Source organism: Macaca thibetana, chromosome 2, assembly GCF_024542745.1.
Source record: "Macaca thibetana thibetana isolate TM-01 chromosome 2, ASM2454274v1, whole genome shotgun sequence".
Classification (NCBI taxonomy): Eukaryota; Metazoa; Chordata; class Mammalia; order Primates; family Cercopithecidae; genus Macaca; species Macaca thibetana.
Genome location: NC_065579.1, coordinates 147301445 through 147445623, shown reverse-complemented (window position 1 = coordinate 147445623; position 144179 = coordinate 147301445). Strand labels below are relative to the sequence as shown.

Below are 144179 nucleotides of genomic sequence, written 5' to 3'. Positions count from 1 at the left end.
AAAGCTTTTACTCTAAGAATAGGAACAATACAAGGATGCTCACTCTTGCCACTTCTGTTCTACATAGTACTGAAAGTCCTAGCTTGAGAAATTAGTCAAGAAAAAAGTAATAAAAGGCATCCAAATTGGAATGGAAAAAGTTAAACTGTGTGTTCCAGATGGCATGATTCCAGATGGCATGATCTTATATATAGAAAACCCTAAAGGCTCTACCACAAAACTGTTAGAATAAATGAATTTAGAAAACTTGTACAATACAAAATCAAAATACAAAAAATCAGCTGTATTTCTATATATCAACAATAAACTGTCTAATAAAGAAATTAAGAAAGCAATCTGATTTACAATGACATTACAAAGAATAAAATACTTAGGAATGAATTTAACCAAAGAATTAAAAGATCTCTACACAGAAAACTGTAATACATTGAAGAAAGAAATTGAAGAAGACATGAATAAATGGAAAGATAGCCAGGTCTATGCATTTGAAAAATTAATATTGTTAAAATGTCCAAACTACCCAAGCAATCTACAGATTATAGGCAATCTCTGCAAGAATCCCGATGTCATTTTTCACAGAAAGGGGAAAAAAATCCTAAAATTTATATGGAACCACAAAAGACCCCAAAGAGTCAAAGCAATCTTCAGGGGAAAAAACAAAGCTGAATGCAACACAACCCCTGATTTTAAAATATACTACAAAGTTATAATAATCAAAACAGCTTGGCAGTGGCATAAAAACAGACACAGATGCCAATGGAACAGAATAAAGATCCCATATATAACTTCATGCATTTTTGCTCAATTGATCTTTGACAAAGTTTCCAAGAATGTAAAATAGAGAATGGACAGTTTCTTCAATAAATGGTGCTGTGAAATCCATATGCCAAAGAATAAAATTAGATCCTCATCTCATACCACATATGAAAATCAACTTAAAATGAATTAAAGACTTAAATGTAAGACCTGAAACTGTAAAACTACTAGAAGAAAACAGGGGAAAAGCTCCATGATGCTGGTCTGGGAAATGATTTTTTTGGATATGACCCCAAAAGCACAGGCAACAAAAGTAAAATAGATCAAAGAAATTGCATTGAACTTAAAAGCTTCTGCACAGCAAAGGAAACAATCAACAGAGTTAAGAGACAAGCTATGGAATAGGAGAAAATATATGCAAGCCATACATCTGATAAGGGGTTAATATACAAAATATATAAGGAATTCAAACAACTCAATAGCAAGAAAGCGAATAACTTGATTACAAACTGGTTGAAGGACCTGAATAGACATTTCTCAAAAGGGGACATAAAAATGGTCAAGAAGTGTATGAAAAAAACTCAACATAACTAATCATCAGGAAAATGCAAATGACAATTGTGATTAGATATCATCTCACACCTGTTAGAACAGCTATTATCAAAAAGACAAAAGATAACAGGTGCTAGTGACAACGTGGAGAAAAGGGAACCTTTGTACACTGTTGATGGGAATGTAAATTAGTACAGCCATTACTGAAAATAGTTTAGAGGCTTCTCAAAAAACTAAAAATAGAACTACCATTTGATCCAACAATTCCATTTCTAGGTATATACTCAAAGGAAATGAAATCAGTATGTTGAAGACATATCCATACTCATTCACTGTAACACTGCTCACAGTAGCCAAGATATGAAATCAATCTAAGTGTCCATCAACAGATGAATGGATAAAGAAAACATGGAATATAGACACATGGGATACAATGCAGCCCTAAAAAAGAAGAAAATCCTGCCATTTGTGACAACATAGATGAACCTGGAGGACACTGTGCTAAGTGAAATAAGTCAGTAACAGAAAAACAAATACTATATGACCTCATTTATGTGTGGAATCTAAGAAGTTGACCTTATAGAAGCAGAGAGAAAAATGGTGGTTGCTAGGAACTAAGGGATGAGGAGGATAAGGAGACATTGGTCAAAGGGACAGGATAAATAAGTTCTGGAGATCTATTGTACAGAATGCTATACAAGGTGCATTATTAGTTAATAATAATGTATGTATACTTGAAAATTACTGAACGTAGATCCTGAATATACTCACACCGCCCCAAAAATTGATAAGTATGTGAAGTGATCAATATGTTCATTGGCTCAATTTAATCATTTCAAAATGTATACTTATATCAAAGCATCATATTGTACACCATACAGTCTCATGAAAAGAAACATTCAGGTCTCAGGCCATCCTGAGCTTGTCCCCTGCCATTCAAGTCTATGTGGCCCTGTGCCTCCTGGGCAGCCTCTGATCTAGATGTGGTTGGATGGAGGGGTCTCGGGAGGTGCACTGGATGAAGGTGAGTACAGTGTGGCAGGACTGAGGGGCTTCCAAGCTTTGCTGCATGCAGGAGAAGCTGGAGCCCAGCAGTTGCTGGGGGGCACACCCGATTGAGGAGTGGCCCCCATCTCACACTTCATGGAGTTCCAGGAGAGGGAATAGGCCAAAGAAGCTTCCCACAGCCGCTTTCATGCCCTCAGCCTGCAGAAACTAGAATAGAAGAAAACACCAAGCTTCTCGGGAGAATTGAAAAGAGATGGGGAAGACAAGGAGAGTTGCAGACAGACAGGCTGGGTATTGGCTCGCCGCCCTCCATCTGCATGTCAGTTGGGCTATATTTTTGGCTGCAAGCAGCAGAAAATCCAATTTAATGTGGCTTAGCTAATAGACTTTATCATCCTGCTCAGTAAGAAGCCATAGGTCCCAGAGCCTTCCACCTTTCTTTGTCTTTCTCAGCTCTCTTCCTTCAGGCCGAGGTTCCTCATGATCCCAAGATGGCTGCCAAAATTCCAGGCATTACAGAGGCAACCTCAGGTCTCCATGGCTGGAATCAGGTCACCTGCTTCTTCGTAAGCCCAATGACTAGGGAAATGAAGTTACTATCATTGGCTTAGGCTAGTTAAGACCCACCCCTCCCCAGGGTTCCATGGAGGACAGTGGACATCCAGACAGGACTGGGGCTCTAGCGATACAGAAAACAATGGCAGCAACAGGCAGCGGTGAATATGTGTGAGTAACCAACAAGGTTCGGTCTACCCTGGTTAGATCAGGTGTCCCAGTACCTTTGTCTAAGCACCCAAAAGAGTCCTGCTGAACCTGGGCATGAGGAAGGGCAGGCACGGCGGCAGGTAGTCACGACAGAGTCTCTGTTTAGGAGTGTGACAGGTAGTTCTCCATAATTATCAAGATTCAGACTGAGGGATATGCTGGGAAAGAGTTGGCCAGTGCACTGGGACCACAGCAAGCACCCTGGGGCTTAGAGAAGATGGACAAGTTCCCCTGAATTGGGCCTAGGCTCACCCAACCCCAGCCCCTGGCAAGTGGATATCCTGTCAGTCAACTTTCTCATGGGTGCAACTCAGCAATCCCACAGTTGTGTCTTGACCCTCCGGTAGAGGTGTGTCCACACTCAGGGATATGTTGGCAAAGGAAGGGCTGAGTTGAGAAGCCCTTACAAGAGACCTCAGTGGGCCGTTGGCACCTCAGGTGTGGTCCCAGATGCCCACTTCCCTCCTGCCTGTGTGAGGTGGCAGCACGCTGGCCCACTGTCGCCCACATCCTCTTGATCCTACACAGCTGCCAAACATCTCTTCAGCTACCCACTTTCCTCCTTTCCCTCATTTCAGACTTTCTCAAATTATGCTTTCTCAAATATTCATTATGTCTTAATTTATACTTAGTTTTTCTTTGATTTTTTGTATTTCTTTAATTTACTTTTAGTGTATACCTAACAGGACACTTTATATCTCTTCACAAATGGAAGAAAGCCTCATTTTCCATAATGCAACTACAAGAAAGCACAATGAAGTCACAATAAAGTTATTAAACCCTAATTTGTACCGCAGCCTGGCAGGACTCTAAGCCCCAGGCCTACTCTCTCTTTGTTAGAGCAGAGAGATTAGCGAGTATTATAAAGGTGTTAAACATGCTAGCACCAAATCCAGACGTTCCCCTGGAAGTCATTAGGAGATGGGAAGGATAATTTGTAAGGAAGCAACTTCTTCCGCTGTGGAGTCTGATGGCAGTGGGCTGGGCTCGGGCCCTTCAGTGCACCTGCTGAGCCGCCTCCCGTGGGGGACGTCAAGGTGGGCATGTGTCGCCCAGGCGGGCGGTGGCTGCCGGGAGGAGCGTGGGGAAGGGGAGGTGACTGCCAGAGAGGAGCAGCCTGCAGCTCGCTGGAGGGGCCCTGGAGCCGCGCTTGGGACGCCTGTCCCCGATTTCTCAGTGCCCGCGGATACGACGCTCTTGCGCGGAGTTCGGAGTTCCTGAGGCTGCGGCACAGCGGGCGCACGTGGCTCTCACCTGAGACTCTAGACGGGTATGGGAGGCACGGATTCGCACGTTCCTGAGAAGGCACAGAGGAGGAGCTCCGATTTGGTAGCGGCTCCCCGGCCTGGGTCAGGCAGAGGTGTCCAGCTCAGTTCTGGGAGGTAGACGCTCCATGGGCCCGAGTCGCGCCCCTGCCCTGCCGAGGCCAGGGGCGGGAGGCGGTACCGCAGGTGAGGGGCCGGGAAGGGAGGGGATGCCATGAGCGGACGCGGAGCAGCCAGCGCCTTCCCTTGGCCTCAGGACTGTGTCCCACAGCAGGCGCAGAGCAGGCAGGCAGGGAGAGGGCAGCGCCTCAGGCTTGGAGCACCCACCCTCATGGGCAGGGCCCATGAGAGGCCCGGGCGCAAAGGAGGCTCCACGTTCTCCATCCTCTGTCCACAGGCTGCCAGGCATGCGGGGGACCCTCTTCCCAGCTATCTCCTTCTGTGAACCAGTGTACATCTCCCTCTGATGTTATTTTTCACAAATAGTAGACAAACACAGGCTACACACACACACATATATACACATATATGCAGATATACACACACTACACACACGTATGCACACATATGCACACACACTACACACACATAGGCACATATACACATACTACAAACACATGCCCACACACTACACGCACATAGGCAGGCACACACACATACACACATGTATGCACACGTATGCACATTACACAAACACATATGCATACATACACATGCTACACACATATATACACACATACACTACACATGTACACGCACATGCACACACTACACACATAGGCACACACTACACTCATTGGTACACATGCACATGCTACAACATATGTATACATAGACTACACACGTACATACATGTGCACATACATGGTACACACGTATGCACACATGCACACACATGCTACACATGTAGACACATACAATGCTTCATACACATCTATCCACCAACATACACTACACTTATATGCACTATACATACATAGACACACCACACACACTATACACACATGCACACATGTGCACACACTACATGCACATGCACACATAGGCACACATACACATGCTACACACACATAGACACATACACGTGCTATACACATCTATACACACAGATGCACTACACACATACACACTACACATACATAGACATACACACTACACACACTATACACACATGCATGCATATGCACACATACACTACACATACATAGGCAGACATACACACACTACACACTACACACACACATAGGCAAACATACACACACCTCACCCATATGCACACACTACACACATGCACACATACATGCTACACATATACACATATATGCACACATACACATATACACACATAGGCACACATACACACACACCCATACGTCCTCGGTCTCAATGTAAAGTTCTTATTTCTATGGGTCACAAAGAGGTAGAAAAACATTGCTCTAAGCCATGCTCACATGTGAAATGCTAAAAAGAGCATGGATTTTGGATCAAACAGACCGGAATTCTAGGCTGGCCCTGACACCTACCAGCTCTAGGATCTAGAAGGGCAGGGAATCTCTCCTCTCTTGCCTTATCTGTGATATGGGGCAGAAATCCACCCTCCCTCAACCCCAGTTAGTGTAAAGTGACAATGAAATGGCAGATCAGTCAAAGTTAAGTCCTGTGCAAACGCATGATATTAAGATTGTTAATATTAGGCCCCAGCCAAGAACCCGTCTTAAGCCATGGTCCAGAAAATCAAATCTTGTTCTTCAATTGCATCTACTTAGCCAGCTGTTCAGTTCCCATATGCTCCTTTCTCTTCCAAAGCTTTAGCCGCCAATTGGAATACAAGATAAAAAACACCATCTGTGCCCCTAGTCCTTCAGTTCCCTGCCCAGGACGTCTTGAGGCCGGGAGATGATTTCCCAGTTTCTTCTGGCACTGCCGTTTCCCGCTGGCTGGCTGCACTGCAGCAGGGCTGAGAGCCTGGGTAGCCTCCCCACCTTGATGTGGACGGTTCTTCACTGCCCATCAGAGGCCCCCATGACTCCCAGACCTGGCCCGGGTGTGGCTGGCCACAGGGCTGTTGCATATTGACCCTTCGGCTCTGGGACTCTTTTACAGGGTCCACCACATCAGTCCTGCCCCAGCCTGGAGCGACATGTGCCTCTCACACCGGAGACTACATTGAGGGAGCAACCCGTAGGATGGACAGCAGCAATGGCCTCTGCTGGAGGTCTTCCCAGGAGCCGTTAGTTACAGGGTGCAAGACGTGATAGATTGATGCAAACATGGTCCCAATTCTGCATCCCTCCCTGTGTTCATGCCCTTGCAGTATGGCTGCGTAGTTCTTCCCATCGAGATGTGAGATCCATTCTCCTGCCCCTTCAGTCTGGGCTGGCCTGTGACTTGCCTTATCAGTAGAATGGGGTGGAAGTGAAAGTGACACTGTGCCAGTTCACCTGCAATGTAAACAAGCTAGGGTGAACCTGCTGGGGAACCCAGAAGAGAGCTTGTAGACTATCCTAGACCAGCCTCCACCCAGCAAACCCTCAAACGAGTGACAGACCCCGACCTAGATCAACAGAGCTGCCTTGCCAACCCTTACTGGCACTGGATGCATGAGCCAGCCCACCTGAGATTATCAGAATTGCCCAGCCAAACTATAGACTTATAAGAAATAATGTTTATGGTTTCAAGCCACTAGGTTATGGGGTAATTGTTACACAGCGACAGCTAAGTGATACATAAGAGCATGCCCCCCTCCGTTAGAGGCACCAGGTGGGAAGGTATAGACTCTGTTAGGTTATTCCAATGATATCCTCCCACCCCAGCCTTTGGACAGAGCCTAAGAACCCTGGGGGTGAGGTGAGAATCTAGCCCCCTATCCTGAAGCCAGGTGGCAGGAAATGAAGGGGAAAGTGTACATAGCATCACAGCAAATAGGTTGACACTAATCACCAGACAACCTTGTCCCTGCTCAAAACTCCCCAGCCCCTCTCACCCACCCTAGCTTCTCCTACCCTAGGTCCCCTACCACTCACTGTTCCCCAGTCTGCTAGAGAAGTCTCAGCAAGCTTCTTGCTGAATTATGCTGGCAATTTCTCTCTCCCTCTTCAAGCCAACCAGGTCAAGCTCTGGGTGTGCTTTTGCACAGAGGCTTGCCTTGGTGTCCTGTTAGCCGAGTGGTTCCCAAAGGATGGTGCAGTTACCACTGGGGATGCAAACAATGATTGTAGGTGGTACAGGGTCAAACATTTTAAATGCTAATTGTTCCATTTCGATTGTAACACTATTCCAGCATAGTCATCCCTTGGTATGTGTGGGGATTGGCCCCCAAGGAGACCAAATTCTGTGGATGCTCAAGTCCGTGATATGAAATAGTGTTGTATTTATATACACACACACATCCTCTTCACATACCTACATACATCCTCTCGTATACTTTAAATCATCTCTGGATTACTTATAATGCCTAATATAAAGTAATGTGATTTAAATAGTCATCATGCTGTATTGTTTTATTTGTATTATTTTTCATTGTTATATGTTATTTTTATTGGATTTTTAAAAAACTATCTTTGGGCTGGGCACGGTGGCTCATGCCTGTAATCCCTGCACTTTGGGAGGCTGAAGCAGGCAGATCATGAGATCAGGAGATCGAGACCATCCTGGCTAAGACGGTGAAACCCTGTCTCTACTAAAAATACAGAAAAAAAAAAATTAGCTGGGTGTGGCGGCAGGCGCCTGTAGTCCCAGCTACTTGGGAGGCTGAGGCAGGAGAATGGCATGAACCCGGGAGGCGGAGCTTGCAGTGAACCGAGATCACGCCGCTGCACTCCAGCCTAGGCAACAGAGCGAGACTCCATCTCAAAACAAACAAACAAACAAACCTATCTTTGATCTGTAGTTGATTTAATCCATGATGCAGAACACTTGGACATAGTGCGCCAAGTGCATACTTATCCCTTACCCTTCAAGCTGCCGTAACAAAATACCATAGACTGGGGGGCTTATAAACAACAGAAATTTATTTCACACCTGGCAAGTTCAAGGTCAAGGTGCTGGCAGACTCAGAGTCTGCTGAGGGCCCACTATCTGGTCCTTAGGTGGCACCTTCTTACCTTGTCCCTGTACCATGGGAGAGGGGAAACGGGGTGTCTCTGGAGCCTCTTGTATATGGGCACTAATCCAACCATGATGGCTCCACCCTCACGACCTCGTCACCTCCTTAAGGCACCACCTCTTAACACTATCACATGGGGGATTCCATTTCAGCAGGTATTTTGAGGGCACACAAACATTCAGTCTATAGAAATTTATTCTCAGGTATATTTAACTAAAATATAGCTAGCCCTAGCAATCTTTGATGTAGTGTTCCCATTTAAAATAAATGTGTTTAAATGCAACTGGATGCTTAGTTGGGAATTTCAGTGGAAATGTCCAAATCCAATAGATGCCGCACCTTAAGGTGTTGAGAGGCCGGATGCAGAATTCACAAAGAAGATGGCTTGCAGCAAGAGTAAGAGTCGAGTGGAGAGAGACGGTTTCTGAAGAAGGATGTTGAGCAGACAGTGGCTTGTGTGCTGGGAGGGCCGAGGGGAGTGGATGAAGGGGAGTGTGCCCCTCACCTCTTACTCAGTGGGAGGGACTCTGGGGAATACCTTCAGCAGGATGTGGGGTGTACCTCTGAGTTTGGGGGACACAAGGGCTGGCAGGTGACACAGCGGAGGACTAGGGCAGCAGGTGGTTGTGGCTCTTGGGCCTCAGGGCTGAGAGAAAAAAGACCCACATTGGGAGAAAGGGCGGATCCAGGTTCTGTGGAGCCTGTACACAATTTGGGATCCCCTTGCTAAGGACAAGAATATCAAATTACCATAGAAGCACCTGGTGGGGCCCTCAGGATCTGGGAAGGGGCCCGGGCAAGTCACAGCTCTGAAGCCGAAGCTGCACCGGCTGCACGGCACATGACCTCTGCAGGGACAGCAGCTACACCATAAACCAGGACAATGTGAAGGGGGAAGAGTACGTTGTGCACCAGATGTGGCCACACGGGAGGGAGAAACAGTCAGGGCCATTCTTTATCCTGCCCAACAGGGGTGGTAGGACTCCAGCAGAGAAGGTGCATGCTGAGAGAAGGGCAAGCCAGAGGAACGGGGCTGCCAGGATCCCACAAAAGCCCCCACCGGAAGGAGCCCAGATGACTGGGAGATAGCCTCTGAGCAAAGCACCAGTCACAGGTGAATGCTCCTGTTGCCTTAGGTCTCCTCTGCTCCAGAGCGGGACAAGAAGAGAGAAATGTACCCACAGAAGGACTATCTTGCCTCCCGCCATAAACTACCAACCCTCGGTGGCACTCAGGAGGGGAGAGGACACATTTTTCAATTACTTGGACCTGGACACTCTCAATTACTGAAATGTGACTTAAAGTGACCACAGGGCTCTTTTTAATCACCTGAGGCCAATCAGAGAAGGCTCAGCACAGGCCCTAGCTTTCACAGTCACTCCCTTTGAATTATGTTTGCTCAATGTTCCAAAGAGTCAATTTTTTTTTTAATACAGAGTTTTCCATTTTTAATATTTGGTTAAACAAAATAGATCTTTTGTAAACAAACCCAGCACAAGGCCAACAACAAAAAGGAATAAAAACAAGAAAAACAAAAAGCCTAGGGTTGCCTGTTATTAGGCATCAGGGTCAGGCCTGCTCACCTTCCTTAAAGGAAGTGAGGCTTTTTGCCTTTGGACATCAGCATGGGTCCCTGCTCCTAAGCACCAGAATTGGATATGAACAGAGAAACAAGCCCTGAAATGTTTAAGCGTCTTTGCATATCCCATTGGCTCATGGACTCCAAGTGCATGGGAACTCCCAAAGAGTCAGTTTTTAAAAATGTATTGTTTCACTTTGCTAGCGCGGCCACAACAAAGCACCAAGACTGGCTGCCATAAACGGCAGACACTCATTGTCTCAGCTCTGGAGACTGAAAGTTTGAGATGAAGGTGTCAGAGCAGCTACTTCCTTCTGAGGCCACTCTCCTTGGCTTGTGCATGGCCACCTTCTCACTGTTTTCCCATGTCCTTCCCTCTTGGTGATCTGTGTGTCTGATATTCTTATGTGGATACCAGTCACATAGAATTAAAACCCACCCTGACAGCTTCATTGTAACTCAATTACCTTTTTAAGACCCTATCTCCAAGTATAGCCACATTCTGAGGTACTAGGGGTTAAGATTTCAACATATGAATTGTGGGAATACATAAGCCAGCCCATAACGTATATAAAATAAATACAAGCTACTTAGACTCCAGGATAGGGAGCTAGACTAAAAACTTCAATACCGTAACCACACCCGAGGAATTTAACATTTAAACAATAACATTATCTACTATCTGACACATAGTAAAATTGCCTGATTGTCCCCAAATTTCCTTCATATATTGTTTTATGACCCAAGATCTAATTAAGCATTTTGTACTTCATTAGACTGATTCTTTTAGTCTCCTTTAATCTAGAACACTTCTCCTGATTTTCTGTTATCTTTCATGACATGGAGGTTTTGAGGAGTCCAGATTTTATGGACAGCACCTAGATTTGGCCAACTGTGTGCTTGTCATTAGACCCAGGTTAGACACTTGAGCAGGAGCTTTCCGTAGGTGGCAGGGGTTCTTCCTACTGTCTTGCCTCGGGAGTTGCGTGACGTACGTCCACCCCATTGCTGGGGATGCTAAGCATTATCCCTTGGTGAAGGTGGTGTCCCTCAGACTCCATCATACAAAGATGCCTTTTCCAAGTTTTTAAATTAACTAGTTTTCAGGGCAATGCTTTAAGACCCCGTGACTCTCCAGTTCCCCAACAGACTTTGACCTGAAGGTTGTTACATTCACGGATGACCTTCACCTGAGTCAGTCACTATAGGTGGGTGGTTGCAAAATGAACTATGTCTTGTATATATAATCAATACTACAAAAGCATCCTTGGAAAACATTACTAAATGAGATAAACAAATAAGGATGTGGAAGGGTGGAACCAAAGGCAAGGCCTATAACTAAAGATAATATAGGCAGGTGCAGCAGCTCATGCCTGTAATCCCAGCACTCTGCAAGGCCAAAGCAGGAGGATGGCTTGAGACCAGGAGTTCAAGACCAGCCTGGGCAACATAACAAGACCCTGTCTCCAAACAATCTTGATATTACTATAGTCTCACATTAAACCTAATGTGGCTGGGCACAGAGGCTCATGCCTATAACCCCAGCACTTTGGGAGGCAGAGACAGGCGGATCACCTGAGGTTGGGAGTTCAAGACCAGCCTGGCCAATATGGCAAAACCCCACAAATACAAAAATTAACTGGGTGTGGTGGCCGGCATATGCCTGTAATCCCAACTACTCGGGAGACTGAGGCAGGAGAATTGCTTGAACCCAGGAGGCAGTGAGCTGAGATCGTGCCATTGCATTCCAGCCTGGACAACAGAGTGAGACTCTGTCAAAAAAAAAAAAGAAAGAAAAAGAAAAACAAACAAACAAACAAAAGAATACCTAATGTGTTTTTTGAAGTCAGTAACCACTCAATGTTGTGACTGGTCTATCCCAGCAATGGACTTTTCATTCCTTTAATGACTCATTCTGTGAAGGTAAGTGCAGAGAATCTATTAAGATGTTAAAATTGGCAGCCTGGGCAACATGGTAAGACCTCATCTCTACAAAAATTAGCCAGGTATGGTAGCTCATGCCTGTAGTCCCAGCTACTCAGGAGACTTGAGCCCAGGAGTTCAAGACTGCAGTGAGCTATGAAGGTGCCACTGTACTCCAGCCTGGGCAATAGAGCAAGACCCTGTGTCTAAAAAAAAAAAGTCTTTAAGATTCTATAGATTTGCTACAGCAAATATTTAGGGCATAAATATGTCTTAAAACTTTCTAGAAGCTGATGTGAAAGAGAAATTTATCAGTTACACAATCCAGCTACTGGGACCTTGAAATTGGCTGCCAACAATGAATGTGAGGTGGGTGTCGCTATGAAAGAACAGGTCTCCTCCTCTTACCCATGGGGGGACTCAGAACTCAATGCTGAGTTCTGCTTAAATGTAACTGACCAAAAATGGATATTAACCTCTGCTCCATCCTGACTTCCCACTAACATGGCAATAAGAGAATGTTAAAAGGAGGGAAGCCTACACTTATAAGGACAAAGAGAACAGAAGAGGAGAAAATAGCAACCAAAGTTAGAGTCAGGAAAGGAGATGGGTGAGGGATAAATGAATTCGCTGATTTTAGAAAGCTGACCCCTGAGCCAGCTGTGGGGAACCTAATAAAGAGCAGCTCCAAAAGTCCTGAGAACGGAAGGCACGAGGTGCCTCTGCAGCAAGGGTGAAGACAGTAATAGAAACAGAGAGTGGACTGAAAGCATTTTCATAAGCAGGTGGATGCCCAGAGCCTCTCCGTCAGACTGCACAACCTCATTCCTGCAGAAGGCTAACTTCTAGAAACCACAGTGGGGTCTCTGAACTCGGCACAGTTAAAGTCAGAAGAAACAGGGGAAATGAATGAACCTGACACACTCCGTGCTGAGCACTCCAGCCCTGTTCCCTGCCAGCATCCAGAATACTGGTACCCAGGCTTCTCTTTCCAGGCCTCAGATACTCAGGGGAATTCAACCTGATCAGGAAGAAAGATCTGATGACCTCCCAATGAAACAGCACAAGCATATCATCCTACAATGAAGTCCACAGTTGACAAGCCACCATTTCCCATGACACACACACACATATGCACACACGCACATGCACACACATGCACATGCACAAAACTTTCCACCAGTGTTTTAGTGCCATGCTTTCAAATATGAGCAATCAAAAGGATCGTCAGACATCTGAGGAAGCCTCTGATATGAGAGACAGAGGTCAGAACAAACACAAATGGGAAAAAAAAAAAGCAACTTAAAGGAAAAGTTTACTTGGGAGGAAGAAAACTTCAAAATCATTGTCATTAATACAAGCAGAGAGCTAAGAAATGATATTCTGACCATGAAATAAGAACAGAGTATTATTAAACAAAAGGAACATAGAGCTCTTGGAAATTTAAAATATGACTTAAAACTTTGATTTACACAATTAGAAGTAAATTTTTAAAAATTAGTCAATGTCCAGCCAAATTGTTGTTTGTGTGTGAGACCAACAGAAAGATCATCTCAGATGTCCATGAGTTTGTACATTACAACCTTCTGGAAAAATCAGTAGAAAAAAATTCCACCTAATTAAGATTCAGGAATGGGAAAGTTAAGTTAGAAAAGAAAGAGATTCTCAGTATTGACAATTACTTCCTGAACTAGAAGATGCATAATAGTAAAATAAATGAAAAAATTAAAAATGAAAATTGCATCTGAAATCCTAGATTATACCTACGAAACGCAGTGGAGAGGGGTAAATAATTTTTACACAGAGGAATCAATAGTTATCACTTTATTTTTGATATTCATTTTTAGGACATAGGTCCACTTAAAAATAAAATAAAGGTAAACAAGCAAAATTAAATATAAGTCTACTTCCCAGTCACTACAGGGTAAACCAAAGACAGTGAAATTAAAAGAGCAAAAAGATAGCAAAGAAATGAAGTGAGAAAGCAGAAAACAACACGAGAAGTGAGACCAAATAGTTATGGCATTTAAGTAAATAGGCTAAACTTCCTCATTAAAAAACATAAGAGTTTTTTAAAAATCCAAAACCACTGCTGTTTTTAAGCAAAAACTCCTAAAGCAAAATGACAAGGAACATTTCAGAACGAATGGATGATAGTGCAGTTTGGTTAGACCAAAGAGACGTCATGGAATAAGAAATAAAAGTCAAGTCGTCAGGGAGAGAGTGGATGAAATGTCAGCCCAGGAGCGAAGGGTGCTCTGAGCAGGGAGCAGGAGCCAAGAGCCTTGAGCTCCTGTTATATTTTTTGCTGGTGAGGGACGAAACGATCTGTGAGGCGGGACCATCACTGTGCCCACTTTAGAGATGAAGAAATAGAGCCACAGAGAGATGCTAAGTCTGGCACAAGTCAGTGCCAGGACTGGGAAAGGAGACTGGGTCTGGCCAACCCCGAAGCTGTGCTTCTTCCCGTCCTGCCAGGAGTGTGGCGCTCATTACAGTTCCTAATCAAATCATTAGAGTTCCTAATCAAAGCAGCCTCATTTGTCAGGGGTCAGGGGTTCCCTGCTCGGCCCTCTAGCAAACGGCATCCCTCTGGAGAGGTGGGTAACCCTAGACATCAAGGGTCCCCTGAGGGCCATGTGTGCAGAGTCCAAGTCTGTCCTACCCACCTCTTGGCACAGGTCTTGGCAGCGGCCTCCCTCCTGGACATGGTGCTCCCCTCCCCCGACAGCGAGTGCCCTCTCTCCTGGCCTACACCTCTGCGCCCCGCTCAGCCTCCTCCCGCCCTGGCCAGGGTTGTCAGCCTCTCTACTGGTGCAGCCCCTGCATCCGCCGAGGCTGCTGGGCAGGCTAGGGCAGGTCCCCTGGAGGGTGGCCTCAGACCCCCTACAGGTCAAGAGGATGTCCTCTGCTCCTATTGCTTGCTCTGCCCAGGCGGGGTGCTGGGGCCTCCCACCTCTGAGCCACAGAAAGACCCACAGGGGAACCCCCAGGGAATGCCGTGGAGAAGCCCAGCCACCCGGCTTGTTCCTTTGGAGAAAGCAGGGAGCTCCAAGGAGAGGCAGCGTCAGGCCTGGGTGCAGGGTGAGGAATCCTGACCCTCGCTCTGTCTCTCTTTCTCCGGGGCTTTCCTGTCAAATACCAAGGGCTTGTGCTGGCCGCACAGCTGTGCAGATGTGTAAGTGGGGGGCTGCAGTGGCTCGGCGTCCTCGTTGAGCCCTAGTCATCTTATCCCTGGAAGTACCTCCTTTTAGGATTCCCATGACAATGCCCACGTGGCACTTTTTTAGCCTGGGCTTTCTGCACAAAAGAGAAGGAGTTCACAGGGCCCTGCAGGCCCCAGCCTCTGCGGGCTCATCTGCTCGGGCGTGATCAATGGTGAGCTCGCCATAGTAAGGTTCTGCAAACCCACACTCCCAGAGCTCCTCCAGCAAACACTGGATGCCTGCTCATAAGTACGGGAACACAGGGGCCACCAGATCAGAACCTCATGCCCCTTCTGGCTGCTCCTCCCCATCTCCCTTCCATGAAAGCCCAGTCTGGTCCCCATGACCCCTCTGGCCTCACCACCTAGGTCTCACCTTGCTGTTTCCTGAAGGAGCCGGGAATGGCCCGACTCCACACCTACTGTTCCCGTCTCGAATGGGTGCTGTCACCCAGACACCCACAGCCCCCCGGCCCAACCTCCTCTGCATCAGCCACTGCTGCCTTCCCGGTAAGGCCGCCCTGACCACCTTAGTTAAACTTGCACTCCCACCTCCTATGTGCTGTTTCCCATGTGCAGATGGCTGGATGGATGTGTTGTCCCTGCCCAGGCTGAGTGGCCAGTGCCCCCTGAGGCCTTTGCCCACTCCCTCCCCGGCACACACGTCATCTCCACCGGGTCTACTCCCAATCTCAGCTTCTCTGTGGTTTCCTGGACTTTTCCTCCTCACCGCCACCCCCATCACGGCCAGAGTCCCGGTCAGGAGAAGGCCTCGCCCAGGAAACTAGGCTGCCTCCTCTCCCACCCTCCCTGGAGAGCCCCCAGGGGTGGCTGAGCCGGAGAGACTGAGACGCAAACTCTGAAGGAAGCTGCAGAGAAGGAGTATTAGCCTCAACAAAACTTAGAGTCTTGGCAGCTAAATTCAAATCAAATGTGATTTTGATACCAATTCAAACAGCCTAGGCAGAAGAGCTAAGGGATTTTCTTCTTGAAAGCATAAAAGGAACAGAGAAGACATCTGAATTCTAACAGCTGAGAATTACTGAGATGAGGAGAGATTTAGGGAATCAGAAAAAGTCTACTTGGAGCAGCCTCCCTTCCCGGATGGCAAAGGGAGTGCCAATCATGGCTGCCATGGCAACAGGTAGGCACCAAATGCCAGCACAGAGAGAAGCCGAGCGCGTCTTCCCACAAAAACACCACGGTTATTGTTCTAGCCGGAGCAGGATGGAAGTCATGTCCATGCATCACCCCACATCCCCAGCATCACTCCACATTCCCAGCGTCACCCCACAATGCCCGAAACTTCTCTCCATGGAAAGAAGCATTGGAAGGAACTGACACACGACTCCCCCGACACACATACACGCGCGCGCACACACACACACCACATACACACACCCATTTCCCTTCTGTTCCAATTCCTAAAATTTAGTAGCTTAAAACAACAATCATCAATTTATTATCCTCATTCTTTTGTGGGTCAGGAATGCAGAAAGGGCTTAGCCAGGTGGTTGGGCGTGGGGCCTCTGCTGCTGTTGTGGCTGGTGGCTGGAGCAGCGGTGGCTGCTGGGCATCTCTCTTCACACAAGCCTGCTGAGGTGTGTGCTGACACAGACACATGTGCCTGCCTGAGGCAGAAGCTGCACGCAGCCTCTTCAGACCTGGTCCCGCACTATGTAGCATCACTCTGCCACCTGCTATAGTTTACTTGAGGGAGTGGCAAGAGGAGGGAAATTAGACCCCACACTTGACCTTGCAGTGGCAAAGTTCTGAAGGGACAGTGAAATAGGAGATGCCACGTGGCCACCCTGCCCTTATCCTCAGAGAGGAGCCTGGAACTGGGAAGGCGGTAAGGGAACACAGTGCCGGAAGAGAAAGCAGCCTGTCGGCACTTTCCGGTTTGACAGACAGGGTGAGGGCGTTCTGGGAGGAAACAACAAGAGCCACATAGAATGGAGTTTTAAGAGCCCTAAGAATTCTCCCTACAACCTAGAAAACGAATCTGGAAAGCCTAGAGGTGGTATGAGTGCTCACCAGCTGTGTGGGGGGTGGAGATGCCTGGCTACAGCGGCACTACCCAGGAGAAGATTCTGCCGTAACAGAAAAGTCCCATGTCTGCTTTGTCAGGTACAGGAGCCACAAGCCACATGTGGCTCTGAGCCATTGAAATGTGGCTAATGCAACTGAGATGCTGAATTTTAACTTTTATTTCATTGTAATTAACTTAAATTTAAACTTAAAAAGCCATGCTTGGCGAATAGCTATCATATCAAACAGTGTGCATCTGGAATTAAGTATCTCAGCCAACAAACCAAAACCGTGGCTTAAGGGAGAAAAAAGAAAAGTGCAGAGAGCGGCCCACCTGAAGCCCACCTCCCACTGCCGAGACAGCTCTCGGGTTTGCCTCTCCACCTACCTGTCAGGAGAAAGAAGACAGAAGTTCAACACTAAGGGCTGCAAGGTAACAGTCTCATAGGGCAAACAATAACTTATTACAACATTCTCCTGGAAGAGTTAGTCAATGCAATTAAATACGTGGCCAGGCTCAGTGGGTCCTACCTGTAATTACAGCACTTTGGGAAGCCCAGGAAGGAGGATCATTTGAGCCCAGCAGTTTAAGACCAGTTTAGGCAACAAATTGAGACCCTATGTCTACGAAAGATGTTTTAAAATCAGCTCAGCATGCTGGTGCGCGCCTGTGGTCTCAGCAACTCAGGAGGTTGAGGTGGGAGGATTGCTTGAACTTAGTAGTTCAAGCCTTCAATGAGCCATGATCACACCACTGCACTCCATCCTGGGCAACAGAGCAAGACCCTGTCTTTAAAAATAAATAAATAAATAAATAAGATGCATACAAATTGGAAAGGAGGAGACATATTTACCATTGAAAATAATAGTATGGTATCACTGGGTAAAGATTTTTAAAATATTGGAAACAACAAGCAAATTTATAAATGTAGTTAGTTATAAAATTAGCATATCAAAATCAATAACTTTCTTTTATATAAAACATAAGCAACTAAAAATACAATGAAAGAAAAGAACTCATTCTCAATAGCAACTGAAAGTATAAAATGCCTAAGAAAAAAAAACTTAAGAAATGTGAAGGCCTTACATGAAAAAAACTATAAAGCTTGACTAAGACATAAAATAAGATAGAATAATGGGAGAGTCATATCTTCTTATTGAAGAGAAAGATTTAAAGTTGTAAAGATGTCAATCCTCTCTAAATCAAAATTCTAATTGAATTTTTTGACAAAGAAACTCAATTGAACTTGACAAAGTATTCAAAATATGAACAGATACATCAATGGGGGCTAATAGAGCATCCAGAAATAAGCCCATGAATATGTGAATGTTTAAACACTGATAAAAATGGCATGAAAATGGAAGAAATGATGGTTTGTTTAATAAATGGTATTGGGATAAATGTGTAAGCCCTTGGAAAACAATAAAGCTGAATCTCTACTTTCTTAGACTAAAAAGAAAAAAAAAATCCAAAAGTATCAAAATTCAAATGTCAAAAATGAATCTAAAAATGTAATAGAAGAAAACGTGGGTGAATTTTTTATCCTGGTGTGAGAAAAAGTCTTTCTAAGCATAACAAAAAGCCCAGAAGCCAGAATGGAAAAGACTGACTGATTTGACTAAGTAAAAGTGGAAGACTTCAGCAAAATACCCATTTAAAAACATAATAGACATACTGGGAAAAATTAGCTGCCATCCAGAAGCTAGACAAAGGTCCAATTTCCCTAAATTACAAATTACTCTCACAAGTCATGAGGGAAAATTATAACACAATAGAAAAGTGGGCAAAGTAAATGGGCAGGCAATTTATCAAAGAAAAAATTCAAATGCTACCCTCCAAAAACAGACACATGAAAAGAAGCCCAGTTTCACTACTAGTAAGAGAAACACAAATTAAATTACAGTATATTACATTCATCACCTCTACTGGAAACAACGAAAAAGATTACATACCCATTGCTGGTAAGGAGCTCAGGAAAGGTGAGTGAATAAACAAAGACAGCTTTTCTGGAGGACCACTGGTGACAACTAATATAATTGTAATTTCAAAAACTTTTTACCTGGAGATTCAAATTCTAGGAATTTATCTTGCATCCATACCTACTCAAAGATACATGGGCAAGACTACAGCTTTGCTTGCTATCATAGAATGCGCAAATCAAAACAAAACAAAAAACAAACATCAAACGTCTAGAGAGAATTGGATTCTCCACTACAGTAAGCCCATCCCTGGTATGAAATAACATGCGGTCAATATGCATTGGCTTGGGGAAATGCACAACACACACTGATAAGAGAGAAAAAGTTGGAAGCAACATGGCCCCAGTGTTGGAGTTGTTCAGTCCAGCATGTTGCTGCCCACAGGGATCACTCCAGCCTCCCCTTGCTCTGCTCTCTTCCTTTCTCTATTTTGTGCAGGTCCCAATTATGTCCTGATGACCTTTAGAGCATCTGGCTCTGAGCACCTCAGAGGCCAGCTGCCCTGCCTATGTGTGGCCTGCTCTGCCTCAGGCCCTGCATGTGGCCAACTTTTCTTCCATAGTACCTCCTCCAGGCTACCTTCCCTGACCATAGCTCTCACCCATCCCTCCCTCTCTCCCCTTATACCCTGAATATATTCTTGATAGCATTGGTACAAGGCAAACAAGCCTCAAAACTGGGACTTAGTTGGGGAAGGTTCTTGGCTTCACTCAGGAAAGAATTCAAGGGCAAGCCAGTGATATTAGACAGCAACTTTTATTGAAGCAGCAGTGCACAGTAGCAGCAGAGGTACTGCTTCTTGTGGAGCAGGGCAGAGCCACCCCATAGGCAGCATGCCCAGAGCAGCAGCTCAGCGGCAGCCCTGAAGTCATATTTATACCCACTTTTAATTGTACGCAAATTAAGGGGGGGATTATGCAGAAATTTCCAGAAAAAGGGTAGTAACTTCTAGGTTACTGGGTAGTTGCTATGGAAAGGGGCAGTCAGTAACTTCCAGGTGTTGCCATGGAAACAGTAAACTGACATGGCACGCTGGTGGGCATGTCCTATGGATGGCTGTTTCCACTCTGTCCCTGTTTCAGTTAGTCCTCAATTTGTCCCCACACCTGGGTCTCACATCCACAGCTGAGTCCCACCTCCTACCTTAGTATGTGTCACTATTTAAACTTTTGTTTATTTGCCTGTTTGGTTGTTCACAGTCAATTTCTCCCTAATACAGTCTCCATAAAGGCTAGAACCATACCTGGCTCATCGTCTCCAAAGATTACCCTTGTGCTTAGAATTAGAAGAACAGCCCAAGCTCCTGGGGCTGGCTCCCTGTCTGCCCTCACCACCCTCCACACACACCACCCTCCCCATCCCTGGCTTTGCTCCAATCATGCTGGCTGTATTACTCTGTTTTCATTCTGCTGTGGAGAAATGCCTGAGACTGGGTAATTTACAAAGAAAAAAGGTTTAATTGACTCACAGTTCCAGGGCCTCAGTAAACTTACAATCATGGTGGAAGGCACCTCTTCTCAGGGTGGCAGGAGAGAGAATTAGGGCTGAGCTAAGGAGGAAACCCCTTATAAAACCAGTAGATCTTGTGAGAACTTACTATCATGAGAACAGCATGGGGGAAACCGTTCCCATAATTCAATTATCTCCACCCGGTCCTGCCCTTGACATGTGGGTATTATTATTATTCAAGGTGAGATTTGGGTGGGACACAGAGCCAAACCATGTCATTCTGCCCCTGGGCCCTCCAAAATCTCATGTCCTCACATTTCAAAACACAACCATGGCCTTCCAACAGTCCTCCAAAGTCTTAACTCATTCCAGCATTAACTCGGAAGTCTAAGTCCAAAGTCTCAACTGAGACAAGGCAAGTCCATTCCTCCTATGAGCCTGTAAAATCAAAAGCAAGTTAGTTACTTCCTATGTACAATGGTGGTACAGGCATTGGGTAAATACACCCATTCCAAATGGCAGAAATTGGCCAAAACAATGGGGTTACAGGCCCCATGCAAGTGTGAAATCCAATAGGGCAGTCACTAAACCTTAAAGTTCCAAAATGATCTCCGTTGACTCCTTGTCTCACATCCAGGTCACAGTGATGCAAGCGGTAGGCTCCCATTGCCTGAGGCAGCTCTGCCCCTGTGGCTTTGCAGTTTACAGCCCCAGCCTGGCTGCTTTCACAAGCTGGTGTTGAATGTCTATGGCTTCTCCAAGTTCATGGTGCAAGCTGTTGGTGGATCTACCATTCTGGGGTCTGGAAGACAGTGGCCCTCTTCTCACAGCTCCACTAGGCAGTGCCCCAGTGGGGACTCTGTGTGTGGGCTCCAACCCCATATTTCCCTTCTGCACTGACCTAGCAGAGGTTTTTCATGAGGGCTACATCCCTGCAACAAACTTCTGCCCGGATATCCAGGCATTTCCATACATCCTTTGATATCTAGAGAGAGGTTCCCCAACCTCAATTCTTGACTTCCATGCACCTGCAGGCCCAGAACCATGTGTAAGCTGCCAAGGCTTGGGGCTTGCACCCTCTGAACAATGGCCCAAACTGTATCTTAGCCTATTTTAGCTACAGCTGGAGCTGAAGCAGCTGGGACACAGGGCACCCACTATGTCCCAAGGCTGTGTAGAGCAGGGTGTCCCTACGCTCAGTCAATGAAACCATTTTTTCCTCCTAGGCCTCCAGGCCTGTCATGGCAGGGGCTGCTTTGAAACTCTCTGACATGCCCTGGAGACATTTTCCATTGCCTTGGTGATTAACATTTGGCTCCTCGTTACTTTTGCAAATTTCTGCAGCCAGATTGAACTTCTGCGCAGAAAATTGGTTTTTCTTTTCTATGGTATCATCAGGCTGCAAATTTTCCAAACTTTTATGCTCTGCTTCCTCTTGAACCTTTGCTGCTTAGAAATTTCTTCCACCAGATACCCTAAATCATTTCTCTCAAGTTCAATGTTCCACAAATCTCTAGGAAAGGGGCAAAATGTCACCAGTCTCTTTGCTTAAGCAAAGCAATAAGTCACCTTTATTCCAGTTCCCAACAAATTCCTCATCTCCATCTGAGACCACCTCAGCCTGAACTTCATCATCCATATCGCTATCAGCATTTTGGTCAAAGCCATTCAACAAGTCTCTAGGAAGTTCCAAACTTTCCCACATCTTCCAGTCTTCTGAGCCCTCCAATCTCAAGGAAGTTCCAAACTTTCCCACATTTTCCTGTCTTCTTCTGAGCCCTCCAAACTGTTCCAACCCCTGCCTGTTACGCAGTTCCAAAGTTGCTTCCCTGTTTTGGGGTATCCTAATAGCAGCACCCCACTCTTTGGGGTACCACCTTAGTGTATTAGTCTGTTCTCATGCTGCTATGAAGAAATACCTAAGACTGGGTAATGTATAAAGAAAAGAAGTTTAATCAACTTACAGTTCCACATGGCTGGGGAGGCCTCAGGGTGGAAGTCAGCTCTTCTCAGGGTGGCAGGAGAGAGAATGAGAGCCAAGCCAAGAGGGAAGCCCCTTATAAAACCATCAGATCTCACGAGAATTCATGAGAACAGCATGAGGGAAACCACCCCCATGATCTGACTACCTCCACCTGGTCCTGCCCTTGACACGTGGTAATTATTCAAGGTGAGATGTGGGTGGAGACAAAGAGCCAAACGGTGTCACTGGCCTTCTTTTTCCTCAACCACACAGAGATCTTTTTTCTGTTCCGTCCACCTGGGCACCAGCCCCCTCCTGAAAACATTTACATGCCTCATTCCTTACTCTGCCTGAGGCATATCTAAAATAGCAGCTGTTGCCTCCAGGCCCTGGTTTGCCTGTTTCCCTGCACTCCTCACGCCTCCTCTTTCCCCTGTAGGTTTGACCTCTGTTCCTCTGCTGGCACTGAGCACTGTGAGGGGGGAATTTGTTCTGTCACTGTTATGTCCCCTGCCTTGAACAGTGCTAGGCAGAAACCCATTCATTTGGGCCTCACAACAGGTCTAAATTCAGCTTCATTTTCTTTCCCAAACTAATTGTCCTGATAACTTTTTTTAAAATCCACCTTTCCCCTTTGGTTGGAAATGCCACTTCCATCCGTATTGAATCCATATGGACCTGGGCCTATGTGTAGCTTTCTGTTCTGTCCCACCAACATGGCATTCTCTGCTGAGCTGTCTCCATTCTTCCTCTCTACTGTCCCTATTGACAACCAGTACTCACTGAGCCCTACCCATGCCAGGCACTTGTTTAGATGATACAGCAAAGAATAGGACAGATGTGTGCCAGCCCTCCAGGAACTTACAGGAGTCCCTAAAATACAGTGGGTGCCATGGACACTCTGGGACAAGGGTGGAGGTGATGGATAAAGACAGAGATGCACATGGAGAACAACATGGAGTCGCAGGCAGCCTCTGAGAGGGAAGTGGCTACTCCACATTATCAAGGGCCTCCCAGCAAGAGTGTGGAGCACAGATGGGAGCAGAGGCACCGCAGGCAGATATGGTGAGTGGGTGCAGGGGGAAAGGGCCTCAGTAAGAATCGGGCGGTGACACTGGCTAGAAGGCGGGGGTGGGAGGATTGAGAGACATCTGGAAGTGGAATTGCTGAGACCTCGTGATTATGTCTGATAAAGAAGTAGGCTGGGCACAGTGGCTCAGACCTGTAATCCCAACACTGTGGGAGGCCAAGAAGGGCAGACCACCTGAGGTCAGGAGTTTGAGACCAGCCTGATCAACATGGTGAAACCCTGTCTCTACTAAAAATACAAAATTAGTGGAGTGTGGTCATGCTTGCCTGTAGTCCCAGCTACTCAGGAGGCTGAGGCAGAAGAATCACTTGAACCCAGTAGCAGAGGATATAGGGAGCTGAGATCTCCCCACTGCACTCCAGCCTGAGCGATAGAGACTTGGTCAAAAATAAATAAATAAATAAAGTGAGGTGGGGGAGGACAGAATTCACACACTGAGGCCCAGGACACTGCCTGAGGAACTGGACAGGCAGGAGCTGTTCCCTGGGATGGCCAGAGGGGCACATGTGTGGGAAGGCTGCAAGGCCTGTATGATGCTGGGCAGGGCTGTCCAGCAGGCACTTAGAAAGGGTATCTGGTGCTTAGGGATGAAAACCTAGCTGGAGTTGGGAGCTTGGGAGCTCATGGTCCCTTCATGGATGGGAAGCAACCAACTAAGGGCAGGAGTGCCGAATGAGAAGAAAATGACAGGGCGATCTGAGGCAGAGCCCTGCGGACACCCCAGCATGCCAGGGGCTAGCAGAAGTGTCATCCTATCAGAGAGGCAAATGAGGACCAGGTGGGCTGATGTCATCGAAGTCAAAAGTACGGGAATGGCCAGCTGTCACCTGGTAACCAGCCCCTGTCCTTAGCAGGGGACATAGGTGCTGAGCAAAACGACATTTCCCAGACTTCCTTGCAGCTAGGTGTGGCCATGTGACAAAGTTCTGACCAGCGGACATAAGCAGAAGTGGAGCGTGCAGCTTGCTGGAAGAGCCCCCACAGGCAGGGGCAAAACTCTCTCCTCATTCTCCCTCCCACTGACTGGAATGTAGGCATGATGGCTGGAGCTGCAGCAGTCTTTTAGACCACAAGGGAATAAACTGCATGTCTGAGATGCAGGAGCAGCACTGTGGAAGGAGTCTGAGTTTGTGCAGACATTGGAGCTGCTGCGTCAGGCCTGGACTGTGTGCGTAGGCAGTAGAGAGAACTCAACTGTCGTGTCAGCCTCATATTATTTTGGATTTCACTGAAGCTTCTGAGAGGTCAGCTAACACAAGAACTTAAGAGCTACTCATGTTAGCAGCATACAGGTTGCTGGTGGCCCTAAGATGGGACAGTTTTAGGGGGTGAGGTGAGACAGCCCCCAATGCAGGTGGAAATGGGTTGAAGAATGAGAAATGGAGACAGCGAGTATAGAAGCTCTTTCTAGAAGTTTGTCGTGGTGGCACCAACGTCTGAGAGTGCTTTAGCTCCCTCTCCCATAGTCTCCAACATCCCACAACAGTCTCCCCAAGTGAACATGCAAACTGAATAAAGCAAGTCTCACACGTCCCCACCGCCTCCTGCAACCCCAAGCTCCTCCAAGGTTTTTTGGACATACCACAGCTGTGAAGGGCACAGGGGAGGAAACGCAACATGATGGGAAGTGGAGGGCAGGTGTTCAGTGTGGGAGTGGCCGTTTCAGAGCCCCATCTGGGCTTGGGCTGGGGCGACGGGGTCCAGAGTTGAGGTGGCTGAACCCCAGAGCCATCTGTGGCACCCTAGGGTGTGTTCCCCACCTTTTCCCCCACTGCTGCATTCAATGCATGGGGTCACAGCTGCGTGGCAGTCCCCAGTGACACTGCGGAGACTGTGCCTGGCCTGGCCTGTTCCCAACCCTGGGATTCTCCCCATGAACCCAAGCTCCATGCCTGCTCCACGGTCCCCACCTCATCAGCCTGACAAGCCAGTTCATGCAGCGAAAAGACATCTGTCAGCTCCTTCTCTAGGCTGGGTTGTGCTGCAGACTGGAGACCAAGAGAGCAGCCAGGCACCATGAGGGCCCTCAGGGCTATGGTCTCGACCACCATCATCACAGCACAGCAGACAGACTGGCAAGGAGTCCTGCCAGCATGGAGTAGCCTGGAGCTTTAGCAGGTGGCTGGAGGGCTTCCAGGATGTGGTGGCCTTCAGGCTGTCCTTTGGCTAACAGGAGTTCAAATAATTCAGATGTGGGTGTGGTAACATCTGTTTTTGAGAGAACTTGAGGGTCTTCTGCCAAGTTCATTCATCCTTCCCTTGGTTAGGAAAACAACAAACCTGGTTTTCTTCTGGGGCCTATCCTGATCATCCACTCTCAGGCTACATGGCCCCATGAGAGCCAGTGCCATCTGAACTTTTGGGAAGGATGCAGGGGTATCAGGGTGTGGGCACCAGAGCTGCGGGGGAGTGGGGGAGCCAAGGAGGTCCCAGGCTCTTGGGATTGTTGCTTGATGGGCAGATCCAGTCTCAATGGAGGCGCCCACTAGACTCCTGAGTGCCTGGGCCACCCTTCCTCTGCCACTGATGGTGGTTTGCACGGAGTTTTCTATAATTTGTGTTATAAAGAGGCCTGGCAGCAGGAGCCACTCAAGGTGGTGGTGTGTGCTGGCTGTGCACGGTGCCCGGACCACAGGGACATTTGGGGCTGCTTTGTGGAGGGGGTGACATTTGAGTCAAGGCTCGAAGCTGGTTCAAACACAGGAAAGAGTCTCACAGAGTTTCTGTGAATATCTTTTCAACTATTGGTTTCTACTATTACAAAAATCATTTCATTCATTGACTTTATTAAGAAAAGATCATGTAATTTAAAAAAAAGGACACTTGGGGCACAGTGGCTCATGCCTATAATCCCAGCACTTTGGGAGGCCGATGCTAGCAGATCACTTGGGCTCAGGAGTTCGAGACCAGCCTGGAAAACATGGTGAAACCCCATCTCTACCAAAAATAAGAAAATTCACTGGGCATGGTGGTGCATGCTTGTGGTCTAGCTACTCAGGAGGCTGAGGTGGGAGGAGCACTTGAGCCTAGGAGTCTGAGGTTTCAGTGAACCATGTCTGTGCCACTGCACTCCAGCCTGGGCAATAGAGTGAGACCCTGTCTCTAAAAATAAAAAAAAATTTTAAGAAGGACAATAAAAGACCTAAAAGTTAGCTATGGCACATCCTGATGTCATAGGGCATCTGGTAAAAGGGGAATTAATGCTAAGAAAATGATAGGACAATGGTGGAAGCCGCAGTTGAACTGAGAAGTGAAGGCACTAACAGATTACCAGTGCCCGCTGCACACCAGGAAAGCCTGGCCCTGGGGCCCCAAGACACAGGGACAAATCGGACCTGGGATCTTTTTCTGAGTGGTAAAATATCTCAGAGGCAGCCTGCCAAGATCACACCATCCTTGTAAGGACTGATAATGTGGCCGAAAGCCCTGGACAGGGTGAGCTCCCTGCTGCCTCTCTGTCCTCATCATTGCATCTCACCCAGAGCAAGAGGCTTCCGAGTTCCACACCCTAGAGGCTGGTGTGCTGGAGGCCGCATCACACCAACCAGGCCCTTCTAGGGCTTACTCACCAGCTCCCAGCAGTGCTGGGAGCAGAAAGGCCTTGGCAGATGTCTCCCCAGATGCATACGTCATTGCCCCAGGGAGAGCCTATGTCCCACATAAGCATGGCCCAGCCACATCCCAGACTCAGAACAGGTCTGGGATTCCTACAAGGGTAATGGAGGCTGTCACTGCACCTGCACTGCAGCTTAGCGTGCCCCTCTGCCCCTTCCTGCTTCCTCCCTCCCTGCCACAGGACTGGCCCCCCAACACCCTGCCTACGGAACTTTGTCTCAAGATCCCCTTCCTGGAGACTCAGGTGGGCTAGTACCCTGCCCAAGTCACTCTCAAGGGTGTGGGAAATGCAGGGCTCCCCAACTCCGAGCTGGTGAAGGGGCCGTCGGAAGAACTCCTGCCAGTCTGCCTGCCTTATACCCCTACCACTGATGGACCAGCATCGTCCTTTCTATAGCTCTAGCCAGTCATGTCCCAGCCCAGGACGTGAGGAAACCCTGGGCCACAGTAGTCAGTGCCTGCCAGGCTGGCAGGCATGTCAGGGTGGCTCCCCCCCACCCAGCCCCAGAAGGTGCAAGCAGATTTCTCACCGTCTGCCACTGCTCATTGTTGAAGGAAAACTCCACATCCCAAACATTTGTTTGGAGGAAATTAGATCATCACCTCCCCACGAATGAAGCCAGGCTGTGCACACAGAGGGAAAGGAGGCGGCAAGTTGTCTGTCTCTTGGGGCTGTGGCCCAGAAGCTGGCACCCCAGGTGTCTCTGAGGCTCCACGCACGTGTGGCGAGAGCAGCCTACGCCAGGCTGGCTTGAAACTTCTGCAGGTGACGTTTGCCTGGATATACGGTGTTCTGGGCCCTGAGCTGACACTGCCATTGTATTCCAAGACCACAGATGGCCCCTGCTGCCTTCAGAAGGCAGCACGCGCCTGTCCTCCCCAGGTTGAGGAGCTGCCCCTGCCTCTCCCCACATAGATCCCCCTCCACCATTGGGTGCCTCTGATGGGGAAGAAGGCATATATTCTCCGGTGGAACAGCCTTCCTCTTCAGCTTTCAGTCTGGAGCCTCTCCAGGCACAAGGTCCTTTTTAACAATTTTTTAATTGAGATATAAGTCAAATAACATAAACTTCACCATTTAAAAATGGGTACTTCCATGGTTCTTAGTATATTCACCATGTTGCACAAGCACCACCACCATCTAATTCCAGAACATTTTAATGATGCTCCAAGAAACCTATACCCTTAACACCATGGCCCATTTCTGCCTTCCCTCAGCCCATGGGAGTCATTCATCTGCTTTCTGTCTCCATGGATTTGCCTCTTCGGAATGTTTCATATAAATGGAATCGCAGGCTACACAATCTTTTGTGACTGGCTTCTTCCCCTTAGGACAATGTTTCCAAGGTTCACTACTTGGAATAGCAAGCTATTCATGCCTTTTTATGGCTGAATAATATTTCATTGTATGGATATGCCACATTTGGATGGGTTCCACTTTTTGACTATTATGAATAATGCTGCTATGAATATTCATGTACAAGTTTTTGTGTGAACATACGTTTTATACCCAGGAGTGGAATTGCTGGGTCATATGGTAGTTCTATGTTTAACTTTTTGAGGGACTGCCAAGCTATTTTCCACAGTGGCTGCATCATTTTACATTCCCATCAGCAATACACCAGCATTCTAATTTCTTTACATCCTCAAAAACACTTGTTATTTTCCCTTTTTAAAAAATTGTAGCCATCCTAACTGGTGTGAAATCATTATCTTGTTGTGGGTTTGATTTCCATTTCCCTAATGACTAGTGATATTCAGAGGATATTTTCAGGTCTTACTGACCATTTGTACATCTTCTTTGGAGAAATGTCTACTCAGATCCTTTGTCTGTTTTTTAATTGGGTTCTTTATCCTTTTATATTTGAGTTGTAAGAGGTCTTTAAGTGTTCTGAATACTAGACCCCTATCAGATATATGATTTGAACATACTTTCTGTCATTCTGTGAGTTGTCTTTTCACTTTTTTTGGTAGTGTCCTTTGATGCACTAGTTTTTTACTAGTTTTGCAATCTACTTCATCTATTTTTTATTTTATTGTTCGTGCTCTGGGAATAATATCTAAGAAACTGTTGCCTAACTCAGGGTCACACATCTTTTCCCCTATTATTCCTTCTAAGAGTTTTATAGTTTTAACTCTTATAGTTTTAGGTATTTCATCCATTTTGAGTTAATTTTTTGTACATGGTGTGAGGTAGGGGCCCAAATTTATTTGTGTGTGTGTAGATATTCAATTTCCCTAGCACTGTTGTTCAAAAGACCATTCTTTCTGCATTGAACAGTTTTTTGGCACCTTTACCAAAAATCAGTTGAACACAAATGACCATAAATTATTGCTAGGCTCTCAATTCTATCCATGGGTCTATATGTCTGTTCTTAAGTAGTACCACACTGTAACTTTGAAATTGGGATGTGTAGTCCTCCCAACGTGTTCTTTTCCAGGATTGCTCTGATCACCAGGATTGCTCTGATCATTCTGTGTTCTTTGTAATTCCATAATGTATATGGATTTTAACAAGGGCCACAAACTCAAATGCATCCAGAACTAAACAGGTTTTGTAAGTTAGCAAAGCCGGCAGCTTCAAAACAGTATCTTGGGTTATGTTCTTTGGACACGCATAATTTGCTTGCATCTTAAACACAGGAAAGTTCTTCCCCTTTACATAGAAGCATGCTTTCTCCACTTTTTCTTGCAATATGCCAAGATATCTTCTCCCCTGGCCACCCTTGCATTCAGGAATGGCTATGAGTACAGTCCAAGTTCTAACCATGAGACATAGAGCAGTCTGCTGGGAGAGCTTCTGGGAGAGAGATCACATGATAAGAGAAAGGCAAGGAAACTCCCAGCTCTGTGCTAGTGCTGGGACTAAGGTGAGGCAAGAGAGGTGCCCAGGGTATCATATTTAAGGAGGTGCTCACCATCAGGGCCATGCACCAAGACCAATGCCTCCTTCAATGTGCCACCCTGGGTCCCTGGCTGGCTGGCCCAGCCCTGCTCTGTCTGCCTTTGCTCTTCTTCCTGCTCTGAACCTTGGGTGTGATGCCCAGAACTGGGCAGCCATCCAGTAACTCAAGGCAATGAGACTAAAGGCAAACATCATCAGGCTGCGGAATCTGAAGGTGGTGTGGAGAGGTGGGAAGACCCTTGACAACACCCGGCTCTTTGAAAAAACACATTAAGAAGCTGGATGTGGTGGTACATACCTGTAATCTCAACACTTTGGGAGGCTGAGGCAGGTGGATCACTTAAGCCCAGTTGTTCAAGACCATCCTGGGCAACATGGCAAAACCTCATCTCTACAAAAATACAAAAATTAGCCAGGTGTGGTGGTGCCCACTCATGGTCCCAGCTACTCAGGAGGCTGAGGTGGGAAGGTCTCTTGAGCCTAGGAGGTTGAGGCTGCAGTTAGCTAAGATTGCACCACTGCACTCCAGCCTGGGTGACAGAGCAAGACCCTGTCTCAAAAAAAAAAAAAAAGTTAACAGAAAGAAAAAGGACACTGTTAAGAGAATGAAAAAGCATCCAAGGACTGGGAAAAATACTTGCCAAACATATATCTGACCAAAGGCTGATGTCTAGAATATAAAGTAAACTCCTACAACTCCATAAGAAAAAGGCAAACCTTTACCCAATAAAAATGGACAAAAGAGTTAAAGAGATACATCACCCAAGATGAGATACAGGTGGAAATGAGCCTCCAAAAGGATGCTCAACATCATTAGTGTCCTTAGTCATTAGGGAGATGCAAATTAAAGCCACAGTGAGCTACCACTTCACACCTATTCAATCTGCTAAAATGTAAAACTTCACAGCTGAGTGCAGACGGATGCAGAGCTACTGGAACTCTCACACGCTGCTGGTGGGAAGGGAAAGAGTGCTGCCTGGTTGGAAGACAGTTGGGCCATCTCTTATAAAGCTATACATACATTTCCCATACAACCCTGCCAGTCTGTGCGAGGTGAGAGAAATGAACACATATGGCCAAAGACCTGTGCACAAATATTTATAGCAGCTTTATTCATAACATGTTCACACCAGAAACAACCAAGTGTCCATCGGCTGGTGAATGGATTAAGGGACAGTGGCACATCTGTACAATAAAATAGTACTCAGTGACAGACACCAGACTTGAAAGGCCACATCTATTCCACTCACATGAAACTCTGGCAAAAGTAAACCTATGGGAGGGATGTCAGCTCAGTGGCTTCAGGGGGTGGGTTTGGGGAGGAGGAAGTGATTTATGGCAAAGGGAGGCTCAGGAGGTTTTTGGGGTGACGGCACTGTCTGTACCTTGCTTGTGGTGGTGGATACGTAACTGTATGCATTTGTCACAACTAAGAAGGGAGAATTCTACTGCCTGAAAGCGTTTCAAAATCAGAGCCAGGCTATGGGTTTGTTGAATTATTACAGGCAAACAAAGCATACAGAAACAAGAATGTTGGACAATAAAATGAGTACATTATGGTTTTGGTTTTAGCTTGATTAAAAAAAAAAAAAAAGTGGGCCAGGCAAGGTAGCTCATGCCTGTAATTCCAGCACTTTGGGAAGCCAAGGCAGGCAGATCACCCGAGGTCAGGAGTTCAAGACCAGCCTGACCAACATAGCGAAACACTGTCTTTACTAAATATACAAAATTACAGGTGTGGTGGCAGGTGCCTATAATCCCAGGTACTCGGGAGGCTGAGGCAGGTGAATCGCTTGAATCTGGAAGGCAGAGGTTGCAGTGAGCTGAGATCATGTCATTGCACTCTAGTCTGGGTGACAAAGCAAGACTCTGCCTAAAAAATAAAAAAAATAAAATAAATAAAAAACTGAGAAAGGTTGGGGTGGCAGCATCACGCTAAGTGAAAGGAGTGAGATACAAAAGCCACACACTGTATGACCCCATTCACACGAAGTTCCGGAAAAGGTAGAACCGTGGGAAACCCTGGGAACAGGAATCAGATCGGGGTGGCCTGGGGCCTCGGGCAGTAGACAGGTCTGACCACTGAGGGACACCAGGGCAGCGTGGGGGTGGTGGCCCAGTCTAGGTCTCGGTGGTGGTGGTCACGTGGCTGTGTGCATTTGTCAAAACTCACTGAACGACATACTTCAAAGGGGTAAATTCTACTGTATGTAAATTATATCTCCAATTATGTAAATTATACACAGCTGACTGTTTCAAAAAGCAAGCTGAGTGAAAGGAAATTATTAGATAAATAATCATACAGGTGGTGTGCAGATATGACAAAAATTGTGGAGGTGGTAGAAGAATGAACACATTTTGGGAAACACTTAGTCCCAATTATCTCTCTCTAAAAAAACGAAAAAAGTAACTTAAGAAGGTGAATGGGTGTGCCTATTTTCTCCCATCTGATCTGCATAATTTAGCATTTTGGTGGTTTGTCCTGGAATAGTTTAATTGAAGCATCAATGAGAAAACTCTCTAAAGATGAATGCTTCGGGATCACCCCCACCCCTTGTCCAGCTGGGCCCTGCCATTGTCATCCCTGTTATCAAGGCTGGCAGGAGACCAAAACTCACACCAGTGGAACAATGAAGGAGCATTTCACTCAGGACTGTTTACAAAGAGCCATCAGGGCTCAAGGAAATGGTGATGGTGAAGCACTTGGGGCCAGCGACAGCAGGAAGCCGTTGCCATGCCAAGACCTGCAGGGTGAGAAGAGAAAGCACATCCCGGAACCCAGAGAAAGAACCCGTATGGGAGCGGGGCACCCAAGAAGAGCCGTGGCCTCTGCAGAGTAACTCAGAGAGCCTATGCCCTGTAGGGAAGGGCACGGGGATAATCCCCCCAACCTCACTCTCCCCCTGCCCTTAGGGTTCTGGCTGGTGTCTCCAAAGATGCCTGGAAGCCAGAAGCCCAGAGCCTACAGGGGTCATCCTTGCCAAAGACAGGCTTCCAGCACCCCGAGAAGAGGAAGAAAGCGATGGGCCTGCAGGGGCATGTGGAGGGGCCTGGCACACACCCTGGGAGGCTGCATTAAATGCTCAGTGTGGTGAGGCCAGCAGAGGAGCAGACTGCCATTTGAAAGACGGCCGGTTACTCACAGATCCTGAGGAACAGCGGGGGGTGCACCACGTAGAGAAGCAGCGGGTCTGCAGGAGGCAGAGGAAGAGGGGGTCGTGCGCAGGAGCCTCCATTACAGAATACACAAGAAGAAACAGCGAGTTAGGTAAGCAGGTATAGGGTTAATTCATTTGAATAATTTTGGGGCTCTGGGGCACAGGACTGTCCCTGGGTGTCTGATCCTGGCCCTGGGGGTATAGGGCAGGACGACAGTGGTCCGGAGTGTGAGAGGTGCTGGCTGGGTGTGAGCTCTGGACTGGCTGGTTTGCACATAAAAGGCATGCTGGCAGGGGAACATCTCCTGTTTCTAGGAACTGGAAGGGGTGGTCCCTCCAAGATCAGCAAAGCCCCAGGATACCAAAACATCAGAATATAAAAACTAAAAAGCACCTCTCTAAAACTCAGGCTCCTGCCTAGTACTGGGAGGCCCATGGGGAGGGAAGGCCAGTTGCCAAAAGAAGTCTTTAAAGGCATCAGTCAGTCCTAATTCGATTATCAGGCACTGGGGCACGGGTCCAGGCTGCTAGAGAGCCCCAGGAAGTGCTCAGCCCCTTTCTCTCCACCTTTCCAAGGCCTCCCCACCAGCCGAGGCCCACCGCACCTCTTCACTGCCGCCCTCCTGACACCGGGGCCCACACTGTCCTCCCACCACCTCCCTCTGCAGGTGCAGCCTCCATAGAGAGTTTAACTCCTACCTGTGTCCTTCTCCCAGTCTCGTTGCCAATACTGGTTCCCTCTCACCCAGTGGTGGAGGCTGCAGACCCACATTTCCTGCAGGTTGTGAGAAAGACAGCTCAGACGCCCTGGGCAGCATCAGCTGGCACTTGGAGCTGCAGGAACAGGGTTTGACAAGAGGGGAGAAGCTTCTACCTTGAAAAGAGACTACACGGAGCCACATGCAGGCTCCAGGACAGAGCAGTGGCACTGTCCCTACCACCCAGCCCCACCCTCACCAGGCATCTCTTAGAAAGAGGTAGGATAACTAATGGGAACAGATGCGGTCAAAGCAACCGGAGAGAGAGGGACAGAGGATAGGCTTCAGGCTGCCTTGGGAGGGGACGAGGGGCAGGTGGCTGAAAGGAGAAGCCCTTCCCTCCTGGGGGTTCTTGTTGGGCAGAGCTGGCTCCCTGCAGTCCGGTCCTGCAGAAGCAATGGCTGGCTGGGGCTGGAAGTCCCAGGATGGTAACAGTCTTGTTCTTCAACTCAGTTCCGCACAGGTAGCTGGGAGTGGGGAAGAGAATGTAGGCGCTCAGCCCTCTCCTGAGCCCCCTGGCCTCCCTGCAAGGAGCCTTCACCCCACTCCAGGTCCTTCCTAATCTGCCCAGGTGGGCTTCACACCCAGCTCCACACCTGTCTACAGTCCGTGCACGCCCCCCTCCAAACCCAGCTTCGCACAATGCACCCAGTAGACACCCACACACCCCACCAGACCCTGCTCAGACCTCATCTGGTGGTACCCTCCGGCTCTGCCTTCCATTAACAGGGTGGTGGGAGCAGAGGGGCATCTGCTTCTTTGATCCCCTGACTTCCTGTATTTCCCCAAATCATTGCACTTTCATTTCTGTATTATAGTTGCTGAATTCCTCAATTTCCTCATCTGTAAAATGGGAACAATAATAGTACCTATCTCAAAGATTTACTGTGCAGGTTAAATGAATAAGGGCGCATAGACAGTTTAGAAAAAGACACAAGAAAACAAGTCCATTAATAATTACTACTCATTATATAGCTAATAAGTAATCATTATTATTGAACAAACCCACATCCTACTCACAGACGACTCTGGTGTACAAGTGAGTAAATGCTGGTGAAACAACCGGGGCCATTCCAGAAGCAGATGGTTCAAGTCCAGTCCAAGTTCACAGGGTTCTCTAACTTGGACAGCAGAGGCTGGTGTGTGTCCGGCCAGGCCAGTGTGGCACCGTGCTGGGTGCTGTGCAGGGATCATCTCTGTTAATCCCCATGATGACCAAATTGGGGCTGGGCAGAGGAGAGCAAGGATGCTTTTGCAAAGCTGCCTGGGAAAACTGGAATGTGTACCTGGTCTGAGAATGGCCAGAGCCTGGCCTTTTCTGCCCACCTCTTGTCCCCAGCCCCTGGCCCCCACCTCCAGCTAAAAGGCCAGCAAGAGGTACAATGCACCTCCCACTTCCACGTGTGGCCACAAAACCTCATCTCGTGTCCGGCTGTGATGCTCCAGGCTTAGCAGGGGTCTGAAATCGCGCTCAGAGCTGAGCAGGGAGAGCCGACTGCAGGCGATGCCAGCCCCAGGTGCCAGGCAAAGTGGTTTCCAGGCCCTCTAATCACCCCACTCCCAGAATCTGGCCATTAACTCCCTCCAGGCACAGGAGGGGGAACTGCCACTCTCCCTGCCTGGCTTTTAGTCCAACACAATTAGGAGCCATTATTTCTGTCGTGTTGATTCTTGAAAAATCATTTTAAATTGTCGCCCTTTTTCATGCTTTGGAAAAGGAAAGCGCCAAAGAAGATGAAAACAGAAAAGCGTACCCACACCCCCCGCCTGGCTCCCGGTCCCCCCCTTAATCCCCCCATTTCTCCTGACCTGTTCCCTTGGCAACCGTCAACTCGCTGCTGCAATATTCAAAGGGAATCTCACAACTGCACATCAAATAGGACGCAGGGGGTATTTTCAGTTGCCTGAGACCCAGTGGACAGACAGACAGACACATACCCCCTCAGGGAAGACAGAGACACAGAGAGGCAGAGATGGGCAGAGAGAGACACAGAGAGAGAAAAGCAAAAAGACCTGGCACAAAGAGACAAAGACCCCCAGGGAGATAGCGACGTGGGGACCCAGAGATGCCGGAGTGGATGGGCAGAATGAGACAGAGAGCAAGAAAGAGATGGACATGCAGAGTGACAGACAGACAGACACTGATGCGGGAAGAGACCAACCCAGAGAGACAGAAAAGACAGACACACAGTGCAATGGAGAGGAGACAGATGGGGCTGGGCAGGGGGAGTGGATGGAGGGGAAGAGGGGCACAGGCAGGAGGGGACAGACTGAGGGTGGCAGAGAGGAGACAGGAGAAGGCAGCAGGAGCCACAGTGCCTGGCCTGGGCACCACGGCCTCTGAGGGCCCCTCCAAGCCAAGCTGCCTCTCCTCCTCCCCTTTCCCTGCCCCAGGCAGGCTTCTCCCCTAACCAGACACCTCACCCTCGCCAAAGCACCCTGCTGTTTCCCGCACACACTCTGCCTCTCTTGCCTTTGCCACGCTCCTCCACAGCTAGCCTGGGATGAGGTCGTTGTGAGGATGTCCCTCTGGATGGCCACCCTGCTCATTCCCAGACCCCTTACTCCTTCCTAAAAGTGAGAATGACATTGCTAAAGATGCCAATGGTGTAATTCCAGCCACCCTAGCAGACAATAGGGAACAGAGGCTCCCCTCAAAGCACATGGAGGAGGATCAGGAGGGTCCTGGGTTCCAGCTTAGGGCTAAGGATCGGGGCCAGGGCATGGGAACCTGTAGCTGCCCCACACTCAGTGGCAGCCACGCGGAGGGTGGAGGGAGGGGCCTGGCAGGCAGGTTGGCCCTGTGGCCTCCTCTCAAGCCCTTGCATCTGTGCCTGAGCCTCTACCCCACCCAGGCCCAAAACTCCTTGGCTCTCAGCATCTGGCATGATTCTGACCTCAGGAGGCTGTTAGGCTGGAGGCTGGGAGAATGGACCAGAGGAGTAAAAAGGCTGAGGTTAGAAGTCAGGGGTCAGAGGGCATGGGCAAAGCTCAGGTTCCCCTCAGAGGCAGCATAGCAGGCAAACCTAGATTGCAGCACCCGCTTTGCCACTGACCACCATGGAGTCACATAGCCACTCTGGGACTCAGCTTTCCCACATATAAAGTGGGTAAATAGGCCCTGCCCAGAGCAATTGCTGGAGTGAGGCTCTGAGAGTGCATGTGTGCAGTGAGCCAGGAGCGAGGCTCTGAGAGTGTGTGTGTGCAGTGAGCCAGGGTCTGACAGTGCATGTATGTGTGCAGGCAGTGATAGCTCTAAGGACAAACAGTGAGCATGATGACAATGAGAACAATAATCATAACTTTTTGGCAGAGGGAGAGCTGGATGCCTGGCCAGGGTCAGAACCTCAAAGCCTTGGGGCCAGCAACAGAAGCAATGTGAGACTCCATGGAGGTGGGACTGCAGAGCCCGGACCCACCCCCCAACCTGGACTCAGGTGCGTTGGGGACCCAGGGGGGCAAACTCTGCCAAGTTTTCAAAAGGAGCTGGAAATAAGAATTTTTAATGCCGAACATTTGAGTTTTAAATATTGGTAACCAATTCCTTTTTCAAAGCACGTTGCAGGCCAAATAAAACATCCAGGGCTAGATGGGTTGTGTCAGCCAGTTTGTACCTTCACCTCCTCTCACAGTGAACCATCGGCTCAGGGCTTGATCCATTGGCAGGAGGCACCCTTGCCAGGGCTGCTGGGGCCCAGCAGCTCAAAGAGGCTGTGCAGGAACAGCTTAGTCCAAAACTGTCTGTCCCTCAGGAGCAGGTGCTGCACACCGGGCCCCATTCCCCAGGCACCATGGCTCCTGGAGGATCCTGGACCTCAGCCGGGCTGTGGGAGACCCTCAGTTCTGCTGCAGCTCCTTCCCCACCACACCTGTCCATGGTGCTGCCCCTGCTGCCCAGCACCTTGGACACACAGAGGCGCAGAGAGAGGGCCAGCGCTCGTGGCTCAGAACCAGGCACTGTGTAGGTGGGGAGGGTGGTCAAACACCACCGTTTGCAAATGATCCTGGGCAGGTGCTGGGGATTGTGACTGCCACCCTGAGGAGCTCAATTAAAATGCAGCTTCCTGGAGCCCAGCCCTGCCGAGTCTGATTCCTTGGGGCCTGGGAGTGTGCATTTTAAGAAGCATCCCGAGGGACTCTGATAGGTGTGCTACAGACCCGCTGAAAAGACAGGGAGGAGTGGAATCTGGTGTCCTGCCCCTCTGGCCCAGCCCCTAGACCTCCCAGGACCTGCTGTGTCCCCAGCTAGCGCCCAGGCTCCTGCTATGGCTGCCTCCATGCCAATGAATCTAAGGGGAGCACAGACTCCCCCTCATTGCATGGTGACTCCCAGAAGGAAGCTGTGGAGCATCTCCACCCACAGGTCCTTCTGGCTAGTGCATGCCCCACCTGGCACTTAAGAACCAGGCCTGCAGCAAGCAGTGGGGGCTTCTCCTACCCAACCCTTAAGACCAATTTGGAGGTGTTTGTCTCAGGCTCTGGTCTTCAGCTGTGGTTCTGTCCTCTTGGTCTGCAAGGGTGAGTCTCCAGTCTGGCTGTGCATCCCAGGTCCCTAGAGGCTTTGGAAAACTAGGGCTCCCTGGTTTCTGCATGAGAGAGAACCAGCTGGCTCCAGTGCCCAGCTCCAGGAACACACCCTCCAGAACTGTCCCGGTACATGAGACGGCAGAGTCCTCAGGGGGCTCTGCACATGCCCTGTGCCCCCACCCTGGCCCCAACCTCAACGTGGCCAGTCACAGAACCCAGCCCCCCAGCAGCATTTCTGGGGCACACCCAGGCCAGGACAATCAGAGTCCTCCCAGGGATTTTTCCTGCAGGAACCCTGTGGAGAGAGGGGTCACTCCTCTGGGATGGGAGCTGCTCCTCAGTGCGCCCAGAGCTGGAGAAGCAGAGAAGAGGGCAGCCCCAAAGGCAACAGGATTCTTGGCCAGCCACCAGGGTGCCCCAGCCTCCTTGCAGTTCCAAGAGAAGCCCCTGTGCCCTCACAATCAGTTCCCTTCTTGCCTAAGTTATTTGGCGTTATGTCACTTGCAACCAAATATATCACCCCAAACCTACTGACTCAGAAGTTTTGTATTTTTAACAAGTTCCCCAGGTGATTCTCGGCCGAACTGCGCTTGAGAAGCACTGATGTACAGCACTGCCAATTAGGCTGCTGGTGTTCTCGGGACTCGGGCCGTCTTCACGCTGGAACCTGTCAGTTCCGATTCATACCAGCTCTCCCCCTACTCCCAGCATCTGCACATCAAACCCCATGATATAATCCCTGCACAGCTATCGGGAGGGAGAGGGGTCTGAACACCCAGGTCCAATCACTGAGCAGCTGGAAACATGAAGCCCCTGGAGGGAAAACCCCAGAGGCCTTCTCCAGAGAGAATAAAAGGCATGGAGTGTGGAGGAAGGGGCTTAATCCTAAAGGCTTGATCAGAGGAGAGCAAAGGGAGGAGTCCAAGACTAGTTTTATCGACCTGTTTAGCAAATATTTCCCGAGCTTCTACTGACTGTATCCCAGATACTGTGCCAGGCACAGGGGACCCCTGGGAGCAGGTGGGGGCTCCCTGCTCTCCAGGCCCTGACTTAGTCGGGAGAGATAGGAAACAACCAGGCCAGTGCTACATGGACATGTGACTACAGACCCTGCAGGGAAGAGGCAGGGTCTTGGCACACACATTCATCTCCCAATATCTATTCTTGCCTCCTTTTCAGCTAGGTACAGCCATCGTGCACACTTTCCAGCCTCTTCTGCAACTGGGTGTGGCCACAAAAGAGTTCCTGCCAATGGAATTTGGGCAGAAGTAAATGGGTGACTTCTGTCTTAGTCTGACCAGGCTGCTATAACAAAATGACTTAGACTGGGTAATTTGCAAACAATAGAAATTTACTGCTCACAGTTCTAGAAGCTGGAAAGTTCAAGATCAAGGCACCAATTTGATGTCTGGTGAGGGCCTGTTCCTTGTGGATGGAGCCTACTACCTGTCTCCATGTGGTGGAAAGGGTGGACAGCCTCCTTCAGGCCTCTTTTATAAGGGCACTAATTCCATTTGTGGAATGGAATACCCTCATAACTTAATCACTCCCTAAACACACCACCTCTTTACACTATTACACTGGGTATTAGGCTCCAATATATAAATTTTGGAGGGACACAAACAGACCATACTTCCTTAGAGGTATCTTATGGTTGGAGAGGTGAGCCTCCTCCTTCCTCTTCCTCCCTCCTTCCCATTGGAAGGGACACATGACGGCCGGAGCTGGAGCAGCCTTCTGAGTCTATGAGGGGTATGCCACATGTTGAGAGGCATGGAGCAAGAGAGGAGCCTGGGTTCTTGAGGCTAACAGAGGTGCTGTGGGAGTCTGGCACTGTTGACCTCCAGACTTTGCTTACAAAAGAGAGAAATAAATCTTCCTCTAGCTCTGTCATAGCTGTCCCGACACAATGGCCCTCTGAGAAATTGTAACAGGGGGATTCATTTCAATGGGGAAAAGATGTCTTTGAGGAAATCTCTTCGACTTGGGTACTAAAGGACAGACAAAAGTTGGCCAAGGAGAGAGAAGGAGGAGAAGCTCTTAAATGGGAGAAAAATCCTAAAGGAGGCTGCTAGGGTTGAAGCAGAGAGAAGGAGCTGCAAGGCTGGGGGAGGGGGGGTGGTGACATACATCCTGTGGGCCAAGTCAGGAGGCTAGGGACAGAGAAACCACAATAGAGTCTTAAAGCAGGCAAGCAACAGAAACTGATTGTTATGGCTGGGCACAGTGGTTCAGGCCTATAATCCCAGCACTTTGGGAGGCCAAGGTGGGTGGCTCATCTGAGGTCAGGAGTTCAAGACCAGCCTGGCCAACATGGTGAAACCCCGTCTCTACTGAAAATACAGAAAATCAGCTGGGCTTGCTGGCATGCGCCTGTAATCCCAGCTACTCTGGAGGCTGAGGCAGAAGAATTGCTTGAACCTGGAAGTGGGAGGTTGCAGTAAACTGAGATGGCACGACTACTCTACAGCCTCGGCAACAGAGCAAGACTCCATCTCAAAAACAAACTGATTTTTATTTAAAAAAACATCCCTACCCCTCAAACGGGGACCCATTCCAGATCCCTCAATTCTGGTAAGCACCTGCCATCCTCATTAGAGGGAACCATTAGTTGCCTTTTACAGATGAAGAATCAGAGAGATTAAGTGGCATCCTGAAGGTAACTCAGCTGGCATGAGTCCCAACAGGGGCCTGAGCCCAGACCTACCTGACTCTTACACCCTGAGTTCTCCCTACACTGTGCTCAGGACCACTCCCATCCCAAGCCCTTACCCCCAGGTGACCAGGCTTCTGGTGTCCAATCGGACCCACCTGGAGGAGATGCAAGCTCACCCTGGCTCCAAGCACTGGAGGTTTCCAGGCTGCTCAAAGGCCTTAGAGAGCACTGGTCTCCCAAATACACGCTGCACAGATGGGGGACTGAGGCCCTGGAGAAGCAGGGCCTCCCAAGGCCACAGGATGCAGACCAAAAATGAGGTCCAGGGCTTTAAGCTTCTCAAGACAGGCTCGCAGGGGCCAGGGAGCTAGTCTGAAAAACTGCCCCTCATTGAAACCCAGCAGGCCATCCCTGGCTTCCCGCAGATAAACCTCCACATCCACTGTCCCTTCTTCCCTGCCCCTTGTCATCCCAGAATCCAGTGATCTGGGCCCAACTCACAAGTACGAAAGGTGCCATTGCAGGCCGGACAGCGAGGGGGACTGAACTCTCTCCCTCCCTATTATGTGGCTAACAGGGCTCATTGGCATTAATTATCGAGTGCTTGGGAGCCGGAGCCTCTAAGGCGAAGCACAGAATGCAGCTGCTTAGGCTCTGCTTGCCCAAGCTCCAGACAGCGTGGAAAGGACATGGGCAGAAGAGGCAGAAAATGGCTCAAGCCTCACCCCCACCCCTTCCAGAAGACCTCGAACCCCTTGAGACTCCTTTTCTCAGACCCACCTGGTTGAGATGAAAGGACTTTGCAGATTAGAAAATGTTATGCTGATATGGAGACTGGTTATAATCAGGTATAGCGAAAGAGTTGCTGCCTTCATGGTATTTTAAATGTGGATAGTTTTCTTGGTTCCCCAAGTATCTTATCTGGCCAGAATTCACACAATTATGGAGTCATCCCTCCAGTGACAGGACTGCCTATTTCAAATCCCTTCTGGGAAAAGCAAAATCCTACTAGGAACAACACAACATGTCTAATTAGTCATTTATACTTTAGTATAAATGAGTTGGTACCTATACTTTCTCAGAGGAGAGCCTCAAGCAGGAAAGGGAATTTTATTAGGGAAAGGTTTATGGAAAGGGATGATTATGGAGCTGGGGACAGAGACTTGCTGGGGGGGTCCCTTCCAGAAGTTGGGGTCAGACTGGACACAACTGAGACCACAGGCCTTGTAAGGTCTGGAGGTAAAGGAGGGCTCAGGGGGCATCAGGGAAAGGGGTTGGCTGCCTCCTGAGGCCCTAGCCTTTCTTTACCTTTAATCCTTCTCTCCTGTGGGCCCTGCCACACAGCCTGCAAACAAGCTCAAGGTTCTTCCATCCAGAAAAGTCCCTCTTTCAGTCCCCTGCACATCTCAGAAAACAGAATGTGGGCTTTGGAGTCAGATGATCTTGAGCTCCATGCTTCACTCTACCACTTGTCCCTAAAATGGCTTCAAAGAACTGCTATTTTACCAATTTTATACCTCCAGACCCCCCAGAGCCTGGCACACAAAAAAAAAAAAAGGCTGTAAAAACATTGTTGAGATGGATGATAGATTCTCTGAGCTTCAGTGTCCTCACCTGCAAAATGTTACCAAGGAAAAGCAGAGTAAAAATATTTGTTTTTACTAAAGTGTGAATGGCTGATAGGATTTTGCAGAGATTTTAAAGAGGAGTATCTTTGGACTCAAAGGGACAACAGAATAAGCCCTTCCTCACTGGGCAGTGGTGAGGACTAAATGCAATTATTGAATCATTCATTTAATAAATCTATAGCAAGCAATTATGTGTGCCACACACTGTTCTAGGCGCTGGGGTTAAAACAGTGAACAACAAGGAAAAATTCTTGCCCTTGTGGAGCTGACATTTAGTGTAGAGGACAGGCAATAAACTAACAAAGAACAACTCAATATATAATATAAAGTTAAATAATGATCAGTTCATTGAAGAACATTAAAATGGAGTGAGGGGTGGCATGTGATGGTAGAACACTGATTTAGATGGAACGGTCTGGGAATATCTCTATGAGGAGGTGACATTTGAACAGAGACCTAAATGAATGCACCATGCAAATATCTTGGGAAAAAGAGGACTTAGGAGAATAACCATATTACCTCGGGGCACGCAAAGATGGCTTGAATGATATACAGAAAACCTTCAACCATAAAGAATATAATTGGCAAGTTGGACTACATTGAAGTGAAGACTTTCCATCCATCAGAAAGCACCATCAGGAGACTGAAAATGCAAGCCATGGAGTGGGAGAGGATATTCAGAACATGTACATCTGTCAAAGGATTCACCCAGAATAGAAACATTTCCTACAAAGCAATAAAAAGAGACACCACTCAATAGAAAAATGAGCAGGACTTGGACCTTCATGAAACAGGATAGCCCAATAGCCAGTAAACGCAGGAGAGGGTGCCTGACTTCAATGATCATCAAAGGAATGCAAATTAAAACACCAATGAGCTACTGCTGCACACCTTCAGAACGGTTATAATGAAAATGACAGAAAAAGGCCATGTGCTGGAAATCCTGGAACACTCGTAGGCTTCTGGTGGGGGACTACATTGGTACAATCTCTGTGGAAGAGAGATTTGCAGCATCTATTAAAGCTAACATATGCCAACCCTATGACCAAGCACTTCCACTCCTAGGCCTATAGTCAATTGAATGGCATACCTACATTCATTAAAAGAAGGGTATGACGCGCAGTGGCTCAAGCCTGTAATCCCAGCACTTTGGGAGGCCGAGACGGGCGGATCACGAGGTCAGGAGATCGAGACCATCCTGGCTAACACAGTGAAACCCCATCTCTACTAAAAATTACAAAAAAAAAAAAACACTAGCCGGGCGCGGTGGCAGGCGCCTGTAGTCCCAGCTACTCAGGAGGCTGAGGCAGGAGAATGGCGTAAACCCCGGAGGTGGAGCTTGCATTGCACTGAGCTGAGATCCAGCCACTGTACTCCAGCCTGGGCGACAGAGTGAGACTCCGTCTCAAAAAAAAAAAAAAAAAAAAAAAGAGGGAAAGTTCATAGCAGCATTATTCATGAAAACCAAAAATGAGAAGCTACCCAAATGCCCAGTAATGAAAATGTGGATGTGAAGTGTGGGGCGCTGGGACAAGCTGGAAATCACAAAGACAGACTGGCCCTATGTTGATCTCTCTCACTCTCTCATGCCAGTCCCAGCCTCTGACTTTATTGATGGAGTGAGCTGGCCCAGGAGTCAGAGAAACTGAAAAGCACTGGCTAATGACACATCTGATGGAGCAGGGGGAAGGATTTAAAATCAAAAGTGATGATAGCCACCTCTGCTTTCCGAGTTGTGTGGAACAATCCCAAACAGCAGAAAAATCGGTATTTTTGTGTGCTGTCCCTTTGATGGAGAAAATTGTAAAAGGAGGAAGTGGTCCTGGTTTGGCACAACACAGATATGATGGGTCTCTAGCCATGCAAAAGTGGAGCTGTGCTGAGAACAGAGGTTAGTGAAATCAGTCTGCCTGAGTAGAGGAATGAAGTTGGGGGAGCCAAAAGCTGAGGGTCCCAGAAAACAGAGACCTGGACATTCCTTGGAGGAGACAGAGTATGTGAGTGTGTGGGGCCCTTCCTGGGGAGGCCAAAGGAGCCTTGAGGACAGGGGATGTCTTCTGTTTACCTTGGGGCTATCTGGGAGATACTGTGACATAGCCCTCCTCAATCTTAAATCTTCAGTCAGTTTTGCAAGACACCCACCTGCCTGGTGTAAGGAAAAGAGAATGTGTCATACGTTAGGAGCAATTGAAGGCAGAACAGAAACAGCCCATATGGCTCAGAAAGACAATCCAAAAATGGAACCACCTCAGTTGCAACAGAAGCTCAGAGCTAAGAGGGAAGTGGGAAAATGTACACCTCCTCCAAAATACCCAGAGAACCTGAGAGAGAATCAGACCTCTCCAAGGACGAGACATCTTAGCTGACATCCAGATTACACCCATGTAACTTAAACTAGTTCAGAGTATAGAGATGGGGGAAATTTTTCTAACTTCATTTCATAAAACTTAACAAAATATACTTACTAAACTAATTTTTACTTATAAAAAGATGCAAAACTCCTAAATAAAATATTAGCAGAATGAATCCAATATTAGTAACAGAATAATATGCTAATACAATGCAGAAATATAGGAATGCAAGGCCGGTTCAATGTTAGCAGAGCTTTTGGTGTTGTTCACATTAACAGGCTAAAAAGGAGGGCTTGGACTATGTTCATGGCTGTAAAAAGGAATTTGATAAAATCAAACATCCATTGCTGATTTTTTTAAAAAAGCTTTCAGTAAACAGAATATAAAAAGAAACTTTCTTACCTTTGATAGAGTATTTATCAGAAACCAAATAGGAAAGATCAGATTTCATTATAAAAGATGCAGGGTATCGTTGGCATGATTTCTTCCAGGAAGACCTCATATTCTCCAGGGTACAGCTGCATCCAGTTTCCCCACTATACACTTTCACTCTCCCCATCCTTGTTTCTCCTCAAAGCTTCTGACAGACTTTGTCCATCTCGTTCACATCTGTATTTCTAGGACCTAGAGCAACCTCTGCCACACAGCTAATGTTAAATCAACGGTGAATGAGTGAAAAAATAGAAACAAATCAAATATGCCCACTATTACCATTCTATATCCTAGGGATTATAGATGAGGCAAAAAAAAAGAGGAAAAAGAGACAAAGGGTAAATATTGGAAAGAAAAGGATAAAACTATAAGTCTTCGTGGCTACTGTAAACATCTATCTGGAAAATTCAAGAAGAGACTTCAGAAAGATATTCAGATATGATATTCATATACAAATACAACACTATTTTCAAAGATCCTATATAAGTCATGATGATACTGGTCCCAAGGGCACCCAACTGAAAATGGTTAAAAGCAAGAAAGTTTGGGGTTTTGTGTTCTGGTTTGGTGAGAGGTGGGTTTGCTCCTTAACAAGACAGGCTGTGGACATTTCCATCTTAAGCACAACTAGCTTGAGGGCCTCCAATGATGCCAAAACAGCTTTTTAATTTTCTTTTTGTTTTTATCTCTGCCTATCTATGTCTGGCTCCATTTTTCAGACAGAAATTTTATAAGCATCAGAAGAAACAGCCACTGGCAACCCTAGACATACAATCCCAGAAGAAACAGTGTTTCTCCCACACCACATTTAAAGAATATTTTCAGAGAGGATTGTTGGTCTGCCTTGGGTCACATTCCAACTGCCCTAGGCAAATAGGATGTCATTAGTAGTCCAGCCAGGACCATGTGGCTATCCTGGTGACTCCGTGTGTGTGGGCGGGGGAGGGAGCGTGGCCAGTGGGGGAAGGGAGGACCTTAATTGGTAGGTTCAACAGGACCACATGGAATGGGACAAGAGTTTTCCCAAGGCAAGTGGTGCTAATATCACTGGAAAAGGGAGGTGGCAGGCATTCTGAGAGCACACAACATAGCGGCAACAGCCGACTACAATCCACCCCTTGGCTGCTCAGAAGAGAAACACACGCTCTCACCATGCATAAAATCTCAAAACTCTTCCTTGCTTAAATTATGCTTTCATCCCACGTACATCCAAAATACATTTCCCTCCTCGAAGGGATACAACCCAAATCACATTGAGATAACGTCAGCAGCTCCTAGTCCCAGATCTCTGAGCAATGCACCTTCCTCTAATGTGTTCTCACTATGACCCTTTGTCTGACAAGCTGTGCCTTAATCATGGATCTGAACCCCTCCACACACCCTGTATAGAATGCCCACCAGTGCACTTAGAAAACTTGAGCTTGTACAGCACCTTTCTCTCATTCTCTCCACCTCTTCAGTATTGCACTGGGAGAGTTCCTCATTCCATGGTCACATTCACCAAGTCACCTTCAGAGGTGGCCACTCACTGTTCAGCCTGCCACTGAAACCTGACTTCAATGGCTTTATTCCTGAGACCTGTAACTGGCTCTTTTCCACACTGTTACTATCTTAAACTTGTCCCTCTGAAGATGTTAATTCTACTTTTCTCTTTGTGCTGCTAGCCGCGTCTCCCTGGGTGTTAGTTCCCTAGTTATTGAATGCTGTATTTTGGTTTGCTGATTTGGGATGGATGCTCATGTTTGTAGGGGAGATTATGGTATCCCCAGTTGCTTTTGTTTACTGTGGCGGTGGGGGTATGGTAGGGGGTCCCCCTTGGAACCTCAGTTTCTCTCAGATCCCCCATCACCAGAGAATTATTCAATGGCCACTCCACTGCTCCAGCCTGGAGGCAGACTTCCTCCCACCTCCCTGTTGACAGGTGTCAGGGAAGAGGAGGGAGCCTGACAATTACTCAGACGCCAGCTCTGCACCCAGACACCTGAGCAACTGTCTCCAAGCCTTCTGCTCCTTGTCTGCGAGCCTTGCCTTTAGAACACCATGGACAGCTCCTACCTGGGATTCTTCATCCAGCCAGTCCCTCTGTGTTCGAACTCTCAGGAACTCCTCAGCATCTCTGCCTTGTTTATGGCACTTCTTTGGTCATTGTTTTCTAGAGCTATTCTGGACTCATGGGAGCGGGAGAGAAAGAGAGAGGCAAAGAGACAGAAAGACACTTTCTGTCATTTCCAGGGATCTGGAGCAGGAGGAGGAGGTGGGGGAGGGGTGCATGCTTAATCTGCCATCTGTATCTTTTCCTTTTTTATCCCCATATAAAAGTATATTACAACTGCTGATAATAAAGGATATGCATAGAATAAAATTAAAATAGAAATAGAAGATCAGAACTGACGAAAGGAAGAGGGGCAAATATTTCAATTATGAAGATTTCAGATTGCAGCCATAAACTTCCCAGTGGCCAGAGTAAAGAGTGGAACTAGACTGTGAGCTCCCAGAGGTCAAAGACGGTGTCCCGGCCACCTCAGTGTTCTCAGCCCTGGGCCAATCCCAACCCAAGCAGTTTTTCAATAAACGTTTGGTGAATGAACACACGTAACCACTTGATTCTTCATCAAGCAACCCCACCCTTGTTAACTGGTAAGAAGACAGCATAAGATTGCATCGGCAGTGATATTGTTTTTTCTGCCAGTAAATCAAAAGCCATTTATTATATATAACATCGTGGATAGGGCCTTTGGCTGTTGCTGAGAAGAAGCAGGAAATATTGTTGTGACCAGTTTTCAAATGACCTTTGACAAAACTGAAGAGCAGAACAGACAGACCCGAGGGAGGCTGCTCTCAACTTCTGCTGTCCAGTGGCCCCTCCTCAGGGCTGCCCTGCCCAGTCCGTTCAGGCCAGGGGAGTGGAGCAGGAGGTGATGACCCTCACCACACCCTCCCTCCCCACAGTGCTTGGTTCTGAAGAGGGACAGCTCTTTCTGTACTGTTCATGACCTAAGACTCTCGACCTCATTCAGCTGAGCCGGGTCTTGCCGAAGCTGCTCATATCTGCTCCCTGGTGCTTTGACCAGAAGACAAAGGTCCTGAGTGCTGGTCCTGGGCATTCCCATGGACTCACACAGTCACTGCTTTGCTCCCGCCTTCATTCTTGTGCAGGAAGGTTGTGCAGCCCCTCCTCGGAGCCAGGCCTTGTGCAGGACATGAGACACAGGGAGCCCAGTAAGACCCCTGCCCCTCAAAAGTCACAGTGTGAAGAAGGATGTAACTTGCATAGAAAGCTCCATTTCCTCCTCTGTAGAACAGGGACGATGATGTCTGTGTCCTGGAACCCTCAGGTGGTGGTGATCAGCACACATCTACTCTCGGCTTCCCAAGGCTCTTGGGGGGTCAGGGATTTTATACACACGCCCAGCCCTCATCCCCCGAGCTGCCTCACTGCCTGCCCTGGAGGTTTGGATAAGGCAGTGCATTGGGAAAGTGGATTCCAGTACCCGAGGGGAAGACTGCAGTAAGTTTCACTTTAAAAGCTAAACACCCTACATCACCTGTAGTTAAGCTGTCTCCTTGAAGATTAAGTAGAGGTTTCCTCCCTTAGGGCAGGCAGAGAAGAGGAGAGGGATGCTAATGGGCTGATCCTCCTTCAAGGCCAGAGGGTCCCATTCATGGCCCTGCCTGCTAGAGGCTGTTGGGCTGTGCAGGAGGCAGCCTTGAGCAGGGGAAGCCTCCAGGGCAATCCTGAGGTGCATCTCAGCTCAGCCTCTTGCTACCTCTGGACTTGTCTTTATCTCAGTTTTCCCATCTGTAAAATGGGCATTAATATTCTCTTGCCTTAAGTATGCAGAAGTGTGAATATGGCTCCCCCCACAAAGCACCCACCTGTGGGAGGAAGTGTTCCCCTAAAGTGGGCGTGTCTCCTTGCTGGTCCTCCTCACCCTCTTTTTCACAAAAGAGGCAGCCAGGGAGCACAGCACTTGGGTGGCTGTGACCCAGACCCACACAAGGATGAAATGGCACAGTCCTCTAGTGACACATCCTGGTGGCCCTGTAGCAATAGTTCTGCAAGAAGCTGCGCATTTGCATTATGTAGGGAACTTGAAGAAAAAAGGCAAATTTTATAAAGTATATGGTATACAGATAATAAGATTTTCTAGTGTTTCAAAATTGAAGCATTAGGGGAAATGCTTAGACAAAGATTTATTAAAACACTTGTAAAGACATAAAAGTGGAAACGGTAGAAACCACTCAAATGTCTATCAAGTGCTGAAGGGGTGGATGCAACGTGGCACATCCATGTGGAATATTACTCAACCATAAAAGAATCAGCCGGGGGCAGTGGCTCACGCCTATAACCCCAGCACTATGGGAGGCCAAGGCTGGCCAACCCCCTGAGGTTGGGAGTTCGAGACCAGCCTGACCAATGTGGAGAAACTCCATCTCTACTAAAAATACAAAATTAGCTGGATGTGGTGGCACATGCCTGTAATCCCAGTTACTCAGGAGGCTGAGGCAGGAGAATCCCTTGAACCTGGGAGGCAGAGGTTGCGGTGAGCTGAGATCATGCCATTGCACTCCAGCCTGGTCAACAAGAGCAAAACTCCATCTAAAAAAACAAAAAAGAAGAATCAAGGAATGAAGTGTTGCGGCCCTGAAACCCCTATGGCTGGTGAAAGAAGCCAGGCCTGGGGCTGCACCATCTGCAAGGCAAATTCCATCTATACGAAAGGTCTGGAATAGTGCATCCCTGCAGACAGAAAGTAGATTGGTGGGTGCAAGGGCATGGGGATAGGCCACAGGGCATGGCTGTGGTTTCTTTTTGGGCTGACATGTTCTGGGATTGGATATTGGTGAATGCCACAAAAAAAAACCCACTGAATTGTTTATTTTTAAAAGGTAAATTTTAAGGAATGTGAATTCCATATCAATTAAAGTGTTATTTAAAATGTTTTGTCCTCAAATTAGTAAATGATTCACACAAAGACAGAGAAGCTGACTTTGTCTCTGATAGAAAACATCTCAGAATGACGTCCTCTGTTGTGGAAACAGATCACTAGGACTATTTAATTGTTTAAATCTCCAGCAGCATATCTAAACATTTGTCATCGTGTAAAAACAAAAGATGCCCCTGGCCAAGCCCTGCTCTAGGCTGTCAAGAGTCCCTCACCCAGCAGTGTCCATTCCCCAGCGGCATCCATCCTTCTGGCAGTGTCATCCACCCAGCAGTGTCATTCCCCCAGAGGTGTCATCCCCTGCCAATGTCACTCACTTGGCAGTGTCATCCCCCCACCAGTGTCAGCCACTCACCAGTGTCACCCACCAAGCAGTGTCATCCCCCCCGCAAGTGTCATCCCCCTGCCAATGACACCCACCCACCAGTGTCATCCCCTACCAGTGTCACCACCCAACAGTGTCATTCCACCAGTTTCATCCTCCTGCCAGTGTCACCCACCCACTAGTGTCACCCCCAGCCAGTGTCACCCACCCAGCAGTGTCATCCCCCACCAGTTTCCTCCTCCTGCCAGTATCATCCCCCTGCAAGTGTCACCCCCTCACCAGTGTCACCCCCACCAGTGTCAGCCCCGCCAGTGTCATCCCTCCACCAGTGTCACCCACCTGCCAGTGTCACCCACTCAGCAGTATCATCTACCCGGCGGTGTCATCCACCCACCAGTGTCACCCACCTGGCAGTGTCACCCACCCAGCAGTCTCAACCCCCCAGCAGTGTCATGCACCCAGCAGTGTCACCCATCCAGCTGGCACTTGCAGTGCGAATGGGTTTTTAACTTCCCCCGCCTGGGCTTCCCCCGCCCCTGGGGACCTGGGAGTGTACCATTTTGCATCATCGTTTGCTCTCCCTGGTATCTGCTGGGCTCTCTGCTAGCTCTCTTGTCTCTAGGCCTAGGTCCCCAGATAGTTCTGTGTCTTGTTCACCCCACGCCAGGGTCGAGTAGTAATACCCACTATGTCCATTCCCTGGTGTTCTGTACCCCATCCACCTCACCTTGTCTGAGCCGTGTTGTCTTCCAGAAAATGCTACAAAGACAGCCATCTCTCCTGATCCCCCAACTCCTCCCCCAGTTTCTACCATCCCTGCTCCCCAGCTCCACCCAAAAGACGCTGGCAGGGCATAGAGCCTTCTCAGGACACAGGTCTGTCTCACTCAAATCCTTCTCCTCTTCCTGTGGTGAGTTGCAAATAAAAAGGTCACAAATGTCTTTACTCCCCTATGCTCACCCCCTCGCAAGATGACCCTGTGCTCTGCTTCTCCCATCAGGAGAGTAGGGGCTCCTTCCTTCTACCCCCCAGCCTGGGCCTGGCCAAGGGGATGCTGGCGAATGATGCAAGAAGAGACTGGAAAAGGGCCTGGCTTTCCAGCCCTCTGAGACTGCCCAAGGAAGAAGCCTGGGCTGGGTTCCTTGAGGATAGGAGACTGGCACTCACCCCCGGGCCTCTGAGTGGCCACCCAGATATGTGAGTGAGGCTGCCACAATGATCCAGCCCCAGCTGAGCCCACCAAGACCAGAACTACCCTGGCAACCCACAGAACAATGAGAAATTATGGTCAGTTGTGCTACCTTCCGCCCCTGGGTTTTGAGAAGGCTTGCTATGCCGTAAAAGCTAACCGATGCACCTCCTCCTACTTCTGCAGCCCCAGAGACTCTGTTTCCTCCTGAGAGGGAGAAGCTGTCACTGGCTCCACACCTGTTCCTTCACGTCTCTGAGAAGCTTTGAGACCCTCAGGGCATTTGATAGGGGAACACCGGGCTCTTGCAAATTAAAAGCACTGACTCCTGAAATGGAAAAACTAAGACTCTAACCCTTGTTCACCTGCAGTAACTTTCCTCCATAAGGCGACTGGATGTCTCACGGTCAAGTTTTAATAGGTGAAGAAGTACTAGTCAAAGAGGAATTAGGATGAACAAAAAAATAATGTTTAACACACAAAAATACGATATTATCACATACTTATTGAGTGCCTGCTAGACTCCAGATGCCTGGTAGGTGCCAAGGACACAATGAAGGCGAGGAGACCCAGGCCCCACTCTCCTGGGCTCTCTGTCTGTCCCGGAATCCAGCTAGCCCTCAGGTCACCATATGAATAGTGACTCATCCATCCATTCACTCTTCCACTCACATGGCAAGTATTTCCTGAGTCCCTGCAGTGCACCAGGAACTCTAAGAGTCACAGGGCATACCACCGTGAGAGCACCAAGATGTGCGAGCCCCTCGGGAGAGGGGACAGGGCAGGCTCATCCCATCTGGGGCAAGGAAGGGCTTCCTGAGCCAGTACAGATGATGCTCAAACCCAAAGGATACGATGCAGTTAACTGGGCAAAGACTTGGTAGTGGGGTGCAGGGGAGTAGAGGAGAACATTCTAGAAGTGCTAAGGCCCAGCAGTGGCTGGGAGGGCCTGAGAGAAGGCCAGAGTGTCTGGGGAACACAGATGTGGGGGAGCCCTGGTGGGAGCCTGGAGGGATGGGCAAGGCCAGCTTGAAGGGTGTCCTTGGACCCTGAATGAGGATTCCAAGGGCTTTAGGGGGGACCAGGTGGGCATTATCCCTGTCAAACCACTCCCACCTGCTCCACCTGGTTCCAGGTACCAGAGGCACCCCGTCAGCAGGCACAGGGTCCCCAGCAGCAGCCACATCTCCACAGCCTGACTTCCCACCCCCACAGCTCACCCCAAGCCCAGGCGTTCTGAACACAGCACCTACAGAGAGGCTCCCACCCCTCTGTTCTCCCAGCTTAGCCCACCCTCTTGGTCCTCTTCTTGTTAAAAGACTTACCCTAAAGAAGCAGCTCAGACTCCACCTCCTCCAGGAAGGCTTTTCTGATGCTGTGCAACCCCAAGCTGGATGCTACTGATGGTCTGTGCTGGCAGAGCTGCCTCTATGCCCCTCAATTCTATTCCTGTATCACTATGACAGTCCCACAAAGCAGTGATATCCCTGGGTCAGGGGCTCTGCACTCACCTGGGAGGCTCGGCCCTGCATGGGTCACAGTGGCAGCTCCAGAACCGCTAGATAGGGTGGGGGCTAAATCCAGGCAGGCCAGGTGTCACTATGCTGTGCTGCATTGGCACTGTGTTCTCCTTACACAGGTGACCTGAGCAGGGGTTCTGAGGAGCTGGTGGCAAGTCTGGGTTCTCAAGGGCCCAGGCCCTGTGTGCAGCTACAGAGTCAGGGGCTGGCAAGTGCAGGCTTGGCTGTGGAGAGGCACAGGCTGAATTTGGCACAGAGTAAGCATTCTGGGAATGTGTGGCACCGCTGCTGGGACCTGGGCTGCCTGGGGTGTGGCTGCATATTGTGGGTCCAGGAAGGTGGGGAGTGGGGGCTGAAGGGAGTCTGGGCAGTCACTGAAGATGCAGGTGCTGAAAGACGCAGCCATCTTCAGGCAAGCACGGGCTGAAGAGGGCAGGAACTCGGACTGTCCTGGGGGTTGGGGTGTTTCCCAGAGGCGCTCGTGCTGGGTGCAGGCCAGGGGCAAAGGGAGGAAGGCCAGCCCAGGGTTCATCCATGCCAGACCTCAAGGTCAGGCTCCCGGGGAGCCACGCTCAGCGTGGCAGTGAACACAGGGGTTAAGGCGCCACGTCCTGGGGCCCATACCTTCACCTCTTCGTCCGTAATAGACACAGTAGGACCCACTGGCCAGCGGGGAGGAGGAGCAACAGAGGCTGTGGGAAGCTCCCAGCACAGGACGCTGGGCTCCAGTGTGGGTGTCCTTTGCTACAGAACAGGGACTCAGACACAGACAACCAAAAGTTATCAGAATTGGGGTGCTTGGTAGGGACTAGACCCTATACGGCCAGCCAAAGAGTAACTAAGCGCCCACTATGTTACAAGTGCTTTGTCTACTTAGAGGTGAAGGCACTTACCTCTGTGGGAGATGCAGGGATGTGCCTCAAACCTGCTTCATGGAAGGATGCGCTGCCCAGCTGCTAGGAGCTGTAACGAGACGTGCTCAGCATCACCCCCAGCTGCAAACAGACACCACCCCTGCTGCCATCCTCCCCAGGCCCATGTCCTATGACTCAACCATGCAGACGTGGACAACCCCCTGCTCAGGACAGTTCTGGTCTACTCCAGTCCTGGGTCCAAGGGGAGTCCTGGCTGTCCTTGTGCCTGCAGTGAAGCTCGGTGTCCCCTCTGCCTGCTCCTACTCCTCCCTGCCTGTCCCAGACTTGGGCCAGGCCCTCCTGAGAGCCCCTGTAGCTGGTCCCAGGCACCGACGCCAGGTTTCCATGGGGCTGACAACCAGCGGGCGAGGTGACAAAACAAGTCGGGTGGGGGTGGGGGAGCTTTCCAGGCTCTGCTGCAGGAGCTGTGCAGGTGAGGCAAAGAGCGGCCTGGGGGTGCCCAGGAGGGTATCCTTCGAGGACAGACACTCACATGGAGCCCTGAAGGCTGCAGAGGAGACAGCCCTGCTGTGACAGCCAGGAAACAGTATCCCAAGCCACGGAGACAGCAAAGGCTGAGGCCTGATGCAGGAGAAGCTGCAGGGCAGAGGGCAGGCCAAGCACCACCTCGGGAACAAAACAGCTGGGGAACCTGGAGGACACCTGGATGGTTACCTCTAGGTCACTGTGGAACTGATCTGCCTGCGTCCTCCCTCCTGTTTCTGGGGCTGGCCAAGGCACGCTGGGGCTGGGGCTGGGGCTGGGGCTGCGGCTGGCAGGCCTCGGTTCCCACCCCACAGGCACCGGAGATGAGTTGGTAAGAAAAGGGCACCCTCTGGCTGCACTGATTCTGCTGAGGGTGGGGAGGGTTATCTCCCTGGGGGCAGCCCCAAGCGCAGCTGCTCTAAAATCACCCACTCTGCCATTTCACAGGCAGAAATTCTTCGCTTCAGGCATTTGCATCCAAAGCGGTCCTCAGCCTACTTCCCACCGTGGCTGGATTTAATCTGCTGGCACCGGGACTGTGGGGCTGGGGCAATTAATTAAAGATCCCAGGGAGCAGCCAGCTCTCATTAAGTCCTGCATCAGGTGGGAGGGGTGCTGGGGGAGAACACTCTGCCGAGACTGCACTTTTGCCCCAGCCAAGCATTTTCTCATCTATTATCTCCATCGATCCTGGCCGCGGCTCTGAGAAGAGGGGATTATTATCTCCATTTTGCAAGTGCAGAAATGGAGACTCAGGTTAAGTTGTGTGTCAGGGTCTCCCAGCTCCAAAGCAGTGGGGCCGAGATCCACACTGGGCACACTCGAGCTCTCTCAGGATCTCCCTGGAGGTAGGAAGATCAACTCTGCAGTGATGCTCAGGAGACCACACAGGCTCCACTCCCCTGGGCTGCAGAGAACGGGTTCCAGAGGGAGCTAGGGAGGACAAATCAGGTTCCTTTGACCCTCAGATGCTATGGGGGTGTAAACTCTCTTCACTGAGGCAGAATTTGTGATTCCCCCAACAGGGGGAAGGGGCAGAGAATTCCCGGGCATGTCTGGGGCTGACTGTGCTGGCCGCTCCCGGGGATCCAGAGATGTGTCTTCCTCCCTCCTCACCTGCACAAAGGAGTTGTCCAAAGACAACAATGCCAAGATCTCCTGTCCCACCTGCTCTTCTTATGAGTGACTGGGATTGGTGGGTTTTGTAGCTGTTTAAACCAACAGATATGGCAGAATTGATGCTCCATGACTTCCAAGGCTGGATCATAAATGGTGCTGTGGTGTCTGCTCCCTGGAGGACAAGCCCCTGAAGCCCTGAGCCACCACACTGGCAGTCCAGCTGCCTGAGGCCACCATGCTGGGAGGAAGCCAAACTAGCCCAGGCTCAGAGACACAGAGGAGCCCTAAGACCATGCAGAGATGCAGCCAGCCCAGTTGCCCCACCTCTGCACCTGGCAACAACCACACGGAGATGCCGAGCCAGCCCAGTCCAGCACCACCCACCAGAGAAAACAATGTGACTGCTGTTGTCTTAAGGCACTGTTTTGATGGTGCTTTGTCATCCTGCAAGAGTCACTGGGAACTCATCTCTGAGGGAGAGGGACAGGCAGCATCTCTGAGGGACAGTGACAGGCAGACCAGAGAAGTGTGGTTGCAGAGTGATGTAGAATCAGATGTCCTGCAAGACAGAAGGAGGTGACCCTTGTGGATGGGAGTGGGGTCTAAAGGAGGCAGAGGGCTCCTACCAGGGCCCCCAGGGGAAGGCTCAGAGTCAAGAAGGGCCTAACTGGCCTAAACACTAGTGGCTGGCACCTTGGGGTGAATTCAGAACAGTGGTGCAGATTCAGTCACCAGAGGCCTTGAAAACAGGCCTAGCAGCTAGGCCTGCGGCCACACAGCAAAGACATCCGCAGAGGCTCCAGCCTGGAGTGAAGTCAGGCCAAGCTTCAGAAAGTGAGTGCTGACCACTGTGGGAGGGACAGAGAGGAAAAGCTGAAGGTTGTAGGGAATATTTTCTCCAAAACCCCCCTGTAAGCAGAGTCTTCAGGGAGCTGCGGGAGTTCTTGGTATCTCTGGCCCTGTGTTGGTGTGAATGTGCTTCAGGACATGATAGAAATAAGCTGGAGAATGCAAGGACCACGACATGTGGGGTGGCCTTAAGGTGAAGCCTCTGTATGTCCACGCCACCCCCAGTGATAACCGGGGGGTGCCTTCCACGTGACAACCAGAATCTCGCTATCCTGCTTCACCCCTCACTGTTCTGGAAAGGCCCCTAATCTCAAAGCCCAGGAGAGGGGACACTGAGGAGGGGCCTGAAAGCAAGGCATGTTCCAGGGCTCAAGCCCATAATGCCCATCTGGGGACCCCACCCCACCAGTGCCCTGCTGCCCACAATAACCTGGGAAGCAGGTGCCATCCCCAGGTGCATTAAGGAGGAGCAGAGCACTGAGGATGGATCCAGTGAGTGGGACAGAGGTTGGGTAACTGCAGTGGAGAAAATGGCAGCTGGCCGTGTGGCAACAACATCTGTCCATTATCCTCCATTCAGGGGGCCAGATGGGGCCCACCATGGTGCTATCAGAGGCAGGCACCTGATCCAGACCCAGCCAATCAGTGTTAGACTTAGGGATATTGACCTAAGCTGGGACAATAAGAATCCACTCTGGGAGTTTGGTGAGAACTCTTGGGAAGCAGACATATTTTTTCTGCTGGGATGACCAATCTTGTGAAATGAAAACAAAGAGTTGATAATGACCATTTTTGCCACCTCTTTGGGATATTTTTTCCTGAGCACTGTGGAGGAAGGCAGAGCAGAGACAAGGAGAAAAGAGAGAAGGCTGATGACATCACTGAAGCACCTACATCCAGCCACACCTGAATTCCACCTCAGACTTTTTAGTTCTATGAGCCGGTAAATTCCTTTTCTTGCATAAGCCAGTCTGTGCACATTTCTATGACTTGCAAACAAAGGGAGAAAAGAGCAATTACACCTGTAATGAGATGGAAAATCTTTTCATCCCCAGAATTCCTCTTGGGGACAGCACTGTCTCTATTTGCAGGAAATATTTTTAAGAGCACTGGTGCTTGAAGGTAAGAGTCCAAGGGAACTGGTTGTGAGAAAAATACATGAAAAAGGGAGAGATGTTCTCCCAACTTCACCAAGGGAGAGGCAGCAGGGAGTAGGTCTTGGTCTGAATTCCCTGGGGCCTGACTCCACCCCACCCCTGGGAGCAAATGATCCTGTCTGTCACAGGAGACAGATGTCATTAAGGCAGAGAGGACAGTTGACGCCCCTCAGTGGCTGGACAGTAGCACTTGGATGGATGAAGCAGGTGGAGAAAGACATCCTCTGCTGTGCTCCCCATGACGCAGAAGCTGGAGGTGGGCCCAGCCTTTCCCAGGCTCCCTCACAGCCCCGTTCTAGGTAGGATTTCTGCTTCAGCCACTCACATGCACTGGCTGAGATCTAGAACACAGAAGAGAGCAAGAGGCCCTGCCAGTGCTTTTGCGGCAGCCAAACCCAGGGTCTCTATGACGAGGCTTCCAGTGAAAGCAGAGCCTATGGGGCCTCCCTCTTGCCGTCCACATCACATCTTGCCTGAGTGCACATGGTCACAGCTCCGAGGGTTGAGAGGGAGCAATGAGACTTCTGAGGGCTGCTGGTGTGGCTCTAGCAGGAACATCCAGGCTTTCAGATTCCCTGGCATCCCCGTGATGGCAGGAGGGCAGGCCCACTGTGGGCCAGTCCTGGAGATTGGGCTGAGAGCTGCTCCCCCTATCCACCTGGGCTAAATCCTTCGTGCTTAAACAGTGAAAGTGGCTGGCAGACAGGGAGGCCAGTTCTAGGTCTGAGATACAAGGGAGTGCTTGGCCTCGGATGCATGATCTGAAAGACTTGGTTGGTTATTAGCCCTTGGGTAACCCATCCCCTGAGTACCTGGCTCCCCTAGGTAGACTTGGCTAGTCCATCCCCTGCTGGCCTGACCACTCTCCACAGGGGTCAGGACTACAGCTGTTGGCATCTTAAAAGGAAGCATCCAGTGGCTGCTTCCCTGGGCGGTGCAAGGCAGCAGGAGCCTCCGCTGAGCACTCCTCTGGGAGCCTCTGACTTGAAGACTCTTTCCTCTCTGCCTGCAAAAGTCAGGACCCAGCAGCCCTGAGAACATCTAGCTGTCCCGATGATCCTGCCAGCCATTCTCTGCTGTCAGCTTCTCCAAAACCTGCCTGGGGTGATGACAAACAATCATTTTGGGCTCAAAGGGCGGGAGGTACAGAGAGCTTGCTGGAGCTGCATCCGCATACCAGGCCTGCATCCGCATACCAGGCCTGCATCCGCATTCCAGGTGTTGGTGTCACCGCAGAAGTCGCTCTTGTGGAGGATGAAGGGCCCACTCTGGTTGCCCTGCTGGGAACACAGAGAGGTAGAAGATACACAGGGCCACAGGCTCCCCGCGGGGCCCAAACCTGTAATAAAGTCTACAAACTCCCCGCAATGGAAGCAGATGGTTCCAACACAAATCAGCGCTTACCATGTGCTCATGCTTCACATATGTTGAATTCCTTTAATTCTTAGAACAGCCCCAGGAGGTAGGCACAATTTTTATCACCATTTACGGAGGAAGAAACGGAGGCACAGGGAGATGAAATAACTTGCCCAGGTCACACAGGCAGACGTTAGGGCAGGGGGCAGGAGCAGGATTTGAACACAGTGCGTGGGTGTCCTGGAGCAATAGACCCAGCCTCCGAGGAGGGTGGGGCAGACCGGCAAAAGGAGTAAGGGTTGAACTGTCACAGGAGAGGGACACAGTTTGCACCAGGTTTAGGCAAATTGGGAGGAATGCAGAGGGGGCGGGGACTGGGGAGAAGCAGGCAGCTGATTATGCAGCTTGGAGGAAGCCCCCTGCAGTGCGGTGGGGGCTCGGGCGATTTCTCCCTTTCCTAGAGCCAGATAAACACGTGAGATGCGTGCTAACTCTCCCCTCGACACCCAACACGCATATACATACTGCCAAAATAAATACAGATGGTCTCTGACTTAGGATAGTTCAACTTACGATTTTTCAACTTTATGATGGTGTGAAACCATCACAATTTTGACATACTTTGAATTTGAATTTTGATCTTTTCCCGGGCTAGCCATATGCAGTATATGAGCTATTCAACACTATTAAAAAAATAGGCTGTGTGTTAGATGATTTTACCCAATCGTAGGCTGATGTAAGTGTTCCGAGCATGTTTAAGGCAGGCTAAGCTAAGCTCCGATGTTCAGTAGGTTAGGTGGATTAAACGCATTTTTAACTTAACAATATTATCGATTTACTGTGGATTTATCGGGGCGTAGCCCCATCGCAACTCAAGGAACATCTGTGCTACAAAACTGGAACTGTACCTGCAGTCTCAGCTACTTGGGAAGCTGAGGCAGGAGGAATGGAGCCCAAGAGTTCCAGTGGCAAGCGATGATTGCACCACTGCACTCAGGCCTGGGTGACGGAGCAAGGCTCCATCTCTAAAAAACAAACAAAAAAACTGGAACAAGTACTGTCCTACTTTGCTAATGAGAGTATAAATTGGCGTAGCTTTTTTCAAAGTAATTTGGCGATATGTAGCAATACCCTTAAAATAGTTATTTTAACTCCTACAATTTCACTGCGAGGAATCTGTCTCAGAGAACTAATCTGACATATGAGCACTCTCTGCACAAAGATGCCCAAGACAGAATCACTCATAACAAACAAAGCTAGAAACAACCCACATGTTCTGGGATAAGGACGAGTGGAAAAAATTATGGCACATCCATATGACGGAACATTGTGCAGTCACTAAAATGATGATTAGAAAGAGTTTCCGATCACATGAAAAAATGCAGATGGTAAAATGTAGAGGGGGAAAAGACAGGTTACAGAGTTGAGGTCACAGGTTCCATGTTCTCAACCACAAATGGGAAAATGTGCCTGAAAGAAAGACTAGAAGGAAATAAAATTGTTCCTAGAAACTGTCTTGCAGCCCAGAGGGATCCATTTATTTACTTCTGCTTTTTTGTACTTTCTGGTGATTTCCAAGTTTTGTACCAGTGTTACCAGAAAGGGATCCCAATCCAGACCCCAAGAGAAGATTTTTGGATCCCACATAAGAAAGAATTCAGTACACAGTTCATAGAGCAAAGTGAAGCAAGTTTACTAGGAAAGTTAAAGAATAAAAGAATGGCTATTCCATAGACAGAGTAGCCCTGAGGCTGCTGGTCACCTATTTTTTATGGTTATTTCTTGATTATACGCTAAACAAGGAGCGGATTACTTATGCCTTTTTAGACCATATAGGGTAACTTCCTGATGTTGCCATGGCATCTGTAAACTGTCATGGCACTGGTGGGAGTGTAGCAGTGAGGACGACCAGAGATCACTCTTGTCACCATCTTGGTTTTGGTGGATTTGAGCTGGTTTCTTTATTGCAACTTGTTTTAACAGCAAGGTCTTTATGGCCTGTATCTTGTGCTGACCTCCTACCTCATCCTGTGACTTAGAATGACTAACCATCTGGGAACGCAGCCCAGTAGGTCTCAGCCTCATTTCACCCATTCCCTATTCAAGATGGAGTTGCTCTGGTTCAAAGTCTTCTGACATTTTCCCCATCCCTGTTATAAGAGAACCTTTAATTCTAAGGGTTGCAGAAGGATGAAGACCCATCTTCCATAACTTCTTCAGGCTGAATAGTGGCGATATTATTCCTACCCAACTATTGGGTCTGTTGTATTCATGGCAGAGAGGAGCTCAGTCAGAAAGCATGGGTATGCTGAGGGCCATTCATAACTCTTGAGTTCCAGCAAGAGGTGATATCTAGAAAATTAATGTGTTTAATTTAAGAAAACGTTGTGTAAACTTGTCCTGCATCCTACACAAAGTGTACAACAGCAACATATTCCAAAACAGTGAAGCAAAATAAGTAAAAATTATTCCAAGTAGACTAAATAAGAAGGCTTTCCACAAACTGGGTAACTGTTGGAACCAAGATGATATAGGCCAAGCTGATATGGGGTTTCTAGATGATTCCAGTGTGCCCAGAATTAGAATACTGATCCAGCTTTTGACATTACTCATCCTTTTTGTTTCTTTTGAGCAGCAGCCAAAGATCACTGGTTAGTTCACAAGAATAAGCAGGGTCAGCCTAAGTTGCAGGAAAAAACTCAAAAACAACTGATGAGACTAGAATCTAATAACAAGTGTACCATAGTTGTTGAAACATAATTTCTGTCTCCAGTTTCCCATTTTTACTAAAGACAAATCACAGTTAAAACTGATTTGCTTTGTATACTTGGCCTAATTATTTGTATAAAGTGCAGCAAGAATAATTATTTTTCACATAGACTTTTTAATTGGCTTTGATGGAACTCTGTTCCATAAGGAATCTCAGATAAGATTTTTTAAAGCTGAGCCCCGCCATGAGTTTGTACCATCAAAGAGTTGAGTAAATTCCTCTCCTCTTGAGGTTCCAAGATAACCTGGGGCTCCTCTTGAGGTTGCAAGATGACCTGGGGCTCCTGGGCCTGCTAGAAACTGACATTCTTCACTTACCACAAGTCAAGAATCCTGTACAGGGACTGTGTAGACAAGGTATACGGACATCTTTCCCAAGGGTCTTTTATTGGCTCTGTAAGTCAAGTTTAATTCCTTAAAGGAAAACATACCATTCCAGTCAAAGCCTTGGTAAAATAGCCAATTTCTCTAACTGTGTCCTGTTACAAAAGAAAACAGATTCTTATTACACTTATGCAAATAAGTATATTGCCACAAGTTAAGCTATTCACAGACAATTTCTGAATTTTTGAGAAATCAGGTAGACAGAAACAAATATGCTCAAATTTTGTTTACAGGAATATACTTTGCTCAATTGTTAAAAGCTGTAAATAGCGCAAAAGAAAAGTTTTCTTGACTCTGTAAAACAAAACAAAGGATTAGCAACACTTTAAGCAAAAAGTCGAAGAGATTACTTTAATCTTCTAGTTAAAGTTCAGTCCATGCCATTAACTCCTGTTTTGTTTGATATTCATGAACATTTCAGCTCTCCATGAGAGTACTGAAAGTTTTTTCCTCTATTCTAATATCACAGTTTCCAAAGTTATCAGAAACCTGCATTTAAGAACACCTATTAGAGTTTATAGCTGATTATAAACCACCTTCTAAAGAGGATTAAAACAAAGTAACAATTGTCCATGGATGACAAAACATTTTAGGACAGCCACAGTAAAAAACATGATTGACAAATTTGGTTACTTCTTTGGCATACAATAATTTTATGTAACAATTATAATTATTAATAACCTATACTAAGCCATATCAGAATTAAAAGTTTCCCATTATTTTGAAACCCATACCAATAACATATTTATACAAATATAGCCCAAAGAAAGCCAAATACTATTTCATATTTGACAGTGCTTCCTGTGTGCTTTTATACCAAATAAGCCAAATTTCACCTTTACATTAGTGTACTATTAATGTTAAACCCAATTCTTAATAAAACTTTATAAATAAATTTATCCAATTTTGTGTTTGATCATAAGATTCTCATAAACCTTTTCTAACCTTTTACAATTTTTTGTTAAAGAGCAGAATAGCGCTCTAAGAAAAACCTGTCATGCTGTTATTCAATGTTCAGTTTACAGAAAAACTGAATAACACCCCTTTAATTTTAGTCAATGTCCACACACAGAATTTCTTTTACAATTAATTTTTCACAAACCTTCCACAACTTGCTTAAACCTTCAGCTTTATCTTATCTGACTTAAAATAATCCTTTAACCCTTTAGTTTAGGCAAGAAAAATCCACATTCCTATGACTTCTTATAATCTTTTACCAAAAACACATTTCCATTTTCTTATATACCGTGCATGTAAAACCGTTTCTTCGGTAGTCTCAAATACATGTTACACTGTTAACTCTTAGTGACTTTTGCTTTCGGTGAAAACCTTGGTAAGTATGCAATTTTAATTATGTACTAGGTGTGGAGCCTAGGACACTAGATAAGGTCTTGTTTCAGCACAGCTGGGGGCATGGCTAACACCACACGTCCGCGAGCCTTATCTAAATCTAATGCTTCAAAATAAATTGAACAATTTTTTAAAAATCAAAGAAGCAGTTTATGACCTTAAAGCATTTAGCAAACTTAAAATCTGACCTGCCTGATTTAGACCAAGTGTCTTTATTTTACCAATAATCTTTAAAGCTGTTTTTATTTCCCAAAGATTATTAAAGTCATGTAAACGAAAAGACATTACAATTTTTTTCTTTTAAAATATTTGAGTTAAGCTCTCATTATTTTAAAATCAATTAAGTAAAGTTCTTTTAGGTATAAACATCACACACACAATGCATATAAATACCCAGACAGACAGATGATTATGTAGTTGTAAGGATTTTTATTTACCAGTTTCTAAGTTTCTCTTTAAAGTGTGCAGTTTTTAGGGCCTAATAAGCAGGCACAGCTGGAAGGCAAAACAGATCCCCAAAATGTAAGGGTCCCATTTTTATACAAGATCCTGGACCCCAAAAAGAGAGATTCACCCCATCACCCCATGGAAGTCTTATTTCTCAGTAGTGGATGGGGACATCTCCACATTTCCTAGGTGGCCAAGAGCATGCTTCTCTGATCCAAATGTGCGAAAAGCCAAGTATCCCCCATAACTGCTATTAGACTTCCCTAAAAGTGTATTTCCTACCTACTTATTACACACTAAATTCTCTCATAATGCAAAGTAACTTCTGATACCACCAAAAGTAAAAAGGGTCAGATAACACAATACAAAACAAAACAGCACCTTAGGTTTTGAAAGGGATTTATTCACTTTCAATTCCTAAGGTTTCATGAGGAAAATAGGTTTTTCCCAAAACAGGGGTCTTTAGTGCCTCCTCTGTTTTTCCCAGGGAATCCCTAGGGCTGTTAGAACTTGAATATCTGCTTTTAATTAAGCACACTTTTGACTATAGCACTCTTTTGAAAAGTCCTTTTAAATTTCTTATTACCCAACGTTAGCCAGGCCAAACGGCTGATATTTCTGGCTTTTAAACTTTACCAAAAGTAACCTCACAGGGGCTCTGAGAAAGGAAAATTTAAGATGGTTTGTGGAGGGAAAGAGAATTTAAAAATTGCAAAGGTCACCCAAATATCAATTAGAAAGGCTCATCCCTTAGGCTAGGGATTGAACCCTGAACCCGGGCCTCCATTGTGAAAAGAGAAAGCATGGCCACATGGTTACAGGATCAAGCTCCCAAGGACATACAAGACAAGAAGGAAACCTCCTCCAGCTTTTTTTAGGGACAAGCAGCAAAGTTTGTAACTGATCAATTTGCTGGGCTGTCTTGAACAGCAGGCTCACAGGTGTCCTAGGCCCGCATTCTAACCCAAGGTATCTCTCTCCATGACAGAGCCATACAGAAAGGCACACAAAGCACACCAGATTCACTACAGCTTGAAACTAGCCTCACAAATCATTTTTTCCATTAATCAAAACTTTACAGAGGAGATAAACAGTGATTTTTTTACCATTCATTCAACCAGTTCATACACACACACACACACACACACACACACACACACACACACACACACACACAGAGAGAGAGAGAGAGAGAGAGAAAAGCATTGCCTGAGGCAGGGTGGGGAAGGGGAGGCACTCAGGGAGGCCAGGGAAAGATCCACCCGTTGCAGCGACACTGAAAAGTTCAGGCAGCTGCTTCTCAATCCTGAAGGGATCTCTTCCAGCAGTCCCATCAGCTCTCAAGTTTCCCCTTTTAGGGAGGAAAAAGTTCCCCATGTCCAACAATCCTGTACATGCCTAACTCTGTCACCCATTACCATCAGCAAAGAGTCCAAGACAGATTCATCCAAGAGAATAGCAGTTACCATCCCATAGTGCCAAACCTGTTCTTAGCCAAGAGGAACTTTACTGAAAAGGGCCTCTAACAGCCTAAGTCTTAGGAGGGACTCTAACACTCCTAAGTTGGTCCTCAAACCCAAGGTTGGTCAAGCATCCTTCCCTTTTATCAAGAAGAGCCTTTAACCCTGTGTCTTAGGCAAGACTGTAACTCCCCTAAGCTGGATCTCTAACCCAGTCCCACCCTTTACCTGGGTAGCCCACCACTTACCCAAAGTCAGCCAATCAGTGCTGCAGTCTATTTCCTTCAGAAGATTGTGGGGGTGGGAGGGGGGCGATGTGGGGCTTGTTCTTCGGTATCGTCTCTTCTGTGGTTCACTAGAAAGATATTACCAGACCTCACCACTCACCCAAAGTTAGCCTTTGGGTCAGGGGTTTCCGCACTATAGTCCCTTCAGTGGTCGCAAGAAAGATATTACCAGAAAGGGGCCCCGATCCAGACCCCAAGAGGGGGTTCTTGGATTTCGAGCAAGAAAGAATTCAGGGAGAGTAAAGTGAAAGCAAGTTTACTGGGAAAGTAAAGGAATAAAAGAATAGCTACTCCATAGACAGAGCAACCTCAAGGGAGGCTGGTTGCCCACTTTTACGATTATTTCTTGATTATATGCTAAACAAGGGGCGGATAATTTATGCCGCCCCTTTTTAGACCATATAGGGTAACTTCCTGATATTGCCATGGCATTTGTAAACTGTCATGGCACTGGTGGGAGTGTAGCAGTGAGGACGGACGACCAGAGGTCACTCTTGTCACCATCGTGGTTTTGACAGGTTTTAGCCGGCTCCTTTAATTCAAGCTGTTTTATCAGCAAGGTCTTTATGACCTATATCTTGTGCCAGCCTCCTATCTCATTCTGTGACTTAGAATGACTAACCATCTGGGAATGCAGCCCAGTAGGTCTCAGCCACATTTTACCCAGCACCATTCAAGATGGAGTTGCCCTGGTTCAAATGACTCTGACACAAGGATCAGTCATTTCCTAACCAATCAGGAACGATTTTTTAAAAGCTCTTCCTATCTTAATGCATGCAAGCTTCTCTTTACCTAGCTCCCAAGAGAACCTGGAGGAGAAAGACAAGCAGGCTTGCTTCCAAGAATAGTTCTGGGTAGTGGTCCCAGGAGGCCACATCCACTCAGCTCCACTGAGTGACCAGACAAATGGGCTGGGACAAACAAGAATGGATATAAACTTGTTTGGACCCCAAAATGCAATTGTGTAAATATAGGATGGGGAATACCTAGCCTGAAAAAAAAAATTATAAAAACAGTTCAGCAACTTCAACCAACCACAAGCTGACCTTAAAATCCATACTGGGACAGAGTATCTTAGGTTGCATCACAAGAAGTATAGTGACCAAAATGAAGAAGGTGACAATTACAGGCAGACCACATCTGGAATTCAGATTACAGTTTTGGGTCCCTCAAGACTCTCTGTTAACCCATCTCTTCCCCATCCCGGGGACCAAAGCCGGGTTCCCAGAGGGTCTGGGAGGTTCCTTTCTTTCCCCTATCCATCTGGTACCAGGGAAAAGGAAGAAGGTAAAAAGAGGCAAGGAGAAGAGCTGGCCAGAAGCCAGGAAACTTGTTCCCCACCACATCGAGTGTGTAATTGGGCTAATTCTTCAGTATTTGTGCTTTCAGGCCTTTGTTTCCCTTTGTCTGTATAACTCCTGATTGGAACATTTGCTGTTCCTTTTGTGTGGTCCTAAACCGAATCCTCTCTGCTAATGTTCATGAATGTGTTCTGATGGATGTTTTCCAGAGCCCTTTGTTGCCACAATTAAGGGATAATGAACAAGAATTGTTTCTATTTGTAAAACAGCCCAGCCATTTCTGCTTCCCAATTGGTGGGACAATGTGTCTTAATTAAGCGCAAAGGCTTGTCACTTCATCTACTGTCAAGATCTCCGAAGAGGCAGTGATAGGGTGCAGGGGAAAGAAAGAGAAGCCTGGGAGGACCTGGGGGGGCTCCCTGTGATGCCTGGTTGGGCCCAGAGGGGCCAGGGAAGCCCAGTGGGCAGCTCCCAGGAGTCAGGAGCTATGCCAGATCAGCTGTGGCCTCGGAATGCCTGGGCAAGAGACCTGGCCTTTTTCTACGCTGCTGTGCCGGGCCTTTGCCACCAAGAGCACGGTCTCTGGAAACAGACTGCCTGGGTTTGGTCCCTGCTCCGTACTCACTAGCTGTGTGACCTTCACCCAGAACATGAGTGAGAATAAGTAAAATAATGACGGCCCCCACCCCACTGAGTGTGGGCAGCTTGAATCTGATAGCACAGGGGAAGTGCTAAGAACAACACTAGGCTCAAGGAAAGCCTCTCAGTAAGTGCTGGTGACGATATTGTTTCTAAAAACAGTGCCCTGGATTTCCTCTGGGCTCTCCTCCTCCCCCAGTAGATACGTGGTTCAGGAGAACAGAGTCATAGCTGTGTGCCACCACGGCTCCATGTCCCCGGTAGCACAGAGCGTGGCAGGACATTCCTGGAATGAGCCACAGGAATGGTCCCGCAGGCAACCTGCAGACAGTTGTGACATCTTGGCAGGAGCACCAGCCACTCAGAGGGGCCCAGGGCCAGGCGTTCATCTACTCACCTCGGGTGAGTAGGAAGAGGGATGGAATGCCGGGGAGGATCTGGAACGGAGCCACACTCAAGGAGCTCCAGGCAGTGGCTCTTTACCCTGCTCTGTGCAAAGACTTCAGTAGCTTAATAATGGGCACGGCCGTCCAGGTGCCCAATCACATGCCCTGCTGGGACTCCCCTACTGGGACTCATGACTACCAGGAACCCTTCGGAAGTCAGTTTCCCAGAGCCAAGCTGCAGCCTGCTCATACCCCACACACACCCCTTAGGCCCATCAGCGGCAACTGGGAGCTGGAAAGACGTGGCCAGTGTTTCCTAGATAGGAGTAGTACTGGGTGGTCACAGGAGGATGGAGAAACCCAAACAACATAAAACGAGAACTGGGTAAAGAAACCACAGAATAACCAAAAACCCAAAATCAGGGAGAGAAAACGGCCCAAATCCTGGTCACGCTGACACGCCCATAACATGCCTGCGTCTTTTTTGGATTTCCAGGCAAACCCAAATAAGAGAGAAAGGGGGCAGTAACTGGGGGGTCCCTGAGATCCCCTCCTTTTCCAGAATACCTAATGATTATTCTGCCCACTAATTACACACCCATAAAATTAGAAACCCAAACCCTCGCTTCATTCTAACTCCTCCCTGAACTCTTTTTTGGATGGTGTCAAGAACCTGGGAACTTGCTGGGCTGGGATCTCATTGGCCTCTGGTGACCCTTCTGAGCCCTCTGGCAACATTTCCCTTGGCCCTGGATCCCCAACCCGCTCAGGCTCCACAAAGACAGCAATGTGTGTCCCCAACCAATTCTCAGTACTTCAAAAGACCCCAGTCATCTGTGGAGGAAAAGACCACAATAGGTATTTTGCTTTCGGTGGGAATACCCTCTCAGGGCCACACCAGGGCCGAGAGGGGCTCACATTGCTCAGATGTTTATATTGATGATTGGCTCTGGGGTTCTATGGTTGATACCAAACCTGTCAATGCAACCTTTACAAAAAGGGTGCAAACTGCATACCAAGCCCTGCCTGAGCTTCTTGAGTCTATTATCTGATTGAACCCTCACAACCACCCCGCAAGACAGTCATCGTCCCTATACTTGCCATTTTATAGATATGATCGCTGCAGCTCGGAGAGGTACAGGGGGCTTCCCAGAGTCACCAGGAAATTGTGGAGGCAAGATCTGCACTCAGGTCACTCCTACTTCAGTAGCAGCGGGCTGAATCCCATGTGATGCATCGTTGCTGAAACTCTCTGGTCTTCCATGCCCATAGTCATGGCACAACTCAGGTCTCCTCCTCTCGGCTCAAGCTGGTGCAGGAACTTCCCAGCTTACCTCCTGACTTTGCAGTGTACCCTCCTCCCCAGCCTGCCTCGGCCCACCGGCCACATGAGTTTGGGGTGAAAGATGTTTATTAGGGATCAACCCTCGTGAGAAGAAGTGTTGGTGGGGGTATGTTGGGCAGAGGGAGAAGTCAGTCTGCAATGCAAAATCGAGAACCCTCAGCCAACCCAGAGGGGAGCTCCAGACAGAACACACCCTTCAGTGCCCCAAGTGGACGGAAATGGTAGGGCCTTTATCCCCTAGAGCCCTCAGGAGGGCGTGGCCTCAGGCAAAGCTGTCCCTGAAGAAGCTGACAGCTAGAGGTGGTCTCCACTGCACACCTACAACAAGGCATGTCGAGAGTGGGGAGGCACACCTCCGTATCGACCACACCACGTCCCGTCCCTGGCTGCAGCCTTCAGTGTCTCCCCACAGAGGCAGAATGCAGCTGGGCCTCCATGCTGCTCAGTCGGTGGCATTTGGCTTCCGGCTCTTTGTTGGGCTGACCTGCCCCTACCTTCTCCTCTCACAGCCCTCCACACCTAATACCTCCAGAATACCCCAGAGGCTTCCTTAGCTCCTCCATGGTCTCCTCTCCCCTAGGCTGACTTCTCCCTGGAGGCCGCCTCCCTGGGAGCCTTGCCTGACCACTGTCTTGTGTGTATTATGCAGAACCCTCTGGGCCTCCAATCACCCCTGCACAGCAACCACCTCCTACCCCAAGCCGGAGTGGACCAAGTCTGCCCCATGGCTCCAGGCAGACCCTGCCACAGAGCAGAAGGGACCCACTGCGGGGTTGGGGGAAGATGACCGGGGTAATCAGAGAGCCAAACTCAGAGCCCCAGAGGGCTGGAGGCTTAGGAACATGAGTAATAGGGTCGGTAGTGAGCACCAGGGGCTGGCGGGACCGTGGCGCCACCTAAAGGGGAAGACCTCAGCCCAGCCCCAGCCAACTTATTCAGATGGGAGTGGGCACTGTGGACAGATTCCTCCTTTTTCCCAGAGAGCTTAGATGTCTAGGTTTTTATTTCAATTACCTTGATTTTCGGCTAAAGTTGGCCTCCACCTTCAAATTAACAGAAACACTGGATTGTGTGATTCAAACCAAGATGCTGCAGGCCCTGGAGTGGACAAATGAATGCACCACCCCCGCTGGGGCTCAGTCACGGAGCACATGCTAACTAACTGCCTGTGTGGGCCCAGAGCCCCAGCCTCACAAAGGCCCCATGTGGGGAGACAGCCAGGAGGCAGCGGTCTTCGTGAAGAGTGAGTGATTATTAGTACAATGCTTTGGGATAAATGGAGCAGTGGGGTGTGGCAGTTTGAAGGGAGCGGGCCTGATGGAGAGGGTGACATTGGAGTGAGGACTGAAAGTTTGGGTGCCAGCAAGCCCCACAGCTTTGCAGACTGGCCTTCAGAGGGTGGGGGTACAGGTCACAGAATCCTAAAAACTGTGGCCTTTGTTCACTGCAAGGTGACAGCTGGTGGGGTTTTAAGTGGAGGAGATGCTTGCTTTGCTTACTTTTCAATGGGGCCGCTCTGACTGCTTTTGTGAGCATGACTGGGTGGAGAAGGTGGGGCAGAGTGGCTGTCACAGTCATCCAAGGAGGACAGGAGGTTGGCCCTGACAGTGGGTGGCAGTGGGGCAGTGAGAAATGGTTGGATTGAGGACATGTTTTGAAGGTAGAGCCAGCAGGATGTGCTGACACAGAGTGCCTGGGTGAGAAAGGAGGCCAAGGTTCTGGCCCAAGCACCTGGACGGGGGACTGGTGTGCCCATGAGGACAGTGTGGAAGGGGAGAGCAGGCTCTGCAGAGAAGGCCACAGCACTGCTCAGATGCAGGGCGAGGTTGGAGCCTCTGAGGCCTCTGAGGAGCTGCCCAGTAGGCAGCCGGTGCAGGGCTGGGACTCTGGTGGGGAGAGACCCAGACCAGACCCTCCTCTGGCTAAATGAACGAGTTCCAGCAGCGAAGGACTTGCGTTTAAACGCAAGAGGCTGACCATCCCCAGGGAGGTCACTCAGAAAATGGGGCCAGAAGCTGCTACAGACCCGGGCCTGGCCACCACCCCATCCACTCAGGGCAGGGCGTGCGGCCCAGGAAAGGGATGGAGTGGAAATAGGCCGTGACTGTCTTGAAGACACGGGGGAAGAGAGCAGGATGGGGCAAGCCCAGGGGTCTCAGCCTCGCTTGGGCAGATTAAGCATCCGAAAACCCCGCCCCCACCCCAGGAGCTCCAGTCCTCATGAGTGACAGGTGCAGACGGTGCCCGGGTTGCCATGACAACGGAGAGATGCACTGCCAGCGGTCCACGCTCCCTCTCTGACCACCCCCCGCCCCCCATGGGCGTCAGGGTGCAGAGAGGCAAAGGCTCCGGCCTCCAGGTCAAGCCGTGCAGGCAGCTGGTTAATGAGTTGATCCTGGGCGTCCCTGGGACACAGTGACTGGGACTGTTAGGAGGTGACCACTGAGGCTTCACCAAGGTGGCTGCACCCTGTCTTTGGGGTTCTGGAGCCAGGCTCAGTGAGTGACTCCAGAACCAACTAGCTGAGTGACCCTTGGTTGGGGTCACTTAACCTCTCTGGCCAGCTCACCTGGAAGAGGTGGGGTCAGGCTCAGTGGGATGTTCCACTCCCCTCAGTCCCTCTTAAAGCCTAGTGTGAGAGGCATACCTCCAGGCTCCCACCCCTGCCACCTCCTCCACCGCCAGTTCCACTATCCTCCTTCTCCCTGCCTCCCCTCCCCACCCTAGCAAATCCCACTGTCCACCACTGCCTGTTCATACAACCTGTCCCAGGTATCACTGTCCCTTCACTTCTGGGGACAACTCCCTCTCTCTGCTCACTTTTGCAGATCATTTCTATGTCTTTAAGAGGTGGCCTTGTGACATTTCCACCAGGGAGCAGAGGAAGGGAGGGTGGCTTCCAGGAAGAAGGCAGCCCACCCTCTGGTGCTCCCTGCTCATTTATCTTACTCTCCCCTTCCTTTGTCTCCCTCCCTCCCTCCCCAGCTCATCCCCTTCCCCTCACCCCACATCCACCACTGACAGATGGGGCCTGCAGCTGTAGCCTCCTGTCCCCCGGCCCCCCCGTGGTGGCTGCCCCCTCTGAGGTCAGGGCAGGCCCTGCAGCTGGCAGCCCTGCCTGCTGGAGCCGAATTCCCTGCTGGCCTCCCAGCCTGCAGTCGCATGGAAGGACTGCTGCTGATCTAAGCAACCCCTGGCCAAAGGAAGAGAAGGGCAGTTCTAGGACATTTCACACAGGGTCTTGTTTCATTTAGTCCTCGCCATAATATGCCCATGAGGGCATAGTTGAACAGATGAGAACAACTGACACTCATGGGGGTGCTGGAGCTCCTTTGTGACAGTCAGAGTCACCCAGCTAAGGCGTGAAGGAGCCAGGCTTGGAGTCCAGGTATACATGGAAATGGGTGGTGCCCTCTTGGCCCCACAGTGGGGCTTCCCAGATTGTCTTCCTGTTCATCTGCCTGTATTGTAACTCAGAGATCAGAGCACAAGACTAACATGGCCTCGGTTCGCATAGGAACCCCTGAGCTGGGGTCGGCCCTGGTCCGAGGCTGGGCCTGGACTATACTTGGTCATGGGGATGTTGGACACTACATCTGAGATTTGCCTTTTGCAAATCTCATTCCTTGCCCTGCTCTGTACCGTAGGGCATTGCCTTGCCCTCTGGCTTCCTGAAAGTATGTCTACGGGGAGGCACTGATACAGGCTGGTGGGCAGGAGGAGGAGGATAACCAGGTGTTTCTCCCCATTCATTCTGGGCAGCACTTCTGGCAGTGCTGTTTCCTTCATAACTCCAGCTTCCGCCAAACTGAACCCCCTTCCATGGTCCCAGCTCCCATGCAAAAGCCTCCACCACGACTCTGAAAGGTGCCCTGGTTTCTGGGCTTTGGTGACACTACCTTCTCTCTGTGGGACAGTAGTAGTGAATCTCTGGCTTGCTTAAGTCACTAGCCAGTTTGATTACCAGTTTCCCCGTATCAAATCACCTCTGTTTATAAGACCTAGGGTGACTTCTGTTTGGGAGAAGAGATCCTAGACCATCCCCACTGTTGAAGAAGAAGAACCCAGCCATGACCATCAAAAAGGAGAAGGAGTGAAAGATGTGTCTCAGATCCACAGCGTCACTAGGAGGTGGCTACCAGCCCACTCTGGGACCTGGCATCCTCTTATATGAAAGACAATAGCCATACTCTTGATGCTGTCTTTGCGGGCTCCTGTCAGGGTAAAATGGGGCAAAGAGCTGATTGGTGCTCAAGCCAGCACGAGGCTCTCTCAGCTGCCCAGGCCTGCACACTCTCATCCCCACTGTTAGCCTGGCCTGCCTGGGCACAGAGGTGGACCACTGCAGGGCCCGCACGTCTCTCTAGCCTTATCTTGGGCTGTTCCAGCCACCCAGGGCAGATCCACACAGATTCCGAGGAAGTTCAGCAAGGCTCTGACTGTCCTCGGGAAAAGGGGGCATCTGGAACACAGGAGTGAGTCCCTGAGAGATCTCTGCTAAGACAGCAAAGTCTACATGGTGCTCTGGAGACCTTGTTCATTTTGTCCTCTCAAGATGACAACCTTACTGCCCTGGGGAACTTGCCACGTGCTCAGTGCACCAAAATAAGGGAGACTGTCAAAGATCCAGAGGATCTGAGATTGCAGAGGGACATCATCGGGCCCTTGAGGAACAGCTTCCTGCTGGTGCACAAAGCCCAGCCAGAGCCAACCAGAGCCAGCTGAGCATCTACAGGGACAGAGGCTTCCCACCTTCCAGGTCCTCACACCACGCTGAGCAGCTCTGAGGAAAGTATATACATGGGAAACACTGACACATGGAAATAGGATACCCTTTATCATTAGAACTCTGGCAGATCTATCTCATTTTGGTCCAGAGGGCCTTCCTCTCTGCCTGCTACATAGAGATAAGCTGGGTGGCTTCCCCAGGGGCCTTATCTCAGCAGCTGCCCCTCCTCTGCAGCTGGCCCTACCCTCTCCCAGCATGTGGCCCTCCCTGGGACAATCACATGGCCAGGTGCCCAGATCCAGGAGAGAGCACTTTGTCCAAGCCAGCCTAGCCCCAAACCTTCCCTGGATACTCATTCTAGAGCCAGCCCTTCAGAGATGAGGACTGACAGCCTCTCACCGGTCTCTCTGGTCTGCACAGAGGGTTAAGTTCCTCGCTGGAGGCTCCTCACCTTCGCTTCCCTTTCCTTGTCCATTATGGCTGGGCAGTGGTATTCCTAACCCTCTCCCCAATCCTAGAGATCAGGGATTTCAGGGACTGGTGGAAGGATCCGTCCTCAGAGCGAGTCCTGCCCACTTCGTCCTCCTGTGAGGCTGTTCCTCTGCCTCTGATGTCAAGGCCAGGTCTGAAGCCAATGACTGTGGCCCTACCCGACTTCCCTGCACAGCATTTCCAGTTCCCTAACTTCATTAACCTCCCTGGCACCCTGCTACCTCTGGGCACAGACCACACTTGCCCTCCCTCCCCAGGCCCCATTTTACCTGGGATTCCCACCTCGAAGCCTCCTGTGGCTCACCCATGGTTTGGAGTCCCCACCCCTCTGTCCCATATTTGTCTGAACACCAGCCCTCAAGGTCACCAAGGGGGTGCCACCCACGGCTGTCCCTGACCTCCAGGCTTCGATGCTGGGGCCTCCTGAGCTCTGGCCCCACTGTGGAAATCATTCCCAGTCACTGTCTGGAATCACCTCCTCTTCCCCATGCAAAAACCTGAGGCCCCTGTCACCCTCTGCTAGGGAGAATAACAGCAAGCCCCAGGGTCCTAACCACGTAGATTAATCCTCATTTGACCATCTGGGGTGGGCACTGATGGTATCCCCCTTTCCTACAGATGAGGAAACAGAGGCACAGAGAGGGTAAATGATTTGCCCAACATAAATACTGATACAAACAGGAGACAGAGAAGTACTAGGTAGAAGAGGGTGGTTCCCCGGCAAAGGCCCCAGCCTCAAGCCTGGATTCCCAGGTCAATAAATGAGAACAGACTTTCCCGTTTTCATGCCCCAAAAGTTGCCTTTTTGGCCCACAATGCCCCCTATCTTGCCCCCATATAAACCCCAAATCCCAAACTCCAGGACAGACCAGCAGACCAGCAGATCAGTGATGGCCAGCCATGGGGCCCAAGCCCAAAAGCCCTTGCCCTGGTTATGCACCTGCTTGTCTGCGTGCTCCCCCTCCCCATCCCCTGCCATAAAGGGTTTGAGCTCCTGGTGGCCCAATAGAGAGACACACCCCTGTTGCACATCCTACAAGAGGGGCCAGGGAACCCTCCTGTTTCAATATGACTTGCCCACAGACAGTGTGGCAGAGCTGAGATTTGAACCCACTCTGCCTTGAGTTCCCAGCTTAAACCCCTACACTGTCCAACCAAAAGGATAAATCAGAGTAGTTCAGAACATTCCAGTGTGGCATGATTCACTTGTTCTCACAGGAGATGTGCAGAGGATGGTGACAGAGAAAGGACTGCACACCCCCACATACACTGGGGCACCTCCAGGCAGCTGCTACAAGCCAGCGTGGGATGGGGGCATTCTGACCCCACTTATTACTCCCCAGGGCCAGGGAGGATGGGCTGATGGGCAAGGTGACGCCCAGTCATAGCTGCATTACCTCATTGGAGGTATTCTCTAACTGAAACATTAAACCGCCAGTGAGCATAATTTCTAGGCAGACAGCAACTTTGCACAGGAAATTTGCAAGCATTACATGTTCTCTTTCCTTGTTGCAATCTGTATAGTTTATCTTCTGAAACAGGGCTCGTGACTAAAGAACAAGTCTCCCAGGCTGCTACTCCCAGAAAGGAAAAAAATATCATTCCTTACATGGCAGAAATTGGGCTTTCAAACTGATAAAGGAGAATTTGAACAAGGCTCTCCCAGAGCAGTTCCTGTCTTCCTGTGGTGCTTTCTACATCTCTTTCCCCTCTTTTTTCACTTTCATACTTCAAGACTGAGACCTGATTTTAAACCCAGTCCATTCCTGCTTGAGTGTCTGATGTCTCCTTTCCGAAGCTCAGAGTACTCATAGTCCCTTCACATGACACATTCTAAAGAATTCTCCCTCTCTCCCCAGGGCTTCCCACCAGACTGAAGCAAAACTGACTCTCAGAATGCAAATGCCTCAGGCCCTGGCCTCCATTTATTTCTGCAGCAAATGTTAAGCAAGCACCTACTATATTCCAGGCACCATCCTAGGCATGGGGCAGCCGTGAGAAAACAAATTCCTACCTTCGAGTGTTCGTGTGTATCAGTTTAGCAGCTGTCAGCTGCAAGGGATGAAACTTCAGCACAACAAAGTTTAAATAATAGAGCTATTTAAGGTCTTATTTTATTTTTAATTTTTAAAAATATAGACGGGGTCTTACTACATTGCCCAGGCTGGTCTCAAACTCCTGGGCTCAAGCAATCCTCCTGCTTCGGCCTCCCAAAGTGCTGGGAGGCCAGGAATAAGCCACCACACCTGGTCCTATTTTCTTATATGACAAGAATTCTGGTGGTAAAGGAGGGTCCAGGATTGGTTAATTCAATGGACCAATGATTGAAAGGCCCAGTTTTTCCCATCTCTCCACTTTCCCATTATCAATGGGTTGGCTTTGCTCCCCAAACTAGCTCTCTTCCTGGTCACAAAATGGCTGCCACAGTTCCAGGCATCATAACCAGGTACAAAAATGTTCCAGAGAACAGAGTTTCTTCGTTCCAACTCCTTTTAAGAACAGTAAAAATCTTCAACATCCATGCATGATTAAAAACCTTCCCGACCTGATAAAAGGCATCCGTGAAGAAACTCCAGCTAATTCAACACTTAATGGTGGAAGGCTGAATACTTTCCTCTAAGGTCATGAACAAGACAAGGATGTCTACTCTCACTGCTTCCATTCAACATTGTTGTGGCAGTTCTAGCTAATACAATAAAGCAAAAAATAGAAATAAAAGACATACAGATTGAAGAAAAATGCATGGCCGGGCATAGTCACTCATGCCCATTATCCCTGGGAGGGTGGATTTCTTGAGCCCAGGAGTTCAAGACCATCCGGGGCAACATGGCTACAAAAAAATAGAAAAATTAGCTGGGCATGGTGCTGTGCACCTGCGGTCCCAGGTACTCAGGAGGCTGAGGTGGGAGGATTGCTTGAACCTGGGAGGGTGAGGCTGCAGTGAGCCATGATTGCACAACTGCACTTCAGTCTGGGCGACAGAGCAAGACCCTGTCTCAAAAAAGAAAGGTGCAGATGACATAATTATTTATGTAAAAAAAAAACCGAAAGAATCTATAAAAGAGTTACTAGAACTAATGAGTGAGCTTAACAAGACCATAGGATACAAGGCCAATAAACAAAAATTAGTTCTATTTTTATATGCTGAAAATAAATAATTCAAAGTTGATATTTAAAAGTGCCATTTATAATAGCATCGAAATTATAAAATACTTAGGTATAAATCTTACAAAATATATTCAAAATCTGCATGCTAAAAACTATAAAACACACTTGAAAGAAATCACAGACCTAAAGAAATGGAAAGAGGTAATCATGTGTCTGAATTAAAATATCTGGTATTGTTAAAACGTCAAGTCTCCCCAAACTAATCTATACATACAATGCAATTCCAGTTAAATCCCACTGGGATTTTTATAGAAATTGACAATCTGATTCTAAAGTTGAAATGGAAAACAAAGAAACTAAAATAATTAAAACAATATTTTTAAAATACTGTTTTAAAAAGAGCAAAGAGGAATCATACTACTTGATTTCAGGACTTATTATAAAGCTTCCATCATCAAGAAACATGGTGTAGGAGAAAGGATGTATACATAGATCAATGGATCATAACAGACTCCAAAAATAGACCCACACATTTATGGCCAATTGATTTTTGACAAAGGTGCAAAGGCAATTCAATGGAGAAAGGATAGTCTTTTCAGCACATGGTGCTGGAACAATTAGACATCCGCATGCAAGGAGAAGGGGGAGGAGGAGGGGAGAACAACTTCAATTCATGTCTTAAACCATATGAAAAAACTAACTCAAAACAGAACTTAAAACTAAGTGCAAACCTAAAACAATAAAACTTCCCAAAGAAAGCCTAAGTGAGAGTCTCTGTGACCTTAGGTTAAGCAAATGCCAAAATCAATTCATTCCATAAAAGATGAAACTGATGGATTCGATTTGATGAAAATTAGAGTTTCTACTCTTTGAAAGTCACAGTTCAGCATGAAAAGACCGAAAGAAAATAGGTACAAATCACATGTCTGATAAAGAGCCTATGTCCAGAATATAAAAGCACTCCCAAAACTCAATGATAAGAAAACAAATAACCCTGTTTAAAAATGGGCACAAGATCTAAACAGACACTTCATCAGAAAAGATACACAGATGGTAAATAGCACATGAAAAGACACTCAGGATCATTAAAGAAATGTAAATCCAAGCCACCACGATGAGACATATGTGTCTACATACATACTGGAAAGGCTAACGTTTAAAAAACACGAAAACAAAAACCTCACAGTACGGAGTGCCTGTGAGGATGTTGAGCAGCTAACCTTCCATATATTCATACTGCTAGGGGAAATGCAAAACAGGCTACCACTTTGGAAAACAATTTGGCAGTCTCCTATCAAGCTAAGCATACATCTACCATATGACCCAGCAACTCCATTCCCAGGTATTTACCTAAGTTAACTGAAAACATATGTCCACACAAACTCTATCTAAATGTTTATGGACGTTTTATTCATAATCATCAAAAACTAGGACAACTCAAATGTCCCTCAAGTGGCAAATGAATAAACAAACTCTGGTACCTCATCCAATGGCGTACTATTCAGCAATCAAAAGGAATAAACTACCCATATATGCAGCAACATGGCTGAGTCGCAAATTCCAAATGAAAGAAACCAAACTCACAAAGCTGCTTAGGCATTCAGAAAAAGCAGAAGACTGTGGAGACAGAAATCAGCTCAGTGGTTGCAGGAACCGGGGCAGGGGAGACAGTGTCTACACAGGTAGTTTTGGGGGTGAAGAACTTGTTCTATATCTTGATTATAGTGGTGTTTATGTGGTTGTATGCATTTGTCAAAACTCATCAGACTGTACAGTACAAAAGGTGAGTTTTATTTTGTGTGATACCTTAATAAAAGAAAGAAAAAACAAACATTTCTCAGAAGCAGCCTCCCATCTCAGTGGCTGGACTTGCATCTTCCACAGTTTCTAGCACAAGGAATGGGATTGTCTTGGCTGGTTTAGACTCATCAGGACTTTCTGGGAGCATGCAGGAGGGGTAACTTGAACCCATCGAGAGTCTTGTTAGAAAGAAAGGTGGAGAGGGAAATGGGTGTGAAGCAGGCTGCCTCTGGGGTCTGGGGATCTCCTACATGGAAGGTCCCAGACTGCAAACAAATTGGTAAACAGAAGTGCTCAGGTAGGCTTGTGTGCTACAGGAAAGAAAGCAGTGTGGTGTGAGAGGCAGAGACTTCTGGGGCCAGCAGGGAGGCCAGATGGACCCTCTCTGGGGAGGTGACTTTGGAACCTAGACCCAAATGTTGGGACAAATTGAAGAAAATAGCACAGCAAAAGCCAAGGGTCAGGAGGGAGAACCCATAACCACGGTGTAACCTAGTGAGCACAGAAAGGCGGGCTGGAGACTTGGCTGAAGGTGGGAGAGGCCAGGGCTTGGCTTTCACCCCAAGAGCTAGGCAAGCCACCGAAAAGTTCTGCCAGTGGGATGGCACAATCCCACTTATATTTTAAGAGGGTCACAGCTGTGTGGAAAATGAACAGGAAGACACAGACGATGTCAGTTGGGATGATGGTAGTCTCCTAGGCAAAGAAAAAGAAAGATACGGGAGCTGCAGGCTCTAGACTACAAAGCCGGTGGGTGGTAGAGTACAGAAATCACATGTTTGATGTGGTGGGAGCCCTCAGGAGCTCTCCTTGGGTGGCCTTGCTGTTCAGAGGCCCCTGAGACACTCACCTGAGATGTCAGGTAGGCAGCTTCCTCATCTGTTAGATGGGAAAGGTGGCTCCGGAGACAAATGACATTAACATCCTCCCTTTATGACTCCCCTGCCATACAACTATGGCTTCAAAAGTATCCCATGAATAACCCTCATAGCCTCCTTGCAAGGTTATCAGTTTTACTTTATAGATGCACACACAGAGGATCAGAAAGGTTGCATCATTTGTCCAAGGTCACCCAGTGGGTAAATAGTAGAGACTGTACCAGAATGAAATCAATGTCTGCAACCTGAAAAATCTGGGCGACCCCTTCCCACAGAGCCTCCCAAAGGTGAAGCGTTATTTTTTATGTTCAGTCTGTGAAGGAGTTTATGTGTGAGACACAAGTTCCCAGCACCTTTCAAAACTGCCAATCAGGCAGCCAGCTCCTCTTCTGGCCTGGGGGATCCTATCTGAAGGAGGAGGCTGCCCAGCCAGAGGCAACAGAAACATCTCTACAGCTCAGCATTTCCAGGCGGCAGAATTAATAGGGCAATTCCCCATGCAGAACTTAGCTGGCTCCAGTGCTAAATTAGCATAGATAAATATTTTTGAGAGAGGAAGGAAAATAATGCATTTTGCAATAAAGCCAGAGAACAGCCCTCTGCAGCCCAGTCCCATGAATCTGGATGAAATGAATTTGCACCTGGTGTAATTGAAGGTGCCATGGTCCTCCGTGGCAGGGAGGAGGATCCAGTCAAGCGGATAAATTCCCTCCACTCCAGCAGAGCTGATGGTTGTCAAGAGGCTGATCTCTGTGGGGGGCCCAGGTGGGGGTGGGGAGGGCAGTGCCAGGGACTGAAGAGCAGGGCCAGGGCTTAGAGGATGAATGAGGAGAAAGACTCCCCAGCAGCCTACTGGGCACACACACACTCACACTCGCACTCACACTTGCACAGGCACACCTGACCCATCCCAGAGCTCTCTCTAGATGTAGGCATCTAGTCACTGGATTAGTAATTAGCCTTCTAAATCTCCCCAGTCCAAATTCTCCCCCAGTCCTCTCGGCCTCAGCCTCATGCAGGCCTCATCCTCCTTCCCATGGGTCCCCAGAAATGGCTCCCTCACTGCAGGGCTCCCCCTGAGGCAGCCCCAAGGTGAGGACTCAGGGAACCAGAGCTGGTACACACCAATATAGCTCCACTAGTTGTTAAAAATACTAAAACACTTCAAAACTGACTGGCAAATGACTGCCACCAAACCCCCCTGGAGGATCCCTGACTGCTCTTGAACCCCAGGACCCTTGGGCTTCTCCATAAGGCACCAGCAGTTTCGTGTCTGGCACCAAGAATGTGGCCCACTAACCTTTCTGATTGGCTGGGTCCCTCATATTTCGAAGATGTTCCCTGGGGTGGGAAATGTAGACCCCTCCATGATCGTCGTCAACTCCCCCAGTAACATATCAGCCAAGGTGGAGAGAGGGCTGCCATCACGTGCCAAGACAAGCCCCTGGCCTCCCTGCGACAACCAGGTCCCCACCTTCCCCCTGCAGCCCATGGGCAGGAGGGGCCTTCCCACAGTCTGACCTTCCCAGCTCCCAGCGTTCAAAGCCCTGAGCCCTCTGGTCCTTGCTGACCTCTCCAGATGCTCTCCTGAGACAGCTGGTGGCTGGGAGAGCCATGCAAGATTCAATCCTGTCCTGGAGGAAGGTAGAGGGCAACTGACAAAATAAAACAAAGAGAAGGGAGCTAGACCAAGAGCAGGGCTGCTGGAAAGCCAAGAGGAACACCCACACCCGGGGCTGACCACCCCACCCTGGTCTGAGAAACAGCAAGGGGCACTGTCAGGTCCAGCAGCTGTGGCCAGGATCCAGCTGCTGGACCGGCATCTGATCTGGGACCAGGGGCCAGGTGGACAGCGAGCTGTGCTCTGCCTAGCTCTGCTGGAGCAGGTACATGGCCTGGGAACCTGGTACTCTGCTGGGGGGCCGAGTCCCACCCCACTAGAGGGTGTCTCCAGGTATCATCCTGACTCCAGAGTCTCTCCAGGTCTAAGACTTCAGGCCATTTTTGTATCAAAAGTCTTTGCCCTAATGCTTTTTCTCTAACATCAAATATTTTCTCTGCCTGTGGCTCTCAGTAATAGCATGGAAATGGAGCAGAATTCCTTGAGGTGCTTTTTTTCCTAACTACACTCCAGGCCACTTCCCGGGGATTCTGAAAAGCACTCCCTAGGGGAAAATGTCAGAATCCCTGGGCCAGAGATGAGGAAAGAGGATTATAGCCAATGTGAAAAGCTATAAACATCTGGAGATTCCAACAATATTCCCCCTTCCCCTGGGGCAGGGACAGGGCCCCAGAGCAGGAAGCAGTGTCCTTTGCCCTCTGCGTCTGTGAGTCACTGTCCCTCCAACCGGGTACTCACCCAGGTGGCTGTCTGACTCCAGGAGCCCTGGGCTCACACACGGGCTGATCCCAGGGGCCGGGGTGTCATCAGCTGTGCAGGACAGAGGGCTACTACGAGGTGAAGGACCCAGTCACTTTGAGCAAAAAGCCCAGGAGCGTCTGCAGGAGGCTGTGGGTACAGCACACTTGGGGTGTCCTGTCTGCCCAGCACATCTCTACCAGCCTATGGGTTTTGTTTTATAAACACTTCTGTAGTGCCAGGCACTGCTGTAAATACTGTACATATATTAACTCATTCTATCTTCATACAACCCTATTTCTTTCTTTTTTTTTTTTTTTTAGACGGAGTCCTGCTCTGTCGCCCAGGCTGGAGTGCAGTGGCACGATCTCGGCTCACTGCAAGCTCCGCCTCCCGGGTTCACACCATTCTCCTGCCTCAGTCTCCAGAGTAGCTGGGACTATAAGCATACAACCCTATTTCTGAAGTAAATCCTACTGCTTTCCCATTTAACAGATAAGAAAGCTGGGGCTCAGAGATGGTAAGTGATCTGTGTACAGTCACACAGCTCCAAAGTGGAAGAGTCAGAATTCAAACCCAGGCAGTGTGGCTCCGACCCGGCCCTTGCACCCTGGCTCCAGCGAGCCCTTGTGAGTGCCCAGGGAAGAGGGCAGGAGCAGGCTTTGATGGTTCCCCAGCCTGTGCAGGTCAGGACTCCAACCCAGACCCTATCGGTGCCTCTGCTCCTAGTTTGTAGGTGCTACCTGCAAATTAGCTAAACATTATGGAAAAACCCGTGTCTTGGCCAAGATATGGCTCATTAATGCACGTTTATACAAATCATGACAATTTCTTCAGACAGAGACTTGAAATGCCTTCCCTGCAGAAGTTGGTCACAGAGATCACCAAAAATAGCAACCGGCTCAAGGCAGTAGCTTGGTAAATGCCACTGACAATCTGGGGTTTATTCCTCCTCCCAGAGCCAATGCTGGTGCTCACAGTGGTCTCTCCAGGGACCAGAGCAGCAGCTGAAGGTCCAGGTGTGGAAGGGCCGGTCCTGGACTGGGGATCATGCTGCCGCAGACCCACTGTGCCCTGTTTCTTGTGGATCAATTTTGGTATCTGTGCAGTTAGTCCAAAAAAACAGACACATTGATGTGCACCAAGTCTCTGAAATCTGTGAAGTCTTGGTCTCTCTGAGCTTCAGTTTTACCATCTGCACAAAGGGCATCCTCAGGTAGCTGCGAAAATCAGAGATGATGAATGGGATGCCCATGGCACATGCCAGGAGCATGACAAATGGGACCTACTACTACCATTACTCCAAGGAGCAGACAGAAAAGGGTGCTGTGTGCCAGGGCTCCCAGAATGGAGAGGGCGAGGTGAGCTGAGAGATTGTTTGGAAATCTTCTACCTCTTGGGAGCAGTATGACTGAAGGTGGGGGCAGGGAGTGGCCCCAGAACTGACCAAGTATGGCATGAGGTTTCCCTCAATCTCGAGGGGGCATCCCAGAGGGGCAAGGAAGGCCCCTGAGTAGAGAGAGCCCAGCAACTAGCAGGTACCGGGACCCTGACTGGGCAGGTTGTGCCAAGGGACACGGGCTGAGTGTGAGGAGCCCCTAAGGGAAGATGCAGATCCGGAGTGAGGGGTCCGCTGGAGCTTGGTGGGCGGCCAGCAGGCAGTGCCCACTGCAGCAGAGCCAGGAGCCTGCGGCCCCCCCAACCCTTGGCCTATACACACGTGCTGAAACTGAGACCCCAGGGGGCCGCGACGAGGTCTGCAGCACAGCAGACCGCGGACGCGGACGGACGGGCCAGCCTTGGGGCCTTGCAGAGGCCCCTCCCGCACCGGCGAACCCCAGGAGCACCCACCAGTCCCTCCTCCGTGGCTGGGTTTCCTAGGAAACGGGTCAGTGCTGCGAGACACGGTCACCCCTCTCCATCTGCGGGGAGCCCCGCTGTTTCTCCGCGAGGTGGAGGCGGGAGGCTGGGCCCGGAAGCCCGAGGCTGGGGCGCCTGGGGAAGGCCCGGGGCAGGAGGTGCCCACCTTACCCGAAGCTCCTCAGTCCGTACCTATGCAGCAGGTAGAACATGGTTAGTGTGGGTTTCAAAATCTTCACAAGAATTAAGGTATGGTTTAAGAGTGTTTCTAGCAACATGGGGAGCGCAGAATGCCAACGGCCAGGGCGCCCCAGCCTTCCTGAGCCACAGGATTCTCACCCCAGGACTGTCCCTGCACCCATTTCACAGGCAGGGAAGCCACTCAGAGAGGGACAGGGGAATAGTTCCGCAGGCCCCAAAGCTGGCAGGAGACAGCTGGATTTTAAAGTCAATGTTTAAGCCATTCTGGAGCACACCATATTCTGTAAGCAGTGGAAATGGAGCTCTCTTTCTCCTCTTCGTCTCTTCCTCCCTCCATTCTCTTTCCTCCACTCCCTCCCTCTCTCCCTCTGCCTCTCTCTCTGTGCCCTCTTCCCTCTCTCTGTCTCCCCCCACCTCCTTTTATCTTCCTCTCTCTCCCCTCCTCCATCTGCCACTCTCTCCCTCCCTTTCTCTCCCTCTCTCTCCATCTCTCTCTTTCCTCCTCTTTCAAAGTCTCTCTTCCTGTCACTTCATCCCTCTCCTTCTCTCCCTCCTTCCCCACTCCCTCCTTCCTTTCTATTTTTGAGTATTTTCCAAATGTCCTATAGCCAGGAGGTTAACTTTCTAATAGTATCAAGAGAGAATAAACCTAGCTTTTTCCCCTTAGAGGAGCCCCATTAGCTCCCCTCCTTCAGCACTTTGGAAATAGAAATTAGAAATCACACCATGCCCCAGGACTCACCCAAACGCAGAAGCCACAGGGCTTCCTGGTCATTCTCCATCAGCTCAACACTGGTGGAGGAAAATGACACGCAATGTTTTGAGCTACATCTTTCTGAGGACTTTAGTGAGACCCTGGCTGAGGTCCCCAGCCTGGACGTAGAATTCTAGGGCCTCAACAGCCTGCCACCCTAGCAGCAATGAGGAAGTGAATGTCCTTGGACCGGCAGGGCCATGGCTGGTTCTGTGTCTTTCTGACTGAGTTCTAGGACCCCACTGCCATTTGAACCAACCGTTTCCAGACTCCCTCACTTGCTTCCTGTGAGTCCGGACTTGCACCGGGTGCTGGGGACTCAAAAGAGATAACAGCCAACAGCCCTGCACTTAAAGCGTTCAAAGCCTGGAGATGAAAACAGACAAGCGCGCAACCAAACGCAGTTCAGAACGGAAATGGAAGGACCGCAAGGGCCAAAGGAAAGGCTCAAGGAAGCATTCAGGGAGGGCTTACCACAAGAGATGAAACCTCAGCTGACTCCGGAAGGAGCAGTAGCTGGCCAAAGGTGTGGTCTTGGCCTTGTCGCCCCAATCTGCGCCCCCACCGGCCACTGCTTCCCTCTCCCTGCGTTCACACACACTGCGTTTCCTCTCCCTATTCACATATGCTGCCTTTCCTCTCCCTGCATTCACATGAACTGCCTCCCTCTCCCTGTTCACACACACTGCCCTGCTCCCTGTTCACACACACTGCCTCCCTCTCCCTGTTCACACACACTGCCCCCCTCACCATTCACACACACTGCCGCCCTCTCTCTGTTCACACACACTGCCGCCCTCTCCCTGTTCACACACACTGCCGCCCTCTCCCTGTTCACACACACTGCCCCGCTCCCTGTTCACACACGCTGCCTCCCTCTCCCTGTTCACACACACTGCCCCGCTCCCTGTTCACACACGCTGCCTCCCTCTCCCTGTTCACACACACTGCCCTGCTCCCTGTTCACACACACTGCCGCCCTCTCCCTGTTCACACACACTGCTCCCTCTCCCTGTTCACACACACTGCCTCCCTCTCCCTGTTCACACACACTGCCCCGCTCCCTGTTCACACACGCTGCCTCCCTCTCCCTGTTCACACACACTGCCCTGCTCCCTGTTCACACACACTGCCTCCCTCTCCCTGTTCACACACACTGCTCCCTCTCCCTGTTCACACACACTGCCTCCCTCTCCCTGTTCACACACTGCTCCCTCTCCCTGTTCACACACACTGCCTCCCTCTCCCTGTTCACACACACTGTCCCGCTCCCTGTTCACACACACTGCCTCCCTCTCCCTGTTCACACAGCCTCCCCTCTCCCTGTTCACACACACTGCCTCCCTCTCCCTGTTCACACAGCCTCCCCTCTCCCTGTTCACACACACTGCCTCCCTCTCCCTGTTCACACACACTGCCTCCCTCTCCCTGTTCACACACACTGCCTCCCCTCTGCCTGTACACATGCACAATGCCTTCCCTCCCACCCCAGGACCTTTGTGCATGCTATTCCTTCTGCGAACTCATTGTTTAACTCTCGGCCACAGTGCTGCTTCCTCCTGGAGCTTCCCTGACTGCAGAGGGCCCTGGTGGACACTGCCCCCACACCCTTCTTCCTAGAACTCTCCAGAGTTTGGAATCCTAGAACTGTGTGGTCCTTCGATTCATGTCTCTCTCCCCTACCCCAGACTGTAAATGCTGAGAAGGCAGGCACAGATCTCTGGCTCCTGGCCAGCTCACTGGGGCCCATAGCAGAGTACCAGCATTCAGCAGGTGCTCAGTAAATGTGTGCTGACGGTAAACAGGTGGAAGGCACAAAGGAAATAAGGCAGGATGGGAGAGGAGAGAGGAGAAGGCGGCTCCAGGGGGAAGCTGAAGGAGAGGGACTGCGTGTTTGGGGATGGTTGGTGTCTGCTAGGCCTGCCTGGGCTCCCGGGGTTGGTGAGGAGTGAGGTCAGCCCAGAGGCAGCTTCCTGGCCCAGGAAGCTGGGAAGCTTCAGACAGCCATAAAATGTGAATGGCACATTCACTCCTTGTTTCAGGGAGTTCAGGCCCAGGATAGGGAGTGGCCCTGAGGGTCCAGGCAGCCAGGAACAGCAGCCCTACAGAAGGCCAGACCTCCTGCCCTTCCCTTCCACAGCAACAACACCTCCCCCACCTGGGGAAAAATCACACACACACACCCCACCTGGGGAAAAAAATCTCTCACATACACACACACACACACACACACACACACACACACACCCCACCTGGGGAAAAAAATCTCTCACATACACACACACACACACACACACACACACACCCCACCTGGGGAAAAATCACACACACACACCCCACCTGGGGAAAAAATCTCTCACATACACACACACACACACACACACACACACACACCCCACCTGGGGAAAAAAATCTCTCACATACACACACACACACACACACACACACCCCACCTGGGGAAAAAAATCTCTCACATACACACACACACACACACACACACACACACACACACACACACACCCCACCTGGGGAAAAAATTCTCTCACGTACATACACACACACACACACACACACACACCCCCCACCTGGGGAAAAAATTCTCTCACGTACATACACACACACACACACACACACCCCACCTGGGGAAAAAATCTCTCACACACACACACACACACACACACACACACACACACCCCACCTGGGGAAAAAATTCTCTCACGTACATACACACACACACACACACACCAGTCCCTGGTGAGCTCTGTCACCAGGATGGGCCATCCGTAGACCACTGCCCACCCCGAAGACTGCAGTTGGTCTCAGTAAAACAAGCAGGTGGGCAAAAGACCCACCAGGGTCACTTGGAGTCCTCCCTGGGGCTGCCTGATTCAATGCCGGGCAGAGAGGTTTTCTTTCTGCTAGACTGACAGAAAGTAAATCCAGAGCAGCCGACCGCTGCATCACCCGTCCTCGGAGCCACAGAAGGAAGCTGGCCGCTAGATCAGAGGAGCGCAGGATGACATTACCACCGAGGGTCTGGACCCAGCGGTGCCTGAAGGACTTCACCTGGCCTCCCCGGCACTGCCGCTTGCAACCAAAAGAGGCTTCGCTGATTCAGAAATTGCCACCTGGAAATGCAATGTGACAAGAGACAGACCTCAAGATGTAGAAGGGGCCGAGCTGAGTCAAGGAAGCACTCCATGAAGCCGCCAGTCCCTGATATGCCACGTGGGTGACACTGTCATTGGCTGTGTCGTGGGACTCTGATCACATGTCTGCTAGGCTGGGGCTCTAGGGAGCTGGGTAACACAATACGGGGTGCTGACCAGGCCTGCCACCTCCAGTGAGTCCTGGGGGAAGCTGGACTTGAGGTGAAGGTGTAGCTCTGTGGGGAGCCACCGTCTCTGAGTGCCATGAGAACTTGAGACCTCAACACACCGGCAGGGCACTATGATTATCTCCATCTCACACATGAAAAAACTGAGGCTTGGACAGGTAAGGAATCACAGCCACTGGGAGTCTTGGTGGCGTTAGTGGTTTAGAGGGGCTCACAAAAACAGGCTCCAGCAGGGTGGCTCCAGGAGCACAGGCCAGCTGATGAGGCAGAACCCACAGGAGGCCTGGAGAACAAGCAGGGCAACCAAGGCAGGGGGCCACTCAGAAGAGCGGTATGGTGGGAGGGCTGCGGGATGCTGCGGCTTCCTGGGCCCAGAGCTAAGGCAGCACAAGTAACTCCATGCCCCAGCTGCTGGGAGAAGGGCTACAGAATCCCACCAGGACAGGCTGGCACAAGCTGGGGGACTGGGGGGACTGGATGGTAGAGCTTCATGGCTTCTGCTGGGAGGGGGAAGCAGGGCCAACTCCAGGCCACTCCCTGGGCGTTAGCTAGCATTGGCCCCAGCCCAGGGGCCCACGCCGGCTGGGGTGGGGCCAGCACGAGATGAGGGCTGTTCAGGATGCCAGGCAGGCTCTGACTGCATTTGCAGCTGCTTCAAGGCTCATCTCCCATCAGACGTGCATTACTCTGCAGTACTCGGCCCCATCCCTGTCACTGCAGCTGCCACTGCCTCTGTCCCAGCAGAGGGGGAGGGGAAGCCCAGAAGGCCAAATAACAAACAGACCCAATTTCCCCAAATCAACCTGTCGCCACAAAGGGAAGAAAATTCAGAAGCCTGGCCAAAGCTGACCTTCTGTTTACATTTTCCTTGGAAACGAAGAAATAATTGCTGCTGCTCTAGGGAGCTGTCTTCAGTTGCCCCCTTCCCTGCTCCTACCCCTCCCTGTACTATTCAAGCGCAGCCAGGGATGACACTGGAATCTTGAATCAAACTAAGTGGTTACTATGGTGTCAGCCTGAAATTCTGAATCTCCGAGCCGGCCAGCACTGAGGCGCAGAGCCAGGCTACACAATTAAAGCAGAGAGATCGAGGAAAGAGAAGGCACATTGTATTTCAATAGCAGCAAAATTGCACTTCCCAGCATGGTGGGGGAGAAAGCTGTGCTTAGAAATGCAGTTGGATGCAAGATAGGGGCTAGGAACAGCCCCAGTTCCACCACCCACCAGTCATCTCTCCCCGGCACGTACACTATCCCCTTCTGCACTGGACCCTGTGGTCACTGAGAGCCATGGAGCCCTGCCCTGACCCCTGCTCCCAAACTGCACGTCCTCAGCCTACCCAGAGGCAGGTGCCACTTCTCATTACACAGTGCCAGCTTCCCAATGCCTGGGGGCCTCTGCACTCACCTGAGGGGACAGGAGCACAGCTCACGGGCATCACTTTCCTCAACCCCACCTGGAACCCACTGAAAAGTCCTGCTAGCCCTCCCTTTAAACGTACATGTGTGAGGCCCCTCTCACACCTCCACAGGTGCCACCCTGGCCCAAGTCCCTCATCTGTACAATAGCATTAGCCCTGCTCTGATCTGGTCCCCCCACAGTCTCTTCTCATCGCGGTGGCCAGAGAAATCTTAACTGAAGCACAAGCCACATCCTGTTTCTCCTTACATCACTCAAAGAAAAAGCCGGAGCCCTTCAGTGGCCTCCCGGGCATGCTTAGGTCGGACCTCCTTCCTCTCTGACTCATTTGCCCCACCCCCAATCACTCACTCCAGCAGCCCTGGTCTCCCGCCTTCTATGAACATGACAGGCAGGCTGCTCCTGCCCCAGGGCCTTTGCACAGGCTGTTTCCCCTGCTGGAGCACTGTCCACAGTCACTCCCACAACTGCAGGGGTTTGTCTGTTTAGCTCACTGCTGTATTCCCATGCTCAGATGACCATTCCCCGGGTTCTGGGCATTGGAGGGGCAAACTGGAGGTTCCCACAAGCAAAACCCAATCCATAAGCCTGTTTTGTTCAGCTCACAGCATGCTGACCTGCAAGGCATGTGTAAACCTGAATTCATTAACAACATATAAAAATGGGAAGGTTGAACACACAAAGTAGGATTTCCAACAAAGGAGTTACCTGTTCCTTAAAGGTTTGGTAGAACTTCCCCATAAAACTGTCTGGACCTGGTGCCTTCTTTTTTCTTTCTTTCTTTTTTTATTAGGCTACCTTTTAATTCCTTTTTTGAATAGGTCTGTTCATAATGTTTCCCCTTGCCTCTTCTTGATTCAATTTCAGTGTGAGCCAGAGTTGCAGACCACAACTGGTTAAGGGCAAAACACAGTATACTGCAGAGTTTAGAAAGCTTCTTGAGTTTCTGTGAAGGTGAGCAACATAGACAAAAGGGAGGAGACATTCCATTCCCTCCAAAACGATGTCCTGACAGAAACCCACTGCCTCCACCACTCACCACTGGGTACCTCTACCACAACTGTCTCGGCTGAGCCAAATGCTTTTGCCACAAGAGCCAATCTCTCTGCACATGACCTAGCTCCTGCCATCCTCTCGGCCCATTGCTCGTCACTCCTCTTGTATTAAGGAGATCTCTTGCTATGGTAAAAAGCATAATCCCATTTTACACAGGCACAAATAAAAGGAAAGAGATCTATTGGCTCGTATGCCAGACAAGCCTTGGGACTTCAGGCACAGCTGGATCCAGGAACAGTGCCAGGAATCCATCTTTTGCCACTTCTAAGCAACACCTGTCTCTGCTGCTGGCTTCATTTTCAGGCAGGCTCTCCTCTCCTGGTAAAAACACAGTCCCCTCAACCACCAACTGTGGCTCACTTTTGCCTCTGGAGTCCTGCTTTGAAACACCTGCTTGGCTCAGTCCAAGTCACACACTCAACTTGAGCTGCAAGGACATATGGAAAGTGCAGTTTTTAGCGTTTCCACTTATGGGGTGGAGACAGGCATGCTGGAAGGGATTGGGGCGGAGGTCGGGTTAGCCAAGTTGCAGCATCTGTCACTTTGTATATATGTCATTTTTCCTAAAAAGTATTCATTTTACCTTTGATAATTAGATTTATTGGCCAAAAAATGTGCTTTGCATTCTCCCATATTTTAACATATCTGTGTATCTATAATCCCCCTTCTGCATGGTTACTGATGTGTTTTCTTGATCAGATTTGCTAGTTTTGTCTGGCTTATCAGTCTTTTCAAAGAATTATCTTTCCTATTTATATCTCATCTACTATTGTTTTATTCTGTTTCATTAATTTCTGCTCCTTTTCTTCATTGATTCCCTCAGTCTGCTTTCTTCAGATTTATTTTGATGTTGATTTCCTAGCTTATTGAGGTAAATGCTTAGTTCTCTTATCTTTTTCATCTTTCCTCTTTACTAATGACTGCATTTAAGCCTATTCATTTTCCTCTAAGTACACACGGCTTGGGTGGTATCCTGTGGGTTTTTATATGTAGTGCCTTTATTGCTGTTCATTTCAAAATAGTTGATAATTCAGTTTTGAGTTATTGTTTAATTCTCAATATTTAGATTTGTTTTTAAATCTCCAAGTGGATGGATTTGAGGATGGTCCCCTCTTGTTCATTTCTAGTTTTATTTGCATTGTGTTTGGGAAATGTGACTGGCATGATCTTTTTAATTTTTAAAAAACAGGTTTTAAAAATCAAAGGCAGTGTAAAAACATATCCTCCCTGTAAAATAGCCAATCAATACAGAAGGGCATAGAGCCAAACATGAGAGTTTCCCTTTGTGATTATTCTTATTCTCTCAGCTTCAGTCTCCCATTCATTCAGAGCTAACCTTTGTAAATAATTTGGAGTATATTTTTCAACCCTATTTTTAAATCTAAGCATATATTTATATATTCATCCCTAGAGCTTAAAAACTTTCTTCTATTTTATAGCCTGTCTTGCAGAACTCTTAGCTAACTCTACTTTCAACCGTATTTTTCCAAATAAATGCATTTTGTTTTCAAATAAATGTTTGATTTGGCAGCAGCCTGTACAATTCGATATGTCATGCTATCACTGCTGTTCATCTTTAGGTCATTTTTAATTTTTGTTTTGATTTATCTTTTAACTCGAGTTCTTGATCAATTTTTAAAAATTTTTTGATTGTGTATGTTTGAGAACCAATGAAAATGAAAAACGTTCCACCTATTTCTAAAAGAACTAGGCAAGGATAATTTTTAAAAGAAATATGTAAACCAATATCCCACATTAAAAATTTTCCAAAAGCCTAAGTAAAATATTAACAGATTACATGCAGAATATAATCAAAAGATTAATCAGCAGGAATTGAAAGACAGCTCAAGATAATGAATGTAACATTATCCATTATATTCACATATTAAAAGAGAAAACTCATATGATAATTTACATGGATACCCCCAAAGAAGCAGTTTATACAATCTGACATTTGTTTCTGACTTGTAAAACTTCCAATTAGTAAGCTAGGACATAGAAGGGAAATTCATTAATTTAATAGAGACTGTCCATTAGAAACTCTTAGTAAACTAGACCCTTAACGGTGAAATTTTAAAAGCATCCCCATCAGAGTCGGGAGCAAACAACAAATGCCCGCTCCCACACTATTATTCAAGGGACTTGAGATTCCAGGGAATGCAAAGCCAACAGGCGTTGAATCTGAATTTGGGACTTAGGAATACTATGGGACCTTCAAGGCTGAGCCCTAAGAAGCCCTGCAATAAGAAGAAGAAAGAAGAGTCTCTAGAGAGAAGTAATAATAATAAACTGTCATCGTCTGCAAATGATATAACTGCCTATCTAGAAAATCTATAAGAACAAATAACAGAGTTCAGCAAGTGACCAGACATGACCTAGCAAGTTCAAACCAATAGCCATGACCAGTTAGAAAATATTTGGGGGAAAAGATGTAGCCCATTCACAAAAGCGACAAAAACTAGAAAATAATTAATAATACATGTAACAACATCTATATGAAAAAATGATCAAACTTTACATAAACAAAAACTTAAGTAAGCAGAGAAACATACTACATTCTTGAACACAAAGGGATCGATTCTCCCCCAAGGAGTCTATAAATTCACTGCAAACAAGATACCAAGCACAGACTGTTGGCTCCCTGCCCAAAACCCAGCATTAGAGATACCACAGCAGAGAAAGGGAGGTTGATGAATCTGAGAAGCCAGCATAAAACTATGAGACAGAAGGTGGTTGAGTTCTGGCTTGTGTGTGCCTGTGCTTGTGTGTGCGTGTTTGCGTGCACGTGTGTGTGCAGGGAGAGGGAAGGATGACAGTCCAGAGTGGAAAAGAGCCAGTCAATGGAGGAGTGGATTAGGTTAGAAGAATGCTTTTTTTTTTTCTTTTTTCTAAAATAGGGTCTCTTTGTCACCCAGGCTGGAGTGCAGTGGCATGATTATAGCTCACTGTAACCTTGAGCTCCTGAGCTCAAACGATTCTCACTCCTCAGCCTCCCAAGTAGCTGGGACTACAGGCTCGCACCACAGTACCCAGCCAGGGTAATGCTTCCTAACCGTGCTCTTTTCTCTCCCTGGCACACTGAGAGGACTGTTGTCAGTCCCCTCACCTGTATAAGGGAGGAATGAAACAACAGCACCCGCCCAGACGAAACAATATTGAAGCAGTTATTTGTCCTGGCTGCAGTGGGAGCTGGTAGTTCATGCTGGCTGTTGGTTTGGAGGTCAGCTGGGTGGCTGGTCACAGTGCCCACACGTGGTCTCTCCACGTGGCTTGTTTTCTCACTGCATGAGAGTTAAGATCTGAGAGGCAACCTCTCAAACACTAGCATTCCAAAAGACCCAGGGAAGTTCTAAGTTTTTATATGACCCGGCCCAAAACGCCATCCCTCCGTATTCTATTGAGGAGGATGAGTAACTAAAGCCAGCCCAGATCAGAGGGAGAGGAATGTGGCTCCACCTCTGGATATAAGGAGCACCTTGCCGTTGGCAGCCATCTTTGTTTCTCCACGATAGTCCCCAGGCTCACACAATGTTGTCTTTTTCCCCCTTGGGAGTCCATATTCCTTTGGAAGTATAAGCTACTTCGACTAATAATGTACACTGGATAAAAATACTCATGAGTATGTCCTTTGTAGGGACGTGGATGCAGCTGGAAACCATCATTCTCATCAAACTATCGCAAGAATAGAAAACCAAACACTGCATGGTCTCACTCTTAGGTGGGAATTGAACAATGAGAACACCTGGACTCAGAAAGGGGAGCATCACACACCGGGGCCTGTTGTGGGGTGAGGGAAGGGGGGAGGGATAGCATTAGGAGATACAGCTAATGTAAATGACGAGTTAATGGGTGCAGCACACCAACATGGCACATGTATACATATGTAACAAACCTGCACGTTGTGCACATGTACCCTAGAACTTAAAGTATAACAAAAAATAAATTTAAAAATAATACTCCTGAGTAAAAAGTCTAAATATGTTATGGGTAAGCTCTAAAAGATGAAAATGGAATGCCCAACTTTCAAATCAATAGTAGAAATTTTGATCTATCTGTTGAAATATGGCAACATTTTAAAAATAAGAAAATGTGATAAATAGAAAACAAAAAGACTGTAGGAGAAATAGATCCTAATATAACAAGGATTCAATCAAATATAAATGGTGCAACTGCAGCAAACAAAGACAGGGAGTCTTAGAGAGATTTTTTTGAAAAGAATCCAGTAATGTCTATAGAAGGCACAATGAAAGAGATGAAAATAAAAGAAATGAAGAGGAAAAAAATCAGGCAAATAAGGAACAAAGAATACAGCAACTTTAATATCAGAAGAGAAAAAACAGGAATCAAGGCAAAAAAATCAAAAAGGACAAAAAGAGACATTTTACTTTGTTAAAAAGAACGACGAATTGAGATATATCGTGCTAATAATGAACATATGTTCACCTAAAATTCACCTAAAATACAGCCTTGAATATATATAAAATAACAACTGAAAGAACTATGGAGAGATATAGAGAGCTCAAAAACTATGGCTGAAAATTGTAACATATTAGTCATAGGAACTAATAGATCCAGACAACAAACATAAGCAAATGTATATGAAAGATACATAGATAAAAAAATTTCCACCCAACAGAGACAAAACGTGTTATCTTTGAGCACACATGGAACATTCACAAAATCAACCACGTATGAAAGCACAAGTGAAGCCTCCCTAAATTAAATAAGAAATCAATATCATATAAACCCGTTCTCTAACCATAATGTAACAAAACAAAAGCAGTAACAACAGGAAGATGCCTTTTTAAAAAATTCCCACATATCTGAAAAAGGGAGAAAATTGCAAATAAGCAAAATATAGAGCAAAAAAGAGAAAATCACTACAGGCATAATATAAAATTCCAAAGTAATCACTATTACAAACAACTGTTTAGTCTACAAATTTGGCATCCTGGACAAAGTAGATATATTTCTGTTAAAGCATAAAATGCCAAAATTGGAACAAAAAGAAACAGAAACTTAAATAGATCAATAACAATTAAAGAAGTTAAAATAGTAATCAAATACCCACTTCTTCAGACACCTCAAGCCAAAATCGTTTCACAAGGGAGTTCAAGCAAACTTTCAAGGAAAAGAAAATACTCATTATAGGCAAGTTGTTCAGAAACAAAGAAAAGAGAGAAAGCTGCCCTAGTTATCTTATGAAGCTAGAAAAATCTGGATCCCAAATTGGAGAAGAACAGGACAAGACAAGAACATCATCAAGCCATGTCACTTATGAATATAAATGCAAAGTTTCTTAAACTAATATTTGCGAATCAAACTCAACAGACTATTTCAAAACATAATGCATCTCATGATTCCACTAACATAAGAGTTACAAGCAGACAAAGCTAACCAATGGTGTTAGAAGTCAACGCAGTGGTTCCCCTTGGAGGGGGAGGCCTGGGAAGGGGCTGAGAAGCTTCCAGACAGATGGTCATGTTGCTTCTTGATGGAGACGCTGCTTCCACTGTTGCATTCATTTATCATTTCATCTCTTTTTTGTGTGCAAGTTACACCTCGACAAACAATTTCCTTTTTGAAAAAGTAGTTTACCTAATAGGATTTATGCAAGAAATTAAAATTAAGTTTAATATTAGAAAGTTTATCAGTGAAATCCACCAATTAATAACCTAAGGGAAAAGTCACAGGATTATATCAATAGACACAGAAATGACTTTATTCATGTCCAGTTCCTATCTATGCATGATAAGAACACCAAGAAAAGCAACAGAAGGAAACTTCCTCAACCTGATAAAGGGTGTATACCCAAACCCAAAAGCCCTTATATATAGACATATTAAATACATTCTCTTTAAAATTAGAAATCAATTAAGAATGCCTGACCAGGCACTTCTATTCAGCACAGTGTGTCCTGGAAACAGTAGTAGGGAAATGGGCTCATTATAAGTGGCAAAATAAAGTTAAATCCCTACTTTTGATCACATACTAAGGGAACTTCATATCCAAAGTATATATTAATCATTTACTAAGGTGAACTTAAATATAAAAGGTAAATCTAATAGAAAAAAGCAATGTAAGAGAATATATTTGTGACTAAGGGTGGAGGAAGACCTCTTAAGACATAAAAGCATAAATCACAAAGTAGAAAAAAGATGGATTTGATTATATAAAAATGAAGCATTTTGTTGGATAAAGACACACAAAGATACAGTCAAGTGATAGACTGGAGAAGATATTTGCATTATCTAACACCACGAATATACAAGAAATGTCTGCAGATTAACAACAAAATAATCAACCCAACAGCAAAAGGATAAGCGATATGATTAGGCAACTCATAGCAAGGGAAACCCAAATAGTTCTTAAGTACATGGAGAGATGCTTAACTTCATTCGTAATCAGAAAATGCACATTAAAACAATTACCCCATCACAGTGGTAAAAATTAGGAAGTCAGAAAAAACTCTGCACTGGCAAAGACACAGGAAATCAGGATGGTGCATGCATTGGGTGGGAGCGAAACGGGTGCAGCCTTTCTGAAGAGCAATCAGGCAGCGTTTAGTGGAAATTAAGTGATGCAACAAACCCATTCCTGGCTGCAGGCGCTTGAGAAATGTGAGCTGAGCTCCACAGGAGAATAAGTACAAAGATGTTCAACCAAGCATTGTTTAAGGAACCCAAGAGCTGGAGGCATCCTTGGTACTCATTGCCAGAGGACTGTTTAAGAAAACAGTGATAGGCTGGGCTCAGTGGCTCACGTCTGTAATCCCAACACTTAGGGAGGCCAAGGTGAGAGGATTGCTTGAGGCCCGAAGTTCAAGACCAGCTGAGCAAGAGAGCAAGACCTCACTCTACAAAAAATTTAAAACTTAAAAAGAAAACAATGATAGATGCTGTGTGAGAAATGCTATGCCACTACTAGAAGCAACAAATTGGATACACATATAGCTACCTAGACATGTTTTAAAACATGATCATTGAAAAATTTATAGCACTTGACACGAAACAACACTAAATATTTCATAAGGATTAATAACTATCCAAAGACAATTTTCAAACAAGTTAGTAAGTACCAACTTAGGAGTGAGAATTAAGAGGGAAAGGAGGAAATAATTACTACAAAGAAAGAAAAGGGCATTGCATGGATGATAATAGCGGGCCATGAAATGAGGAGTAATAAGTAACTTAATGTTTGCCTCTGGTGTCCAATAAATAAATAAACTCAATATTGGCCCCTGGTTTCCAAGTTGATTATGTATGATAGCAATCAAAACCCAACAGAATTTTTCTGAGGAACTTGACAAGCTGATTCCTTCAGGTCATGTGGAAGGCACTGGAACAGCCCAGAATTAAAAATAATAACAGCAACAGGACACAGAAAGTTCAGGAACCACTTGGGGAATATATGGGAATCTTGAACACAATAAAATTGGCATTCTACTGCACAGCATACATGGTGATAAATTTCAGATAGATCAATATTCTGAACACAAAGATTCCATAAAAGCATGGGCTTAAAATGTGGCACAAGCTCCATAGAACTTGGAGCAGAAATGGCCTTTCTAAGCAATACCAAAGACTGAGACGCCATAAAGGAAATCCTTTTGACGATATAAAATGGGAAGTTCTATAAGGGAAAAGACACCATAAACAAATTCAACATGAATGACAGGTTGGGAGAAAATAACAACATTTATTACAGGAAAAACATCAATACTCTGAAGAGATGTTTTTAGAAGTCCCTAATAAGCAAAAGACAGGCAACCCAGTGGAGACAATGGCAAAGGATATAAAGAGGAAATTTACTTGCAGAGAAAAACAAACAGCCCATAAACATATGAAAAGAAGCTCAATCTCACTAATTATGCAACTACAAATTAAAATAAAAAACCTAATTCCAGATTTTGCCCATTTGATTGGCAAAAACTATAAGAATTGATTATATCCTGTGTTGGAAAGATGGCAAGAAAATGGGCACTCCTCTCTTGGTGACAGTGGTTATTTATTTATTTATTTATTGAGACAGGGTCTGGCTCTGTCACCCAGGCTAGAGTGCAGTGGCACGATCATAGCTCACTTCAGCCTCGACCTCATGAGCTTAAGCCATCCTCTTGCCTCAGCCTCCCAAGTAGCTGGGATGACAGGCATGAGCCACCATGCTTGGCTAATGAGCCACTGCCCCTGGGAATATTTTGTGTGAAATTGTTTTACATTTTCTTCTTACAATTTTTTACACTTGCAACTAATTTTGAAACATTATATGAGATATATATACACACATATATATTTCTATTTGCAGAGATAATGCATACTCATTTTAGAAAACTCCAGTAACCCAGAAAGACGTTCTGCAAGCAAACACCATGCCACCCAGAACAACCCCCAGCATTTTTCTGAGCCTGACCACAGACTCCCTCTCTACAGATACACACACAAATGGATCTGTAGGGCCACGTGTGCGTGTGCATGTGTGAAGTGTGCTCACATGCATATGTGTGAATGGTAAACACAGTCTCACTATGGGGGTCTCTGGACCTCTGGACCCCTTACTCAACCTTGGATATTTTCCGTATTTGACCTGGACTCAATACCAAAGTAAACCCTAGCTCTCCCAACACCTCCAAGAAGTGGTGACTCCCGAGCTCATGGGTGGGGAGCCTGGGCCCAAAATTGGCTAAGAAGACAAGCTACTGAGGGGCCCAGAACAGGAGCGAAAGTGCCACACAAACAGGAGGCCAGGGATGTGTGCCAGAGCTGGCGGTGAGGGGTGTGCCTGCTGAGATGCCTATCAGAGGGAGTGCGGCTATCAGAGGGAGCGGGCAGGCCACCCCAGGATGGAAGCTGCACCTAAGATGACTAGCTGACTGGAAGGACCTTTGTCACTGTGTCCCACCTCTTCATGGCTGCCCTTCACAACTGTTGGAGTTGAACCTGGAAAGTGACACTCAAGGAAATGATTTTAAGTACCTCAGAATGGCTTAAGCAAGGAGGAGGAGAAGGGGGAGAAGACTAGGAGAAAGAGAAGAAGAAAAAGATCAAGAAGGAAGAGGAGGAAGAAGAAAACCTTAATAATTTTCCGGTTTAAATAATGCTAAAAGTTCAAGGGCAGTCTTCCTTCAGGCACGGCTGAATCTCGGGGCTCACATGATACACCCTAGGCATTTACTTTCTTTTCCCTACCCATGCCTCCATTTCTTGGCTTTGTCTTCCTCTCCACAAGCTGTTGTCCATAGTGCCAGACCGCACTCTAACAACTAGGAAGACAACAATTCTTTCCCGTGGACTCCAACCAAAGTCCTGGGACTAGATCTCAGAGGCCTGGCTTGAGTCTCACGTTCATCCCTAATCACCAGGCCGTGGGATAAAGTGCTCTGACAGCCCGAGGCCGGTCCAGGTGGTGCCCGCCTCTAGAGCCGGGGCTGCAGGAGCTGCCTGGGAACAGGGGAAGCTCAGCTCTATGGGAATTGCACTGAGTGGGAGAGGGGTGGCTCCCTAAAGGAAAAGCAAAGCATTGTTTCCGGAAAGCAGAGCCTTCGGGGCAAAACTGCAGGTGTCACCACCCATGATCCCTTCAGTCAAGGAGATCCTGACCCCACACTTAGCAGATACATAACTCTAAACAAACTTGTTAATCTACTGATCCGGTGTTTACTGCTCAAGTGAGGATTTAAGATTCCATTTTGTATCATCAAGTGAAAACAAGATATGGAAGTGCCTGGCACATAGTAGGTCCTCAGTTCATGTGAATCTTTCATGAGCCAAGCCAGTTCCTTCCCCACCCCACCCTCACATTTCCCCTACACTCAGAGGCTGAAGGGGGTTGGGGGATACAGCCCTTCCCAGCGACCTTGTCTCTGGGGAATGTAAACTCTGTGATCAAGGTACATGTTCAGAAAATGGAAATATTTGGCCAAGCCTTCAGAGATTTAATTAAAATTAATATTATGCCTTATCAAAGCAGAAAGCTCAACGCTGTGCATGTAGAAGAATCTATTTAACCAATTAGCTGAAGCAAACATGACTGTTCAGCCTTCAGCAAGGCCCTCCACACCCACTCTTGGGCCACAGTTGCTGCTAATGCCATGTGCTCAGACAAGTGGGCCAGCTTAAGGCTGAGTGATGATGCAGCTGGAGGACGCTTCCAGGGAGACTCGGGGCTGAGGGTGGGGGATGTGAGCTTGCTGGAGTCCAGACCACCCCTCCAGTGCCCATCCTGAGCCACCTTAGTATTAACACTAGGCGAGCATTCACATGATGATCATGGACCAGCTGTGTGATCTTGGGCAGGTGACTGAACCTTCCTGGGCACACAGCTATGGAGAAGATCAGCAATAACAGGCATACGATGGACACACCAAACTGGCTCACCGCAGGCTGAATTTGGCCCAGGATTTTAACATTTTTCACATATGCATTTTCCACCCAAGTTTGCTCACAATGTCTTCAAGTTTTCTATTCAGATTTCCCACCAATCAAAATGGCAAAAATCCCAAATTTATTAATACACTCTGGTGGGCAAGCAGTAGGGAAACAGGCACTCTTATATCTTGTTGGTGGGAGTGTAAATTGATACAACCCTAATGAAGGGGAATTTGGCAGTATCTATAAAAGTTACAAATTGTGATCTTTAATCATTTTGAGGAATTTATCCCATAGATTTACTTGTACGTGAACAAAATGAGATATGCAATGATGTTCGTCATTACTCTTTTTGTGATAGCACAAGATTGGAAACAATTCATGTCTCCATCAACAGGGGATGGATTTAGGGGTGTCAGATGATACACAGGATGCCCATTTAAATTTGAACTTCAGATAAACAATGAATGCTTGTTTAGGGCAATAGGTGCATTCATACCTTATTCCTGTATTCTTGTTGCTAAATATGGGAACTCTAGGTGGATTAAATCAGGGTTTCTCAGCCTCCATACTATTGGACGTTTTGGACAGAAAAAATCTTTTTCATGGGGGTCATTCTGTGCATTGTAGGAGGCTTAGCAGCACCCTTGGTCTCTACCTACTAAATGACAGTACACACACACACACACAGACACACCTAGTGACTGTCAAATGTGCCTCCTGACATTGTCAGAGCAAAATCTCCCCTGAGTGAGAACCACTGGGTTAAGTAAACTGGTACCTCCACACAGTAGAATACTATGCAACTGTTAGGGTGGAAAGAGGAAGCTCTCTGAATACTGATAAGAAAAGGGCTCCAGGACCTGTTACCAAGTAAAATAAGAAAGGTGCAGAATAGCACATATATACCAGCTGCTATGGTTTCAATATCCCCTCCAAAACTTGTGTTGAAATTGAATCCCCAATGTGGTAGTATTGAGAGGTGGAGTCTTTAAGAGGTGATTGGATCATGCAGTCTCTGCCTTCATGAATGGATTAATCCATTTGTGGATTAATGGATTAATGGGTTAAGGGATTAATGTGTTCTCGTGAGAGTGGGACTAGTAGAGAAAGCGCGGCCTGAAATCGCATGCTCAGCCCCCTCGCCATGTGAGGCCCTACAGGACTCTGCAGAGGGTTCCCTCCAGCAAGAAGACCCTCACCAGATGTGGCCCCTCCACCTCGGATTTCTCAGCCTCCAGAACTATGGAAATAAATTCATCTTTTTAAATTGCCCAGCTTTAGGTATTCTATTTATAAGTAGCAGAAAATGGACTAGGACACCACTTCTTTCATAATAAAAGGATGGAGGAGTGGTCACTGGGCACAGGAGACAGGAAGGGATGAGGGCTCTTGCCTGTCTATATGTATAATCTAGTCAACAAGAAAGTGGATTTGGTTGTTAACACTTAAAAAAATGGGAGATTACACATCAAAAGCTCAGACCTGTAAGTTTTTCTGAGAAGTCCAAGTCTGAACCACGGGGACCCTGTTCTTGGAATCAGTTGACTGAAGCTAAAAGTAGGATACTTTGCACACCTCACCTGCCATGGGTTATGTACCAGCAGGGGCCCTGGGGATGGGAATTCAAGACCCTACTCACAGTAGGCCCTCCACGAGTGGGAGCTTCTGTAGCCAGGTGAATGAGGGAGTGGTCTTTGCACCCAGGTCACAAAAACACAGGGCATGAATCTTGACCACTGCCCTGGTAGCGGGGAGGCCAGACCCCCTGCCCCAAGCACCACTCAGCACGAGGACGCCTCATCTCAGAAGTTAAAGGAGCTTAAGGTGGGAAGGACTCAGATCAAAGCCTGGTTCCTTGTCCTCACCTGGCTCTTCAGTGTCACCTTGGGGGAGCAGCTGACCCTCTAGGCCTTGGGCCTCAGGTGTCCCATTGCAGGTAGCTTCATCACTGTCACAGAGCCTAAGTCACGGAATGAGTTCATCCCTCGCTGGGGCTTCCTGGCTCCATCTCGTGGCACCTGGGCTGGAGTACACAGGGTAGAGAGGGGACCGGGCGAGTGGGGGACACACCATCTCTTAGTCCCCAAGTGCTATTGTTGGGGGGAAAGAGAGGAGCTGGGGAAACATTGTCCAAAAGATGTACTAGCCTTAAAAACATCCCAAAGATAGACATTCATTAGTTGTTGTTTATAACAGCAATTTTAAAAAGAAAGAAAAAGGAAAGAGAGAGAAAAAACAGAGAAGAGCAAAAAATAAATTCTGGAGTACCCTTAGAAAATGAATTATCAAACAGCTATAAACATCATGCTTTTACAGCCTTTTAAGACAGGAAAATGCTCATGGCAAGCTAATTGGAAGGTCAGCGTGACGCCAATTTTATAAAATACACCTATTTCAAGGCCAGTCACACATTTGCTGGGTTAGAATTTCTGTTTGTCACGTGTTAGCATTGTGGCCTTGGGAAGGTTCCCTGAACTTTCTATGTCCCAGTTCCTTTATCTGCTAAATGGGGATAATAAAATAGTAACTCCTTCACGAAGTTGCTGGTAGGAGAAAGGAGATAAGCGTCTGTGACAGTAGCCGGCACTGTGTAAATGCCAGTTACAGTGCTGCCAGGAGGAAAGGCCCAGAGGGAGCGCACACGTGTCACTGGGATTGGGGTGATTTGGGTTACCTTGTTCCCTTTCCAACTTTTCACCTTTCTGCCCTGAATATGGATTGATTATCTTAAGAACCAGGAGAAGGCAAGGTTTTGGGTTGATCTCTCCCAAAGCCAGCCCTAGACAAGGGCCCCAGTGGAGGGGGTCATGGGGATGGCCCAGGCACACCAGCAGGGAAAGGGTGTGAATCCGGGACAGTGAGGGCCGGCACAGAGATCACTGCCAGTCACCCCAGTGGGCAGCTGGTGCCTGACACAGCAGAGAGCTGAGTTACCCCCGGGAGCCAGGGAGCTGGGCATGAACACCTAGCCTCTTGATCAGGGGCTGCTCAGGGACATGGATTCCCCACTTCAGGCAAGCCACAGGGCCAAGTGCACAGCCACAGCCAGGCTCAGGCTGGGGAGTCAAACAGAGGCAGGTGTATTGAGGGGGGCGCCATGACATCTACCACACACCAAAATAAGGAACCCCAAGGAGGGAGTGACCAACCACAGAACGCAGGGATGTTCAGAGACCAAGCTTATTCGCTGCTTGTATTATTGCAGTAGTTGCTTTGGAATACCCTGAACCCCAGGAGAAACTCCCGCCGTACCCCCTTAGCCAACACCAAGACCCTGACAGGACTCAGACTCTCCGGCCTCCGCCTCAGGTTGGACCTGGTCCAGGGCTGTCTCCTGAGGTGGTTCATGTGAGTGGCCTGGAGGGAGAACACCTGCCAGCGCCCACAGGTTAAAGGAGCTTAAGGTGGGAAGGACTGAGATCAAAGCCTGGTTCCTTGTCCTCACCTGGCTCTTCAGTGTCACCTTGGGGGAGCAGCTGCCCCTCTAGGCCCTGGACCTCAGGTGTCCCACTGAGTGCAGCTTCATCACTGACACAGAGTCTAAGTTATGGAATGAGCTCATCCCTCCCTGGGGGCTTCCTGGCTCTGACCCTCTCTGCCACTCTCTCCACCCCGAGACCTTGTTGTCCTATTGTCTTCAGTCACAGCCCAAGATGAACACCCTGATGGCCATCTCACCTCCCAGTCCCCTCTCCACTCTCCCAGTTAGAGGCTTGCATAGGTCCTTTTTTTTTTTTTTTTGAGATGAAGTCTCGCTCTGTTGCCCAGTCTGGAGTGCAGTGGCGCGATCTCAGGTCACTGCAATCTCCACCTCCTGGGTTCAAGCGATTCTCCTGCTTCAGCCTCCTGAGTAGCTGAGATTACATGCATGTGCCACCACCACACCCAGCTAATTTTTGTATTTTTAGTAAAGATGGAGTTTCACCATGTTGGCCAGGCTGGTCTTGAACTCCTGACCTCAGGTGATCCACCCCCCCCCCCCAGCCTCCCAAGGTGCTAGGATTACAGGCGTGAGTCACCATGCCTGGCCACGTAGGCATCTTTTGATAATGGGTTCATTAGAATTACAGGCGTCTCGAAATCTACCTTCTGGGACTCCAGCAAATGTTGTGTAAAAATTATGAACCCAAGACTTAGGTATTTTTAGAAAAATGGGATAATCTTACCAAAGATAACTTAGAATTAGGGTGGCCACCCTGGCATTTACCACACACCTGCCACACCAGGGCCCACTGCTCCCCACTCCAGGCCCTTCTGCTGCAGGCTCTGGCCCAGCCTGCAGGCCTCCTCCCTACTCCCTAGCCCTTCCACCTGACAACTCAGTGACCACGCGGACAGCCCATGCCAAGTCCAGGACCCTGGGCTCTCAGGATCTCAATCCTCCACTCCATTCCAGCCTCCCAAGCCCTCAACCACACCTTTAGGGTCAGCACCAGAAACCTACTAGATCTCCACCCAAATACCAGTTCTTCCTGATTGCTTTCATCCAAGCTCCACCATACCTATTCCTCACCTTTGCAGAAACTCTCCCCTAATGGGAAGCTGTGCATCGTAGGGGTGGGCTCTGGAGCTGGACTGCCTGGGTTCAAATCCCACCTGTGCCAGGGACTGGCTGTGTGACCTTTCTGTGCCTCGATTTCTTTATAGACAAAGGGCCTGAGGATGGTTCATCTTCATTCATTCAACAGTTGCTGAGTACCTGCCGTGTACCAGCCCCAGGACTGGGAACTGAGCATAGAATTACTTAAAAGGAGACAAAACCCCTGTCCTCACGGAGGGAGAAACAACAGAACATGATAATTAAAATACACAACATAGCAAAGAGTGGTAGTTAGGCACCTGCAGCAACACCAGGCTGGCCCTGACTGATCCAGGCAGAGCAGACACAATGAGCCACTTTTAGATTCTGACAGTGTGTGACCTGCATGGATAGTGAAAGGAAGAGTCAGGGACAGCGCCACGTCCAGGGTCCCGTCCTGCACACCTAAAATGATGCCACCAAAGCCAAGGGCCTGGACTACCACAGTCCGAGTTGGGTCTGAGTTGTGGGACACCCTATCACCAAGGAGGCTGACGCAGCTTGACTGCAGTTAAGTGGCTTTGATTCTGCAGCTCTTCTGCTGGGGACCCAGGAGGCACTGTGGAGCTGCCTCAGCGCTGCCTCCCAGGGGAGAGGCCTCCTTCCTCCGGTGTTCCAGGAGGACTGCAGGGTGTTGTGCCAAGCTGGGATAGGCTGTGGTTCACGGGTGGGAGCCTTTGCAGCATGGCCATGTGGCTGCATGCAGGGCACCAGGGCAGAGCCGTTCCCTTATGCAGGGATGGAGGTGATGTTATCTTTCTAAATTGGATGCCCAGATAAGGCTTCACTGAGAAGGTAAGTTTGAGCAAAAGCCTGAGTGAAGTGAAGAAGCAGGTTATGCGAGTATCTGGGAGAAGAGGGTCCCAGGCAGAAGGAACAGCAGGATGCAAGGCCCTGAAGCAGGGTGGGGCTACACACCTGTGGAAAGGGAAGAAGCCACAGTGACCAGGGTGGAGTCAGGAGTGGGGGGACAGGCAAGCACCAGTCATGCAGCGACAGGTGCCTAAACATGTCGAGCCCTAAGGGCCAATCTTGGGACTGAATTCTACGCCGAATAAGCTGAGAATTGGTATGGGGCTTGGAGAATAGACTGAGGGGCAAGGAGATGCCTCAGGAGCTTTCACAACAGTCCAGGCAAGACTGAATGTCACTTGGTCCAGAGTGAAGGAGCAGAAGTGGTCTGATTCTGCTAATACTTTGAAGGAAGAGATGACAAGCTCTGGGTGGGGGATCGTAAGAGAAAAAGAGCCAAGAATAACACCAGGTTTGTGGCCTAAGTAGTCAGAAGGAAGAATGGGAAAGGCTGCAGAAGGAGCAGGATGGGGAGAGGTCAGGAGCTTGATTTGGGGCCTGTTGAGTTTGAGGCTCCCAACTGACCTTCAAGTGCTTGTCACATCGGCAGGAGGCAGGGCCATGGACTAGAGTGGACACAGGCCCAGGGTACAGCAGGGGCCAGGTGTGCAGCAGGCACCCACAAAGGTGAGTTCCTTCTCCTGTTGACAGGTCTACTTTCTTACCTGTTAGAGGAAAGTGTCACTTTCCTCTCTTTCCCCCTTACATTCCAGGATCCATGATTTCAACCCCCCGCGCTCTTGCCCTGTCATCCTCCCATTGCACCTCCCATCTGGCAAGAACTCCAACCTCAGTGGATTCATCTGCCTGACTGCTCTGTGCCTGTGCCAGACTGTGGGACACTGTTGGAAAGCATCAGACCACGTGGGGGACTGGTCCCACCATGCAAGCCCTAGGAATTGTAGGCACTCCCTCACCACCCACACCCACCAAGTTCAGTCGCTCTGACTCCTTCCTGTATCTCTTATCCATAACTCCCCTCCATTTGGTGGCTAAATAACGGCCACCAAAGTTGTCCATGCCCACATTGGAGTGGTGGTGCATATCTGTAATATCAGCTACTTGGAAGGCTGAGGCAGGAGGATCACTTGAGGCCAGGAGCTAGAGACCAGCCTGGGCAACATAGTGAGCCCTCATCTCTAAAAATAATTTTAAAAATATTCACCAGGCATGGTGGTGCATGCCTGTAGTCCCAGCTACTAGGCAGGATGAGGCAAGAGGATCCCTTGAGATTGGGAGTTCAAGGATGCAGGGAGCTATGATTGCACCAGTGCACTCCAGCCTGGACAACAGAGGGAGACCCCATCGCTAAAAAAAAAAAAAAAAACAACTGAAAGATGCCAGTGTCCTAATCGCTGGAACCTGAGAATATACCAATTTATGTGCAAACAAGATTTTGCAGATGTGATTAAGTCAGGGATTTTTAAATGAAGAGCTTATCCTGGGTTATCCAGGTGGCCTTAATGCCACCACAAGGGTCCTTATAAGAGGGAGGCAGGAAGATCAGAATCAGGGAGGAGAGATGTGATGATGGAAGCAGAGGCTGGAGTAATGAGGTTTGAAGATGGAAAAGAGGCCACAAGCCAAGAAATGCAAGTGGCCTCTAGAAGCTGGAAAAGCTATGAAAACAGATTTTCCCCCAGAGTTACAACAAAGGAAGGTGACTTGGCCATCACCTTGACTCCAGCCCAGTGAGGCCCATTTCAGACTTCCGACCTGCAGAGTTATAAGGCAATAAGCTGGTGTTGTTTTAAGGTGGAGTTTGTGGCAATTTGCTACATTAGCCTAGGAAACTAACACATTCTGCGTTAGGTCAGACTTGTCTTCTCCCATCTGGACTACCACACCAGCCTCCTAGCCAGACCTCTGTTGCAAGTCATTTTGGTCCACTGCTGCCAGAGGATCCTGCAAAATCCTGATCATATCAACCATCTGCTTATAATCAAGCCTCCCCATCACCTTTCAGCTCTTCAGTATGCCATCTAAGATTTCATGACCTGGCTCCTGCCTTCCCCTCAGCCCATTGTTCCTCACTCCTCTTATGTTAAGGAGGGCTCTTGCTATGGTAAAAAGCATAATCTCATCTCACACAGGCATAAATAAAAGGAAAGAGATCTATTGGCTAGTGTGCCAGAAAGGCCTTGGGACTTCTGGCACAACTGGATCCAGGAACAGTGCCAGGAATTCATCTTTTGCCACTTCTGAGCTACGCCTCCCTCTACTGTTGGCCTCATTCTCAGGCAGGCTCTCCCCTCAAGGTGAAAACACAGCCCCCACTGCCCTGCGTCTTGAAGCTTGCATTCTACCAGCTAAGCCACCCCCATAGCTCCAGCAAAAGTCTTAGGTATAACATGCATTAACTGTGATTGACTCTGCTTGAGTCCATGCAGCCAGAGAGATGCAAGTCTCTCATTTCCTAACGATGAGTCATATGCCCATATGTGGACCCAGGGGGTGGAGCCAGACCTTCCCCAATCACATAGACTGAAGATGAAAGATAGTGGGTTCCTAAAAGAAAATTAGGAAGAGGAATAGGTACTGAGAAGGCAGGAATGACAGTGCCCCCTCCACACACCCGGAGTCTCAGCCCTATCCCACGCTAGTCTTTGCTCAAATGTACCACACTCCCTCCTTCTCCTTCCTCTCTGTCAATCTCTCTGCCTCAAGTGTTCCCCTCCCTCTCCTTGCCTGCCCCCATACCTTCTCCAGGAAGCCTCTCTGACCACCAGACCTTGCCTGATGTCTCCTTTGGGCTGTCACAGCCCATTGCTTCTCCCCGGCCCTCCAGCACACACTGACACCATGTGAATGGCTGACTCCCACTGGTCCATCCCCTACCCCAGTGGCAAACATGGTGGTTACTGATATGGAGTACCAACCATGTGCCAGGAACTGCCCCAGTGCTTTGTGGGCTTTATCTCACTTAATCCATACAACACGCCTGAGAGATGGATACTATGCCTAATCTCTAGTCCAGAGGGAAAAAACTGAGGCACACCCAAGATATGTAAAGGCACTCAGGCTGCCTGGCTGCAGACCTGTGCTCTCAGCCTTGATGCTACAGCCCTTTCTGTGGACCTCAGCAAAGCAGGAAGTGAGTTTGTTCACCTTTGAGTCCCCAGTATGATGCCATTACAGCATAATTAATACCACAGTTTCCAGAGTCAAGCCAATCTAGGGCCCATCCTGGGGGCTCTGACTCTTTGAGCCATTAAGTAAGGTGTATAATATTTCCTCGGCTCAATTACCTCATCTGCGAAACAGGATAACAATAGTACCTACCTCTTAAGTTTGAAGCAAAGATGAAAGAAAAGAATGCTTTAGCACTCAGCACAAAGCCTGGTACATAGTCAGAGCTCACAAAGTGTTAGCTATGATGAAGCTGAGGGACGATGCTACTGGCAATTTGCTCCTTGATATATTGGGGAAATGGAGGGCTCTTCTCCCTTCTCTCATGTAACACACAGCCAGAAAAATTGATGGTCAAGGGGACTCAAGCCCTCTCTAGTTCTGTTTAAAACCCTTGCCACATTCTCAGGGAGCTGAGGTTTTGATACCTGGCTCTTCTCAAAAGACTATGCCCCCAAGAGCAGGAGAAACTGGTCCAGCACGGTGGTTGCCATGGAAACCATTGAATGTAAATTTCATTTTCTGCCTTGCCCAGCTAAGCTATCGATTCAGCAAGAAGGAGAGAAATTGGGAGCAGTTTCCTTCCCAAAGTAAAAGAGAAAGTGAAGATCCAAAGTGAAAACAGAAGGAAGTGTGGCCAGGGGATCAAAACCTAGTTAGAAAAAATGATGGAACAGGGGTAGGCTGAAGGAGCAGGGAGGGAGGGAAGGACTAGAGAATCACTTTCCACTCCCATTAACCTGCTGGCACAGGTAAGTAGGCAGCTCCTAACACAGGCTCTAGAGTGACCTCGGCCCTGGTCTCAGCACTGGCACCTACTAGCTGTGTGATCTGGGGCAAGTGGCTAAACCTCTATGAGCCTGTTTCATTATGTATAGAAACATGGATAAAAATTGCAACCTGGTAGACTTGTCCTGGGGACACCATCACCCATGCATCCCAAGGCCTGTCTGGCATGTTGTCTTCTTCGTTTTCAGCCTGAAATTCCCTCCATTGTTGTCATACTGAAGTTGTCATCGACGACTTCAGTACCCAAGGGAAAGAATGTTGTCCCAAGGAGCTGTGGTGGAAGACTCAAGGTCACCCATGAAAGAGGATAAGAGGAAGATGGAGCAGATGGGACATGGGACAGTTTTGATGGGACATCAGTTTTGATGGAGTGACATGGAGTGGAAGTGGACCATACAAGGGTTGGGATGGAGGAATGCACTCGCCAACCAAAACCAAGTCCAAGTCTGGGTCCACCTCTGCAGTGCCCTAGCAGCTGGGTGCTCCACGTGGTGGGTGCAAATGCTGTGTGCTCCCAGTTGTCACAGGATGACTGTGCAGGGCTGCTGAGCTGGAGTGAGCCAGGCTGCCCATTCCCTCTTCCTGGGGCTGCTGACACTGGCTCCCCTGGGGTGACCCAGGCCTGCCCAGGCACCATGACATGCTGAGGGTGCCCTGTCACCGCAGTCCTGGCAGCTGCACCCGCAGAAACACTAATTGGGAAGTGAGACAAGCGAAGTGCCTTTAATGAGCTACCTTGTTGTAACTCTAACTCGTTGGCGTTATTTACAGAGATTCTGCTAATGAGGTGCCTGTCAGAGGGGGAGCCCACCGTGGGAGTCGGGGGAGGATGGGCCAGCCAGCCTTGAGGGAATAGGCAATATTCAAAGGGAAGAGGGAAAGAAACTCACCCTTGCTGAGCACCTGCTGGACCAGAAGCCCTTTATCCCCATCATCTCAGCACACCGGCCCAGAGGCTCAGGAGGTACGGATGAGGTGTAGGGTGCAGTAACCTAACCAAGGTCACACGGGAAGTCTGGGAGTCCAGCCCAGACTGGTCAGATAGCACAGTCCCTCAGGGACCTGCCTCAGGCAGGCCACAGGTGCCCCCAGGACCACCAAAGGTGGTAGGGACAGTGTGTGTGTGTGTGTGTGTGTGTGTGTGTGTGTGTGTGTGTGTGTAGGAAAGACCACCAACTGGGAAGGAGTCCACTTCACCTGGCATGGACACATGGAATCTACTCAAGGGTGGCCCCATCAGCTCTTCCATGCCAGAGTTCACAACCTCGCTTTCTGGGTTGACTCCTGGCATGCCAGGATTCTCCCAGCCATCCCTCACCCACTCCTCCCTCACTGTCCAGGGACCCTGAGCTCTGAACCCTAACCCTAGCAAAAAAAAAAAAAAAAAAAAAAAAAAAAAAAAAAAAAAAAAAGGAGGCTTCTCTGGCTCATCTACACTTTTAGAGACCATCTATCTTAGATCCAGCAGAATGGATTTGGCTGCTGCTTAACTGGTCTAGCCTGGGCTGGGTGCACATCTCAGCCTGGGGAGGTGGGCAGGGTTCAGTTTGGGGGCCAGGAGGGGCTCAGTCTGAGTTAGAGGTGGGGCAGGGGTGGGGCTCAGCCTGGGGCAGGGCTCAACTTGGGGTTAGAGGGGAGAATCAGTTTGTAGCACTATCAGTTTGTGACCAAAATAAGGGAAGTGACCATTGGTCTTACTTTTTTCACCTGCAAAATGGGATTAATAAACTTGCCTTTCTAGAATGTTGTGGGATCCTAAGAAGCAGAGATTGTGAAAGTGCCTTGCAAGCCATATGGCACTCCTCCTGGGTCTTGCTGTGGTCAATATGAGCAGAGTGGCAGTCTGGGTGCTGACACTGCAACCAAGCTGAAACCAAGCTTGCCACCCTGGTAGAGACACTTCCCTAGCTTATCCCGTCCAGCTCGGCTCTGAGCTCCCCTCTCCCCTTCTCCATTCTCATTGTCACATCCTCTCTCCTCTCCTACTACCTGTCAAGATTGGCATCTCTTTAATTATAATGTCTGTGTGTTTCTTTAGGAGCCATGTAATTCCCCCTGACAGCCACCTATTTAAAATGAAAGTCAAACACTCAGAACTTTGTTTAAGAGTTGAGTCTTGGGGAAAAAATGCATTAATTGCCAAATGTTGCTAATTTCACTCTGATTTGGTGCAAAAAGAATACACACACACACACACACACACACACACACTAGTACTGATGAAACTAACATGAGTGCAAGGATAGCATCTGGATGTCAAAGCCCGAAGCTCATACCAACTCCTCTGTCATTTCTCAGATGAAGAAACCAGGACCCAGAGAGGTTAAGTGACTTGCTGAAGGTAACCCAGGCATAAGCAATGGAACCAAGGCTGAGCTGATGCCTGCAGGCTCCATGTGGCCTTCAGGTAGCAGCTGGTTGACCGGGAAACAAAAGACAGAAGCCCTGCATTCCTTGCACATATCAGCATGTCAGGCCATCTGGGCCGCTGCCCTGCCGCCCTGCAGGGCTGCTGTGTTTGCAAGTGTTGCCTGCCAGGAGGCCTTGTCTGGGACAAGGGGCCTGGGGAGACCCTCTTCTGAGGCTGGGGATCTGTCCCCTGGTAATCAGAACATAGGCACAGCCTCCCTGAGCAACCATCTGTGGAGGCTCAGCTGTGAGGCACAGGCACCAAGGGCCTTTGCCAGCAATCAAAACTTGTCCCAGGACGGAGCTGGGAAGAGGGCCTGAAGCAGGCAAGGCAGCTTGCAGAAGGCTCCAACCCTGGCTGGATGTGCCCTCACAGCCTCTCGGTGGGGAAGGGCAACTTGGTGGAGAGCCACAAGGAAATGTTTGGGTACTACCCTGCAGTGGTCGGAGCATCACTTCTGAACTCAGCCAGTTCTCAGGTCAGATCCCTGCTAGACCTCTTCCTTGCTGGGCAGGCTTGAGAAGCTGTGGAACCTCTCTGCATTAGTGATTCTGCATCTGGCCAACATGATCAATACTATGGATTACTCAGAGTTGGTTGAGGGGGCGTCTAATGAGTGAATATGTGCTGTGTACCAGCCCAGGGCACACACACTCTACACACTGCTCCCACCTCTTCCCCAAAAAGGAAGCAGAGGGTTAGGCCAGAAAGAGCAAAACAGGGGCCCAAGAGCCTTGTTTGGCCACAGTCTTGTTGGTGGGCTTGCATGTGCTGTTATAAAAATGTAATTTAAAGGCCTCTTGCACAAGACCTGAGCTCCCAGAGTGTCCTGATACCCACTAGTCCCTGGAGACTCACAGCTGGCCACTTCATTCATGCCTATCTCTTACTCTGCAACTCCTAGAGAAATCCTTTGCATAGCTCCGAAAGATGAAAGTCTGTGTTCACCCCAGCCCTCTCCAAACCCAGCCAAAACTCCATGTGCCTTCTGTGCCCCAGCTCTGACAACATAGTGTTTAAAATCCAGTCCATGTCCAGCTTTCCACTGAACTAGGAGCACCTAGAGGCCGGGGGCCACATGCTACCCCTACATGAAAAGAGGTAGGCTCTTGGTAAATACATTTACTCGTTCAACAAAGAGGTGTTGCAGCTAGGCTCTGAAGACACAGCTGTGAACAGTTTTGACAAGGGCCAAGTCTTCCCAGAGCGTAAGGACAATTTACACTTCAATAAACAAGATGGCTTAAGAAGGAGAAGATAAAACAGGGTGATGTACTGGGCTAGAGTCGGTGAATGAATGAATGGGCAAATAGCAAGAATGCAATTTTCAGTCCAACAACACAATAGGAAAATGTTATTGCCTCTAACAGGTAGGAAGATGAACCGGTGAAGAAGATACTAGTATTGGTCCCATGGTCCCAGTGAGGAATCAAAAGTACGGGGTCATACCTAGGGTCTAATCAGCCCTCTGAGTAGAAGGGCAGGGGACATACCAACTCCTCAGATAAAGAAAAATTATCTCAAAGCAGCCACCTTTTAAAAGTGTCTACTGCCAAGCTTCTGCCAAACACTTTACCCGAGGATCCTCTAGACAACTGTGTGATCATCTTTATAGATAAGGCCATCAAGGCTCAGAGACTTGCTCAAGATCACCCAGCTGGAAAGTGGCAGGTCTGGCTGGCTCCAAGCACTGTGTCCTTTCTGGAATAGTGGGTGCCCCCAGCCACAGAGCTGCACCACCCAACTGCTCAACCTTCCAAAGAGAGCTGCCCTGAGAACCCAGTCAACCCACAACCAGCAGCTGCTGTGCCTGCAAAGCCTGCCAAGTAGCCAGGCTGAGGCCACACTCTACTAGCCAGAAGCCCAGTGTGTCAGCAGCAGTACCAGGGCCTGGGCATTCCTGCTCAGCTTGGGGCTCCTCTGTGGACAGTGTATCAGGGAGTCCCACGGGCGGGAGAGATTTTCTCAGAGCTGTGCTGCAGGCTAATGCTCTTCTTACCCAATCTGACTGCTTTTCTTCTCCCTTTTTAGAAAGCTCAAACCCACAGTATGGTCCCAGGCAATCCCCACCCACTCCCGCTCTTTCTCCTCTGGATTTCTTGCAGGTGATTCCTGCAATAAATCCCTTGCACTTCTTGCTCCATCATCTTAGCATCTGCTTTTCAGTGTTCCTAACTGGCACAACACATCATCCAAACCACAAGGAAGACTTCTCAGGTATGGAATCATGCAGGACATGGCGTATGAGGGTGGTTCCTCTGTGCTCCTAAGGTTCCAGTGGTGGAGAAACCTCTGACAGCTAGAGCCTGGAGCCCTCTGACCATATGCACAGCAGCCTGGCTCAGGGGAGCAGGTCCAGGCTGAGAGTCAGACAGGGCTGGGTGTCCCTGCAGCAGCTCCTTTGGCTCTCTGGGCCTCAGTCTTCCTCATTTATAAAATAGGCGTGCTGACAGTTTCCCCATAGTACTGTCTTAAGAACTAGAAAAAGCACCTGCTTTGAAGGTCAGGTAACCAGGAGTGTGGGATTTTAGATCCATGTCACTAGAGTCTAGATGATCAGAGTAGGAAAATGTCATACAGCCCTACATTATTATTATTTGTGTAGGGAAATGGGAACATGGAAGGGAAGATGTTAGGCAGGGAGGGACAGCAGGCCACAGCAGAGACAGGCCAGGTCCCGTTGCCCAGCCCGGAGCCTGGGAATGCCTTCCATTCCCATTCAGTGCAGCTTTGCCCACAACCACAGGGAGCCCAGGCCAGGCTCCCAGCCTCCCCCCTTTCCCCGGGCAACCCAAGGGGCATAGTGGGGCCAGAGGGAGAACCCAGTAAGACTTGGCATTAACATGAAGACTATCTGTGGGCAGCCAGAGGCGCACAGCCTGCAACAGAGGCCAAAAGGCAGGCGAAGGTGGAGGAGGCGGGGTGCTTGTCCTCCGCTGGTCCCATCACTGCTAATGTGGTCTCAGGGCCTCCTCTCTGGAAGAGCAAACTGAACTCCGGAGAAAACAATCGGAGCAGGAAAAACAGAGATGCCAGGTACCCAAGGGGAGCACAGAGACAGGGCCAGCCCCTATTGGAGTTAGAGACACAGACAGAAGACAGAGAGGCCCAGGGATGGAGAGGGGAAGTGCAAAACAGACGGCGGGGGAGGGATGCGGAGGAGACGCTGAGGTGTGCGCTGGAGGAGAGGACTACCCACGGCGCTGGCGGGCGGGATGGGCTGGGGCGGTCTGCGGCCGGGGCTGCACCGCGGGGTCTCAGCCTCGCGCGGGCTCGGCGCCGCACCCGCAGCCTTTGTCCTGGGCTGCAGCGGATTCCCGCGGGCCGCCAGCGCCCCCTGCCGCCCCCAGAGCGCCGCGCCGCAGCCGAGCGGCCCCTCGCTGTGCAGAGGGGACTGAGACCGAGAGGTGACCGAGACCGAGAGAGGACTGAGACCGAGAGGGAACCGCGAGGGCGGGAGGGAAGCTCCGAGAGCCGGCACCAGCGCCACGGCCCAAATCCCAGCCTCTACAGGTGCTCACCGCGCGACTGCCTGTCCCAGGCGCCCTGGCTGCGCGCCCTCTCTAGGGCCTGGGAGCAGCCTGAGTCCTGGGGGCGGCCCGGCATGGGCCTCCCACCCCAGGAGACGCCCTTCTCGCCTGGCCCTCCAAGTCGCCTGGGCAGGACTCGGATGCCCGGGGGCCACAAACCTCTCCCTCGTGAATTCAGCAGGGAGGCCGGGGAGGCACGCTGCTCCCCCGCTCAGCCTTGCCCAGTATCCAGACCTTTCGAAAGAAGCCAGAAAATTCATATTTGCTTGGGAACCGCCCACAATTCAATAGCTTTTCAAAACAGTGCGGGAAGAAAAATGGGTTTGGCCCACCAGCAGCCAGCGGGCACCCTCCCAGCCTCTTCATGGACTCTCCTTCAGATTTTGGGCGCCCGGCCCCATTAGAGCCATCTGTGGGCATTTCCTTCAGATCTTCCTCCACTTAAACATGCTTATTGAAAAAGAAGACTCCTTTTCTCTTTCCCTATCGTAATTAGAAACCCAGCGTCCTGTGGCGTAAAAGCCAGGTAGCCTCGGAAGTGAAATAGGGCGATTAGAACAGACACAGGGCCTGTTCCGCCCGACCCTGCTGCATCTGGTGGACAAGCCTCCAGGGCTACTGATGACCCATGCCCTCCGACCTCACGGGAGGGGCGGGCCGAAGACAGGCCTTTCTAGAAGGGCCCTGGAAGCGGCTTCAGGGAATCTGGGAACCAAAGCAGCTACCCTGTCCGTGGCACTGTCCAGCCCTGGGCACCACGGCCCCGCCGGGAGTGGAAGCTGCCAGGTGAGGCAGGGGTGGCTCCTCCCCCGGGGAACAATGTGCGGAAGGCGTCAGTGCCTGCAAAGAGGAAGTGGGGAGACAGAGCACAGAGTAGTGACTTGGACCCCAGGGCAAGCCAGAAGCTGCCCGGAGGTTCCCACAGTGTGGCTTCCTGCACGATTCAGTTGTGGAGACTGAAGCCGGAGGGCCTGAGGGGAGCCGCAGGAAGCAGGGGGGCGGGGGCCGTCTGCCCCTGGACACTCAGGACAGCCTGGCTCACCGCGGGGGAGGAGAAGCCAATGGAGGCAGCGGGGATCAAGAGGGAGGGGGTTGATGGGGAGCTTGGGGAGGAGCGGAGAGACCCAGGTCCCCTGCCTCACAGACCGACCAGCACAGGTTGCAGGTCCCCAGCCAGCTACAGGCTTCTTAACACACAGCACTCCCTGCTTCCAGCCTTCCCAGAGGCCCCCACTCCAGGATCAAGACCCAGCCCAGTCACGGCCTGGCTCACGAGGCCCCACCTCAACTGCCCCTGACCTCTCTGCGCCCGCTGCTCCCGCCAGCCTTGCCGGCCGCTGCCCTGGAGAAGGAGCTCCAGACGGATCCCCAGTGAGTAGGAGGCAGCCGTGTGAGTCAGGCGGCTGAGGGAACGGGCTGCACCGCGGAGAGGAGGTGCGAAGCAGCGCGCCGTTTCCGGGCTCTGGGAAGCCGAGCTGCCGAGGCGTAAGCTGGGAGGTGGACGTGACGGGGGGAGTGGGGAAAGGCAGGCGGCGGGACGGCCACACAGCGGAATATTATGCAACCTATAAAAAATTTAATTAACTCCCTACCAATAGACTTAAAGGGATTTCTATAAGGTATTGTTGGGTGAGAAAAGCAATTTGAAGATAAGAATGTAACATACGATCCCATTTTTATAAAACAATGGGCAAAATACTCTGTGAGTTTGTGTGTATATATGTATATGTATATAGACCTGTATAGGATGTTATTAACACAAAGGAAAATTCAGGATACATGCTAGGTTGTTAATAGGGGTTTTCTTCACGGAAACCTATTGTGGGAGAAAGGGAACCAAGAAAAAAGGATCTGAGAAATAAAGACTGCCCTTAAAAGATGAATGACTGCAGCTAACTGTGTCCCCAACACCCACCCCTACCAAAGCTAGACATGGGGGAGTGGTCTCGGCCATCACCTTCTCCCCATCCCAGCATCTGCTCCTCTCATGTGGCAGCCAGCCACTAGCCACCCCCCAACACACACACGCCTGTGCGCAAACACACACACCCAGCCCAGTCTCCACATAGCCAACCCTCTGAGGGTTCCAGTTGCCCTGAGAGTGAGATCCACTTCAACACAGACTTCAAGTTCCTTTCCCCAGCCCCACTGACCTCTGCAGGCTCAGTCCTCACTGCTCCCCCAAACCCCACCCCACCAACTCCCTGCACTGCCAAGTAGCCCAGGGTCCAGCCACTGTGTTCTCAACTCTGAGCCTCTGCACCTGTCAGAACAAGCTTGCATTGATATTGGCTATATTCCAGTCTCTGTTCTGAGCACTTGACATTTATTGAAAGCATTTAATCCTCACAACAACCCTATAAACGTGTATAATATTCTGCATTGTATAGTATTCTTGTAGATGGGAAAATGAAAACACAGAAAGGTAAGTCATTTGCCTAAGGTTGCACAGCTGGTTAGTTAACAGGGAAAGTGGCTCCAGAGCCTGCACTCTTGACCACTGTGCTAAACCCTCATTTGTGCCTTTAGACATACTGTTCCCTCTGTCTGGAACTCTCTTTAGTTTCTCTCTTCTCTTGGCTAAATCCTAATCCCCACTAGATATCAACTGAGATATCACCTCCTCCAGGAAGCCTTCTCTGACCCCCCATATCTGGGTTGGGTGTTCTTCTGAGGTTCCCTACACAGTGCAGTCATTCCTTGATCACAACATTTCTTCCATACTGTGGTGGTTGGACGTCCACACTAGGCTGTGCTCCTGGAAGGCACGGGCTTTATTTCACTCTTTGGAAGAAGGGTCCCAAGTCCCTGGAACAATGATGCCCTGTGTTAGTAGCTCAGCCTACATCTACTGAATAAAAGGTGGATATCAGTACATCAGATAGGCTGGGAACCATCTCTCCAAGTACACAGGATGGGCCAGGAAAGTCGGTCGGGCCTCTTTCAGGACCACGGAGAGCTCTTTGGCTGCCAGCCACCTCTGCTGTAGGGGTCTCCAGGTTTGTTTCTTTGTTCTCTGAGAGACTCGATTCTGGCCTGGACAAGACTCCCCAGACTTTGAATGTTAGCTGGCTTGACTGAGCGGCAACAATAGGGCAGGGGGCAGCAGGAGTCTCAGGACTGGCTAATCCGCCGCTTGGGTGGAGCAGCAACCCCAGGGTCCCACAGTCAGTCACACCCCATCTCCTATATACTTTTTAACCAACACAAAGTTTTAAAAAGTAGTTAGAGAGCCTGTTGGAACCAGCACCAAATCTATGTGTTTTCTCGAATTATTGAACTAGAAAGAAATGAAAACATCAAAATACTCTCTTTGTACCAGGCTCGAATTGAGCTGCTGCCTCATTCAGTCCATGTCTCGGTCCGACTACAATGATGAAGCAATGGAAGGGAGAGTGGATTGAAAGGGAGCGAGGCTCAGCGGGGAGCCTCAGATTGCCATTCGAAGACCACGGGGAGCCCAGAATGGGTCCCTGCTTGGGAGGAGAGAAGAGAAACAAGATTGACAGGTGAAGAGATGGGGGAGGGCAAGAGGGGGCCAGGGCTGGAGCAGGCAGAGACACAAAGAGGTACTCTCCTCCTCCAATCAGTTCTGCCCAGAACACAGGCAGGACCCTGCCTGGTGCCAGCCTGAACCTCCAGAGATGGGTCCCTACCCACTGCAGCTGGCCAAATGGGGAGGGCCTGCAGAGGGGCAGAGAAGTCAGAGCCATCAGTGCCCCCACAGAAGAAGGTGCAGGCCACTGAGGAAGCACAGGAGTGCAGCAGGCAGAAAGAACAGCGTGTGCAGGCAGGAGGTGTATGCATGATGGCAGGGTTTCGAGGACAGCCCAGTAAGAAACAAAGCCAGAAAAAATGCTAAGGTCCCTGAATGTCACTGACAGCAATGTGGGAAGACCTTGCCTTGGGGGAGAACCTGATCTTAGATGGATTTTTGTCCCTCCTTGTTCAGAAATGTATCTTGGGGACCAAATCCTGTGGCTAGAGTTACACATCTGTGCAACAGGCTGCCACAAGGCTGAGCAGCCATCACCAGATGTTGCTCACACCCATTTAGGGAGTGGACTGTGGCCAAAAGAGCAAAGAGAAACGAAGTTTCTGGAGTTCGCTCCACAGCCAGGCTCTGCCAGCCCTGACCCTATGGAACTGACAGCAGCCCCCTCCTCCATGCCTGGTGATGTGGGGCGTGGGGTGCCCCAGCTGGTCTCAGCGGGAACCTGCAGAAGATGCTTCAAGGAGGAGAGGGAGTGTGAGAAAGGCTGATGAGTCGAATCTCAAGGCAGTGGAGGGAGATGCCTGGTAATTTTTGTTTTTTGCACAGCATTGTTTGGGCATTTTTTCTGTGTGCACGTTACACACATTCACAGCCTGAATTCTCTCGATAGCCATCAGAGATGGACACAGCTATTCACCCCAGAGCTCAGAGAGGCAAAGCAACTTGCCCATTGCCATCCAGTGATGGAGATGGGACTCTGACTTGGGTGGCCAGTTCTGGCACATGGGAACAGAGTACATCTGTGTGTTCTCCACCCAAATTCCCAACTCCCCTTTGTTTCTCTCCTTCTCCTCTAGCTCTTGGCCTTTGACCTTCACCAATACTATCCAGTTTGGCACTTTAGTGGGTTGCCACCATTGTGAATTGGACCTTGCCTACGTTCTCAGTAGGCTGGATTCCAGACATTTGAGGTCTCAGCCATAGACTCTGCTGGGAACATGGAGGCCAGGGAGATTCTGTCCCACTGGGTCCCTCTGAATGAGCCAGGCACCCCTTGGAGGAAGTGACAGGCCAGCCCCAGGCATGCACTTCACTGGTATGTTTAGCCCAAATCCTCCTCTTGCCCCATTTACCACCTTTCTCTGGGTGCCACCCTCAGGTCACCCCCATCCCTGACTGATGACTATTCAAGACCGCTTTCTCTGCCTCTAGTGGAGCATGTTAGAACCCAGCCTGTGACTCCACCCCATCATCTTAGAAGCAAACTCTTTCTAGCACCTGTGCCAGATGCTGGAGCAAGCCCTGAGTTTAGTTCATGTAATCCTGACAACCACCCCATAGGTCAGATGGGGAAACTGAGGCAGGAAGCAGGCACATAGCCTGTGAGTGACTGGACCCAGGCACTAACCTCCAGCCCCACACTCTTAGCACCCTGCTGTCTCTTGGTGACATGTGAGTATGTCAATCTGAGCATGCTTGAAATGAATGTTTGTCAATAATTATGTCACTTACCAGGTACTTGCAAGTTCATTCATTCTCACTAATTCTTTATTAAACAAACATTTGCCGGGACCTGCTCTATACTAGGCCCTGTGCTGGGGACTATGAGTGCAGCGATGGCTCAAACACAGCCCCTGCCCTCACGATCCACAGTCAAGATAGAAGGAAATGAAGAAGTAGACACCTGCCACACTATGAGGTCAGCACCGTAGCAGGCTATGGGAGCCCAGAGGAAACAGCCATCCCACCTGGAGCTCCCCTCTCATGCATGAAGCCTGTTCTCGGGCAGGTGGGAGGGAAGATGCGAGGCATGGCCCTGTGCAGGAGGACTGAGTGCTCTGGGCCTGGCCTCCGCTGCTGCGGCACGGCAGGCTCACACAATGAAAGCTAATTCTTTGGTTGTAATGACTGGAAGAATTGCTGGCTTTTGACTCCTGGCATAATTACTGTGAGACCTCCGTAGAGTAATTCACCAGATAATTACATGGTAGCAGGTGGGGGGTGGGATTCTTCTCTGGAAGGTAAAGAGGTAGCATTTAATTTCAAGGGGGATGCCTAATCTTATAATTACTCAGTAAAGTCCTATATTCTCACCAACCTGATTCCCTGGGGCCAGCCTGACCTACAGAATCAAATCAAGCAGGGGCCATTCCCCAAAATGGAAATTAAGAGTGGGGGCCTAGGGGATGATGGGGCTTCCCCAGAGTGTCCTCACAGGTGAATTATCCATGAGGCCTTGGAATACAGCAGGAGGAAGAGGCAGGGCAAGATGCAGAGCCTTATTTTCTGTGCTGGAGGTGGAACTGATCAGAGGGAGAAAACTCATCCCCAGGCAAGACTGTAGCTCAAAGTGTGGCAGTCCAAGCTGGCCGCCCACCTCAGGGCCACTTAACCTCTTTGAGATGCAGCTCTCATCTCAGTCAAAGGGGGCTAAGCCTTACTGCCTGTTATCTATTATCACCAATAGTGCCGCCTAACAAACTACCCCAAAACACAGAGGATTTGCAAACCAGCTAGCGACGTACTCCTCATGCTTCTTGGGTCCGCTGGCAGCTCAGTCCTAGCTGCGCCTCATTCACATGGCAGGTGGTGTTGGGGCCATGTGCCTCTCGTCCTCCTGCAGGCTAGCCCAGGCTACCTCCCATGGCAGCTGGGAAGTCCCAAGAGCAAGCACCGATGTGGACAAGGCCTCTTGAGGCCCAGTCTAGAAAGCAGGACAGTGTCACTTGGTCACATTCTACTGCCCAAAGCAGGTCACGGAACAGCCCAGAGACAAGGTGAAGCAACGGATTCTCCCCTACTTTGTGGGAGGCTCTTCATCATGTAGCAAAGGTGTGACGGCATAGGGAGGAATGAGGAACTGGATCTATTTCTGTAATCAATCTACTATGACCTGCCCAGGGGGTTATTGCAATGTGTAAGAGATGCACACAGTAAGTGTTCAGTAAAGTGGAACTCTGCTGGTTATTGAGAATGAGAATAGTAAAAGGAAGCTGGTAGCAGAGATAGGCATGGACTCCTGCTGCCGAATGTGCAGGCCACTGGCCTTCCCTCTTCGGAGACAGTGGTGCAGTGCAGATGCTCAGCACAGGCCTTGGGGGGCTGAGGCGGGAACGCAGTCCAGAAGTGAGTTCCTGCACTACCTGCCTCTGTCTTCAGCTCACTTCCCCTCTCATAGCCTCAGTGACTGTGGTGCAGAAAGGAGGGGATGCCACCCCACAGAGGCAGCTGAGGGCCAAAGCAACACATGCCACATGCCAAACAAAAAATGGCCTGGCGATGGTCGGTATTTCTTTTTTTATATCGAAGCCCCAAATGTCTAGAGGATTTTGTTTAGCTTCACTTCCTGTTGTTTCTATTACAAGAAAAGTAGCTAATTCCCTTTCATTTTCCAAATATTAAATTATTCTGTAACACAGAAATGCCTTTTCAAACTAGGTATTTCTTCATGGAGTTTAGGGTGCATTCCCTGCCCTGCCATCCTTCCCCCGCAGGCAGGACCATACCGTGGGTCACCGGTACCAACCCACAGCAGGTGCCTCGTGGCTCATGCTCCTTCTCCAGTAGTTACTACTATTTTTTAAATTAAATTGTTATTAAACCAGTAATTATACACTCTTTTTTTTGAACAATTAGAACATTACAGATAAAGTAAAGTCCCCCTGTTCACCACCCCAATTTCAAATACCTTCCCCAGGCCCCACCCACCACCAATGCCGTCCTCACCTTCCCCGGAAACACCACAAATATCAGCACATGGTATTCTTCCAGTTCTTTTCCTATTAGCTTACATGTATGTATACATGTGTATGTGCATGTATGTCTGTGTATGCTTGTGCTTATATATATATATGTATTTTCATAGAAAGAATATATTATTGTTTTGTGCTTTGTCATAAATGGCATATCATATACATTAACCTGCAACATTCGTTTTCACCCAGATTGTTAACTTTTTTCTCCATTGATACATGCAGATAGGGCCCATTATTTTTACATGCTGGGTAGTACTCTGCAGTGTGAATGGACCCATTTCTATCCACCCTGCAGTTGGTAGGAATAATACTTTACTGTAGCACTCTCCTAAACAAGTGTTTAGAGCCTGTACTAACTCCCAGAATCCCTCACATCAACCATGAGGCAGCCACTACTCGTGCTTCCATTTTGCAGTTCTGAAGAAGGCAAGGCACAGCGAGGTTAGATGAGTTATCCAAGGTCACATCAAAAATAAATGGCAAGGCCAAGATTTGAGCCCAGGCAGACTGGCTCCAGAGTCCCTGCTCTCACACGTAATACTATACTGCTTCCCGCAGCATGTGTGTGTGTGGTGGTTGCGGGGGAGTTGTTTGTGTTGGTTTGCTTTGCCTTGCCATTTTAAGTCACCCCAAGTTCTCTCAGACTCAGAGTCCTTTGCTTGACCATATTTTTGAACTGGAGGTCAGCCTGCCATCAGAAGCCCTTCCCTTCGCTGATCAGACCCCAAAGTGCCCCTCCCCACACAATGCCCTCTGTGGATCATTCTGGGCATCTCCCCAGAGATGCTGCAGACAGTGGGAAACCTCTCCCCACCAGCTCTGACCCGCCGAGGCTCGTTTCCAGGCCCATGCCTCAGGGAGCAAGGAGCCCAGTGTGGACTGTGGACTTTTCCTTTCCCTAAATCACCATGTGCCCCCATCAGAATGCACGACCGTCCCTGAGATTCGAGGGAGAATGAGCTCCTACAGAGAGTGTTTTGCTGGCATACGGAGGGTGTCTCTGCCTGGCACTCAGGGGTCAGCCTAGTAGGTGGTCAGTGCAGCATTGACTAACAGAAAGGCAAAGCCCTTTCTGAATCTTGGAGTGCCTTAGAGCCAACAAGTCCGTCTCCCTGGAGAGCCAACAGTGCATGCCAAGGCAGGATGGCAGAAGGCGGAGACACATTCTGGAAATTGCAAGTGATTCAGTGTTTGAGACAGAGTACAGGGAGGAGGAGGAATGTGAGATGGGGTGGGTGGGCACAGCCTCAATCAGAGAGGCCTTGAATGCCAGGTTAGGCAAGGAGGAACGGGAGGGTGTGTCCATCCAGAGGGGGGTGGCATGGGCAAAGGCCTGGAGGTGTGGCTGAGCACAAGCACTGAACAGGTTTAAGACTTTGAGGGATCTGAGAGTGGTAACACGGCCAAGGCCCACAGGTCAGCCTGCACCTGGGTGCAGGCCTTCACTCGCAGGGAGCCGTGACAGCCTCTGAGCAGGGATGCAAGCTGGCCAAGTGGGCTGGGGCTGATTTCTCCAGAGGAAGAGACAGGGGCATTTATTACTGAGGGGTAGTGCTGCCTGAGAGGGCTGAGCCAGGTCCCTTCCAGGGGGTCTCAGGGAAAAGATAACCAGCCAGCACTTCTGCAGAGAGAGCCACACCGTGTAGTATGGACATCCTGTCCCTGTTTCTTCCATTTTTAATCCTCTTGGTTTTTCCTTGAGTGCAACAGTTTATAGGGGTGAGCTTGCCAGGGGCATGTGGGAATAGGCTTGGCCCCTTGCACAGTGCTCTGCTGTCAGTGGGTGGAGCCTGCCAGCAGCCCTTGGTGGGACATCCTTGCAGGCCCCAACCACTCCCCAAGAGCCACCCCTGTAGCTCCCAGTAGTCCATGTCCAGCAGAAAGGGAATCACCCCTTAGTCATTCCCTAGCAATGAGAGGGTATGTGATTCCAGCATATAGCAGGTGCTTAATTACTTCGAAAGTGCCCCAAAACAACCGTGCCATCGCACAGGCCACAGCTGAGCCTGGTCCACACTGTTTTGAGGTGTCATGCAGCTCAGCCCCAGCCAGCATGGGGAGTGGTCAGGGCCAGCCGTCATGTTCCCCAGGAGAAAAGCATTACCATTCCACTAAATCAGCATCAGCTTCATGAAGACACAGGCAGGGTCTCTTGATCGTCCAAGCCCGTGCTAGGTGTCTTAGGTGGGGTTCCCCCAGAGGCAGATCCTGAGACCAGGATTCAAGTGCAAGTCGTTTATATAGGAGCCCAGGTAGCACCAGGTGGGAATGGGAACTGAGACAAGGAAGGAAGGAAACCAGTGCTGCACAGCCTCAACCAAGTCACCTAAGCTCTTTGAGCTTTGTCTCCTCAGTAAAACAGAGTGCAGTTATACCTCCCTGAGAGGATTGGTGTGAGGATAAAGGCAAATGCCTGGCAAAAGCAAGGTGGGTCCAAATGGATGGGGTGCAATAGGGGCCCCCAGGCATCCAGGATAGGCCAAGGCCTATAGAGAAGGACCTACCTGCACCCATGTTTGCAAGCCCCAGGTTGCTGACCCACTGCCAGGTCTGTCCTCAGCCCTGTCACTCCCCAGTACCCCTGCTATGGGCTCTTCCAGCCTGCCTCTCAGGCTCTGCCCTGTGGCACCAGGCTGGCCCAAGCACGTGACCTTCCTTTGGGACCCCGGAGACCCTAGGTGCCACCCAGTAGATAGCTGGGATGGGCAAGGCTTTTCCTTTGAGCCCTGCTGGCCTCTTAAGGCCCCACATGGGTAAAGGTTCGCCAGTCCATACCATCCAAACCGGAAGTACCCCAAGAGCCCCACTCCACTGCTCCTGGCAGAGAGGCTGAGCACACCTGAGTGGACACAGACATGAGCCCAGCTGGCTTTTGGCACAGGCCCACACTAGGGGGGACTGGAATTCCAGGGTCTGGCTGAGACCCTGGACCATCAGAGAGTGGATGCTGGCTCCATCCCTTGCCAGTTGTCCTGTAACCTTGGGAAACTTCCCCTAACCCATCTGGGGTCCCTTGAAACCTCTGTACAATGGGCCTAATAGCATTGTCTGCCCCTTGGGTTGTGAGGGGGGCAACTGGGGTCACCCACGTGAAGGGTCTGAGCCCAAGGTAAGTGCTTACTGAATGCTGCAGCACTACACTGAAAGGAGCAGCCAGGGGTCCAGGCTGCAGGGGCTGAGAGGTGCAGGCACAGGTGTCTCCAAGGGAAACTGAGGATGTCCCCCAGGCCGACTTCACCAGCAGGAATACGAGACCCCTGCTCAGCAGGACTCAGGGTGGTCTCCTTATACCCATGATGCTCCAAGTCAACAGATGACAGGACCCAACCAGGGGCACAGCCAGTGACCAGATGACAAGGGCTGAGGAAGCAGGATAGGGTCCAGGGCCCACACAGGCCTGGCCTCCCAGATGCATTCTTCCAGCAATACTGTTAGAAGTGATATACATCTGGCATTTCTAGCCCTTTACATAATGGCCTCACTAGTTATCAAACAGCCCCACAAGGTAGAGCCTAAGATCAGCCCCACATTCCAGATAAAGAAACTGAGGCACAGAGAGGCTCTTGCCTCATCCAGGCAATGGAGGGGATTCACCCCAGCGAGCCTGGTGCCAGCCTGGCTCCCATCCACTTCTTTAGAGCCCCTTGTCTTCAGGCACAGAGGCAAGGGTGCTGGGGGCAGTTCCTAGAGATGGAGGGCCAGTGGAGCCGACTACTCCTCGGAAGAACCCCCCACTGCTTTGACCCAGGCCCACTGCAGATGCCACCTCCTTCCTGATCCCCCAACCAGGCATATTCTCCTCCCATCCCCAGGCACTTTCTTCTGCCCTCATCTTTCCCCGACCTGAACTGTCACCTAAGCCAACTCTCCCTGCCTGATCTGGGTCCCTGAATTTGGGCATGGGGCATGGGGGTCCCTAGCCAGGGAGGGCAGAGGAGGGAATCATAAGTGCCATCCTCCTCCCCTTCCTCCTGCAGTCTACCTGGCCCAGACCCCCTTAACCAGCTCTGGCTTCAAACCTGGGCTCTCCCAGCCCCATCCCCGCTCGCCTGCTGCAGGCAGGCCTGGCCGCCCTGATGCAATGGGGGTGGTGGCAGCCGGGGGCAGGCTGCTTCCTTCCAGGGCTGCGGCTTCCACATCAAACCCGTGCTCATTAAGAAGCACGGCGAGTGCCAGGGTGACATCTTTATTCGCGCGCCCGGAGACTTCAAAGCCTTCAGGAGATCTCCTCGGTGGATTAGACATGAAAAATGTTGGAGATGAGATGGAGCAAAGAAGCAGACAGCTGCTCTGGGTGTTAATTAGGCAGCGGGTGGGGGCCGCCTCCAGTCCAGGGTGGGTTCCTCTGGGGCAAAAGGGCCCAGACCACCAGAGGCTCTCTGTGGTTACAATCCCAGGTGGCCTGGAGGCTAGAACCTCCCAAGCTGCAGGCCAGGTCCTTGGAAGTGGGTGAGCTGGACCCAACAAGAGAACTGGCTCTGCAGGGAACATGACTGGGTGACCCCAGCATCCCCGGTAGGGAGAAGCTTCAGCTCCACTGCTGCCCACAAACGTGGACCAAGTCCGCATGGACAACTCTGTGCAGGCTGCTGCCAAGAAGACGGAGAGGAAGGGGACATCTCAGGAACTCACAGTCTTGGGAGGCAGGTGGGAGTAGTCGCGAGTCTCTGTGGTCAGTTCCGAGAGGGAGGCAGGTCCAGGAGGCTGTAGGAGCCAGAAGAGGCACTCCAGGAAAGCTTAGATGGGGAAGGGAGGCAGATCACCAGAAATGAGAAGAGAATTCCTAGCAGAAGAAATGGCACAAGCAAAGGGTGGGGGGCTTGACGTGGAAGGCAAACCATTCTCTGTCTGGAGTGTCACAAGCAGGGCTGGGTGCAGTAGGTGCAGGTTGAGATGGAGCAGGACAAGGAAGCAGGGGTGGTCTTGAATAGGTAGCAGCATGGTCACAGTTAGGGTTCGGGGGATGTTTTGGTGGCACAGGTGGGAGCTGAATGTGGGGGCCAGAGGTCTGGAGAGTGACTGATTGTCACAGTCAGGAGTATGGCTGTGGTCCAGGACTTGAAACAAGAGGTAGCCACAGGAATATGGAAGAGACAGGAGAGAGAATGGCAAACACCAGGTGAGTGATGGAGAGGGGCCAGGGAAAAGTCACAGATCAGATTCAGGTTTTTGGCCCCTGTGACCAGGTGGAAGTTGGAGCTCTTCCCAAAGTGAGAACACAGAGGAGGAGCAAGTGTGGGGGAGGATGCTAGGCTCAGTATGGAGCCTGCTGGGTTTGAGGTGCCTCCAGGACACCTGGTGAGAGGGTCAGAGGTGAGAGAAGCTTTGGAGCCAGAGCTCAGGGGAGGCATGGGAAAAAGGGAGCAGCCCACCACCGACTCAGCAAAGATGAATTGACACCATGTGGGGCAGGGGAAGATGAATTGATGCCATGTGGGGCAGGGGCAGGCTCTTGCCAGATGTTGTGTCTCCAAAAGGATTGTCTCAGCCTGGGTGGGGCTGAGAAAGGGAGAGGAGAGGACCCAGGCCTGGAGGCCTCGGGGGCCTGACCCCACCCAGGAGCAGAGTGAGGGGCCTGGGGAAGGACTGCCCTTGGGCTGAGGTGACACAGGGGCTCTACATCCTGGCAGAGCAGGGACACCCTCTGCTTTAACAGCAGAGATGTAGACAGGCCTCTGTCCCCACCCTGGTCCTGACCCAGGGCCCTGGGAGGACAGGCACTCAGGCCAGAAGATGAGACTGTGGCTGCCCTCACCGATGCTTCCCAAAACATTTCAGACGAAAACCTGCTGGCTCAGATGGCAACTGAGAAACAAATTTATTTGGGCTTTCTTATGCCTGCTAGATGAGGGGAAGAAAAGGTTTCATAAATGAGCTTTCCCTCCCCCACCAGGGTGGGAAGGGGAAAATGGAGCTATTGATTGGCCCATTTAGAGTGTCGACTTTGATTTGGTGTGTGTCACCTGGGTGACTAATTGGAGACACGCAGCTTCTGATTAGGGGGCGACTTGGGGCCTCCTGGCAGGTGATGTAGAATCGGTGCCACCATCATCCTGTCTGTCTTCCTGGCCACATGGCACCACTCAAGGACAAGCCCGTGGTGGCAGGATCACTGGCTGTGCTCACGTTTAGGCTGTGAGTCGCCTAACCATCCCCACTGCACACACTGAAAAGATGGGCACTGGAAGCAAACTACTGCACTTTTCTTGTTGGGGGCCAGAAGGGGGCACTTCCCCCCAGCCCTGTGGGGACCCTACACTGCCAGTGCTTGGTACAGCCCCACACCCTGCCTCCACCCTGTCCGAGCTGCTCCTGTGCCAGAGCAGCTGTGGTTCTGCAGTCACCCATTCCCGTATCTGGAAACAGTTCAGAGGCCCCCGGGGGAGTTACCGCGACCCCTCAGTCCAGTATCTCAAGTGGGCTGATGGACTCAGGCTCTCGGTTGATCAGATGACCCGGGCCTGGCCAATAAGAATGCTGCATTTCTCCAGCCACAGCGATTGGTTCAGGAGGGGTTATGTAGCCCAGGCAGAGCCAATCAGAGGCAAGGAGTGTCACGTTTTAGATTTTGCAGCACTTTCGGGAAAGAGGCAGGTCATTCTTTTCATGGGGGGTGGTCACTGAGCTCGTAGGATGTTGACAAGGAGCTGATCAGGGTTTGCAGTAGCTTGGATGCCCTGGGAAGTAGACTCTGCTACAGATTTTAGCAAGCAGAGCATTCATTAAAGGGGGCCTGGGGATGACCCCTGTGGAAGGCGGGAGAAGGAAGTGGAGGAGGTAGATGGAGAAGTGACAGCCTCAGCCACCCTACAAGGACCTCTGGGGCTAGTCCCGAGGTGGGCTGAGATGACCAAGGCTTTTTATCCCCACATCCGTCAGTCACTGGGTCTGGACCACCAAGAGAAAGGATGTGGTCTTAGTCAAGGCAGTTCTCTCCAGCCAGAGCAGTCCTTGGAAGACCAAGAACTGTCTGCTGATAGCCTTTCCAGGAGGGAGGCAGCAGTCCTCCATCAAAGGGGGATCTGTGCAGCGTGTTCCAGGCCCACCACAGATGCCGTCTTTGTTACTACTAGGGGAGAGATGAATGAACGAATGAAGAATGAAAACTCTGAAAAAAACAGAGCTAAGAAATAAAGCCATACTGAGACTTGAAGACTTTGCAGTGCCTGACCCATTCCCATAGCTTCTTGCTTCAACCAGTTTGAGTTGGGCTTCTGTCTCTTGCAACCAAGAGAGTTGACCAACAGAGCCTTACCAAGGGTAAGCATTCAGTCCAGGTTTGGCCAAATTAGTCGCTTCAGGGTCTAACATAGGAAGGCCTTGTGGTGACAAGAGCTGGGGAGAAAAGGTCTAAGGGATCAGAAGGGAGCCCTGGAGCTCACGTCAGAGGCCAACACAGGACACAACCAGGGCATCGGAAGTGAGTTGCCAGGGAGGTGTGAGGGGGAGGCAGACCAAGGAGGAAAGTGGGGGATGGAGGAAGGTCTGCAGGTGCCCACCATCCCCAGCCTCTCAATGCCCGGTGGGGAGCACTGGGTGACACTGATACTGATTAATGAGAGCCCCCTGGCCACAGGGCTCAGTTCACGGGTGGGCAGGTGACCCTAGCAGGACCAATTACAGTCAAAGCACTTCAGGCCCAAGCATTCTGCCAGAGTTAATGTTTCCAGACTGCTCCCAGTGTGCACCTTCCTCCCTCCCACCCCCACCATGTGGTCATCACCACACCCCTTCCGCTGTAGGTCCCCTCTCCAGCCCAACTGGAAGCAGGCCCGTGCTGTTGAACCTCAAGCCTTGCGCCCTTTGGGCCAGACCTTCCTGGCTAGCAAAATCTCCTTGGGAGCAAGACCAGGTCTCCAGTCATCTCTGATTGCTCTGCCACCTGCCCCTTTCCAGTGGACTCAGCACATCTGATTCACACTGAACACACATTTGTTTAGCAGAGAGTGTCAGACAGAGGTGGGGATTGGCGGGAAGGCAGGGAGAGAAAAGGGAAATTCAATGACAGAAACATACAAATGAAAACAAAGTCAAGCTGAAAATGCTGAATATGTCCTCGAGGCTCTCAGAATTCCCAGCCATGTGGCTCAAACTTGAGGGAGGGAGGAAAGAGACAGGCAGGGAGAGAAGGAAATGCCAGCTGCCCTTTTCCCAATGCCTTTCTATGCCCCCAACCTCGTGACAGGGACTTGCCACTGCATTACCTCAAAGGGTCACCCAGCAAACCTTCACAGGAGGACAGATGAGGAGACCGAGGCCTGGGCAGTGACAGAGCGGTCAGGCCTTTACGTCTAGGTTCTATTTCTACTCACACCAAGGAATGGGCTGTGTGTTTGAGGTGAAGGTATACCAGGAGAGGAGAGCAATAAATCCATAAGAACAATTAAATGATTTCCAGAATGAATGTCCAAAAGTATAGATTATCCCAGTCGAAAGGACCCCGGAGCCACAGACTCCAGACCCTGCTTTGCAGATAGGTAACTGAGCTCCCAAGCTAGCCCTATGTCCTCAAATATGTGACAGGACCAGGAATAGGATTGGGGTCTCCCCGTTGGGTCTCCCACCCACCAGCCTCAGGCTCTAGACACGCCTATGAGCTTCTCCTCATTCCAGAGATCCCAGCACCCCTCTCCAGGTCAGTGAGGGAAGAGAAGAGTCCACAGAGGGACCCTCTGTCTGAGCTGGAGCTGCCTTCCCTTTGTTTAAGCCCATTGTCTTTTGTAATTAGAAAATAAATTACTTTTTCTCAAAGAAACATGCCTGGTTCTAGCTCCATGGATAAAAGGGATAAGAGGCAGGGCGCATCCATGGCCTGACAGGTGGAGAGCTGGCGCCCTATCAGCCCATCCAGGCGCTAAGGCCTATGGAAAAGGGGCGGCAGGGGAGGGGGAAGCTGGTGGGGAGGAGGCGGGCAGAGGAGGAGGGGGCTGGGAGCTTGACTAACACAGACCCTTTGTGTCTGCAGCACCAGTCCAGCAGCCAAGAAAACAGAATCCAAATCGTTTTTGAAAGAGGGTCCCTCGGGTTCTTACTCCAAGTGGGGAATGGGTTTTAAGGTGGCCCTCACTACACTGTCCCACCACGTGTGTGCGTTGACAGCATCCAGTCCCGGTCTAGTTATCTGGCTGGAGCTTGCCAGGCCAAGGCCCCCACTGAGGAAGGGCTGGCCTCCAGCTCCCGCCCTGCCCTTCTCCTGTGCTCACTCTGTCCCGCCCCTCGGCCTCCATTCTCACCCTCAGCACCCCCACCCCAAGGCCTTCGCCTGCTGCCCAAATGTATCCTCAGCCCACCTGGCCACCCTCCCGTAGGTCTCTGCCCGCCTCGTCCTTCAATGACCTCCCACCCTTCCCTGCATCTCATTACACCTGCCTGCTTTTTTTCTCCAGAGCTCTATCTCCTTCTCCCACCCTATAAAACTTGTTCTTTTGTGTCTTGTCTACCTCTCCATGGATGGGGGTTCACAGTCCTCACCGCAGACCTGGAGTGGCCTCAGTGGGGCAGGTATAGAATGAAGGTGTCCAGGCCTGCAGTCATCCTGTCCACGGAGGCCTTGGCCTTGGAGAGAGGCTTGTCTTGCTGGCCATCCAACTGGGTTTTTGGGGGGTTTATTTCCCTGTGTCATGCCAGTCCCCTTCACCACTTGTTCCCAGCAGTGCAGTTACGAACCAGAGCAGAGCAGAGAGCAGGGCCCAGGGCTCCTTTGAGGCTGGCATGACAGAGACGGCTGGCACTGAGGAGAGATCCCTAAGGCCAGGAATCTTGGAGGACAGGGCCCCACCCCATTCGTTCATGGAGACTTTCCTCTGCATCACGTGCAGAGCCAAGTCGTGTCTGGTTTAAGGAAAGCACACTTAGAGGCTGGTGCAGGGTCCCCAGTGCTCCCTGGCTTACACCTGTGACCTTATGCAGAGAATTTACCTTGACCAATGAGTGCCACCTGGTGGAGACACCTGGGAGGCTACATCCACCCTCTCACCCACCCCCCGGGTGGAGAGCAAAGCTGGCTATTCTGACTGAGCAGAGCACAAGAGCCCAGGCCCCTGGCCTCAGGGCAGGACAGCGCCAATGAGATTTCTTCTCCAGAATGCTTCCCCGCCCCAACCCCAGAGGGCCCCGCTTGAGACCACATTCTTGCTCAGCACATTCCCTTCCCTCCCCTTACAGGGGTCCCCTGAGAGCTCCCTCAATAAACCAAGTGCACCCAATGCCTGGCTCAGGCCCCGCCTCTAAGGGGACAGCCTAAGCTGGTAAGGGAATGAACACCACCTAGACCCTCTCCCAGGCCCGGGGAATAACAAGCAGGAGTGTGGGAATATCAGTTGGCAGAGCCTGAGCCAGGGAGGACCAGGATGAAGAGGCAGGGCTGGAGGTCCCCACACAGGAGGGACCTGAGCCAGGACCAGAAGGTCAATGAGGGGCCCCAGCAATTTCTAGCCCACACAGGGCTGTGTTAGAGTCCAAGGGTCAGATCCCAGGACCTGGGCAGGATTTAGCTTCAGCACTTATCGCTGGTGGAAGCTTTGCTGTAAGCTAAGAACTCAAGCCACCAGTGAGATCTTCTGAGAGACAATTATGATTCAGACCCTAAGACCTTGCCCCTGTTGGGACTCCTGAGTCCCCACTATTAGAAAGGTCCTCAGATGTCCCCAACATCTGCTATTGGAATTGTATGAAACTATAATTGCTATGCAAAGCTGCCAGGATTGCTGAATAATAAAGTGACCTTGGAATTAGTCCAATGACTAATTTCTTTAATATATAAAGAGTTTCTACAAATCACTAAGAAACACAATGGAAACTTAGAAAAAATAGACAAATGTTAGCAGTAGGAAATAGAAAGTTTTCAACTATATTAGATGTTTATTATCACTTAAAATAACACAACACAAATGCAACAAGGTGCCATTTTCATCTATTAGATTGATGAATATCAGAAGGTTGGGTAATATGCTGTCCAGCGAGGATGCACGTGAGCAGACCTTGCACCCTCTGGGTGGGGTGACATTTCTATCCACTTACAAACACACTTGCCCTTGACCCAGCATCACTTCTGAAAGCTCACCAGCAGGTGTACCAGGACTCGAGGGTTGAGGTGTGTGTACAGCGTGGTGGTGCAGCAGGACAGAGGACAGAGAAATGATCTCAGTGTCCTTCAACAGGGGCTGGTCACATGGACACAGCACAACCATGTGGCGGGGTCCACTGCTGCCACTTTAAAAAGAAGGAAACAGATCTGTACATGCTGATATAGATAAGCCAGCATGCAGACCACAAGGATCAAAAGGCAAGCGGCAGAGTGCTCTGTATGACATGCTACTATTCGTGTGTGTGTGTGTGTGTGCACGTGTGTAAAATATCTCTAGAGTCATGCTCATGAAACAGACAAGAGCCATTTGCTCTGGGATAGGAAGCTGGGCGTAGGGGTGGGAGAGACATGGAGTTCTCACTGTTTGTATTTTGATTCTTGTTTCTGAGATCTTTTCAGGAAAGAAAGTTTAAACCTAAACTTTAAACATATGTCTATCTGAGACTCAGGGGAGGGGAAGAAAACAGGAGGAGCCGAGCTAGAAGGGCTCTGGGCCTGATTCAGCAGGAGGAACCGGCATGGAACACCCGGGATGTTCCTGCGGAGAGGGTGGGGAAGGAAGGGACTAGGGAAAGGGGCCCTAACCACAGGGGCAGAGCGAGTTAGGGGCGCCTGTGGGAGGCATGATGGGGGGACACAGACACTCACGGAGCCCCTTCTGGATGGAACCAGATGCATTTGCCAGGGGCCAGGTCCACCAGGGTCAGGGTGGGTAGAGGTAGATTGGCCCATCTGCTTATTAGACTTCAAGAGCTGATTCCCTGGCGGGGAGCTGAGGAGCAACTTGGAAGGATCCCCAGAGTGGGGCTGATAGAGAAACTTGGGGCTTTGAACCCACCCCAAGGACCCCCAAAACACACACACACACGCAGACACATCCATCCTACTTAAAGCTCCTCAAGGCTTCCCATCACACACACACACACACACACACAAACACACGCGAAGATGAAAACCCTTCCCATAGTCCACAAGACCCCATAAGGCCCAGCCCCATCTGCAGCTGCCCACCCCAATGACACACCCAGGAGCCCTAGCCTTGGACCCACCAAGCCCTGCACCCTATGGGCTTTGGTGCAAAGGCTGCTGCTAGGATGCTCCTTCTTCCCTCACCCTCTCCACCCAGCACCTACCTCATGAACTCCTCTTTGTCCTTGGAGGGAAACTGGGCCACCACTTCCTTGGGAAGCCATCTCGCTTTCATCAGGGCCTCAAACTCAGTGCCTCCGGCAGCTGTCTGTGCAGTTCTTTGATACTGGTCTCCTCACACAAGACTACCTGCTCCAAGAGCGCAGGAAGCACTTCCTTTTATTTTATTTTATTTTATTTTATTTTTTATTTTATTTTATATTTTATTTTATTTCATTTTATAAGTCTACCATGCTTAGAGACACATGCACAAGTCCTCAGCGCACAGCTCACTGAATTCCCGCACAGTGCGCACACCTGCATAAGCGGTGCCTAGGTCAAGACATGAAACCCAGCCATCTCCCAGCAACATCCCATGTCACCCTCCCACCGAAGGGGGACCACTATCCTGACTTCCAACAGTCTAGCTCTATGTTGCTGGTTTTGAGTTGTATGTACATGGAATCATATCTCTGTGATCTTCTGTTGGACAGATGCCTGGACCTATGAGACCAAATGGTGGTGTTGCCTGTGACTGCCCCTGCTTCTTCTCACGCTATGTCATGCCCCGCAGGGGGATTTCCCACATTTATCTATTTAGTCTATGTCAAGGGACATGTGAGTTGTTTCTGGTTGGGGTTATTTGAATAACACCATTATGTGCATTCTTGTACATGTCTTTTGGAAAACATACGTGGACATTTCTGCTTCATGTAGACTCAAGTGTGGAATCACTAGGCCAGAGGATAAAAGTGTGTTCACCCTTCAACAGTGGACTGCCAAGCAGTTTTCCAATATGGCTGTTCCAAGTCTCTGCCTTGCTGCCCGTACTTGATGGGGCCTATCATCGTCACTGCAGTCGTTCTGACACAGACTACGTATGGTTTACTCATTTTTTATCTCCGTGCCTAGTGCAGTGCCTGACACCACATAGTAGACACTTTAAAAGAGTGGGAAAGAGGAACTGAGAGAGAAGGAGAAAAGAGGCAAGTGAGAAAGGAAGGGAGAGAAGAGGAGGAAGGTGCGAAGGGGAGGGGAAAGGGAGGGAGGGAAAGGGAAAGGAGGAAGGAGAGAAGGAAGGAAGAAGGGGAGGGGGAAGGGAGGGAGGGAAAGGAAAAGGAGGAAGGAGAGAAGGAAGGAAGAAGCGAAGAAAGGAAAGAGAGAAGGGAAGAAAAGTAGAGGCTGTCTCCTACAACTGGCATGTTTCTGGCTTTAAGTCCTGCAGCAGCTGAAGCAAACATGAAGCCAGAGGGCTCCTTGGATCCAGCAGGAATTCTCTCAGCCCTGGAGACAGCTCCTCAAGCAGAGATCAGAAGTCTAGAACAACACAGGTGCTTTGATCTGCCTCTGCTAAGATGGAAACTTTCCTGAAGGCTTGGCAGGAGGTAGACACCTCCAGACCAGCGCAGCTTCACTGGAAAAGAGAAACGTCATGAAGATGAAGAGAGGTAGCTTGAAACGGCATGTTTCAGCAAGGAAACAAAGGCAGAGAGAGCATGGAAGGTGGCTGGCGACACCATGCTGGTGCAGGGTGAGACGAGGAGCTGCCAGGGGCAGCCGGTGGGCCCGAGGGAGCCTTCTCCCGAGGTTAGGAGGAGCAGGATGACAGAGCCCGACAGGGAGTTCAGAATGGGAGGACGTGGTTCAGGCCTCCATGTCAAGTGGACAAAGCATGAGAAGGGGAATGTGACAGCAGGGAGGACTCTGTGTGTGCATGCGGGTGCATGTGCATGTGTGAGTGTGTTTAATTTAAACTTGAACAAAGGAAAGCAGGGATGGCAGCACTAACATCAGACGAGGCCAACACAGTAAGTGTGGTCCAGAGGCTCACTGTATCATGACACCAACAAACACTAAAACAGCAGCACCAGTATTCAGCTCTCGAGCATTTTCTGCGAGCCAGGCACTGTGCTTCCTGTGCCCCATGTGTGCGCTTCCCTCCACACAAAAGCCCCCTCAGTGAACAAGGCTCTAAGCCCCATTGTACAGATGAGGAAACTGAGGCAGGGAAGTTCCACAGCAGCCCTGGGTGGGACAGGGGACCCCAGCAGCCCCGCTTCAGAGGCCACACTCACGTCATCACAGAAAGGCTCAGTGAATCCTGACATTCTTTTTCCTCACACTTTCATAGACCAAACTACAAAACTCATTTTTAAATGTTAGAGATAAAAGGAGAAAAGATATGACGTTTTAATTCACTAATACTCATTTATGGAATATTAAGTAAGCAAAAAATAAGCACAGAGGATATGAACTACATCACTGAGAAGATAGAATTAATACATAAGCATTTATCATTTTACCCAACAAACAGAGAATGTGCCATTGGTGGGAGGTTCAGGGAACATCTTTAAAAGCTGATCATATCATCATTCATGGTAAATATGCCAAAAACACTTTTTGAACAGATCTTTTAGAGACCACAGTCTTGACCACGATATAATAAAGCTAGAAATACTTTCTAAAAATAGAAAGGAAATTGGAGATTTAAAACTACTCTCCTAAATAACATCTAGGTCAAGGAGGAAATCAAGTACACAGTAACAGATAACCCAGAAACAATGAAAATCAAACCCACATATCAAAACCCGTAGGACGGTCCTCGCCAGCCTCAGAGGCTCGCCCATAACTTTAAGCGTGTTTATTGTCAAACCAGCTCACACACACAAAGAGAACATGAACAGATGAGGCTTTCAACCTCGGATTTTTAAGAAAAGAACAAACCCAAAGGAAAATAGGAGAAAGAAAATCATAAAGATAAAAGCAGATAAATAAATTAGAGAACATGAAAGCAGTGAAAATAACAAATAAATACCAGACCTGGTTCTTTGAAAATATACTAATAAAATAGAAAAACTTCCTGCAAATCTAATGAAAACAAAATTGTAAATGTGAAGGTCTTTCCACTTCAATTTCAGGGCTCTTTACTTTTTTAAATGCAGACAGACTATTATAATAAGAGAAAAAATCTCCAGGTAGGCTGTGGGGAGTGGAATGGGGGCTGACCCACACAGCAGATGTCCCTCTCATGGTGGCACCTGCAGAACTGGGGACGTGAAGTTCTCCAGATTCTCCTCTTTGGGATCTTAGGAGTCCGCCACGTAAAGGGGAGCATCTTTACTCTTAGGAGACATCTGAGGCTAGACCGTCCTTCAAGAGGTCCCGAGCACATAGAACGGGCAGTCCTAGTGGCCTCCTAGGCCCATTTCACAGATATGAATATCAGGCTCAGCCAAGCTAAGGGCTACAGAAAGGCTCTCTGCGTTGGCCACCTGGTGACCATGCTCACATGGTTCTCTCCCGCTAGAATGGCCTCCCACCCATCTTCCATGTCATCTCTGTTCTTAATCTTCTTTTCTGATGAATCTTTCTAAGCGGGGGGCAGAGGTCTTAGTGGATTCAGGTAGACCACTGGCAACTTTTATCAGTGACAAACCACTCCAAGCTCCCTGGTGGCAACTTCCTTGGAAGTCGCAGAGGCCTGAATGTGAGAAGTTCCGCCCGGCCCCTGCCCTGGCCAGAGCCTGTACTCCGCTGACCCCTCAGAACCCCTGTCTCCACTGGGGCCACTTCCCCCTACATCCTCACCAACACAGCCCTTCTCACAAAGTAAGACTGTGTCATTCATCATCAGTGGGCTCTATGGGTTAGGTGAGTTCACAGCCCACAGTTACCACAATAACAGCGCAAAGTAGCTAAGTGGAGAGCTTATTCTAATGGCCAAGGTTGTTTTAATGCTCTCACAAATTACTTTAGTCTTGAACTGGTCACCTCATTAATTTAACATTTTCACATAACTGAGGACATTTTATGGGGGAATCAGTTGCTAAGATCATATCATTCACAACTTGCGAGCAATAAGAACCCAACTCAAACTGGTTTAGCAAAACAAAAAGCAGTGAATCCCTTCCCGTGGGGCCTGGCTGGCTCTGGCCGCAGCTGATTGGTTCTGCTTTCCTTAGTGTGGCCACAACCCCAGGTGGGTCCCCATCACACTTGCAAGACAGGCAGCTCTGACCCACATGCAGCCAGCTGGGAACCTCACCACTTCCAGCAGCGTCCTGAGGTCAGCTGGCACTGGGCCACTGGGCCTGCCAGGCCTAGGGGACGCAGGTGTCATCCCCCACACGCCACACAGACTGACTTTGTTCTCCAAAGGAAAGCTGAAGGGGATTGTGCTACTGGCAAAACAACAGACGCCCAGGACAGCATGTTTGCAAATCTGGAGATTCATGAAGGTCTCTGGGTGATCAAAACCCACTCTTCAAAGAAGCAGGCTGCAGGATTTAGGGTGTCCCCTTGTGATGTCTGTTACTTACTTTCAAAGAGTTCCGCAAAGAGAAAATGCATAAAGAGAGGAAGAGAGATGAAGCAACTACACAAAAATTTTAACCATTATTGAATCCAGGTGCAAGTCATTCCGATTTCTTCCAATTAGTCCCTCCATTTTTCTCTGTTTTAAATGTTTTCATAAGCAAAATGGCAGAATAGTTACCAGCTAAATTGTTTTCAAACAATAAGAAAATAATGCACATTTGGCTGATAAATGTAAGGTTTATTTGCATCAACCCAAGGCCCACTTCCCCTGGGTGGTAAGAAAGTGTCCTCTTGCTGGAGCTTGCTACACTGAGGGTCCTAGCAGATAGGCCCCTCGGAAGACAGCCCAGCTAAGAAAGTCTCTGTGCTGGGCCCTGGGACTGTCCTTGAGTGGGAGCTCTTTGCATACCAGCCAACCTCTGAATGGCATAGACTCAGCTCAGAACAGACCCAGCCTGGTCTGGGGGCTCAAGGCAGCTCCGCTTTTGGTCTGCAGCACCTGGCCCCTGGAAGCCAGGCCGACACAAGAAGCATCTTCAGGAAGAGGACAAGGTGTTGCAGCTGCCAAGCTCTACTCCCACTGCACCAACCAGGGTCCAGGCCTGACTCTCCCACCCTCAATGGTCTGCCAGACAAGGGAGGAGTTCTCTCCTGGATATTTATGTCAGCCCAGGAAGCTGGAAGGAAAAGACCTCTTCACAATGAGACAAGCTCCTTCTAACAACAGAAAGTGGGTGTGGAGGGGACTTCTACTGTCCAGGAAATGAAGAACAATATGAATGACATATAAAGTAATATATTTTGAGCTGACCCATGAATACTCAGATTCCGCCAATGCTTCTTTTGATAAAGAAGGACCAGGCATCAAAAGGAAACAGCGTGCAGATAACACCGGGGACAACTCCCAGCCACACGGTCTTCACTGGGTGACCTCGGACAATCATATAACTTCCTCTGGCCTCCGTGTGCTCATCCATACGATGGGAATAATAGTACCTCCCAACAGGGTTGTTGTCATGATTCCACACTTCTTCAAGGGTCCCCAAGTTACAGAATGGACTGTAGACCATGGTTCAATGAACTGTACCTCTGTTGGAAACCATGGGCCAATGGCATCCTATGCCGGTTCCAGCCCTTGTCCACTGGAACAATTCTGCATCCCCTCTGAGACTGAGGCTGTTCCCTGCAGCCTCACTCCTGGAACTCGTGGGTGTGTTTGTTGAGCTCTTTGGAGTTCCTGGGAAGAAACACATCCAGGTGACCTAGAGAGCTCTGTGCAGTGTCACATGGAGCCCCTTGGAGTCCAAGACATAATGACCCCAGGGTTCACAGTATGGCCAGGCCAGGCCTGGACTAATACCATTGCAGAATTATCTGCTGCTCAGAAAGCCCTAGTTAGGGCAGGCAAGTTCAAGCTAAAATTCCCTGCAGTGGGAAAGGACACACACACATACACACACACACACACACACACACACACACAGAGAGAGAGAGAGAGAGAGAGAGAGAGACAAACACAGTTAGCAGAACCTTAAGAAACACAATACCTGCTCACATCCATAAGGTATTTTACCGTCTTTCGAGCCCCTGCATGGTCATGGTCTTATCTGAGTCTCACACCAGTCCTGTAGGGCTTTACTGTTGAGAAATGGGTCTAGCTCCAGCTCCCCACTGTCACCAGGAAGCACAGATGGCTTCCGAATCTCCCCGCACATGCTTGCCATCAGGGGACTTTTAATCAGTTCAGAAACGCCATCCCCCTGCCACCCGCTGTGGCTGCTGTGATCTTAGTCCCTGCAGAGGCTCCCAGCTCTCTTCTGCAGGCATCTTGTGCCTCTGCCTGCAGCCTGGAGGCTCCAGGAAACTGCAGGGTGGCCCGAGAGATGCTGGAGCTCTGAGGTCTATATTGCAGGGGTCGGCAAACTACCACCCGCAGGCCAAATGCCCCACCACCGATTCCTGTACGGCATACAAGCTAAGAATGGGTTTTCCTTTTTTCTTAAGTTGGGAAAAAGTCAGGCCGGGCACAGTGGCTCACGCCTGTAATCCCAACACTTTGGGAGGCTGAGGCAGGCGGATCACGAGGTCAGAAATTGGAGATAATCTTGACTAACATGGTGAAACCCATCTCTACTAATAATATGAAAAAGAATTAGCTGGGCGTGATAGCATGTGCCTGTAATCCCATCTACTTGGGAGGCTGAGGCAGGAAAATCGCTTGAACCCAGGAAGCAGAGTGCAGTGAGCCAAGATCGCGCCACTGCGCTCCAGCCTGAGTGACAGAGCAAGACTCCATCTCAAAAAAAAAAAAAAAAAAAATCAAAAAAAGAATAATATTTTGTGGCCCAAGACAATTACATTGAATCCAAATTTTGATGTCCATAAATAAACTATTCTTGGCACCCAACCACACCTGTTTGCTCACATGGCGTCTACAATTGCTTCCACACTACCACTATCACAGCAGGACTGAGTCGCCGAGACAGCAACCATATGGCCTGCACCACCAAAACTGCTATCTGTCCCTTTACGGAAAAGCTTGGCGGACCTCAGCTTTAGTGCCCCTGTCCTTCACCCCTCTTTGTGTCGCCTGGAGGCA

The 144179-nt window shown here is 49.3% G+C and overlaps 2 long non-coding RNA genes across 2 annotated transcripts; both read right to left on the bottom strand.

Moving 5' to 3' along the window:
- Positions 1–31400: 31400 nt before the first annotated feature.
- LOC126949193 (uncharacterized) lies at positions 31401–34888 on the bottom strand. Its single transcript, XR_007723614.1, has 5 exons — positions 34796–34888; positions 34049–34574; positions 33335–33421; positions 32810–32935; positions 31401–32064 (listed from the first exon to the last, which is right to left on the bottom strand). It is a non-coding gene; the product is annotated as an uncharacterized LOC126949193 (long non-coding RNA).
- Positions 34889–61209: 26321 nt separating this feature from the next.
- LOC126949197 (uncharacterized) lies at positions 61210–110502 on the bottom strand. Its single transcript, XR_007723619.1, has 4 exons — positions 110422–110502; positions 62957–63009; positions 62650–62810; positions 61210–61914 (listed from the first exon to the last, which is right to left on the bottom strand). It is a non-coding gene; the product is annotated as an uncharacterized LOC126949197 (long non-coding RNA).
- Positions 110503–144179: the final 33677 nt, after the last annotated feature.